The 144,179-nt window shown below is 45.3% G+C and overlaps 1 pseudogene; it reads right to left on the bottom strand.

Annotated features, from left to right (window-relative positions):
* Nucleotides 1-30,004: 30,004 nt before the first annotated feature.
* Nucleotides 30,005-130,815, bottom strand: LOC144500848 (small ribosomal subunit protein uS17 pseudogene; annotated as a pseudogene).
* Nucleotides 130,816-144,179: the final 13,364 nt, after the last annotated feature.

The raw sequence follows: 144,179 nt of genomic DNA, 5'->3' as shown, positions 1-144,179 counted from the left end.
GACTGTCAGTGTGATGCATCTCTACGTTAAAAAATGAAAAAAGATGTTTCCACATTGTTAAAATATTGCGGTTCAGAGACTTTTAAATGCACGTGGAAACAATATTCTGATTACATTCTGGGCGCGATTCTCCCAGCTAAAACAGCGCAGCGGGTTGGGAGACTCAAGCGGAGGCCATTTAGCGGGCTTCCCACTGGGCACCATGGCCTCCACGAGTCTCCGGCAGCCGCATTTCCGGCGCCGTCATCTCTGCGCCATATATCGGCGCGGAGCTGCATAAATTATTTAAACGAGCATTTAAATACAATTTAAATATCATTAGCGGGCCCGGGACTGAAATCTCTGGGCCTGCTAGCCTCTCTTCCCCTTCCCCACAATAGCGCGGTTTACAATAGCCCACCCTACTTGCGGGGAGCTGGTGGCTGACCCCACTGGAATGAAGGGGAGGCCATCGTGGCCTCCCGGGGGGGGGGGGTCGGGCGCTGGAGGGAGCTGCCTCCTGGGCATAGGCACTCTGGCAGTGCCAGCCTGGCCCCCTGGCACTGCCCAAGGGTTAAGGTGCCAATGCCCAGGGGGCACCTTGGCACTGCCCACCGGGCATCAGGCAGTGTCAAGGGGACAGGGCTTAATGGGGGTGGGGCCTCTGAGGGGAGATCGGTGGGGGTGGGGGAGCCCTGCTGCCACTCTGCACTTGGGATCACAAGCAGAGGGAGGGAGGCCAGCGATTGGGGTTGAGCAGTGGGGTGTGGTGCAGGGGGGGGGGGGGGGTCAGGACTGTGGGGGTAGGGGGGCGGTCGGGACTGTGGGGAGGGGTGAGGACAGGGCTGCTAGAGGGGGGGAGATCGAGGCAGGCCAAGTTGGGATGGGGGGTCGAGGTTGGGGGCTCAACCTCACTGGCGTGAAGGGGGGGTCATCAAGGCCCCCCAGGGATTCGGACATGTTTGGGGAGGCAGCAGGGGAGTAGAAGGACCAGCGATGAGGGCTCGCAGTTAGTGTGTTGAAACTGTTAGTGATTTTGTGCAAAACTATCAATTATGTTTCTGGTCATAGGGTGCTTAATTCTTTTTTCTTGTGATATATTTAAAAGGAGGAAAAAATGGTCCCAGTAACAAACTGTTGATACGGTTCATAGCATTTCTAAACTTTTTTCTCGCACACACAGCAACGTTCAATTTGCAACTCGTATAGTTCATTAGATTTAAACCCACCTACAGGACTTTGCAAGTCCCTTATTCCCCAAGCAGTTACATTTTGACATCTCCCTTTACAGTCGAGTAAATATTGGTGAAACGCACGGGGCCAAGAATAAATAGAAGCAATATGACCTCATTGTAGTGCTTGTTGTCTGACAAGTGAAGCTAAGCGATCCATGAAGTGGAAAATAAAATGATGAATTATGGCCCAAATTAAGCCCGCTTCAAATTTGATTTTGTTTTACCTTTGGCAAGAAAATTGAGAGATGACAAGAGAAATGGAGCTTATGTCTTAATGACTTTAGTATTCCAGTAAGTTACTCAACAAGAGATTGTGATATTGATGCATCACTTATTCACTGCACTATTTTCTAACTGTCTCTCAGAATGGATTACTGTAATTTCCCATACACTTTAGGCATGCTGTATTCTGAACTACCCTACAGCAGTTGGGGGTTTGGAGCTGTAAGTAAACATGAATTATTCCTCAGCATAGTAATGTGGTTTAATTAATGGTAACAGTGGTAATGTTTCTGGACCAGCAGTCCAGAGGCCCAGTCTATCGCCTCGGGGTTCATGGATTCAAATTCTCACCAGGGAATTGATGGAATTTAAATTTGATTAATACAAAATCTGGAGTTTAAAGCTAGCCTCAGTTGTAGTGACCGTGAATCCATTGTCGATTGTCGTTAAAATAAATCTGGGGTTCACTCATGGAAGGAAAACTGTCATCTTTACCTGGTCTGGCCTACCCTGTACTTGACTCTTACATGCTCTCCGAAATGGCCCAGCAAGCCACTCAGTTCTATCAAACTGCTACAAGGTCTAACAGGAGTAAAACTGAATGGATCACCCGGCATCCACCTACCCATTGGAAACAACAACAGCAAACCCAGCCCTGTGGACACTGCAAAGTCCTCCTTACTGACATAGAACCATAGAAAAGTTACAGCACAGGAGGAGGCCATTTGGCCCACCTTGACCACGCCAGCCCACGGCAACTCAGGTGCCATTTACTAATTCTACCTTCCTGCACCCAGCTCACAACCCTGTCGCTTACAGAACTTAAGGTGCAGTTACAGGTACTTTTTATAAGCGTTTAGTATCTCTGCTTCCACCACCAACTCGGGCAGTGAATTTCAGACACGCACCACCCTTTGCGTAAAAAGATCCTGCTTCCTATTCCCCCCTACACCTTCTGCCTCTTATCTTGAATCTATGTCCACTGGTTCTAGAATTCCCCGCCAAGGGAAACAATTTTATCCTGTCCACTCTATCTCTTCCCCACATACAGTTCAATCAAGTCACCCCTCAGCCTCCTTTATTCCAAGGAAAATAACCCCAAGCTATCCAATCTCTTCTTGTAGTTACACTTTTCACTTTACAACTGGCAACATTCTTGTAAACCTCCTCTGCACTCTCTCCAGAGCAATTATGTCCTTCTTGTAATGTGGTGACCAGAACTGCACGCAATACTCCAGGCCAGACTGGTGAGTCTTTATACAATTCCAACATTATATCCTTACTTTTATATCCCATAACTCTGTCAATGAAGGAGAACATCCCATATGCCTTCTTCACAACCTTGTCCACTTGAACTGCTGCTTTTAGGGACCTGTGTACTTGTAAGACAAGACCTTTCACTTCATCTACCCCTCTTAGTATATTCTCATTTATTGTGTACTCCCTATAACTGTTTGACCTCCCTAAATGCATGACCTCACAGTTCTTCGTGTTAAAATCCATCTGCCAATTTACTGCCCACTCCACCAACCCATGTATATTGTTTAGGAGATCATAGCTATCCTCTACACCCTCCACTACTCAGCCAATCTTTGTGTTAGCTGCAAATTTCCCAATTGTGCCCCCCACGTTCATGTCCACATCGTTAATACATAACACAAACAGTAAGAGCCCCATGGAACGCAACTTGCAGCAACTTTCCATTCGCAAGGGCATCCAGCGACTATTACCCTTTGTTTCTTGTTGCTAAGCCAGCTTTTTATCCAGTTTTCCACATAGAGTCATAGAGTTAGAGAGGTTTATGACTCTGTATCCATAGACTTTTACTTTTTTGACCAATTTGTCATGTGGGACCTTGTCAAACACCTTGCTAAAATCCATGTACACAACATCCACTGCACGACCTTCTTGCCACTTCCCCAAAGATTGCAATCAAATTTGGGAGGCAAGACCTTTTCCCAAAGGTAGGGGAGTCTAAAACTGGAGGGCATGGGTTTAAGGCGAAAGGGAAGAGATACAAAAGGGTCCAGAGGGGCAGTTTTTTCACACAGAGGATGGTGAATGTCTGGAACAAGCTGCCAGATGTAGTAGTAGAGGCAGGTACAATGTTGTCTTTTAACAAGCATTCAGACAGTTACATGGGTAAGATGGGTATAGAGGGATATGGGCCAAACATGGGCAATTGGGACTAGCTTAATGGTTAAAAAAAAGGGTGGCATGGACAAGTTGAGCTAAAGGGCCTGTTTCCATGCTGTAAACCTCTATGATTCTATGACCTTCCTTTAACAAATCCATGCATCTGTGGCTCCATATCAAAATTGGGAGAGGTGTCTCATGGACCACTCAAGCAACAGGCTGAACTATTCATATTCATGGCATCACACCTAACAGATACTTCCCAGACACCACATCACTATTCCTGGGTATGTCCTGTCCCACCAATAGGACAGACCCAGCAGAGGTGGTGGCACAGTGGCATACAGTTGGGAGGGAGATGCCCTGGGTCTCCTGAACCTGGGTCTCCTGAACATTAGCTGCATTTCTGGATTAATAGTCTATTTGTGGGGTGGCACAGTGGCACAGTGGTTAGCACTGCTGCCGCCCAGTGGTAGGGTTACTGTCTGTGTGGAGTTTGCACACTCTGCGTGGGTTTCCTCTGGGGGTGCTCCAGCTTCCACCCACAGTCCAAAGATGTGCAGGTTAGGCTGATTGGCCATGTTAAATTGACCCTAATGTCAGGGGATTAGCAGGGCAAATATGTGGGGTTATGGGAATGGGGCCTGGGTGGGATTATGGTCAGTGCAGACCCGATGGACTGAATGGCCTCCTTCTGCACTGTAGGGATTAATTCCATGAAGTCTCAAGGCATCAAATCAAACATGGGCAAGGAAATCTCCTAGTGGTTACCATTTTATAATGATGCACTTTCACAGACTTCATTAGAAACACAAAAGATATTTATTAGTAAGAAAATCTGTCCGGAGGCCAGCAACCCACAGAGCTGCCCTAGTCCCTATGTGTCTTCTGCCTAAGAGAGGACTCCACATCCTGGGGTGATTACCCACTCTGCGTCTCAATTGGTCTGCCAAGCCAGGCGACCCTCTTCTGCTGTGTTGCCCTTAAAGGAACAATCGCCACGAATCACCACACACCTATTGGCCCCCCCAGCTGAGGAATTAGTACTCCTCCATTTTGAACAGCACTTGGAGGAAGCATGGTGGGTGGCAAGGGTACAGAATTTATTTATTTCATTTAACATTTATTAAGCCAGGTAAGTCAACTGAGAGCCAATTCTCACTTACAACAATGAGCTGGCCAAGAGGCTAATGTTGCAGCAACAGAAATAACACAATAATGCAAATAGTTTCAACACTAAAGACAATAAAATACAAATTAGCAGAGGAAGAGAATTGACAGTTCAGCAAGTAAAAGTATTGTCAACAGAGCCTTAACCTTTTGGCGAAAGACATCTGTGACTTTAGTTGTACCTGGTTCCAGTCATTGAAAGCCGCAAACTGTGATGAATACAAAGACTGTGGTCACTCTCAGAACGACCAATCTGATCAAGTCACATGACCTCAGATTATATGAGAAGATAACAAAATGTGCCAAACATTTCAAATAAGCAGGTGTTTCCCCAAACAAGGTACAATAAAGCCAGTGGAGTTAACACAACTGTGCGCAATGACGGCCAGTTAAGCAGAGATCTCAGGTCACAGAGATAGATATGAGAAGGGGCACCCGTCACAAATCTAATTGCAGAGTGAAAGGGGAAGGCGATGGCCTAGTGGTATTATTGCTAGAATCATAGAATAGAATCATAGAATCCCTACAGTGCAGAAGGAGGCCATTCAGTCCATCGGGTCTGCACTGACCACAATCCCACCCAGGCCCCATTCCCATAACCCCACATATTTACCCTGCTAATCCCCTGACATTAGGGTCAATTTAACATGGCCAATCAGCCTAACCTGCACATCTTTGGACTGTGGGTGGAAGCTGGAGCACCCCCAGAGGAAACCCACGCAGAATGTGCAAACTCCACACAGACAGTAACCCTACCACTGGGCGGCAGCAGTGCTAACCACTGTGCCACTGTGCCACCCCACAAATAGACTATTAATCCAGAAATGCAGCTAATGTTCAGGAGACCCAGGTTCGAATCCCAACATGGCAGGTGGTGGAATTTGAATTCAATAAAAAATATCTGGAATTAAGAATCTACCAATGACCATGATATTATTGTCCATTGTTGGAAAAACCCATCTGGTTCAATAATATCCTTTAGGGAAGGAAATCTGTCGTCCTTACCTGCTCTGGCCTACATGTGACTCCAGGGCCACAGCAATGTGGTTGATTCTCAGCTGCCCTCCAAGGGCAATTAGGGATGGACAATAAACACTGGCCAGCCAGCGACGCCCCTGTACCATGAATAAAAAGAAAGACAATACCTAACTTCCCAAGAGAGGTTTTAGAGGCCATTTTATTCATGAGGTTATTGTGTCAAAAACGAGTGGGATAGATATATGAACTATGGTGTATGTGGTACTGTGAATAAAGCAGGACTTGCTGCGATACAGAAACCCAAGTCTCGACATAACCTTGGCTTGAAAAATGTCAATGAGAATGAAAGGTCCATAGCACATCCCAGCCAGATTCTGACGTATTATTTGTCAGTGGAAACGGAGAGTTATCAATACTTTTTCCCATTAAACAGGGTAAACTTGGTTGTAGTCCAGTTCGAGCAGAAGGTGAAGACCAAACCTGAGTTGTAAATTGTGCAAAACTGAAGGAATGGCTGGATCTGCAGAATATAAGATCGTGTCACCTGCACGCCGATGGATAAAAGAGCTCCCAGTCGCTTGAATCACGTTGTTTATATAAATAGAAAAAAGAGCAGGGCCTGAAATAGAAGCCTGTGGAACACCGTTTTTAACTGTAAGAGGGCCAGAAACAAGCCTATCTGATTTAACCCACTGAAAGTGATTAAAAAGTTAGCTCATGAACCATGCAGCACAATCCTTATTAAAACCCACATCACTCAATCTTTTCTAAGAATATCATACAGAATCCCTACAGTGCAGAAGGAGGCCATTCGGCCCTTCGAGTCTGCATCGACTCTCTGAAAGAGGATCTTACGAAGGCCTTCTCCCCTGCCCTATCCCCGTAAAACATTTCCTAATCCGTCTAACCTACACATCATGGGACATTAAGGGACAATTTTAATGATGGACAATCCACCTAGCCTGCACATCTTTGGGCTGTGGGAGGAAGCCGGAGCACCCGGAGGAAACCCACGCAGTCACGGGCAGAATGTGCAAACTCCACACAGACAGTCACCCAAGGCCAGAACTGAGCCCAGTTCCCTGGTGCTGTGAGGCAGCAGTGCTAACCACTGTGCCACTGTGCCACCACAGTGTCAAGTGCCTTAAAGTGATCAATAAAAATAGCAGCACAAGTTTCTTTCTTGTCTATGTTCTAATATCATAAGATTTTCAATGCAGCTGTAATGTATCCATGTCTTGAGTGAATTCCAGACTGTATATCTGATAATATGTTATTAGTGTCTCAAGAAGAAGTGAGGTGCTTATAGACAATCCTCTCCATAACTTTTGAAATTATGTGGAGATGCCGGCGTTGGACTGGGGTAAACACAGTAAGAAGTCTCACAACACCAGGTTAAAGTCCAACAGGTTTATTTGGTAGCAAAAGCCACAAGCTTTCGGAGCGCTGCTCCTTCATCAGGTGAGTGGGATTTCAGTTCACAAACAGGGCATATAAAGACACAAACTCAATTTACAGAATAATGGTTGGAATGCGAGTCTTTACAGGTAATCAAGTCTTAAAGGTACAGACAATGTGAGTGGAGTGCGGGTTAAGCACAGGTTAAAGAGATGTGTATTGTCTCCAGCCAGGACAGTTAGTGAGATTTTGCAAGCCCAGACAAGTCGTGGGGGTTACAGATCGTGTGACATGAATCCAAGATCCCAGTTGAGGCCGTCCTCATGTGTGCGGAACTTGGCTACCAGTCTCTGCTCAGCGACTCTGCGTTATCGTGTGTCGTGAAGGCCATCTTGGAGAACACTTACCCGAAGATCAGAGGCCGAATGCCCGTGACCGCTGAAGTGTTCCCCAACAGGAAGAGAAAATTCTTGCCTGGTGATTGCCGAGCGGTGTTCATTCATCCGTTGTCATAGCGTCGCACAACCTCAAACAGACCATTGTCCGCAGCAAACTATCCAGCCTTCAGGAGAACAGTGACCACGACACCACACAACCCTGCCACAGCAACCTCTGCAAGACGTGCCGGATCATCAACACGGATGCCATCATCTCACGTGAGAACACCATCCACCAGGTACACGGTACATACACTTGCAACACGGCCAACGTTGTCCACCTGATACGCTGCAGGAAAGGATGTCCCGAGGCATGGTACATTGGGGAGACCATGCAGACGCTACAACTAACTTTAGAAAGACAGAGCAAACTAGGATGCTGCTGAGTTTTGCCAGCATTTTCTCTTTTTATTGAAAATAAAATAGAAATTGATCTGTAGCAGTTTGGACCTGAACTATTATCCCCCTTTACAAAGGGGTAGGACAGTGGCAGACTTTTACGATAAAAGAATTCCTGCCGTTTGAATAGAGAGGTTAAATAGATGACAGAGAGAGGCAGAAATTGGATGCGTTTGACCAGAAAAAGAGGATCCAGTTTATCTTTACCAGATTTCTTGTTGGAGTTCGAGTTGAATAATTCTAAAACCTCTGGTATTGAGACAGACAGTATGGAAAAGCTGTAAGAACAAGAATCAAAGCTGGTATTGAAGAACACTGGGTGAACACAACAGGCTGTACAATTAGCAATAGCCATGTCAATTGCCTGTCCTGCTTCAATTGAATGAGAATTAAACAGATCTATCAGACGCATTTTATCTGTAACTGCCACTGACACTGTCTGTGTGGAGTTTGCACGTTCTCCCCGTGTCTGCTTGGGTTTCCTCCGGGTGCCCCGGTTTCTTCCCACACTCCGAAAGATGTCAGGTTAATTTGATTGGCCATGCTAAATCCCTCTAGTGTGAGGGGGATTAGCAGGGTAAATGCGTGGGGTTACGGGGATAGGGCCTGGGTGGGATTATGGTCGGTGCAGACTCGATGGGCCGAATGGCCTCCTTCTGTACTGTAGGATTCTATGATTCTAAAAACAACATTACTGAAAGTTATTGAAGTGGGGAATTGAGAAGAGAAGGATTTATTCTTGAAAGATTTCACCTTGCCAAACCTTTTTGGGATTATATCCTGAAGTAATAAATTGGTGTTTATAATAATCTGCCTTTGCCTTTTTTACAGTCTGAGTAAATCTATTCGCCTGAGGGAAAACCAGTCTACCTGGGTCTCAGCAGTCCGCCAGGCTACATTCTTTTGTTCCAGTAAGGTAGAGAGCACAGAGTTAAACCAGGGGCTCCTGCAACTTGTGATTCTCAACTTCTTCATTGGTGCATGTTTATTAATAATGTAGCTAAAATTTCTTTAAAAATACCCATGCATCTCCTACCAAAGGAATCGAATTAAGTCTCTGCCAATTTACCTGAATTAAATCACGTAAAAATAGCTTGTTCATTAAAATTTCTAAAACGACGTGTCATTAAAATCAGTGGGGGATGTTTTACTGCACATGCACTTTGGACACAAGTGATAAAGCAGTAATCGCTCAGACCCTGGCAAAAGACTGCAGACTGGTATCCGGTGGGGGAGGGGGTTGGGGGGGAGCTGCATTAGTAAGAATGACATTGAGAAGGATAGATTTATCAGGAGACTTGCAACACTGGCTCTACCCGGCAATATGGAAAATTGCTCAGGTATGTCCTGTACACAAAAGGTAGGACAAATCCAACCCAGCCAATTACCACTCAATCAGTCTGCTCTCGATCATCAGTAAAGTGATGGAAGGGGTCATTGACAGCGCTATCGAGCAGCACCTGCTCAGCAATAACCTGCTCAGTGACGCCCAGTTTGGGTTTCGCCAGGGTCACTCAGCTCCTGACCTCATTACAGCCTTGGTTCAAACATGGATAAAAGAGCTGAATTCCAGCGGTGAGGTGAGGGTGACTGCACTTGACATCAAGGCCACATTCGACCGAGTGTGGCATCAAGGAGCCTAGCAAAACTGTAATCAATGGGTATCAGAGGGCAAACTCTCCACTGGTTGGAGTCATACCTGGCACATAGGAAGATGGTTGTGGTTGTGGAGGGTCAGTCATCTCAACTCCAGGACATCTCTGCAGGTGTCCCTCAGGGTAGTGTCCTAGGCCCAACAATCTTCAGCTGCTTCATCAATGACCTTCTCTCCATTTTAAGGTCAGAAGTGGGGATGTTTGCCGATGATTACACAATGTTTAGCACCATTCGTAACTCCTCAGATACTGAAGCAGTCCATGTTCAAATGCAACAAGATATGGACAATATCTAGGCTTGGGCTGACAAGTGGCAAGTAACATTCACATCACAAAAATATCAGGCATTGACCATCACCAATAAGAGAAACTCTAACTACCACCCCTTGACATTCAATGGTGTCACCATCACTGAATCCCTCACTGTCAATATCCTGGGGGTCACCATTGACCAGAAACTCAACTGGACTCACCACATTAAATAGCGGCTACAAGAGCAGGTTAGAGGCTAGGAATACTGTGGCAAGTAACTCACCTCCTGACTCCCCAAAACCTGTCCAACATCTATAAGGCACAAGTCAGGAGTGTGATGGAATACTTTCAGAAAAACCCATCTGGTTCACTAATGTCCTTTAGGGGAGGAAATCCGGCGAAGTTACCTGGTCTGATCTGCATGTGACTCCAGAGCCACAGCAATGTGGTTGACTCTCAACTGCCCTCGGGCAACTAGGGATGGGCAATTAAATGTTGTAAGAAGTTTAACAACACCAGGTTAAAGTCCAACAGGTTTATTTGGTAGCAAAAGCCACACAAGCTTTCGGAGCTCCAAGCCCCTTCTTCAGGTGAGTGGGAATCCCACTCACTTGAAGAAGGGGCTTGGAGCTCCGAAAGCTTGTGTGGCTTTTGCTACCAAATAAACCTGTTGACTTTAACCTGGTGTTGTTAAACTTCTTACTGTGTTTACCCCAGTCCAACGCCGGCATCTCCACATCACAATTAAATGTTGGCCAGCCAGCGATGCCCATGTCCCATGAATGAATAAAAAAAAACTTGTGACAACAATAAATAAACTTTAAACTTTAACGAATCCACCTGGCACCTAACAGTGTAATTGGGTTTCCCGATATCCCAGTTTAAATCTCCAAGTAAAGCAAACTCAGAAATAGCGAATGGAGCAAATGGAGTAATCTAGCATGTTGCTAGAGTGCTTGCTGGGACTCGGTGAGGTCTTTAACAACTGGCTATTGTCAGAGAATAAATATTTGCTGGTTTAACTTTTAATACCAGTAAGTCAAGTTGTCCAGGAATAGATTTTGACAGTTGAACAATGCAGGTGTTCTTCAATGTAAATAGCAACCCCTCCTCCTTATGGGTGATCTGACTTGACAAAAGATATTGTAACAAGATAAATGTAGTTCATGATCCAGAATAGTTTTTCTAACCAAGGCTCAGGAATGACTAACACATCCAGGACTGTTGCTGCGCACCCATACTTTAAGTTGTCCAGCTTAGGTGGTGAGCTGTGAGATGTTTATACGCAGAAATCCTAGACTTTTATGGTTACAAAACTCATTAAAAGATAGTAACGCAGAGCCTTATTGTTACAAACAGGGGTGGGGTGGGTGGGGGTGGGGGCTGGGTTTGGATGAATGTTACAGGAGGAGATTAACAACAGAACTACCAGACTGCGCAAGAGAAATAAGTGGCTTATAGGAAATCTGTGTTTTTGTCTCAAAGTTGTCAGCATTAACCAATAGCAAAGCAATCACTTCACGAAGCTGTTTCATTAAGAAGCAGGAAAAGAGAACTGTCAGAGGAACTCCTACGCAAGATATAACTCCTAGATACCTGCTACAGACAAAGCATACCATTCATAGAGTACATAGAGGCAAAGGAAAGGAGAGGGTGCAGAACATAGTGTGACAGTCATAGTTCGGGTGTAGAGAAAGATCAACTTAATATAGGGTAGGTCCACTCAAAAGTCTGATGGCAGCAGGGAAGAAGCTGTTCTTGAATCAGTTGATACATGATTTCAGAATTTCGTATCTTTTTCCTGATGGAAGAAGGTGGAAGAGAGAATGTCTGAGATGCGTGGGGTCCTTGATTATGCAGGCTGCTTTTCCGACGCAGCAGGAAGTGTAGACAGAGTCAATGGATGGGAGTTTGGTTTGCGTGATGGACTGGGCTACGTTTACAGCCCTTTGTAGTTTCTTGCGGCCTTGGTCGGAGGAGGAGCCATATCAAGCTGTGATACAACCAGAAAGGATGATTTCTATAGTGCATTTGTAAAAGCTGGTGAGAGTCATAGCTGACATGCCAAATTCCTTAGCCTCTGAGGAAATAGAGGCCTTGGTGGCTTTCAAAACTATAGTGTCAGCATGAAGGGACCAGGACAGGTTGTTGGTGATCTGGACATCTAGAAACTTGAAGCCCTCGACCTGTATAGCATGCAAGAAACAATACTTTTCACTGTATACCTATACATGTGACAATAATAAATGAAATCAAATCAAATTTCAAAAGTAACCAAAGAAATGGTAGTTCGAGTTGATAAAATATAATCAGTAATCAGTCCGTTAACAGTAACAGCAGGTTAATGCTTTGGCAAAGTGTCATTTGTTGCATTTACAGTCTCACATTTTTAGCAGCAAAAAATAAAAATGATTGGAAACAAAGGTTGAGAAACTGTCTTTAATTGAAGTTCCATCCCTCATACGAATCGTGCAGATTGACTACCTCCAGAGCAGGATGGGTGCAAGACGTAGCCCGCTTCTGTTCATGCTGAAGGTCGTCAAGGTTCAAAAGCACATCCGCCAAATCAGAATGTCAAAATGCGTTCTCTGATAAGTCATGGAGTGGAACACAACTTCACATTCATTTGAGGATAAACACCGATTATCCGCATTCGTTCAAAACCAGTTAAATAACAAAATAACCTTGACAGACACGGGATGGCACGGTGGCACAATGGTTAGCACTACTGCCTCACAGCACCAGGGAGCCGGGTTCAATTCTGGCCCCGGGTCACTGTCTGTGTGGAGTTTGCACATTCTCCCCGTGTCTGCATGGGTTAACTCTGGTTGTTCCAGTTTCCTCCCACAGTTCAAAGATGTGCGGGTTAGGTTTATTGGCCATGCTAAATTGCCCATAGTGTCAGGGGGATTAGCAGGGTAAATACGTGGGGTTAAGGGATAGGGCCTGGGTGGAATTGTGGTTGGCGCAGAGTTGATGGGCCGAACGGCCTCCTTCTGCACTGTAGGAATTCTATGATTCTATGACACGGCGGACAAACCAAAGCCGCTCTCATTCGCCATCTTGGAACTGGACTGGAAGGGCCCAGAGCTGCCGGTCTGGGTGGGAGACTTCAATGTCCACCCCCAAGTGTGGCTTAGTGGAACCACAATTGACTGGGTTGGCTGAGTCCTAAAGGACATGGCTACTAGACTGGGTCTGTGGCAGGTGGTGAGGGAACAAACAAGAAGGAGAAAGCTATCTGACCTTCTCCTCACTAATCTGCCTGTCCATGATAGTGTTGGGAGAACTGATCACCGCTCAGTCTTTGTGGGAGAAAAAAGTTGTGTCTCCACATTGAGGATATCCTTCATTGTGTTGTGTGGTTAAGTGGAATAGATTTCAAACAAATCGAGCAACATATGCAATCATCTTCAGCCAGAATTGTTGAGTTGATCATCTAGTGTGTCCTCCTCCTGAGGTTTCCAACATTATAGCAGTCAGTTTTCAGCCAACTCGATTCGCTCCATGTGATATAAAAATGGCTGAAGGCACTGGATACTGCAAAGGTTTATTCAGCAATAGTTTTGAAGTATTGTGCTCCGGAACTAGCTGCACCCCCAGCCAAGCTGTTCCTGTACAGCTACAACACCAGCAATTATCTGGCATTATGGGAAATTGCCCAGGTATTTCCTGTCCACAAAGAGCAGGACCAATCCAACCCAGCCAATTACAGCCCCATCAGTTTACCCGCGATCATTAACAATGTGATGGAAGGTATCTTTGAAAATGCTGTCAAGTGACACCTCCTCTGCAATCACCTACTCACTGATGCTTAGTTTGGGCTCTGTCCTGGCCACTCAATTCCTGACCTCATAGCATTGGTCCAAATATGGACAGTACAGCTGAACTCAAGAGATGAGGTGAGGTGAGGTGAGAGTGACTGCCCTTGACACTGAGGCAACATTTGATGGGGTCTGGCATCAAGGAGCCCCAGCAAAAGTCAATAGAAATCAGAGGTAAGCTGGTTGGAGTCATACGTAGCACAAAGGAAGATGGTTTGTGGTTGTTGAAAGTCAATCATCTCAGTCCCTGGACATCACTGCAGGTGTTCCTCAAGGTAGTGTCCTAGGCCCAGCCACCTTCAATGACCTTCCCTCCATCATAAGATATACAGGTTAGGTGGATTGGCCATGCTAAATTGCCCCTTAGTGTCCAAAGATGTGTGGGTTAGGTGGATTGGCCATGCTAAATTGACTCCCTGTGTCCAAAGATGTGTGGGTTAGGTGGATTGGCCATGCTAAATTGCCCCTTAGTGTCCAAAGATGTGTGAGTTAGGTGGATTGGCCATGCTAAATTGACTCCCTGTGTCCAAAGATGTGTAGGTTAGGTGGATTGGCCATGGTAAATGCACAGCATTATGGGGATGGGCTGGGGTGATGGTGGGAGTTTGGGGGGTGTGGGGGTGGTGGTTGGGTGGGATATTATTTTGGAGGGTCGGTGCAGACTTGATGGGCTGAATAGTCCCCTTCTGCACAGTAGGGATTCGATGGATAAGGTCAGAAGTGGAGGATATTCGCTGATGATCATATATTGTTAATCACCATTTGCAACTCCAGTATGTCACAATCAACATTCACAGGGGTTTGTTCAAATACAACCATCTGGTTTTCAGGCTGTCCTCCAATCTGGTGATTTTTCAGTTGATAATTGACAACGTGTTGCTGGGGATTCCTCATGTCGGAGTTTACTTGGCCGACATTCTGATCACAGGGTAAACTGAGGAGGAGCCCCTCGGCAACCTGGATCAAGTCTTAAAAAGATTTTCAGAGGCAGGGCTGTGACTGAAGCGAGTGCATCGTCAAGGCACAGAGGGTGGAATATTTGGGTCACAGAATCACAGTGCAAGATTTCCCCCGGTGGAAGACAAAGTCAGAGCTATCAAGGAAGCTCCGAACCCCAGGCATTTGTCTAAGCTCAGGTCATTTCTGGGCATGCCAACAGTGTTGGCACCATTGTACTGACTACTTCACAAAGAAACAAAATGGAAGTGGAGGCCAGCAATAAAGAAAGCTTTCAAGGATGTGACAGCGCTGCTACAATCAGCTCATCGGCTGGCTCACATTGATCAGGACAGAGACTCATCCTGTCATGCCATGCCTCACCCTACGGTGTTGGGGCAGTTCTCCCTCTTCTGATGGAGGAGGGGGGTCAGAAAAACCCATTGGTTTTTCATCACGCACTCTGTCAACAGCTGAGGAGGGATATTCGCAATTAGACAAGGAAGGTCTAACTATTGTCTTTGCTGTGAAGCAGTTTCATCAGTACCTTTTATTGTTATTCATTCACTATACGAGCAACCACAAGCCTTTGATGAGTCTTTTCAATGAATCCAAATGCATTCCCCCCATGGCCTCGGTGTGAATACAGCATTGGGCTCTCACATTGTCAGCTTACCTGTATAACATTATGTACAGGGCAGGGAAGGACAATGCAAATGCAGACACACTGAGTCACCTTCCTTTACCAGACATGCCAACCAAGACATTATTTTCCGCAGAGACAATTTTCTTGCTTGAGAGACTTTCACATTCTCCAATGAATGCTAAACACATTAAGCAGTGTATGGATCTGCTCTCTTTCAGGTGCAGTAAGAAATCTCACAACAGCAGGTTAAAGCCCAACAGGTTTATTTGGTAGCACGAGCTTTTGGAGCACTGTCCCTTCATTAGGTGAGTGGAGAATTGGGTTCACAATCAGGACATATATAGATACAAACTCAATTACAAGATAATGGTTGGAATGCGAGTCTTTACAAATAAATAAAGTCTTTACAGATGCAAACAATGTGAGTGGAGAGAGGGTTAAGCACAGGTTAAAGAGATGTGAATTGTCTCAAGCCAGGGCAGTTAGTGAGATTTTGCAAGCCCAGGCAAGTCGTGGGGGTTACAGATAATGTGACATGAACCCATGATCCTGGTTAAGGCTGTCCTCATGTGTGCAGAACTTGGCTATCAGTTTCTGTTCAGCGAAATGGCCAAGTTGCCGCAATCACTAAAACAGATCATTGTCACATTTGTGGGATCTTGCTGTGCGCACATTCACTGCTGTGTTTCCGACGTTACTTCAAAGACTATTTCCTCGGGTGGATGGAGCTATTACAAGGGGGCATAACTATAGGGTTCGTGGTGGGAGATACAGGAAGGATATCAGAGGTAGGTTCTTTACGCAGAGAGTGGAATGGACTGCCTGCAGTGATAGTGGAGTCAGACACTTTAGGAACATTTAAGTGGTTATTGGATAGGCACATGGAGCACACCAGGATGATAGGGAGTGGGATAGCTTGATCTTGGTTTCAGATAAAGCTCGGCACAACATCGTGGGCCGAAGGGCCTGTTCTGTGCTGTACTGTTCTATGATCTATGTTACAATAGTGACTACACTTCAAAAATACATCAACGGCTGTAAGATGCTTTGAGACATCCCATGGTTGTGAAGAACACATGTATAAATGCAAGTTGTTTTTCTTCCACCTACCCATTTCTTTCAGTCACCTGCCTGAGAGTCCCAGACATCCTAAAGTAAAATTCAAAGTTTATTTATTAGTGTCACAAATAGGCTTACATTAACACTGCAACGAAGTTACTGTGAAATTCCCCTAGTCGCCGTACTCTGGCGCCTGTTCGGGTACACAGAGGGAGAATTTAGCACGGCCAATGCGCCTAACCAGCTTGTCTTTTGGACTGTGGGAAGAAACTGGAGAATCCAAAGGGAGCCACTGGAATCGGAGTGGGTGAGGGGCGGACCAGGGGAAGGTCCGTTGACCTCGGGCAGGTTTTTATGGTTTTGGGATGGGCGAGGCTGTAAACTCCCACCCACGGAGAACGTGCAGACTCCGCACAGGCTGTGGCCCAAAGCCGGGAATTGAACCCGGGTCCCTGGCGTTGTGAGGCAACAGTGCCAACCACTGTGCCACTGTGTTGCCTGGCTCTGGAAGCCTGAAGTGAAACAGCACACAGTGAAAGTATTCAGCAGGTTTGAGAGGGATAGTAAATGAGTTGATCCTTCAGGCTGATGGACTTTCATCCTATTGCAATCTGTTGATTGGTGAGGTAGCTCGATTCAGACTGAGCGAAAGGGTTTTTGTTCTCCAATAGCTCATGGGCGGCACAGGATTTTGTAGCTCAATCCGGGTGAGGAATCTGCCAACGTGGAACAACCTGCACCATATTTCCATCAATTGTTCCCGAAAGTTGTCATATTGCGACACATGTTGTGAAATTGAAATGCCACACCAACACAGTGAGGAGAGTGCGTCTGAGGTTCCGAGTTTAATGGGCTCCCTAAACCGCATCTATCTGTGTGAGGACCACATCACAGGATGCAAAGAAGGCACCATGTTGATAGTGCACTGTCATTTGTGCTTCTTCACATTTGCCTCTTCCTGTTCTGGAGTGCTTTCTCAGGCAGGAGACACATGTTTCTAAAGCAGCATGGAACAAAAAAAAATACTCAAAAGGGTTGCAGTATGTCAACTTTATGTTTGATGTATTTTCCTGGATCTTGTTGCGATTGCAATGGTGAGAAAGGTACTTGAGAGTGCTTTTATGGAAATACTTCCAACCCATGGAGTGCTTGCACAGAAATGTAACCATACATCAGAAAGCATTTTCCTCCCAAAGAAAAAAACAGCACAAAGCCATTAATGGCCACCTTGGAATTGGTGACGTTTGTTCCTTTTGTCTGTGCACTTTCGAGCACTCTTGCGCCAATGCCATCCTTGATTAACTGTGCTATCCTTCCAGCTTTACCTAGCTTCCTATTGTTGTTGAATGTCAAATATACCTCAATGTGCAGGACCCAATCCTTATTACCCTACAGCCATGTCTCCGTAGTGGCTATCGGATCATATTTATTGACTTCAATGTGCGCTATCAATTCATTTACTTTGTTATGTATGAAGAGGGCAGCGTCCCACTGAACTACTGGGAGCTCCCGGAATACAATTGGAATTCTGTATCCCAGTTGTGGGTGAATCACAACATCTGAATTTCTATTCACTTTACGAAATATCAGTCAAAGACAAAAGAAAATGTGAAATGAAAACAGGCTAAAAATACTCTGCGCCCAGCGTTTGGAAACAGAAAACACAGGTTAATATTTCCCATAACTGCTCAGATGATGAGTATCTCCCTGAAACATTAACCTATTGGTCTGTTATGTATTTCCAGAATATTTCTGCTTATTCTTTCTGAAGTACATCATTAAGTATTACTAGTGCCTCCCAAGCCAATAACTTTGTGACCCCAGGCTACCGAAGTATTAAATTGATTTGAGTTTCAAATATTAGACTTCCCACCACCCCCCCTCCGCCTCTCCCTGTTTTCTGGAAGAGCCCCTCACTGTGAAATCAATGTCTTCCAGAATATAAGTGCAATATAAATGAGCTACTGTGTGTCTCTTTTATAGTCAATTTCATGCTCTGTAAGGTGAGGGATAATAATTTTTCGGAAGAGAATGTTTCCCTTATTTGAATGCAGTAATGGCATTGATAGGAACAGCAAGGGTCTCGAGTCGAAAACAACTTCATCAGAAATACAAAACGGCTTCCTTACTACCTTTGCTACCTGTGGCAGCCAACACTTTGCGAATTAGAACACTTGTTGCAACATGCTGTCCTTCAGTCAAGCATCACCTACTATAGATTTTAGAATGTGTGCCACATCACAATGTGTGCTTGATAATCACAGGGCAGGATTTTCTGGCTGCACTCACTCCAAAACCGGAAAATCCCGCCCAAGGTCGATGGACTTTTGCACGATCTGCCCCCCCCCCTCCCCCCACTTGCCTGCTACGATTACCGTGGCGGGTGGGACGGGGAAATTCTCCCCCCCCACCCCGCAACCTCCTTCTGAACTCACACTATTCAAACCCATCTCCTGCCTTGACCGTGCTAATTAATATAAGGGATAATTTTTCTAACTCCACACTCCCTGTTGTGAGCCTTATATCTGGGACCATAAGAATGAGGAAGTACGTTATTCTGTCCCTGAACTGCACTGCCATTTGTTGACACCATGGCTTATCTGTTTGTGATATCAACTCCAATTTCCTATCCATCTTTAACTCACTTGTAGATCAATAATCTATCTAACTCAACCTTAAAAATATTCAATAACCCTCTGCCTCCATTGCTTGCTGAGAAAGAAAATTCTACAGATCAAATATCCTCTGAGGGATTTTTTAAAATCTCTCTGTGTTAAAAGAGAGATTTATTTCTTATTTTTAAACAATGTCCTGTAGTTTTAGTCTTTCCCACAAGTGGAAACATCCTCTCGGCATCCACCCTCTTAATGCTCCTCAGGAAGGATCTTATATGTCTCAATAAGATGGGCGGCACGGTGGCGCAATGGTTAGCACTGCTGCCTCACAGCGCCAGGGACCTGGGTTCGATTCCGAGCTTGGGTCACTGTCTGCAGAAACTGCACGTTCTCCCCATGTCTGAGCGGGTTTCCTCCTAGTGCTCTGGTTTCCTCCCACAATCCGAAAGACGTGCTGGTTAGGTGCATTGGCCATGCTATATTCTACCTCAGTGTACCCGAACTGGTGTCAGAGTGTGGTGACCAGGGGATTTTCACAGTAACTTAATAATAAACTTAAAGATCACCCCTCATTCTTCTAAATCTAAACTCTAATGGGCACAGGCCCAATCCTGTGCAACCTTTACCCATAAGATGACACCTCATCCCAGAAATCAAATGAATTGCTCTGTATGCAATTATATCCATTCTCAAATAAGGCGAAAAAAGCTGTACACAGTTCTCCAGATGTAGGCTCACCAATGCTCTATAATTATAGCAAAATTTCCCTACTTTTATGTTATTTTATATTCATATTTTGTTTACCCTTGGCAACTGAAAGTTCTTAGTGGAAATTCAGGGATGTACCTATCATGGGGCAGAGTTTTATAGCTACTCCCATCAGCAGAAGTCCCAAAATTGAACTTTTGGACATCTAGCTCCATTCTTTGGCCCTGCCCCCTATGCGACAGGGCTGTAAAACTCTGCCCATGATCTCTGGAACTCTCCTCCATATCCATGAACTCCAGTTTTTCTGCAGCCTGTTCTGCCAAGTCCTGTTCGTCCCTCACCGCAGTCCTTAGTAATCTACATTGCCACTGGCTCTCGGTTACTTCAAATTTAAAATTCTTGGCATTGCCTTTAAATCCATCCTTGGTCTTGTTCCCTGCCTTATTTCTGCATCTCGTTCCAGACCTGCAGCTCCTAGCTGTATCATCTTGTACACACCCCTTCTTTCTTTTTTCCAGTACTGGTGGCCTTTAGTTGGCTAGGTTTTACTTTCTGGAACTCCTTCCTTGGACACATCCTCCTCCAGAACCCTCCTTAAATGCCAACTCTTCAACCAAGCTTTTGGCTGCCCTTCCCCTGCTATGGTTCAGTGTTCATTTTCTCACACACCTGTGAAGTGTATTAAGGTGTGTAGTGTAAGGTAGAGACTCTATATTACTGCAGCTTGTCACCACTGCCATAAACTGAGCTCATTCCCAAATATAACCATTGATCATTAGCACTATTACAATGGCTTAACACGTTTCGTCATTGGCAGCATTCAAGTTGGCTTTGTCTAGGGAAGCCATATGATCTTACCAGTAAGCTTAGCAAGAGAAACATGCAGAGACTAAGTTTTAAAGTTTATTTATTAGTGTCACAAGTAAGCTTACATTAACACTGCAATGAAGTTACTGTAAAAATCCCCCAGTCGCCACACTCCAACACCAGTTCGGGTACACTGAGGGAGAATTTAGCATGGCCAATGCACCTAACCATCACATCTTTTGGACTGTGGCAGGAAACCGGAGCACCCGGAGGAAACCCATGCAGACATGGGGAGAACGTGCAGACTCCACACAGACGGTGACCCAATCCAGGAATCGATCCCAGGTCCCTGGTGCTGTGAGACAGCAGTGCTAACCATTGTGCCATCGCACTGCCCCAGTCAATCAAAACTTCTTGCAAAATTTTACGTCCTCTGATTTTCACGTGTCTCAGTTTAATAAAAAGTGATAAAGCAAACTCTGCCCCCCTTTGATAGATATATATCCTTTGATAGATATATCTTCCATTATTTCACAAGTGATAGTTGGACATAGGACATGTTCTACTCAATGTACAACATGCTCCAACAAAGACAAAAGCATCCTCAATTTAATATTCACATTGTGCGCTTTTGCAGTATCTCACCAACACAATGAACAAGATTCAATTAACGTGTTTTATTTTTAATAGGGTGAGCTGAGTATAAAACTGTGAAGTTGAGGAAGAATGAGGAAGGCTCATGTTTTACACGTTTTAATAGATTCAGACGGCAGGGGGAGGGGAGGGGGTGGGTGGGTTGGTTTAATTAATTACAGAGTGCACCATGTACTCGACGCAACAATGAAGCATATCAGGCTCCACCCTTGGCCTTACTGACCTTCCCCGTCTGCTGGATGGTGTGGGGATTGTTGGAACTCATTCAACAAATCAATTTAGCTCAACTGGAGAATAACGTGGGCAAATGTCTATAATTAATAAATGGTCATTACATGTAAAATGTTTGAATTAATAAGGAAAGTGATCCTCAGCTATGAGAAATCGTAGCGTGGGCAAAATCTCACAGAATGCTTCCAAGTTATTGGGGCAATTTTCCCCACAAAAAAATCTAAGTGCCCAACGGTGGGAAAGTGGGTGATATTCCGGCCCGTTTTTTGGCGGACTTAGTGGGATTCACGCTGATAAAGGGGGGGCATGCGCCGGTCTGTCAGTAGGGAGATTGCACAGACCACTATGCATGCGCCGATCTCCCTACTGACAGATCAGCGCATGCGTACTGGCTCACCCCCACCACCGGCCTCTTGATCACCGGCTCCCCAATTGCTTCCCTGACAACCCCCCTCCACCGATCGCCGGCCTCCGTGAACCTCCCCACCACCCTCCCGCCCCCCCCCCCCCACTCCCCCGACCCCCCCATCCCCACCACTGTCCCGTCTCGGGCTTGCTAATGATATGAAAATGGCGATTTTCTTATTGTAAAGAGCCTCGCACTGATTTCCCGCACGAGGCTGATTATGTTCTAAAAAAGGTCCTGGGAAGGTCGCGACTCCCGCTACAGGCCCCCCACTGACATTTCCCGGCCCGCTGCTCTACTTGAGCAGCGCAACGGCTCGGGAATATTGCCCATTATCAACAAAAATGCACAAGTGAACTGATCAGTAACTCTTGCCTTCAGTAAGGCTCCACTTGTATAACACAGTGTCTGTTGAACAACGTAAGTTATAACATCGTAACTCTTGATGGTGACAGCTTCCATTATGTTTTTACCAAATTAACTTGGTTGTGGCTTATTTAAGCTCTTAAGTTTCATCCGATTGCATATTAATGTCTGTCCCAAAATGATATATACTTGTGGGCAGATGAATGTGAAGACGTTTCTTTCTCAGGAAGATGACTAATTTATTACTTCTAACAAAGAATAACACATTTATGTACCAAAGAATCTCCTAGTTACATTTCCACAAATTTTATAATGAAGTATTTGTGCAGATGACAAAATTATGCAGCCATATCTGTGAGTTATGTACTCAGATAGCAAAGTTCATTCCTGTAATTACCTCCAGTTGACTAATGGTTTGCCATTAAAATTTCACTTGCATTTTTAACTGCTTTAATCTTTAGTGTGGGGAGCGATCTTTAACTCTTTAGAAACGGTTTTAATTTCTTGGAAAGGGACACTTATTCCCTTCATTTCTATGTATGTTAAAATGCTATAATGTTGCCCAATCCACTCACTAGCTTCGCACAAAAGAAACCAACATGAACAGGCTGATATTTATGGAACGCTGGGTGGCACAGTGGTTAGCACTGTTGCCTCACAGCGCTAGGGTCCCATGTTCGATTCCCAGCTTGGGTCGCTGTCTTTGGGGAGTTTACACGTTCCCCCCGTGTCTGTGTGAGTTTCCACCGGGTGCTCTGGTTTCCCCCCACTATCCGAAAGACGTGCTGGTTAGGTGCATTGGCCATGTTAAGTTCTCCCTCAGAGTACCCGAACAATTGTCGGAGTGTGACGACGAGGGGATTTTCACAGTAACTTCATTAAGTTGTTAATGGAAACCTGAATCTTAGAAACCCTACAGCACAGAAAGAGGCCATTCGGCCCATCGAGTCTGCACCAACCCCACCCAGGCCCTACCCCCATATTCCTACATATTTACCCACTAATCCCTCTAACCTATGCATCCCAGGACACTAAGTGCAATTTTAGCATGGCCAATCAACCTAACCCACACATCTTTGGATTGTGGGAGGAAACCAGAGCATCCGGAGGAAACCCACGCAGACATGAGGAGAATGTGCAAACTCCACACAGACAGTGACCCAAGCCGGGAACCGAACCCAGGTCCCTGGAGCTGTGAAGCAGCAGTGCTAACCACTGTGGTACCGTGCCGCCCCTTGTGACACTTGTGACACTAATACTTAAACTAAATGTTGCACCATATTCCACTCTCCCATATTTCAACAGAATTGCTACCCATGTGTTCAAAGTAGAACTTGTCTTTTCTTTAAAAGTAAGATGCTGAGAAGTTTGAGAACAACATATCCCTATGATAATAACGCAAAGCACACCATTTGTGCGACAGCTACTGAGCTGAGGCTAATGGGTGAGATTGCCATTGACTTTTGCCTCAGTGTGCACAATAACATCCCACTGCTATTTTGTTAGTCTGCACTTTAATTACTTATAGATTCACAGCAGGAATGTGTAAAATGACTTGCCAGCCGAACAAAAGTAACATTGTGCTTTAACTTTTAATTTTTATAGTGATTTTTATGTTTATCAAATTGATGAGATATGGAATAATTTGTTGCCAGTACGTTGTTTTACCGAGTATAGCACAGTCAAACGCAACAAAAGAGACCTTCCTCAGATCTGTACTTACTCTTGTAAGAGTATCACTGCTCCAGTGAGAATTCTTTTATATCCAACACCGGCCAACTTATTGGTCTATTGACTAATATTTCCAATTTAGCTGCAATCTTTGGGCAGTTGTGCATGGTGGGCCTGCACAAAGGGTAAAAGCAAATTACAGAGGATGCTGGAGTCTGAAACCAAAAGAGAAAATGCTGGAAAGTCTCAGCAGGCCTGGCAGCATCTGTAGGGAGAGGAAAGAGCTGACGTTTCAAGTCCAGATGATCCTTTGTCCAAGCTGAAGAGCTGGACTCGAAATGTCAGCTCTTTTCTCTCCTTACAGATGCTGCCAGACCTGCTGAGACTTATCAGCATTTTCTCTTTTGGGCCTGCACATAGGCTGTTTCGCTCATAAATCTATACAGCAAGCAGGAGGTGAGAACTTTGTCCTGTCAATCCGGTCTGGATTAATTACCAAAAGGTGCAAGGTCAGTGCAATAAACCTAACTACTGCATCACATGAAGCTCTCATGAATACTGTCAGTATCTCTTCATCTCCACAGTAAGCTATCCTCACAGCATCTAGCGATGTTAAGAGACCTACACTTCGTAGAAATGAAGAGAAAAACAATAGAGGTTAGAGGGGAATTGTGAATGTTGAAAGAAAAATGGGAAAATGTCATGAATATGCAACAGGCACACATATGGTGAAAGATTGGCATTCCCCCAGTCCTCTCTAGTCAGGCATTGTCAGCTTGGACAATGCTCAATAACTTGGGGCAGGATTTTCCTCCCCCACTGTTTCATGGTGACGAGTGACGGGGGACCATGCGCAGCTTGCTGGTGGCGGGATCTTATGTTCCCACCTGATGCACCATCAATCGAGCAAAGACTAGTTTGTATGCAAGAACAAATAGGCTTTTATTAGCAAAAGACTTGGAGCACACCCATGCCGATGAACTGGTCCAGACTGAGGCAGGGGGGTGGGAAGCAGTCGCCTTTATACCTGGACCGGGGGGGGAGGAGTCTCGGGTAGGGCCGGCAGGGATGTATCCAGGCATGTCACATATGCAGGTAATAAGCTAACAGTGGTTTACCACACCACCATTGTCAACAAAGTTTGCCATTGAACGCACCCCTCGTTGCTGGGAAACCCATGGCGGGGGGTACGCTGTCGGTGGGACTTTAAGATCCCACCAGAGTAAACACCAGCAAGATTTCGGTGTTGCTCTGCAGACTAAAGTTGGTATTCTGTTTGAGAGGGACTGTTGATTCAAATATGGTGAACAAGGTGCTTCTTGTACACTATGAATAGGGTGTTGTGCAGTAGGCGGTATAGTACTTCCACTCTCCATAAACTTGAGATTATCCAAAACTCTGCAACCTCCTTTTAATTTTTTCATTCTCTGTTTCCTGTTAGTTAGCCAACCTTCTACCAATTCCAATGTACTACTCTCAACACCATGAACTCTTCTTGTGAAGTAACCTTTTGTGTGGGACTTTATTGAATTTTCAGGACTCGCACTGCCTGTTTTGCGATACACAAACCTTGAGGGGTTCTCTTCCATTTAATGAACTTAGGACCAAATCCCCTGGTGTAAGAGCAACCAAATTTATAAACAGGAGGAGAGAAGATGAGATGAAGATAAACAATGGTTAGTCTGTTAATGGTAGACGTGGGGTGGCATTTTCCAGCCCCCAACCATGGCGTGTTTTAACATAACTGGAGGTGGCATTGGCCACCAGTGGCATCGTCCGGTCCCGTCGATATCCATGGTGTTTAATGTGGCTCGCTTATCCTGCTGCTAGTGAACCTATCGCGGGGGGCAGGGTGGTGGGGGTGGGGTGGGGGAGGGGGGGTGTGGGGGTGGGGGGTCACCGTCAGCCGGCAGGGCCAGAAATTCCACCCAAGATATTGCATAGAGCACTGTATTGAGTAGTACTTAGAGAATAGAAACAGGCCAAAAGAGAAAACGCTGGAAAAGCTCAGCAGGTCTGGCAGCATCTGTAAGTCATGATGTGGAGATGCCGGCGTTGGACTGGGGTAAACACAGTAAGAAGTTTAACAACACCAGGTTAAAGTCCAACAGGTTTATTTGGTAGCAAAAGCCACAAGCTTTTGGAGCCTTAAGCTCCTTCTTCAGGTGAGTGGGAATTCTGTTCACAAACAGGGCATATAAAGACACAAACTCAATTTACAGAATAATGGTTGGAATGTGAGTCTTTACAGCTAATCAAGTCTTAAAGGTACAAACAACGTGAGTAGAGAGAGCATTAGGACAGGTTAAAGAGATGTGTATTGTCTCCAGACAGGACAGCCAGTGAGACTCTGCAGGTCCAGGCAAGCTGTGGGGATTACAGATAGTGTGACATGAACCCAATATCCCGGTTGAGGCCGTCCTCATGTGTGCGGAACTTGGCTATCCAAACGTAGCAAGTAATACTGGAATTCCTGCTACTTTATTATGGCGTAACATCACAAGCTGGAGTTATTAAAACATAATTTACTTAACAAGTAGTGAGCAGTTAGGGTGCGCTTCACCTAGCCTGGTGGGCTCATCAATTTCATCAGGCAGTGAATCATATTTGCCTCTGGTGGCTCAGCTTTCATCTGTAAAGCGGCACATGAGCATCTTATTAATTCCATTGTAATGAAATGTCACATTGCCGACACTGAAGGTAAATGCTCACGGAATTATGTGTAGGTGACATTCATAATGATAACTTCAAGAAACCTGGAGCCAGTGTGGAAGAATTATTAATGTCTTCACTTGAGTCGAGATATTGTTCCTTTGTGACACAGTCACACTTGACAGTTGGTTTCATAACAGCCTTTAATAGAATAAATATACATTACTTGATAAAATAAAATTCCATCCATATAAATAGGGGATTATAATTTAACTGGATCCAACAACCAAATTATTTTCACAGTCAACTGGGGGTTATTCATATTGCAGACAATAGGCATGTATGTTGTGATGTGCAGAGAATATTAAAGAGGATATTCAATGATTAATCCTATTACTATCCAGAATTTTTGTAACAAGGCTATATCAATATGCTAAACTCGACAGTCTATTTCATCATCTCTGTACTATCATTTCTTTTGTAATCTATATACCTCGTTTCGCATGTGATAGTAGGATAGAAAATATACCTTTCTTTGGGGATTATTTTAATCGAGTTTCTTTTATATTTAATTTAATGTCGAGAGTGCTACAGGTTCAGAGAAACACTTGTCTCCCAAAGCCGGACAGTATTGCTTTGTTTCCAGTTTGCATGTCGTGTTTTTCAGACAATGGGGATAATCTTCTCTTTCAGGGCAGGCAGTTGATCAGCCATTGCCTCCATGGGGAGGGGATGGTCTAGTGGTATTATCGCTGGACTATTAATCCAGAATCTCAGCTAGTGTTCTGGGGACCAGGGTTCGAATCCCGCCACAGCAGATGGTGGAGTTTGAATTCAATAAAAATAGTATGTGGAATTAAGAATCTACTGATGACCATGAAGCCATTGTCGATTGTTGGAAAAACCCACCTGGTTCACTAATGTGCTTTAGGGAAGGAAATCTGCCGTTCTTACCTGGTCTGTCCTACATGTGACTCCAGAGCCACAGCAATGTGGTTGACTCTCAACTGCCCTCTGAACAAGGGCAATTAGGGATGGACAATAAATGCTGGCCAGTCAGCGACGCCCATGTCCCATGAATGAATAAAAAATATTAACCCTCCCCTCCCCACAAGACGCCCTCCTCCTCCTTCCCCTTCCCTCTACCTCATCCCCAATCATCTAATTTGGTCTTCTATTGAAAGCAGTGAATCTAAACATCTGGCAGGAAGGCAATAGATCCCAAATTGGAAATCAGCTTTACGACTATTACATTAGATAAAGCTGCTGAAGCATCCAAAACATTTTGCCACTATTTTAAGGTTAACCTTGCGCCATTAAACGCCAAACCATTTTACGTAAACATGAACGCTTTGCATGTACTCACCTGATCACCCCTTTAATCATAGAATCCCTACAGAGCAGAAAGAAGCCATTAGGCCCACCATGTGTGCACCAATCACAATCATCCCGTTCTCTGTTCCCATTTGTCTCGAACAGATGTTTCAAGATCATTCTTTTTGCAGGCAAATCCAAACTGACTTGATCACACCAGGGCAATCTTAGACACAAAATTCACATTCCCAACTAGAAATTGCATCTGTCAATGAGTCAGTGTGTTGATGTCCTGATGATGAATACATACATATTGCCCCAATACTCCACATTGTTCAGGTGCAATATGTTCTGGTATAGACTATACTGAACATACCCAGTCTGCTGACAGAAGATGCAGTTAGTTTTCCCCAGCAGTCCCTCTCCCCCACTCTGAAGGTAATCCAGCAAAACCCCACAAGATCTGTCTAATTTTGCAACTTGCATTATCTTCCCTTGATCAGCTTTCATGACAAAGCATGCCCGATCTCAACAACTTCAAGGACCACAGAGGCTGGTACGTGTCCTCAGACTTTTGTATCTTTTTCCCGATGGAAGAAGGTGGAAGAGAGTATGTCCGGGGTACGTGGGGTCCTTGATTATGTTGGCTGCTTTTCCGAGGCAGTGGGAAGTGTAGACAGAGTCAATGGATGGGAGGCTGGTTTGCGTGATGGACTGGACTATGTTCACCGCCCTTTGTCATTTCTTGTGGTCTTGGATAGTGCTGGAAAAGAGAAATAAAATCAGAAAATACTATTTTAAAAGTCAGCAGTTCAGGCAGTATCCATGGAGAGAGAAGCTGAGTTAACCTTTCAGGTCAATGACATTTCATCGGTCATGGAAAAAGTCTGAGCTGTAACGGTGTTCAAGCAGACAGGGAAAGAGCGGAATACAAGCTGGAGAACAAAAGGGAAGGTCTATGATCAAAGTATGGGTGGCACAGTAGCACAGTCGTTAGCACTGCTGTTTCACAGCGCTAGGGTTTGATTCCCGGCTTGGGTCACTGTCTGTGTCGGGTTTGCACTTTCTCCCCGTGTCTGCCTGGGTTTCCTCCGGGTGCTCCGGTTTCCTCCCACATTCTGAAAGACGTGCTGGTTAGGTGCATTAACCCAAACAGGTGCCGGGCCGTGGTGACGAGGGGAATTTCACAGCAACTTCACTGCAGTGTTAATGTAAGCCTTACTTGTGACTAATAAATACATTTTTACTTTATTCCTGTGTTTATTCATCCCTACCCTATTCATACTGAAGAAATGTTCAATTTGTAGCACAAACACTAATAGAAAGACGTCAAGATCACCAAAACACTTTATGGCCAATGAAATACTTTTGATGTGCAGTCACAGTTGTAATGTGGGACATGCAAAAGCCAAGTTGTGTACATGAAGTTCCTGCAATGAGATAATCAACGTCACTGAAACAGATTAAGAGATAAATATTGGTCAGGACAGCACGAATAACTCCTGCTCTTCTTCAATATACTGCCATGAAATCTTTTCTCTGAGAGGAAAAGCGAGCCCTCAGTTTAACATCTCATCTGGAAGATAGCACCTCTGACAGTGCCTTAGTATTATATTTTGATTTTTGTTCAGTATTATCACATGTATTGGGATACAGTGAAAAGTATTGTTTCTTGTTTGCTGTAGAGCCAAAACATACCGTTCATAGAGTACATGGGGCAGCACAGTGGCACAGTGGTTAGCACTGCTGCCTCATATCGCCAGGGTCCCGGGTTCGATTCCCGGCTTGGGTTATTGTTTGTCTGGAGACTGCATGGTCTCCCCATGTCTGCGTGGGTTTCCTCTGGGTGCTCCTGTTTCCTCCCACAGTCTGAAAGACATGCTGGTTAGGTGCACTGGCCGTACTAAATTCTCCCTCAATGTACCTGAACAGGCGCCAGAGTGTGGCAACTAGGGGATTTTCACAGTAAGCCTACTTGTGACATTACTAAATATAAAAAACTTTGATAACATCCAGTATGGAACTTGAACCACAATCTTTTAGCTCAAAGGCCAGAGTGCTACCCATTGAACTATATTCATCTGTGAATATTTTTTCTGTTAAGTAGTTAACATGTTCAAATTAACATTTTGTTAAAAGTAGCAACTGAAGAAAATCTTCATGAATATATGTGCAGTGTAAGGCTAGAGGAATCCTTCCTATAGATATGGATTTACAAAGGTTTTGTTGTGGCTGATTTACTTTTCAATCATATTCAAGATTTCTGGAACTGTTCCTTGGCTCCCGCGGCTTCAGCGACCTTGAGAACATTGAAATACACTGAGAGGCCGCTACTCTCCTACAGTCACACTGTCCCCATTCTGTACATCCTCTGAAGCAGGGTGATAGGTGAGCAGAGATATTCTTATGTTGTTTCTCAAAGTGGTTGTAGTTCCTGATGTAGTTCAAGTAGTCTCTGTGAATAACAATTATCCATTGCATCTTCACCTTAGTCTCAACACCTGTCAGGATCCGTCCCCGGATTAACACAATGGTTGGAATTCTACTACCTCGCTCAGCACGGAATCGGAGCGGGCGAGGGTCCGACAACAGAAATCTCCGTTGACCTCAGGTGGGAATTTCTGGTCTTGCTTGAGCGGGGTCACAAAATCCCGCCCATTGCCTGCGAATGGATGCTTCTTGTCAATGTAGGTTTCATCAATGACTTCTCTTGGAGTCTTGAAACCTAGGCCTACTTTGCGATAGTAGCGGGGAAGCTTCTCCTTGCTGTCTTCACCCACAAATGCCTGCTTCATTTTCTGGAAGATGGTGGGCTCCTCTTGGTAAGCTCCCTCAGTCTGATTTTCCACCACCTCGCACCCTCAATCCTGAGACAGCACAAATAATCCCTTGAGATTATGTTCCACCTCGGTGTATATGTATATAGAACATTGAAGATGGCATGACAGTTGGTGAGAGCAGTTAATAAAGTATATAGTATTCAGGGCTTTATTAATAGGGGAATGGAGCACAAGAGCAAAGAGGTTATGCTGAATTTATACAAGACACTAGTCAGACCTCAACTGGAATATTGTGTACAGTTCTGGGCACCACACCTAAGGAAGGATGTGAACTCATTGGAGAGAGTGCAGAAGAGGTTTACAAGAATGGTTGCAGGGATGAGAAACTTCAGTTATGAGGATAGATTGGAGAGATTGGGACTGTTCTCCCTGGGGTGAAGAAGGCTAAGCGGAGATTTGATTGAGATGCTCAAAATCATGAGGGGGCTGAACAGGGTTGATAGGGAGAAACTGTTTCCCCTTGTAAAAATTTCAAGACCAGAAGGCACAGGTTTAAAGTGATTTGCAAAAGAAGCAAATGCAGAGAAAGCCTTTTTCACACAGCGAGTGGTTGGGGTCTGGAATGCTCTGCCAGGAAGTGCGGTGGAGGCAGGTCCAATTGAGGCATTCAAGGGCATTAGACGATTGCTTGAATAGAATCATAGAATCATAGAAACCCTACAGCACAGAAAGAGGCCATTCGGCCCATCGAGTCTGCACCGACCACAATCCCACCCAGGCCCTACCTCCATACCCCTACATATTTTACCCACTAATCCCTCTAACCTACGCATCTCAGGACACTAAGGGCAATTTTTAGCATGGCCAATCAACCTAACCCGCACATCTTTGGACTGTGGGAGGAAACCGGAGCACCCGGAGGAAACCCACGCAGACACGGGGAGAATGTGCAAACTCCACACAGACAGTGACACAAGCCGGGAATAATGTGCAGGGGTACGGGGAAAAGTCAGGGGACTGGCATTAAGTCATGATGTTCTCATGAGAGTCAGTGCAGACACAGTGGGCCAAATGGCCTCCTTCTGCACCATAACAATTCTGTGATTCTGTGATTGCAATGTACTTTAGGTGGGGGAGATAGTTGGGCTTATAACTTGTGCTTTAATGGTACATCTTACATTGATTATTGCATGTTGCAGTCTGAATTCACACCTTAAAATGGAGAATGTCTTCAAAATCTAATGCAATATTGAAGTCGAAATGTCTGATATTAATATACAATCTACAATATAAAGATTGAGTGCATCTGGTTTCAACTGCGCAAAGTTACTCTTAGATTGTGCTGTTTACAAAAACACCGCTGCATGTCTCAAAATGGCTGCAATAGTCTTGAAATATTTGGTTAAAAAGAACCTTTAGATGATTAAATGTTTTCCTCTTCAGTTAACTGAACGAGAGACATTCCTTGCTAGTTCCGAACCTGTGCTGCATTAAGTAATGAGCAACTTAAGGGCTCTGCAGCTCCTACAGCTGTGAGCCTTATTGAACAAAAGATTCTTATCCCTCCTTATCTTTTTCGACAGAGTTTTGATTAAAAACGTGTCTTCTGTTCATCTAATCTGATCGTAAACGTCCCCCACAATCAGTGAAATATCATACTGCATCGGATCTACTTGTAACCTTAATTGCATATTTCCCAAAGTCAAATCAAAGCTAATAACCTTGCCTTTGTTTAGAAACTAAACTCAGAGACAGTCTTCCTCCGAATCTGTTTTGTCCATTAAGCGTAGGCATATCATTTACATTGCAAGTCTGTGGGAATATTGGCTCTCGAAATTTAACTATATAATCCTATTGTTGGTGTTCCACTACATTTTCTTGTTCCTCCTGAACTCCAACCATAGAACATAGAACAGTACAGCACAGTACAGGCCCTTCGGCCCTCGATGTTGTGTCCGAAACCAAGATCAAGCTATCCCACTCCCGATCATCCCAGTGTGCTCCATGTACCTATCCAATAACCGCTTGAAAGTTCCTAAAGTGTCTGATTCCACTATCACAGCAGGCAGTCTATTCCACACCCCAACCACTCTCTGAGTAAAGAACCTACCTCGGACATCCCTCCTATATCTCCCACCACGAACCCTATAGTTATGCCCCCTAGTAACAGCTACATCCACCCGAGGAAATAGTCTCTGAACGTCCACTCTATCTATCCCCCTCATCATCATATAAACCTCTATTAAGTCGCTTCTCATCCTCCTCCACTCTAAAGAGAAAAGCCCTAGCTCCCTCAACCTTTCCTCATAAGACCTACCCTCCAAACCAGGCAGCATCCTGGCAAATCTCCTTTCACTCTCTCCAATGCTTCCACATCCTTCTTATAGTGAGGTGACCAGAACTGCACACAATATTCCAAATGTGGTCTCACCAAGGTCCTGTACAGTTGCAACACAACCCAACAGTTCTTAAACTCAAACCCCCTGTTAATAAATGCTAACACACTATAGGCCTTCTTCACAGCTCTATCCACTTGAGTGGCAACCTTCAGAGATCTGTGGATATGAACCCCAAGATCTCTCTGTTCCTCCACATTCCTCAGAACCCTGCCATTGACCCTGTAATCCGCATTCATATTTGTCCTACCAAAATGAATCACCTTGCACTTATCAGTGTTAAACTCCACCTGCCATTTTTTGGCCCAGCTCTGCATCTTATCAATGTCTCTTTGCAGCCTACAACAGCCCTCCACCTCATCCACTACTCCACCAATCTTGGTGTCATCAGCAAATTTACTGACCCACCCTTCAGTCCAAGTCATTGATAAAAATCACAAATAGCAGAGGACCCAGCACTGATCCTTGTGGTACACCGCTGGTAACTGGTCTCCAGTCTGAAAATTTTCCATCCACCACCACCCTCTGTCTTCTATGAGATAGCCAGTTACTTATCCAATCGGCCAAATTTCCCTCTATCCCACACCTCCTTATTTTCTTCATGAGCCTACCATGGGGAACCTTATCAAAACCTTACTAAAATCCATGTATACAACATCAACTGCCCTACCTTCATCTACACACTTAGTTACCTCCTCAAAGAATTCAATCAAATTTGTGAGGCAAGACTTACCCTTCACGAATCCGTGCTGACTATCATGGATTAAGCTGCATCTTTCCAAATGGTCATAAATCCTATCCCTCAGGACCTTTTCCATTAACTTAGCGACCCCCAAAGTAAGACTAACTGGCCTATAAGTACCAGGGTCATTCCTATTTCCTTTCTTGAACAGAGGAACAACATTCGCCACTCTCCAGTCCTCTGGCACAATCCCCGTGGAAAGTGAGGACCCAAAGATTAAAGCCAAAGGCTCTGCAATCTCATCCCTTGCCTCCCAAAGAATCCTTGGATATATCCCATCTGGCCCAGGGGACTTATCGACCCTCAGGTTTTTCAAAATTGCTAATACACCTTCCCTCAGAACATCTACCTCCTCCAGTCTATCAGCCTGTGTCCCACTCTCATCCTCAAAAACATGGCCCTTCTCCTTGGTGAACACTGAAGAAAAGTATTCATTCATCGCCCCTCCTATCTCTTCTGACTGCATGCACAAGTTCCCACTACTATCCTTGACCGGCCCTAACCTCACCCTGGTCATTCTTTTATTTCTCACATAAGAGTAAAAAGCCTTGGGATTTTCCTTGATCCGACCCGCCAAGGACTTCTCATGCCCCCTCCTAGCTCTCCTAAGCCCTTTTTTTAGCTCATTCCTTGCTACCTTGTAACCCTCAATCGAGCCATCTGAACCTTGTTTTCTTATCCTTAGATATGCTTCCTTTTCCCTCTTGACAAGACATTCAACCTCTTTTGTGAACCATGGTACCCTCACTCGGCCATTTCCTCCCTGCCTGAAAGGGACATGCCTATCAAGGACACGCAGTATTTGTTCCTTGAACAAGCTCCACTTTTCATTTGTGCCTTTCCCTGAAAGGTTCTGTTCCCATCTTATGCCCCCTAATTCTTGCCTAATCGCATCATAATTACCCCTCCCTCAATTGTAAACCTTGCCCTGCTGTACGGTCCTATCCCTCTCCATTGCAATAACAAAAGACACCGAATTGTGGTCACTATCTCCAAAGTGCTCTCCCACATCCAAATCTAACACTTGGCCCGGTTCATTACCCAGTACCAAGTCCAATGTGGCCCCACCTCTTATCGGCCTATCCACATATTGTGTCAGGAAACCCTCCTGCACACACTGTACAAAAACTGCCCCATCCGAACTATTCGACCTATAAAGGTACCAATCAATATTTGGAAAGTTAAAGTCACCCATGACAACTACCCTGTGACCTCCACACCTATCCAATAATCTGCTTTGCAATTTCCTCCTCCACATCTCTATTACTATTTGGGGACCTATAGAAAACCCCCAACAATGTGACCGCTCCTTTCCTATTTCTAACTTCAGTCCATATTACCTCAGTAGGCAGATCCCCCTCGAACTGCCTTTCAGCAGCCGTTAAACTATCCTTGATTAACAATGCTACTCCTCCACCTCTTTTACCACCTTCCCTACTCTTACTGAAACATCTATACCCTGAGACTTCCAACATCCATTCCTGTCCCTGGTCTAACCATGTCTCCGTAATGGCCACAACATCGTAGTCCCAAGTACCAATCCACGCTCTAAGTTCACCTACCTTATTCCGGATGCTCCTTGCATTGAAGTAGACACACTTCAACCCACCTTCCTGTCTGCCGGTACACTCCTGTGACCTTGATACCCTCCTCAGTACCTCACTACACTCAACACTGTCTTCTGGACTACAGCTCCTTTTCCCATCCCCCTGACAAATTAGTTTAAACCCCCCTGAAGAGACGTAGCAAATTTCCTTCCCAGGATATTGGTGCCCCTGTGGTTCAGGTGCAAACCATCCTGTTTGTACAGGTCCCACCTTCCCCAGGATGTGCTCCAATTATCCATGTAACTGAAATCCTCCCTCCGACACCATCCCTGCAGCCACGTGTTTATCTGCACTCACTCCCTGTTCCTCAACTCACACGTGACACCGGCAACAAACCAGAGATGACAACATGGTTTGTCCTGGCTCTCAGTTTCCACCCTAGCTCCCTAAATTCCTGTTTTAAATCCCCGTCCCTTCTCTATGTTGTTGGTACCGATGTGTACCACGACTTGTGACTGTTCCCCCACCCCCTTAAGGATCCTGAAAACACGGTCCGAGACGTCATGGACCCTGGCACCCGGGAGGCAACATACCATCCGTGAGTCTCTTTCGCTGCCACAGAACCTCCTATCTACCCCTCTAACTGTCAAGTCCCCAATAACTATTGCTCTCCTGTTCTCCCCCCTTCCCTTCTGAGCCACAGGGACGGACCCAGTGCTGAGGATCTGGTTACCGTGGCTTACCACTGGTAGGTCCCCCCTCCGCAACAGTATCCAAAGCGGTATACTTGTTGCTGAGGGGAACGACCACAGGGGATCCCTGTACTGACTGCTTCCTCCCAGCCCCTCTCACCGTCATCCATCTATCTTCATTCTTCGGAGTAACTACATCCCTGAAGCTTCTATCTATGACCACCTCTGCCTCCCGAATGATCCGAAGTTCATCCAGCTCCAGCTCCAGATCCCTAACACGGTCTTCAAGGAGCTGGAATTGGATGCACTTCCTGCAGGTGTACTCAGCTGGGACACTACTGGTGTCCCTCACCTCAAACATCCCACAGGAGGAACATTGCACTGCCTGCACTGACATCCCTGCTAACTTCCCTTACTAAGAAACGAAAGTGAGAAAAAAAAATCTTACCTGCTCTCACTCCGAGTCCTTTTTTTTAGGTTAGAGGAGGAGGGAGGATGGGAGACTCTAAACTGAAATTAAACCCAAACAAACTGAGATTAAACCCAAACAACTGAGATTAAACCCAAACAACTGAGATTAAACCCAAACAACTGAGATTAAACCCAAACAAACTGAGATTAAACCCAAACAAACTGAGATTAAACCCAAACAAACTGAGATTAAACCCAAACAAACTGAGATTAAACCCAAACAAACTGAGATTAAACCCAAACAAACTGAGATTAAACCCAAACAACTGAGATTAAACCCAAACAACTGAGATTAAACCCAAACAAACTGAGATTCAACCCAAACAAACTGAGATTCAACCCAAACAACTGAGATTAAACCCAAACAAACTGAGATTAAACCCAAACAAACTGAGATTAAACCCAAACAAACTGAGATTAAACCCAAACAAACTGAGATTAAACCCAAACAAACTGAGATTAAACCCAAACAAACTGAGATTAAACCCAAACAAACTGAGATTAAACCCAAACAAACTGAGATTAAACCCAAACAACTGAGATTAAACCCAAACAAACTGAGATTAAATCCAAACAACTGAGATTAAACCCAAACAAACTGAGATTAAACCCAAACAAACTGAGATTAAACCCAAACAAACTGAGATTAAACCCAAACAAACTGAGATTAAACCCAAACAAACTGAGATTAAATCCAAACAAACTGAGATTTAATCCAAACCAAACCGTCATACACACTCTTCCCATTCCTGTTATCCGAACTGTGATGCACTGCCTGCTAATCTCACAGAATCACAGATTCTTTACAATGCAGAAGGAGATCCTTCAGCCCATCGAGTCTGTACTGGCTCTCTGAAAGAGCATTCTACCGAGTCCCACCCCCTGCCTTATCCCTGTAACCTTGTACATTCTTTCTTTTCAGATAGCAATCCAATTCTCCTTTTGAATACCTCGATTGAGCCTTCCTCCATCACCCTCAGAAAGTTCATTCCAGACTCTAACCACTCTCTGAGTGAAGAAACTTTTCCTCACATCAGGAGTAACCCTTTGGCAATTATTTTGAATCTGTGCCCTCTAGTTCTTGATGCTCTCTCTGTGCCCTCTAGTTCCTGTGCCCTATAGTTCTTGATGCTCTGTCACTATTTGCCCTGTCCATACCCCTCACGATCTTGAATACCTCCGTCAAGTCTCCACTCAGCCTTCTTTTTTCCAAGGGAAACAGTCCCAATCTCTTCAATCTGTCCTCATAGTGACAGTTGTCTATCCATGAAGTAATTCTTGCAAAGCTCCTCTGTATTCTCTCCAATGCCTTCACCTTCTTCCTCAAATATGGCGCCCAGAATTGGCCGCAGTTCTACAGATGAGACCTAACTAGTGTCATATATAAATTCAACAATTTAACTAGTGCTTTCCCAATAATTCAAACTGTATATCTCCTTATCTCCCTCTGTTATCGCTTCAGTTGAACTGTGATTAGACCTCATTTGGAGTACTGTGAACTATTCTGGTCTCCATATTATATATATAAAGATAGTAAGGCACTGGAGAGGCTGATAAGAGGACTTATCTGCATGATATCAGAATACCCAGTAGGAAAGATTGAACAGGCTAGTGGTCTTTTCTCTACAAAATAAAAGATTGAAGGGTGACCTGATAGAGGTCTTCAAGACTATGAAAGGGTTTGATAGGGTAGATGTAGAGAAGAAGAATCCTGAATAAATTGAGATTATAAGAAATACAGTGCTGAAATAGAGTAAAACCTACATGTTAATGACACATTAGGGATTGGCGTCAGCTTTTCTTTCCAGGACACTTGCAAAACAAGAAGGTTTAGCTCATTTGACTGGGTGCTGGTTTGTAATGTGGAACGATGCCTCCAGCGTGGGTTAGAATCATAGAATCCTATAGTGCAGAAGGAGGCCATTTGGCCCATTGAGTCTGCACCAACCAGAATCCCACCCAGGCCCCATCCCCACAACCCCATGCATTTACCCTAGCTAGTCCCCCTGACACTAAGGGGCAATTTAGCATGGCCAATCAACCTAACACGCACATCTTTGGACTGTAGGAGGAAACCAGAGCACCCGGAGGAAACCCACGCAGACATGGGGAGAACGTGCAAGCCCCACACAGACAGTGACCCAAGCCGGGAATTGAACCCAGGGTCCCTGGCGCTATGAGGCAGCAGTGCTAATCACTTGGCTGCCGTACAGCCCTAAATTCCTGTACTGGTTGTGATTATTCATGAAGGCCCCATCTTCTCAACTTTGTCCCCTTGCCTGAGGTGTGGTGATCCTCAGGTTAAATTGCCACCACTCAGCTCTTCCCCCTCAAAGTGGAGAGCAGCCTATGGTCATCTGGGAGTATGGCACCTTTAACAAATTTTAAGGTACTTTGCCCATTTTAAAGTCTGATATTGTGCCAAGCTCTGTGTTTTAAGTTGTAAAAGGGCTTGTACTGTTCAAGGCTAACTACAGTTTGTGATTTGTGATCATCTCTGTTTAGCGCTTCTTGTACATTTTACAAGTTGGGGTTGGTTTATCTCCATTGGCTGGATGGCTGGTTTGTGATGTGGAGGGATGCCAACAGCGCAGGTTCAATTCCTCTACCAGCTGAGGTTATCCATGAAGGTCCTGCCTTCCCAACCTTGCTCCTCGTTTGAGGTGTATTGATCCTCAGGTTAATTCACCACCAGTGGTCTTCGGGGACTATGGCGACTTTACCTTTACATTTTACAATATAAGTCATGTGAGACTGTCATCCAGCGTCCATTTATAAACATTTCACTGACTACTGGATTGTCTTCTAAATCATCCTCTTTTGAAGCCAAAATGAACTGATTGCTTGTTCGGGAAATAAAGTAGAAACCTCACACAGGTGCTCATACAATCATAAATCATTGAAGCCCTCCGGTGAAGAAGGAGACCATTCGGCCCATCGAGTCTGCACTGACAATAATCCCACCCAGGGTCTATTTCCGTAACCTACATATTTAACCCGCTAATCCCTCTAACCAACACATCCCGGGACACTAAAGGGCAATTTAGCATGGCCAATCAATCTAACCACACATCTTTAGACTGTGGGAGGAAACCAGAGCATCTGGAGGAAACCCACGCAGACATGGGGGGAACGTGCAAACTCCACACAGACAATCACCCGAGACTGGAATTGAACCCAGGCCCCTGGAGCTGTGAGGCAGCAGTGCTAACCACTGTGCCACCGTGCCAACTGTGCTGTAAAATGTGATCTTCAATGATTGGGGAAGAACTACATTCAATAACTTCAGAGCATGCACTCTTCCCACCACCTTTACCCCATTTCCATTGATTTGATTTCTTTTCTCCTTTTCATCTCATTCATCTATTTTTATCACCCTTCATTCTCACTTCCATTTTTCCACTTCTCCATTCCCGCTCTCCATCTTGCCCCCAACGCCTCCTCCCCTCGCCCCTTCCTCTCCTTCCCCCTTTCAGGGCAACGGCCACATTTCTCAGCCAGTCCCTTACAACCTGTAGCTCTGCTCTGCCATTCACACATTCTGATCACTTAATGGGCACTTTTAGTACCTTTCTCAGCCTTCTTCATCATCATTTGCATTCCCTTTGTCCAATTACAGCATCCCACCCCCAACTCCCACCCTCACAGTATAAATCTGATTTTCTTTGCTCTTAGCCCTGAGGAAAGGTCTTCCAGACTCAAAATGTTGCCTCTATCCTCTCTCCACAAAGGCTGTCAGACCTGCTGAGATTTTCCAGCATTTTCTGTTTTTGTTTCAGATTCCAGCATCCACAGTATTTTGCCTTTAACGCATTAACATTATTGCATTAACATGTACCTGATTGACTGCAGATCTCAGAGTACTCGATGTCACTGAGTGTGAAGTGGAACCTATTCAATACTCTCAAACGTCACATTAAAAACAAAAGCAAAACGACAAAATAAACACACAAAGTTCTTATGATCCACTACACTCTGCTTAGGTAAGCGAAACCCTACTTACTTATTATTTACTTACTTATCAGAACAACCATACAAGCTCTGGCTGCAGTGCTGGTGTACATGTATGCAGTGGCCTGGAGAACATCCATCATGATCAAACACTTGCTTTTCAGAGGTGGTACTAGAGAGGGGCGTCATCTTTTATTCAAGCCACGAATATGATTAATGCGGCACGGCCTTGATTCTTTGCATGGACTTACATTGACAATAGATGCTGCAATGCAAACTGCGGTGGAGTTTAATTATTCCTAAGACTGCCCAAAGTGTTACCTTATCTCACAGCTAAGACCTCATTATCACTAAGTCCCTGGCATTATCAGTACCGTGCGAGTGTTTCATTACATTCCACATTCTCGGAATCTGCAGGATCGCTGGATCTTTGAATAACCATTGAAGTGGAATTGTGGAATTTTTTTTGCTTCAGCAGGACCAGTGTTATTTATAGCATTTTGAAATGTTTTAATCACTTTGCATCTAGCGAAGTGAAATGGTTAAACAAAAGGCTTGCATTAACCTTTCGCAATCAGAGGACTTCCTCAAGTGCTTTACAGCCAATGAAATACTTTTGAAGTTTAGCTATTGTCGTAACGAAGGAAAGCTGGCAACCAATTTACACACAGCAAGTTCCTACAAACAACAATGTCTTAATGACCAGATAATCTGTTCTTGTAATATTAAGTGAGGGGTGAATGTTGGCCAGGATGCCACTCCCTGCTCTTCAATAGGGAAAATGTAGGGGAATGGGGCTAGCTGAGTACCTCTGAGAAAGAGTAGACTAGACACAATAGGCCTAATGCCCGCCTCCTATGCTGTACCCATTGTATAATTCTATTCAAAATAGAGCAATGTCCAGCTGACAGGTCAGGTGGAATCTCCATTCAATGTCTCATCAAAAAGACAGTACATCTAATGTCAGAACCCAGGGGGCGGCACGGTAGCACAGTGGTTAGCACTGCTGCTTCACAGCTCCAGGGACCTGGGTTCGATTCCCGGCTTGGGTCACTGTCTGTGCGGAGTTTGCACATTCTCCTCGTGTCTGCGTGGGTTTCCTCCGGGTGCTCCGGTTTCCTCCCACAGTCCAAAGATGTGCGGGTTAGGTTGATTGGCCGTGCTAAAAATTGCCCTTAGTGTCCTGGGATGCGTAGATTAGAGGAATTAGTGGGTAAAATATGTAGGGATATGGGGGTAGGGCCTGGGTGGGATTGTGGTCGGTGCAGACCCGATGGGCCGAATGGCCTCTTTCTGTACTGTAGGGTTTCTATGATTTCTATGATAACACTGCACAGGGGTGTCAGCTTTGATTGTCAGGCTCAAATACTGGTGCGGAACTTGTGAACATACAAACAAGAAGCAGGAGTAGGCCATTTGAGCCCCTTGAGCCTGTTCTGTCATTTTATAAGGTCATGGTTGATCTGACAGTGACCTCAAATCTACATCCTGCCTACCTCCGATAACTTACACATCCTTGCTTATCAAGAATTTCTCCGTCTCTGCCTTAAAAATATTCAAAGACTCTGCTTCCACCACCTTTTGAGGAAGAGAGTTCCAAAGACTCACGGCCCTCTGAGAGAAAGATTTGTGCCTCATCTCTATTTTAAATGGGCACAGTAAGAAGTCTCACAACACCAGCTTAAAGTCCAGCAGGTTTATTTGGAATCACGAGCTTTTGGAGCGCTGCTCCTTTATCAGGTGAGTGGAGATGAAGGAGCAGCGCTCCAAAAGCTCGTGATTCCAAATAAACCTGTTGGACTTTAACCTGGTGTTGTGAGACATCTTACTGTGCCCACCCCAGTCCAACGCCGGCAACTCCACACCTTTTAAATGAGTCAACATTTATTAAGAATCCAAGAAGTGTTTTCAAGAATATTTACGAATCTGTAGCTCTTTTGACCTTGGAGTCGGAATATAGTTATCACAGTGCCAAGAACCTGGATTCGATTCCAGCCTCGGGTGACTGCCTGGAAATCATAGAAACCCTACAGTGCAGAAGGAGGCCATTCGGCCCATCGAGTCTGCACTGACCACAATCCCCACCCAGGCCCTACCCATTTACCCACTAATCCCTCTAACCTAGACATCTCAGGACACTAAGGGGCAATTTTAGTATGGCCAATCAACCTAACCCGCACATCTTTGGACTGTGGGAGGAAACCGGAGCACCCGGAGGAAACCCACGCTGACACGTGGAGAATGTGCAAACTCCACACAGACAGTGCCCCAAGCCGGGAATCGAACCCAGGTCCCTGGAGCTGTGAAGCAGCAGTGCTAACCACTGTGCTACCGTGCCGCCCCTAAACAATTACTTAATATGATGGTTGGGAATCGAACCCGGAGTTTGCACATTCTCCCCATGTCTGCGTGGGTTTCCTCCGGGTGCTCCAGTTTCCTCCCACACTCCAAGGATGTGTACGTTAGGTGGATTGGCCATGCTAAATTGACCCTTTGTGTCCAAGGTTGTGTGGGTAAGGTGGATTGGCCATGATCAATGTCAGGGATTACAGGGGTAGGACAGGGGATTGGGCCTAGGTCGGGTTGCTCTTTCAGAGAGTCGGTGCAGACTCGATGGGTCAAAAGGCCCCTTCTGCACTGTAGGGATTCTATGGCTCTCGATTATTTAAAGTCACTCTCAGTTCCTACAATGGAATGAAATGTATGAAGAACCATAACGTATGTCGAAGTTTTCCAATTTATAAAGACAGACTTGCATTTATATCGTGGTAGGAATTCTCCAGCCGTTCACGCCCTGCCGCTGCTGCCAGCGAGAAGGGAGAATCTGGCGCTCAGCCAAATCTCCGTTCACTGCAGCGGGACTGGAGAATCCCAGCTGCCGGTGAGGTCGAAGAATCCAGCCCAGTGTCTTTTATGACTTCAGGATGTCCCAAAAAAGCTTGACAACCAATGAAATTGTACATTTTTGTTGTAATGTAGGAATTTGTCGCACCTTTTGTTGTTTTCCCATTGAGCAGTTAAATTGAGACATTTCTACCTTTAATACAGCGAATCAAATGGAACAAAAGGAGGCCATTTAGCCCGTGTACCTGTGGTAGCTCTTTGAAAGAGCTATCCAGTTAGCCCCACTTGCCTGCTCTATTCTTACAGCCCTGTAATTTTCCCATCTTCAAGCAGTTATCCATTAGAGAGTTGCTATTGAATATGCTTGCAGGCAGCATTTTCCACATCATCTTGTAGCATCAAAAATAATTTTCCTCTTCTAAAACACACAAATATATTTTTTATCATTCTTATTCACTTGCTCAAATCCATCTTCTTTAGGTGCGTGCTTCCTGCTTTGGGCTGAGGGCTATAATTTAATATCTCAGTTTCGGTATGGGAGCTGCAAACAGTATTTTCTTTCAGCTGGTGACGGTGTGTTCTCAATATTTTCTGATCTGGGTCTGAACTCTCCAGCATTCCATTTTCCTCCTTATTCCCGCTGTGCTACTCCACCCTTTGTGAAATTGTTCCTTTCCGGAAAAAGAACACATCTTGAACTGCACTCGTGCCATCTCACTTACCGCATTGTGTCATTGCTGGCGGCTTTTTAAGAACTGAGATTCCTGAATAAGAGATTAAGGTCTAAAGCGCTTCAAGAAGTTTATTTATCTGAAGTAAATCTAGAATTGGTAGTCAACCTCTGCCAATGTCAGTCAGTCACCATTGAAAGCATCCTTTCCGGATGTATCACAGCTTGGTATGGCTCCTGCTCTGACCAAGACTCCAAGGAACCACTGGATAAAAGCAAATTACTGCGGGTGCTGGAATCTGAAACCAAAAGAGAAAATTCTGGAAAATCTCAGCAGGTCTGGCAGCATCTGTAAGGAGAGAAAAGAGCTGATGTTTTGAGTCCAGATGAATCTTTGCAAACATCTGACAAAGGGTCATCTGGACTCGAAACGTCAGCTCTTTTCTCTCCTTACAGATGCTGCCAGACCTGCTGAGATTTTCCAGCATTTTCTCTTTTGGGTGCAAGAAACCACAAAGGGTTGTGAATGTAGCCCAATCCATCACGCAAACCAGCCTCCCATCCATTGACTCCGTTTACACTTCCTGCTGCCTCGGAAAAGCAGCCAGCATTATCAAGGACCCCACGCACACCGGACATTCTCTCTTACACATTATTACATTGGGAAAAAGATAAAAAAGTCTGAAAACATGTACCAACAGACTCATGAACAGCTTCTTCCCTGCTGCCATCAGACTTCTGATTGGACCTACCTTATGTTAAGCTGATCTTTTGCTACCCTTATTTGTAACTGCAACTCTATATTCTGCACCCTTTCCTTAAAGTTTATTTATTAGTGTCACAAGCAGGCTTACATTAACACGGCAATGAAGTTGCTGTGAAAATCCCCTGGTCGCCACACTCTGGCACCTGTTCAGGTACACTGAGGGAGAATTTAGCATGGCCAATGCACCTAACCAGCATGTCTTTCAGACTGTGGGATGAAACTGGAGACATGGGGAGAACATGCAGATTCCGCACAGTGACCCAAGCCGGGAATTGAACCCCTGTCCCTGGCTTTGTGAGGCAGCAGTGCTAACCACTGTGACACTGTGTCACCCCATGTACTCTATGAACAGTATGCTCTATTTCTACAGCATGCAAGAAACAATACTTTATCCCAATACATGCAACAATAATAAACAAAAATCAAAAGAAGTCTGCATATTCCAGTTCTGAACTCTTGCTGTGTGGAAATGAGAATTCGTTCCACCCGGATACCTCAATGTGCTGGGCTGTCCTTGGGATCAGCATGTGATGTGTTTGGATGGTTTTCTGCTGAGTGATGGGGTGAAATGTGAAAATGGACACAAGGAAAGGACATCTCCACAAACAAGGATGTTTAAGGAGTCACGCAGGCATGTCCGATGGTTTGGAGGATGTTAGCTTAGTCACTTGTGCTTATGGTAATAGCAGAATCGAAAGAGTTGAGGGCAACATTAGCATGGGAGAGCTTGTGAGTGCAATATCTCCACGGTAACAAAATAAATGAAAGATATTGAGCAGTGCTTTGTGCATTTTGCTGGGTGGATGTTACTATGTAAGAGTTTTAACAACACCAGGTTAAAGTCCCAACAGGTTTATTTGGTAGCAAATGCCATTAGCTTTCGGAGCGCTGCTCCTTTGTCAGATGGATGTTACTATGCCATTGGGTGGGAGCCTTGCTCATCCCGAAACCGTAAAATCTCGTCTGAGGTCAACGGACATTTCTGTTGCCCACCCCTCGCCTGCTCCGATTCCGTGGCCTATGGAGTGGTAAAATGCCGGCCATTATCACTTTCATGTAACTTTTGTTACAATTAAAACGGTCAAAAGATTATTATATTTTGCGACTGTCGCTTTAGATTTCGGGTAATTGAAGGGGATCATCTGACCTGTTCTGCAGTCTGTAAGTAAGCCTTGATTGTTAGAGATCAAAGAAGGGATTCAGTTGATTTACTGAGATGAAGTTTCAAAGTATTTATGCTTGGAGACAATGGCGGCAGTCTCTGAGTTTACCATGAGTAGACCCAGAGTCTCCCAAAGTCCCAGAATGGTGTTGTTGGTATCGGGTTGTAAACTGTTGTGCTGTCGACTGTCCATTTACTTCTAATTTGGGGGTCAAAGATAGCTAGTGAGTAGTTCTACCTGCGTACTAGGCTATCCTTTGGAGCAATGCAATTCTTATGAGTCGCTCGTACAAGGCAAGTACAATATAAATAACCAATTTATCAATCAAAGCAAGGAGATGAAATGACTATAGAGATATTGCAGTCACAAGTTCTAGCAGGTAACTCCATAGAGAATGGATGCTAACCCCCTATCTTGGAAGACTATGCGAAGCACAAACGTTTTTTCGTTGTTTTCTCATGCTGTAACATTGCGAATAGCTGAACAGTCCAATTTTCAAGAACAAGCCTTGCCATGAACAGTACAGGCATAAGTCACAGGACCAGATTATGTTGTATCAACTCTTGAATCATGCTGCTCTGTCCTTTCCGTATTTCATCTTTCTTCAAAGTCTTTGACAACTCGATACAGCTCTCCAGAATGTCCTGCTGTTTGCTGCATCATCCCAGTTTGTGGCATCGATGTTAAAAGCTTTCAAGTCCCTCTTGAAAATAACTTTAGTTCTGAGCCTAGATCTACCCATCCACTTGAAGTGACTACAAATTCTTCATATGATAGTTCCTTTGGAATATGCCCATTGTTCATGCGATAGATGATCGAGCTCTCTGAGGCATCAGTATTTGAGAAAAGACTTGGCAGCTTAGCTTTCTCTTTTGGTGTTAGGAGTTTTGGCCTCCTATTTGATATTTAGTCTGCTAATGAAGACTAGGGATGTGGACAACAACTTTTGTGCTTAGCCCTTTGTCTTCCAAGATCGGGGGGGGGGGGGGGGAGAGGAGGGGGGAGCGGTTAGCATCCATTCTCTGTCTGGCAAATTACCTGCTAGAACTTGTGCCTGCAATATCTCCATGGTTATTTCATCGCATGCTCAGATTATGGAAAGGGAATAACAGTGTGAATAGGAATGACAGAATCATAGAAACCCTACAGTACAGAAAGAGGCCCATTCGGCCCATCGAGTCTGCACTGACAATAATCCCACCCCAGGCCCTATCCCCACAACCCCACATATTTACCGTACTAATCCCTCTAACCTACACATCCTGGGACACTAAGGGGCAATTTAGCATGACTAATCAACCTAACCTGCACATCTTTGGACTGTGGGAGGAAACCCATGCAGACACGGGGAGAACATGCAAACTCCACACAGTGACCCAAACCGGGAATCGAACCCAGTCCCCTGTGAGCTGTGAGGCAGCAGTGCTAACCATTGTGCCACTATGCCACCCACTATACTATGAAACACAATTCCAGTCAGAATCCGTGATTGAGTGACACATCTGAGGAAGTCACCTCACAATTCTGGCTACGGTTACATTTTTATGATCATGTTGGAAGTGCACAGAAACATTCAAAAATCTCGCACATCAGAGTGTTTGTGACCTTTAATTTTCTAACATTTAATAATTGCCAAAGGAATCCTCGAGCATGTAAAGTAACACTTTGGCTGGTGCGTTCTCCAATCAAGAGGTTTGAAGGCAGGCTGTGAAAACAGTTATTCACAACACTGGGACTGTATTGCAGCAAAATAACTCTCTCCAAATATTTTAGAGTGCGCTTACATGTCTGTTAAGATATAAAGTCTTCATAAAGGCTCGGTGATGATTGAAGATTCCACTTCTTCAATCATCCCCCAAATGACTAAAAAGGCTCAGCGGCACCATAACACAGTGAGTTAGCACTGCTGCTTCACAGCGCCAGGGACCTGGGTTCGATTCCTGGCTTGGGTCATTGTTTGTGCGGAATCTCCATGTTCTCCCCATGTCTGCGTGGGTTTCCTCCGGGTTCTCCGGTTTTCTCCCACAGTCCAAAGATGTGCAGGTGAGGTGGATTGGCCATGATAAATTGTCCCTTCGTGTCAGGGGGATTAGCAGGGTAAATGCATGGAATTACGGGGATAGGGCCTGGGTGGCATAGTGGTCAGTGCAGACCCGATGGGCCGAATGGCCTCCTTCTGCACTGTAGGATTTTATGATTCCATGAGTTTGATATTCATGAGTTAAGCCCCAATATTTTGTTCTCCAGTTTGATGGCTTTTCTATGTTTGTTCTTCACCAATTATAATTCACAAAATGTTCCTCCCCAGTCAGATTCTGCCAAAGACAAAACTGTACCCAATCACATTCCAGCAACTTCTTTCCTCCAAAGTTACGGTTGCCATGATTGTTCCTCACTTGGGCATTTTATTCCATTTTGTCCTAAGAATCTAGTGAAAGTTTAAAATGATCCCCTGAAGGTTTGGGGGATGGGGGGGGGATGTGGGGGGGGTGGGGGGTGGGGGGGGGGGTGGGGGTGGGGGGGGGGGGGTGGGGGTGAGGGTTGTGATTCTCTTTGGTTCATTTGCTTGGATGCCCCTATTAGGCTCTCTAGAAATTAGACACTTTGACCCTTGCACTAAAACTCGTTTATCCAGGTGTTCTTACTTGTGAGACGAACAAAGGACAAGATTCTTCATTGCACTTAAATAAACTTTGTCTTCATTACAATGCTTCTGGTACAAAACCTCTTACAGCACTCTATTAATCAAAGAAACAATTCTACCTTAATTTTTCCAAGACTGAGATGCTACCTGTGAGATTGAACTGGCCAGGCTCGCTCCGCCAGGTACAAATCTTGGTCTTGGGTCTTCGCTGAGTTCCGAACTCAAGGTCTTCCACGTGACAAAGGTTGGTATTGAGTCTTTGCTACTTCCTTGCTGGATCCTCGCTGCTACTCTGCTGCCAGCTCCAAGTCTTTGCTGGGGATGGTCCCCAGATGTTTCTTCTTATTCCCCTCTTTATGCACTTCTGGTAAGTTCTCTGACTACCAGCCAATGAGATTACCGGGCGGGGGGTCACAGCACCCCCCGTGACCATGATGATTCCATATATGGAAATGCCAGGGCCCCTGAGGTGTCAATCCTCAGGCCCACGGGGAAGATGTAGCCTCTTTCCATATAAGGTAGCAGTGGGAATTCCAGAGAGCCTGGCTGATAAGGGGGGGATACACAAATACTGTCCTTATTTGGTTGGGGGTTGAGCACTTCCAGCTCCAGCCGCGTCTGACCTGTGTTTATGTTTAAACTTGGCCTGAATTCCCATCAGGCTTGGCTGCGGAGGCTGTTGGCTGCTGTTAATTTAGATTATTCACTTCTGTGTTGGGCCTAGCTGTTCAGGCTGTGAGCCACCTGGCCACATAGCCTTCATATTTTGTAGCTTCTACCATGTTCAGCCGTTCCTCTGAAGACACCAGAGGGGCCTATAGAGGGTTAGCAGTGAGGTCTTCATGTGGGATCTTGTTTCAGATCCAGTTTAACACTGAGTCTCATTGCAGGAGACAGTTTACTATTTCCTATATTGCAAGAAAGCAGAATGGAATTCAGCACTGTGCACTGCGGGTAAATCTGCAGTTCATCTTCGCTATTGTTTACTTCTCCATTTCCTGTGAATGAATCTGCTCAGTTAAAACTGTGTCCCCATTAGAATGCCTTGCTCATCACTTTGTGATGTTAAGAAAGTAGCGTGAGGTCCTGTGATATCTCCAGCGAGCCAGATGCAGGAACAAGAGTTTGTTCAATTCATGGACAATCCAGAACTTTGAGCAGGCAAAGGCATCCTCCAATATTTCTTAAATTCATTCGTAGGTCATGGGTGTCGCTGACCAGCCAGCATTTATTGCCCATTCCTAGTTGCCCGAGGGCAGTTGAGAGTTAACCACATTGATTCATAGAATCCCTACAGTGCAGAAGGAGGCTATTCGGCCCATCGAGTCTGCAACGACCACAATCTCACCCAGGTTCTGGCTCTGGAGGCCAGACCAGATAAGGTTGGCAGATTTCCTTCCCTAAAGGACATTAGTGAACCAGATGGGTTTTTCCGACAATCGACAATGGTTTCATGGGGCGGTAGCACAGTGGTTAGCACTGCTGCTTCACAGCGCCAGGGAACTGGGCTCGATTCCCGGGTCAGGTCACTGTCTGTGTGGAGTTTGCACATTCTCCCCGTGTCTGCGTGGGTTTCCTCCGGGTGCTCTGGTTTCCTCCCACATTCTGAAAGACGTGCTGGTTAGGTGCATTGACCCGAACAGACTGTGGCGACTAGGGGAATTTCACAGTAACTTCATTGCAGTGTTAATGTAAGCCTTACTTGTGACGAATAAATAAACTTTACTTTAGTAGATTCTTAATTTTTTTATTGAATTGAAATTCCACCATTTGCTGTGGCAGGATTCGAACCCGGGTCCCCAGAACATTAGCTGAGTTTCTAGATGAATAATCTAGCGATAATACCACGAGGCCATCGCCTCACCTTAATTTGTAGTGATGTGGGGTTACTTATAGGACTAGTCTTTGGCATTGCCTTCAAACTAGCTGTTAAAAAGCACAATCATGTAATGTTTGACTCTCTTGCCATTCTACGCAAACTGCAAAGTTCACTCTGCCAAGTCCCTTAACATGCTGGATTGTTAGTTAAAACCTGGGCTTACATGGCTTTTAGACGATAACAGTCTTAGGGATCCTGGAAACCTTGTGCCAGATTGCTGACCCTTACTTTTCTTTTGCTCAGTGTATTATATCAACTTGTGAGAAAGAAGTGATAGAGAGGAGGAAGTGGTGAAGAAGGAGTGGTGGGGGTGGAGGGAGAAAGAGAAAGAAGTGAAGGATGGGAAGAGAAATGAAACAGACAAGGACAGAAAAGTGGTGGAGAGAGGGATGCAGGAATGAAGGAGGAGTGTCTGTGTGTAGTTTGCACATTCTCCTCGTGTCTGCGTGGGTTTCCTCCGGGTGCTCCGGTTTCCTCCCACAGTCCAAAGATGTCCGGGTTAGGTTGATTGGCCATGCTAACATTGCCCCTTAGTGTCCTGAGATGCGTAGGTTAGAGGGATTAGTGGGTAAATATGTAGGGATATGGGGGTAGGGCTTGGGTGGGATTGTGGTCGGTGCAGACTCGATGGGCCAAATGGCCTCTTTCTGCACTGTAGGGTTTCTATGATTCTAGGAGTGGACAAAAGAGAGAGATGAAAAAAAATAAAGAAAGCTTTGCAAAGGTGAGGAGAGTCAGCGAGCCAGAAGTTGTGCAGAGCACGAGCGAGAGAGAAACAGAATTCATTGAGGCAGTCCGAAAGACGTGCTGGTTAGGTGCATTGGCCATGTTAACTCCCCCCTCAGTATATTTGGAGGCTTTTTCCTAGGATGGAAGTGTCAATTACAAGGGGACACAGGTTCAAGGTGAGAGGGGGAAAGTTTAAGGGAGATGTGCGGGGGAAGTGTTTCATGCAGAGAGTGGTGGGTGCCTGGAACGCGCTGCCAGAGGAGGTGGTGGAGCAGGTACATGAGCAACATTTCAGAGGTATCTGGATGGGCACATGAATAGGGAGGGAATACAGAGATACAGAGACCGAGTTAGGGCAGAAGGTTTTTTTTGAGTTTACTTAGGGCATCATGATCGGCACAGGCTTGGAGGGCCTGTTCCTGTGCTGTACTTTTCTTTGTTCTTCTTTGTACCCGAACAGGCGCCGGAGTGTGGCAACTAGGGGATTTTCACAGTAACTTCATTGCAGTGTTAATGTCACGGTGGCCACAGTGGTTAGCACTGCTGCCTCACAGCACCAGGGCCCCGGGTTCAATTTCTGGCCTTGGGTCACTGTCTGTCTGGAGTTTGCGCATTCTCCCTGTGTTTGCGTGGGTTTCCTCCGGGTGCTCTGGTTTCCTCCCACAGTTCCAAAGATGTGCGGGGTTAGGTTGATTGGGCACGCTAAATTGCCCTTTAGTATCAGGGGGATTAGCAGGGTGAATATGTGGGCGTACGAGAATAGGGCCTGGGTGTGATTGTGGTCAGTGCAGACTCGATGGGCTGAATGGCCTCTGTCTGCACTGTAGGGATTCTAGTCTAAATGTAAGCCTACTTGTGACATTAATAAATAAACTTGAATGAAATGAAAGTTTGCAACACCATCTGCAAACTCACTGTCTGTCACTAGGGGGCCCTGTTGCCCCTTCTATAGCCGGCCTACCTTGGTCACATTAATTTTACCATGTCAATTAGTAACTGCAGAAAATTCTTTCGCTATTTCATTATTACAGTACCTGTCGAGTGAGTTTTATAGACCTAAATTAATGGCATGTGACAGATTATGCACTTTATAGCTAAGTCTACATTGAAAAACAATTGACTAATGTAAATTGAACAGACTAAGGTTAGAAGAGCAGGTAGTAATTTTGTATCAATTCATTCTTATCCAGGATATCTCATTTATCTATCATCCCATAAACATCGGGAAGTCATGGAGACGTCAGCTACTTGAGACTCCAAGCGCTCTCATGGGGTCTGCAGGCACTTGACATGGGTCACATATCAGTAATTGGTATCAGTGAACCGAGCTACAGCAACCCTGGCCCGGACACAATGAAGGAAGGGAAAAAAAACTGCTTCGGTATTCTTTGTGCTCTATAAAATTAATATTGTTCAACAAGCCATGATTGAAACGACAGCATCATTTCAATCATTTATTGAGTGTGAGACACATATTGGCGTTAATAAAAGCTTGACGAGACACGGTTCACAATCAGTAAAAAAAAAATCAGAGCCAGCACATTTTCAGCAGGCGATGTTTTAAAACTACTGAAGCTTTGAAAACCGGGAAGTCAGTGTCCCCCCACTCCACCCCCTCCAAAACCCAGAACCGCAGCTTGCACGATGCAGGGATGAAAGGTGTTCATTTGAAAATGGGTAACGTTACCTTGTCATCAAGGGTTGTGTCCAGTGTTTGATGAATCTCAGATGTTTTGTATCTTCCCTGGTTATTAGAGAAAGCATTTAACTTGGATATAATTACAAACGAATTCCCTTCATTTTCAGCTGCGAGAGGCAGGGAGCAGGAATAGGCCATTCAGTCCTTTGAGGCAGCTCTGTCGTTCAGTACAGTCATGGCTGATCTTCCATAGTGTGATAGAGTTGGTTCTCTCTCATGATACTCTATCACACGCATTGCATCATGAGCTAATGTTCTGCCTCACAATTCACATTATTCACACCTCTCAATGCATCACTCTGCTAAATGCATCACATAGAGTCAGAGAGGTTTACAGCATGGAAACAGGCCCTTTGGCCCAACTTGTCCATGCCGCCCTTTTTTTTTAAACCTCTAAGCTAATCCCAATTACCCGCATTTGGCCCATGTCCCTCTATACCCATCTTACCCATGTAACTGTCTAAATGCTTTTTAAAGGACAAAATTGTACCCGCCTCTACTACTGCCTCTGGCAGCTTGTTCCAGACACTCTCCACCCTCTGTGTGAAAAAATTGCCCCTCTGGACACTTTTGTATCTCTCCCCTCTCACCTTAAACCTATGCCCTCTAGTTTCAGACCCCCCTACCTTTGGGAAAAGATATTCACTATCTAGCTGATCTATGCCCCTCATTATTTTGTAGACCTCTGTAAGATCACCCTTCAGCCTTCTAAGCTCCAGAGAAAAAAGTCCCAGTCTATCCAGCCTCTCCTTCTAACTCAATCCATCAAGTCCCAGTAGCATCCTAGTAAATCTTTTCTGCACTCTTTCTAGTTTAATAATATCCTTTCTATAATAGGGTGACCAGAACTGTACTGTATGGCGACAAACCTTTCTTTGACACTCCTTGCACTTTGCCAACTCCCTTGGTGCATCACCTCTGTGCTGCTCACTTCCTTCGATGCAGCACTCTTTCCTTGCGGTCTGCCATTCCCCACGATGTACCGCCCCTTCCTTTTAACATATCACCTCTTCCTTACAGTGTACCACTCCTCTCGATGTACCATGTCTTCCATACAGCGTACCACTCATCTCGATGTACCACCTCTTCCTTATAGTGTATCACCCCACTCGATGTACCACCTGCTCCTTACGGTGTACCATTCCTCTCGATGTACCACCCCTTCCTTACAGAGTACCATCCCACTCGATGTACCACCCCTTCCTAACGGTGTACCACTCCTCTCGATGTACCACCTCTTCCTTACAGTGTACCATTCCTCTCGATGCACCACCTCTTCCTCACAGTGTACCATCCCACTCGATGTACCACCCCTTCCTAACGGTGTACCATTCCTCTCGATGTGCCACCCCTTTTACTGCTCCCTCATTATTGTGAGTTGTTATTCTTTAAAATGAAAGCCAATTCAGCTTGGTCTGGTTTCCAGAAAGATTGTGACCAATGCCACAGGAAGTCAAATAATAATTCATAGATACAAACATCAATGTTGCACTGTAAGGAACCATGTAACTAATGAACAGCTCTTTGAGCAGTTATGGTAATTGAATTTAGAGAATTGTCAATTTGTAAATTGCCAAGGATGATAATGGAGGTTGTTGCAGGAATATGATAGTTTGATGAGTTCTGAGTGCATGAAAATATAATTGAAGAATTAGAAAGAAGGTCAGTGCAGTTTAATATCCACTCGGCATTTCCCAGTGTTCAAATAATTGTCCTTATTCCTAATGCAATGACCAAAATTCTGATTTTCTGAGTTTGGTGATGAACTCTCTGCATAGCTCATTTGTTTTCTGATAACCATAGAATCCCTACAGTAGAGAAGGAGGCTATTCAGCCCATCGAGTCTGTACCAACCACAATCCCTATGCTCATAACTCCACACATTTACCCTGCTAATCCCCCTGACACTAATGGGCAATTCAGTATGGCCAATCCACCTAACCCGCACATCTTTGGAGTGTGGGAGGAAAATGGAGCATTCGGAGGAAACCCACGCAGACATGGGGAAAATGTGCAAACTTCACACAGACAGTGACCCGAGGCCAGAATTGAACCGTGGTCCCTGGTGCTGTGAGGCAGCAGTGCTAACCACTGTGCCGCCGTGCCGCCCAAATAACTAACCCCCCATCGCTTTGTGGATCAATTTCTCAAATATTCTTTGCTGCATTCCCAGCACAAAATGTCAGCGAGTAAAGAACTCAGAGAGATGGGTCCTCTTCAGCACAAACCTCTTGTCTACTCCGCATGCATTCACTCACTAGTAAGACTATAGCTAGAAATAATTTCTGTGGGGGCACTCTAGGGCAATGATCATCCAGCTGCGATGCACACACTCACAGGGGTCTGCAGAGATCTTCCAAAGGGTTAGGGATGCTAGGCTTGCAGATGGGCAAGTGTGTTGTGAATGGAGAATTTGGCGCTTCCTTCACCGCAGCGGGACTGGAGAATCCCACTGGCGTGAACGGCCAGTGAGTCGCCCATGGTTCTAAATTCTCACTGGCGGGGAGTTTAATTTGGAAGGTGAAATTAATTCCAGCGAGATGGCCTTTTAATCAGCACACCGGCTAATAACTGCAAATGGGGTTCCCGACACATGGGGAAGCTCGACTCGCCTTTAACCCCCACGCTGATAGCCGGGTGAACAAAGTTCACACCCTTTATTCTGCCATCGGCACACAGAATCTTTTGCCTCCCGCCAAATTAAGTGCCCCATCCTTCATGGTTCCTGCTGCTGGTGGGACCAGAGGATTCCATTCATATTGTCATGGGGTCTTTTACATGTAGTTTAGAGGGTAGCTGGGGTCTCAAGTTTAACATCTGATCTGAAGGTAGCACCTCTCAGAGTGCAGCGCGACCTCAGACTGGAGTGTCGACCTTGAGAGTTCCATGAAAACCCAACCTGTTGACTTGGAGTGTTACTAACCAAGACATGGCGCTCTCACTAATGTTGAAGCACTGTGCGCACATTCTCCATTAGGGAACTGTCTGAAAAGTGGGTCATTCGAAAGGTGTGGCAATTACAAGCATCGGATTAGACTGGGGGCTCACACTGAAAGCTGGGATGGGCAGACTTGATGGGCCGAATGCACTTCTTGTGCATTGCAAACTTTTACGATTGTCGCACTTTCTTCAGACATGGACCAGTTTGTTCTGCTCCTCTGACATTTCCTGCTTGTTGTTCTATCCATTGGACCTGCTCTCCTTGCTGCTTCTTGCTCCGTATGCTTTGTGATCCACTGCAGCAATTTCCTGTAGATGACCAATTTCCTTCTGTGAGATTTGTCCTGGTCTCCTTGGAAATGAAAGTTCCAGTTCATGGTGAATGGACAGTTTCTATGTGCAAAATAAGAGGTGGCGGGAGGTGGGGTGAGGGAGGGGGAATTGCGTCACATTACTGCTGGGATTTTTCCATTACTACATTCCACAGGGGTAATCCTTTGCAATAATTGCTTTAACAAGAATCCTCCCGTTAATACATTTCTTAGATTGTGATTCATGAATGAAGGAGGAATTGAGTCTGGAGTGACATCTCTTGGCTACAGAATCAGAGGGTGGGGCCGATATTGCAGAGAGCGGATGAGTAGCAAGAACCATTGTTCAAAATGGCCGGCACGGTGGCACAGTGGTTAGCACTGCTGCCTCACAGTGCCAGGGACCCGGGTTCGATTTCCGGCTTGGGTCACTGTCTGTGTGGAGTCTGCACATTCTCCCCGTGCCTGCGTGGGTTTCCTCCGGGTGCTCCTGTTTCCACCCACGATGCAAAGATGTGCTGTTTAGGTGCATTGGCCATGCTAAATTCTCCCTCAGTGTACCCGAACAGGCGCCGGAGTGTGGATTTTCACAGTAACTTCATTGCAGCGTTAATGTAAGCCTACTTGTGACACTAATAAATAAACTTTAAACTTAAAAGCATCAGAGCTCAATTACATGACTTTCTTCAGTCCTGTCCCCAGTTCCTCGTGTCTCCTTTGTGGAATCTCCTATGAGTAACACTAAGAGCATACAAAGATGTGCAGGTTAAGTGGAATGGCCATGCTAAATTGTCCCTTCGTGTCTAAAGATGTGTAGATTAGGGGGAGTGGGGCAGGTTCCGGGAATGTGAGGGCCTGGGTGAGATGCTCTTTCAGAGAGTCGGTGCAGACTCAATGGGCTGAATGGCCTCATTCTGCACAGTAGGGATTCTACGATTCTATGATACAAACTGCTGGAACAATATTGTCTAATAACCCTGCAAAGTCAGGGGAACAATTGCCTATCAGCTTTTAATACCAGCCGTTGAAAACCTATGTATGTAGGAAATAGAAACATTCATCAATGTTGCGAAGAATGTAAGAGCAGCTTCTCTCTCTCTCGCTGGTCCCCGGCTGCTGCAGGCAGTCATTTGAGAGTCTATTGATGGCTAAATACACAATGTCTGGAAAAGCGTTGTCAGTGATATCGACACACTGCCTCTCCCAGCAGGAAACAAAGCTGGACATCTTTATGCCTTGGACTAGCAAATTGCTGACATGAATCCGAAATACTATAATATGAGGAGGGACATGTGGTCTCGGAGAACTAAAGCTTCCTGTTGCTGGCACCTTTGCTTCTCTCTGTGAAGTGCTGACTGGGTTCGCAGGCTTGTTTTAACGGGTGCAATTAGAATGGCACCGCAGGAGTTTAAAATAAGTTGCCAAAAGTAACTGTGGAGTGGCAGCACTTGTGTTAGCAAATCCAAGTGCCCGGCACAATGAGAATCTGCTTCTTCGCAATCCAAGGTGACAGCATTCATTTCTCTCGACCATCTCCTGTCCGTAGGAACCAATGCAATGCTGGAAGCGATTGCCGATCCACTGTGTCTGCAAAGCTGATCTCCATTATAATTAAGTCTTGTCATGTGCAGCTAATGCTGCCTCTTGAACATTTGTGTTGGTTTAAGTTTAAAGTTTATTTATTAGTGTCACAAGTAGGCTTACATTAACACTGCAATGAAGTTACTGTGAAAATCCCCTAGTCGCCACACTCCGGCGCCTGTTTGGGTTACATTGGGGGAGAATTTAGCATGGTTAATGCACCTAACCAGCATGTCTTTCGGACTGTGGGAGGAAACCGGAGCACCTGGAGGAAACCCACACAGACACAGGGGGAACGTATAGACTCTGCACAGACAGTGACCTAAGCCGGGAATCGAACCAGGGCCCCTGACACTGTGAGGCAGCAGTGCTAACCACTGTGTCACTGTGCCACCCTTGGAATGGACAGGCATTCTCAAGGTTTCATCTTTACCTTCAGATCAAGGTTTTTGGAGCGACACAGTGGTTAGCACTGCCTCATTGCAGTGTTAATGAAAGCCTGCTTGTGACTAATAAATGAAAGCTTAAAGTTCACAGTGCCAGGAACCCAGCTTTGACTCTGGCTTTGGGAGACTGTCTGTGTGGAGTTTGCAGGTTCTCCCCGTGTCTGTGTGGGTTCCCTCCGGGTGTTCCGGTTTCCTCCCAAGGTCCAAAGGTGTGCAGGTCAGGTTGATTGGCCATGCTAAATTGCCCCTTAGTGTCAGGGGGATTAACAGGATAAATACATGGGGTTACGGGGACAGGGCCCGGGTGGAATTGTTGTCGGTGCAGACTCGATGGGCTGAATGGCCTCCTTCTGCACTGTAGGAGCCTATGGATACCTTCCTAATCCATGTGGACATTTAGGCGCTTCGCCCTATTTCTGTAAAACAACAACATTTTTGAATGAATTTCTTTGAATTTAAAATTAGAGCTTGATTACTTAGGAGGGAAATCAGGCAGCATTTCCCCCACACAAACAGTAGTAGAAATCAGGAATTCTCTCACCTATACGAGGCGAAGATGCTGGGAATAGGATTTCACTGGTTTGGAGTGAAAGTGGGTAGTTGGTGTTGAGGCACAGATCAGCCATGGCCTATCATTGACTGATGGCGCAGACTTGAGGGGCTGAATAGCCTCCTTCTATCTTGATGTCCTATGATCGCCTCAAGAAGATTACTTTAAAAGAAGCTCTCAGGTGTGCCCTAGCTCCAAGTCCAATTGAGCAGAGTTGCCATGGAAACATAGTGCTCTTTGGTCAAGATTACATATCTCTGACACATTCCTTGTGCAGCTATGGCTTTTTATAATGTCTGGATTGATGCTATGTGATGATTCTTACAGAGGAGGGAGCCTGGCAAGAGGTACAGAGCTAATATATTAGGAGATTTAATGATTTCCTCAATTTGTTTTGGTCACTCATATTAGGAAAGTTGATGTCAAACTGTGATTATTTCATCTATGGCACTGTTATTGAATCAGAACTCAATGGACACAGCTGCCTTCAGCAGTATCAGAGCGATATTCGATCCTGATGGAGAACAAGGAAATGGCAGAGGAGTTAAACAGATATATTGCATTAGTCTTTACAGTGGAAGATAGTTCGAACATCCCATTAATACTAAAGAATATGGGGGAGGAATTAAGTACCATCACCAGAGAAGTACTATTAGACAAACTAATGGGATTAAAGGCAGATAAGTCCCCTGGCCCTGAATGCTTGCATCCTAGGATCCTAAAAGAAGTAGCTATAGTGGATACATTAGTTGTAATTTTCCAAAAATCCTTGGATTCTGAAGAAGTCCTGGAGGATTGGAAGACTGTCAGTGTGATACCCCTTTTCAAAGAGGGAGGGAGGCAAAAAAACAGGTAACTATAGGTCGATTGGCCTAACGTCTATTATTGGAAAAATGTTGGAATCAATTATTAAGGAAGTAATAGCCGCTGATTTGGAAAATCATAATCTAATCAAGCAGAGTCAGCATGGCTTCATGAAAGGGAAATCAGATCTGACTAATTTATTAGAGTTTTTCGAGGAAGTCTCAACCAGAGTGGATAGAGGAGAATCTGTAGATGTGTTGTACTGGACTTCCAGAAGGTATTTAGCAAGATGCTTCACAAAAGGTTGGATGTAGTGCATTGGCATGGACAGAGAATTGGCTAATGGGCAAGAAACAGTGAATGGGGATAGGGGGTTCATTTTCAAGTTGGTGACATGTAACCAGTTGGTTCCACCAGGACCAGTGCTGGGACCGCAACTGTTTATAATATATATATTGATGACTTGGAGGAAGGTAGCGAATGTATTGTAGCCAAATTTGCACAAAATAGATGGAAAGGCAAATTGTGAGAGGGATACAAACACTTTACAAAGAGATATTGATAGGTTAAGTAAGTGGGAAAAAAATTGACAAATGGAGTAATGTGGAAAATGTGAAATTGTTCATTTTGGAAGGGAGAACAAAAGAACAGAGTATTATTTAAATGGAGAAAAACTTCAGAAAGCTGCAACACAAAGGGACTTGGGGCTACTTGTGCACGAAACACAAAGATAGCAGGTAATCAGGAAGGCTATTGGAATGTTGGCTCTTATTTCAGTGGGATTGGAGTATAAGAGTAGGGATGTCTTGCTGGAATGGTACAAGGTCCTGGTGAGACCACCGCCGGAATCTTACTGCCCCACCCGCCACGGGAATTGGAGAAGGTGAGGGGCGGACACTGGGAAGGTCCATTGACATCGGGCAGGAAAGTTTAAACACGTTGGGAATTCATTGGAATTTAGAAGAATAAGAGGTGATCTCATTGAAACATATAGGATTTTTAAGGGGAAATGCTGAGAGAATGTTTTCCTCATGGGGGAGTCTAGGAGCAGAGGGCAGAGTCTCAGAATAAAGGGGCACCAATTTAAGACTGAGATGAGGGGGAATTTCTTCTCTGAGAAGGCTTTGAGTCTTTGGGATTACTTGCTCAGAGAACTGTGGAGGCAGAGTCCTTGGGTGGGATCCTCCGGCCACACTCGCCCCAGAACCGGAAAATTCTGCCCGAGGTCAATGGATCTTTGCATGGTCCACCTCCCACCTGCTACGATTCCCATGGCAGCCAGGATGGGAGAATTCCCCCTTGTGTATATTTAAGGCTGAGATAGATTTTTGATCCGGAAGGGAATCAAGGCTTACGGAGAAAGGACAAGAAAGTGAACATGAGGAATGTCGGATCAGCCATGATCCTACTGAACGGTGGAGCAGGCTCAAGGGGCTGAATGGCCGACCACTGTTCCGATTTCTTATGGTCTTATGATGGAGAGGGAATTGCAACATCCACATCCTCCAGTATTGCAATTGTTATCAGAAATACTGACTTTTGTTCAGAGCAAGGAGTGCTCCCCAGTTTCCAGATCGACATTTATCCTACTGACATCAATGAAGCAGATCACCTGGTCATTATCTCATTGCTGCTTGATGGATCTTGCTGTGCACAAATTGGTTGCCATGTTTACTACATTACAATAGTGAAAGCAAAGCTGCCATAGTCCGAGATGACTGTAGGCTACACTCCCCCTCAAAGGGGATGGAGATGATATAACCTGAGGATCTCAGGTGAGGGGCAAGGATTGAGAAGGCAGGGCCTTCATGAATAACCTCAGCCGGTGTGGGAATTGAACCCGCGCTGTTGGCTTCACTCTGCACCACGAACCAGCCGTCCAGCCAACTGAGCTAAACCAACCCCTTCCACAACACTGATTACAATTCAAAAGGTTTACTGCTTTGGGATGTCCTGAGACTGCAAACGCAGGGCATAATTTCTTCATTTTTCAGGCTGGCTATCACGTCTGTCATGAATTTGACCCTGAAGGTGTAAAGGGGCCAAAAGGCATGACAACAATTGATGACTGGTTCACCTATTCATTTTGAATTTGGATTTATAGAGGGGAAAAGACCCATTCATCAACAAATAGCCTTCAGAAAGATCTAGGTGAATGTTACATTCATTTCAAAAGAAATAAATTTAATTCCGATCATCCTCTTGGGTAGAAGGCTCTGCTGCAGTTAGTGAAATTATGTAATGTTCTGAGCAACAAGAGGCACCAATGCACTGAAATTAATATCTTCAACATATTAAAGTTCTTTACTTCACCAGGTAAATGTCAAGCAACCAGCCAAAAACCATGGAAGGGAATTCCACATGGAAGAACTCGCTGCGTAATAGATCACAGCCTTGTAGAGCCAGGCTGCAGAGCCACACAGTGCGGGGAATGCAATGCATTTACAACGCTAAAGTTTGTATTAGGATTTCCTACTGTGCAAACCTCAGCAAACTGTGTCCTATGTTGTATCAATGGCCCCTTGTTTTAACCCCATAGTTACTGGAAGAAATCTATTTATATCTAGCCTCTCCTATTTCACAGTTTTTAGACAATTCTATCATATCGCCCTATAATTCATGGGCAGAATTATCCCTTCCTGCCGGTGGTGAGCACATGGCAGGCCATAGAATAGAACCATAGAATCCCCACAGTCCAGAATGAGGCCATTCGGCCCATTGAGTCCACACCGATCACAATCCCATCCAGGCCCGATTCCCATAACCCCACACATTAACCCTGCTAATCCCTCCGACACTCTGACAATTTAGCATGGCCAGTCAACCTAACCCCCACATCTTTGGACCGTGGGAGGAAACCGGAGCACCCGGAGGAAACTCACGCAGACAAGGGGAGAATGTGCAAACTCCACACACACTGTGACCCGAGGCCAGAATTGAACCCGGGTCCCTGGCGCTGTGAGACAGCAGTGCTAACCCGCTGTGCCACCGTGCCGCCCACGGGTGGGTGGAGAATATGTTTGCAAGCTAAGAAATTGGTTTCCTGACACCGGGAACTTGTGGTCCTGACCGTCATGTTGGCAGAATACTGTTTACCATATCATCAGCGGGATTCAAGTTACCACCTGAACGGAATTGTACCATACCATCCAATCATCTGCTCTGCCAGTGGGTGTTCACGTTGGTCCAAAACACAGCTGGAGCAATACGGGGTACACATGGTTGAGACTTACAACGGGCCGCAATAGGTGGACAACAGGCTGGTGCAGGTGGGAGGTGGGGCAACTGGAATGATTCTGGGGGGGGTGGATGGGGGAAACAGAGGGGCAGGTTTTGATGGAGCATAAGGAGGGGAGTAGAGGGCAGACATGGCGAGCATTTCCATCCCCTGTTTTCGGTGGGCAGGAAACTTGGAGGGGGCGAGTAATTCAGCAGGAGTCCTAGAAGCGCCATTTATGCTGGCAGTCTTGAGATTGTCCCCATCCACTGTCAATGATGTAATATAGTTCTCGACATGAATGGAAAATTTACGTTTACTTAGTGGGCATCGCCGTGGTATCATTCCTGCTGCTCCCCCCACCACCACCCCCCCCCCCCCGCCACCAACCCCCCAACCACTCAGTATACAGTCACGAAAGCAGGAACAGGCTTTGTAAAATGGGGAAGTGGCGACCACAACCTGCTGGGGCTGCATCAGTTAGCACAGCCCCCAGGAGGGAGACAGGGTCATTCCTGGGGAGTACGCTCACAGTGTCTGGGCACTTCCCCTGGCACTACCCCCTGGACACTGCCAAGTGGCACTGCCAGTTGGCACTGATGGGGGGCAGGGGGGGACTTCAGTTAATGAGGTGGGTTGGAGGGATTCCTAGGAGGGGGTCCCCTGAAGTGTGATGGTGGTGCGGTGTCTCTGAAGGGTGGGGGTTCTTGGGGAGATAGGGGGCTTCTCTGAGGGGGGGGGGCGAGGGGAACCCGTGTCCATGGGGGAGGGACTGTTCCGTGGGGTGCTTGTGTTGCTGAGGTTGCTTGTGGGGTGGATTCCCTTTGATTCTTTTCTCTAAGGGTTTAAGAATATGGCAGGAAAACCCGACAAGGCAGCTGTCTCTGTCGGCGACAACACTTCCTTTTCCCCAGGGTAGGAGTGTCCAAGACTAGAGGGAATAGATTTAAGATGAAAGGGGAAAGATTTAAAAGGGACCTGAGGGGGCAACTTTTTCACACAGAGGGTGGTGCGTGTATGGAATGAGCTGCCAGAGGAGGTGGTAGAGGCGGGTACAATTACAACATTTAAAAGACATTTGGGCAGGTACATGGATGGGAAAGGTTCAGAGGGATATGGGCCAAATGCAGGCGAATGGGACCAGTTCAGTTTAGGAAACCTGGTTGGCATGGACGAGAGGGCTGAAGGGCCTGTTTCTATGGCTTTATGACTTGGTGCTCCAGCAGCTGGAAGGACAAACACAAGAGACACATGGCAGTAGCAGCAGTGTCTGCAGTTGCACTGTACAATACCCAACCTTCCCACATCCAGCCCTCAAGGTTTGCGGCATCAGTCTGGATGGGTCAGTGACCTACAGTCACAACCCTACCTTCAGACCGCCTGGACTGCAGTGGGGCTTTGAGGCAGCACCCCAGTACCTTGTGCAGGGCTTTTATGCATGGGCAACACAGGCGGTGAACTTGCCATTGAGGACCATGTCCTTCAGTGAGGTGAGTCCAGACAGTAAAATCATAGAAATCATAGAAGCCCTACAGTACATAGAGGGTTAATTTACCCTGGCGGTGCGGATGAGGTCATTCATTCTTTTCCTGCACAGCCTAGCAGTTGAATTGGCATTCACCACGCTGGCCGCCTCCTCCCCGACAGGTGTGGTGAGTCTCCTCTTCCCATCCCTCAGAAGAGAGATGTCCCTCTAGTCCTCCACTGCTAAGAGGCTTGTCCACTGAGGCATCGTTGAACCTATGGGTCAGTGCTTGTTGACTCCCGCCTGCCATGTCCAATTCTGAACTCAAATGTGCGGTGAATGAGGCAGCTTTTAAATATGGCACCCTGACATGACTGCATGACATGTGACTTTATGCCCGTCCTGCCATGTGATTCCCTGGGACACACCTGGCCAGCATCACATGATTTAGTGGGCTTTCCCACAAAGCTCTGCAGTGGGAATCACTCTGACTTCCCACCCCTGCTACGGGACTAAGGCCTCCAGGCCTGTAATGACCTCAACAAGGTCCATGAGGTGCGCCCCTTGGACTATGAGCTCCCTGATTAAGATAATGATGACCTGTTCAATCAGGGAGTCTCACCTGCGTATATATTGAGGAATGTCAGGACTACTGACACTCCAGATTTTGACTTTGTACCTGAAGCACTCTTAGGAGTGGAGGTAGGTTTGTAAATAAAGGGAATCTGGTGAAGGGACACCGACCTCTGAGGAGTTATTTCAAGGCCAATTTTTCAGATCTTCCTGTTATGTTCGTCATATCTGGCAGTGTTGCTGCCATAGAGTCATGGAGGTTTACAGCATGGAAACAGGTCCTTCAGCCCAACTTATCCATGTCGGCCAGTTTTTACCACTAAGCTTAGTCCCAACTGCCCACGTTTGGCCCATATCCCTCCATACCCATCTTCCCCATGTAACTATGTAAATGGTGAACAATTGCAGCATGCTGCTGTGCAGAGGGACCTGGGTGTCCTTATGCAGGGATCTCAAGGAGTTGGTTTGCAGGTGCAGCAGGTAATTAAGAAGGCAAATAGAATTTTGACCTTTATTGCTGGAGGGATGGAGTTTAAAAACAGCGAGGTTATGTTGCAGCTGTATAAGGTGCTGGTGAGGCCACACCTGGAGTACTGTGTACAGTTTTGGTCTCCTTACTTGAGAAAGGATATACTGGCACTGGAGGGGGTGCAGAGGTGATTCCGGAGTTGAGAGTGTTGGCTTATGAGGAGAGATTGAGTAGACTGGGGCTATACTCATTGGAATTCAGAAGAATGAGGGGAGATCTTATAGAAACCGAGAAGATTATGAAGGGAATAGATAAGATAGATGCAGGGAAGTTGTTTCCACTGGCGGGTGAAACTAGAACTAGGGGGCATAGCCTCAAAATAAAGGGGAGCAGATTTAGGACTGAGTTGAGGAGGAACTTCTTCACACAAAGGGTTGTGAATCTGTGGAATTCCCTGCCCAGTGAAGCAGTTGAGGCTACCTCATTGAATGTTTTTGAGGCAAGGATAGATACATTTTTGAACAGTAAAGGAATTAAGGGTTGTGATGAGCGGGTGGGTAAGTGGAGCTGAGTCCATGAAAATATCAGCCATGATCTTATTGAATGGTGGAGCAGGATCAAGGGGCCAGATGGCCTACTCCTGCTCCTAGTTCTTATGTTCTTAATTGTCTAAATGCTTTTCAAAAGACAAAATTGTTCCCGCCCCTACTACAGCCTCTGGCAGCTAGTTACAGACACTCACCACCCTCTGAGTGAAAGATTTGCCCCTCTGGACCCTTTTGTATCTCTCCCCTCTCACCTTAAATTGTCAGTCTGCACTGTAGTCTTTCTGAAGCCTCAAGTCTTTCCTGTAGTGTGGAGCCCAAACTGCAGCACGCAAATTGGTGTATTATTAATGTTTGAAATAGGTTCACTGTTACCTCAGAGCAAACAGAAATGTAAATGTTGCCCCGGGCTACAATTTCCCACAGATAGTTTGCTCATCTACAGCTGAATTCTTGAAGCATGGCTTTATCTCCTACATAATGCACCAAACCACAGACTCAGTTGTAAGTTTATATAGGGCGGCACGGTGGCACAGTGGTTAGCACTGCTGCCTCACAACGCCAGGGACCCGGTTCAATTTCCAGCTTGGGTCACTGTCTGTGTGTAGTCTGCATGTTCTCCCCGTGTCTGCGTGGGTTTCCTCCGGGTGCTCCGGTTTCCTCCCACAGTCCAAAGATGTGCGGGTTAGGTGGATTGACCATGCTAAATTGCCCCTTAGTGTCAGGGGGACCAGCTAGGGTAAATGCATGGGGATAGGGCCTGGGTGGGATTGTAATTGGTGCAGACTCGATGGGCCAAATGGCCTCCTTCTGTACTGTAGGATTTTATTCTATTTTATGATCGGCCTTTCTAAAGCTATTTCCTTTGATGTGTATTAAAATTGGAGCTAGGCCTTATCTATTTTATTCATTCATGGGATGTGGGCATCACTGGCTGGCCAACTTTCCCAAAGGACATTTGTGAACCAGATGGGTTTCTGGCGACATGGTTTCATACTTTTAATTAAGTTTTTTTTTATTGAATTCAAATTTCACCATCTGCCATGGTGGGATTTGAATCTGGTCCCCACAGTGTTACCCAGGATCGCTGAATTACTAGCCAAGCCATTATGCCATCACCCTTCCCTTACAGGGGTGATGTCATGAAGCACTTCTTTACACAAAGTGGAGTGAAAATCAGGAATTTCCATCAGCAAATCAGTTTTGATTCAGTGTCAGTTGGCATCTTCCAAACTGAGATTGACAGATTTTGTATTGGCAAGAGTGTTAATGGTTATGGAACAAAGGCTGGTAGGTGGGGTGAATGTACAGAGCAGTCATGATCTAATTGAAGGGCAGAACAGGATTGAGGGGCTGAATGGCCCACACCGTTTTCTATGTTTCTCTAAGCTGGTACCCTCACGAATGCTGTCCAAATTGGCATGAGGTGACGCAGCAACAAATAACTGTCCAAAACCAAACACAGTTTGCTGAGGACTGTCTAGTAGGAAACACTAACTCACAGCTCAGGGTTGTTAGTGCATTACATTCCCTGCACTGAGTGGCTCTCTACGCAATGAAAGCAAAATACTGCGGATGCTGGAAATCTGAAGTAAAAACAGAAAGTGCTGGAAAGACTCGGCAGGTCTGGCAGCATCTGTGGAGAGAGAGACAGAGGGAGCGATTGTACCATTTTCTTTCTAAGTGCTGGACTTGAAACTGGGAGAGTTTCAGATCTGTTTTTTGGGTGTGTTTTCAGACCCCCCCCCAAAAGTACACTGCCTGCAAAACTGTGAGCAAGTCTGTTGCTCGCTGCAGAAGCCTGTGGGCGGGGCTTTTCATGCCCAAAACCCTGCAGAGGGAGGTAGTGCGCATGTGCAGGTCTCTGATGCTGCACATGCGGATTAGCAGTAGCAGCGATCTGGCAGAAAAGAGAGAGCTGTCAGGCCCCTGCCAGTTCAGGCTGCCTGAACCCCACCCTGCAATCGCAGGCCAATTCGGCTGCTCCCTGTTCATGGGGAGCATGTCTATCCCTTGCTGGCGAGAACCTTTCCCGGCAAGGTCATAAAAGGGTGTGGGCCTGAGCAATTGAGTGCCGGGCTTGCTAAGCAGATGTTAAACAACATTGCAATAAATTTGAATGCATTAACCTGCTTCTTGCCCATTTCTGGTGAGAGGCTGATCGCACTGGAAACCCGGCACTCGTTGAATGACGTCAGTTGTGAAAACCGGTGCCAATTGCGCTAAACGCTTTACGCCCGACTTTATCACCGCGTTGTGCCCGAAAACAGGCACAACACGATGGTAAAATCACCCCCAGAGTTAACTTTTCAAGTCCATTTGACTCTTCTTCATTCCCTGGATTGAACTGGCTGAAATCTCCAAGGCCATGATCCTGAAATGAAACCCCCTCCTGCTGAAAACACATCCAGTACTTTCGAGGATGCTTTCCCCCACCCCACTCCAAGACTTTGTGGAAGTCGCAATCCCACCACCTGATCTGTCAAACAATCCCACCTCGGACCTATCCCCGTGACCCCACACATTTACCCCACTAATCCCTCAAACCTACGCATCCCAGGACACTAAGGGGCAATTTAGCATGGCCACTGCACCCAACCCATACATCTTTGGAGTGTGGAGGAAACTGGAGCACCCGGAGGAAACCCATGCAGACACGGGGAGAACATGCAAACTCCACACAGACAATGACCCAAACTGGGAATCGAACCCAGGCCCCTGGAGCTGTGAGGCAGCATTGCTAACCACTGTGCCACCATGCCGCCCTTTTCCTGCTCTTTTCCTGAAAGGAGGGAAGAATAAGTTCTAAAAGTAACAAGTAAAATCTAAATCTTCTTCTGTTGGTGTAAACCCCAAAATTTAACAATTCTCTCGATATTGGAATGATTCTGAGAGGAGGAAACAGATTGGAGGAGATTGCTGATTGACACCCCAAGATTTATCTAGACATTTATTTTAATCAAAGCACTGTCAGAACCTTCCTGTCTGTGAAATCTTGTGATGTGCTCTATAGGTGGCTTTCCAATTCAGCTCCTAATTTGAGCTCTGAGCATCATTTGAGTGTTCAGTATGTTCCCTTTGGAAAATGAAACAGAGAATCTGGAGAACTGGTGCAGCAAAAATAATCTCTCCCTCAATGTCAACAAAATGAAGGAGATTGTCATCGACTTCAGGAAGTGTAAAGGAGAACATGCCCCTACATCAATGGGAACAAAGTAGAAAGGGACGAGAGCTTCACGTTCTTAGGTGTCCAGATCGCCAACAACCTATCCTGGTCCCCCCATGCTGACACTATAGTTAAGAAAGCCCACCAACGCCTCTACTTTCTCAGAAGACAAACGAAATTTGGCATGTCAGCTACAACTCTCACCAACTTTTACAGATGCACTATAGAAAGCATTCTTTCTGGTTGTATCACAGCTTGGTATGGCCCCTGCTCTGCCCAAGACCGCAAGGAACTATAAAAGGTCGTGAATGTAGCCCAATCCATCACGCAAACCAGCCTCCCATCCATTGACTCTGTCTACACTTCCCGCTGCCTCGGCAAAGCAGCCAGCATAATTAAGGACCCCATGCACCCCGGACATTCTCTCTTCCACCTTCTTCCGTCGGGAAAAAGATATAAAAGTCTGAGGTCACATACCAACCGACTCAAGGACAGCTTCTTCCCTGCTGCTGTCAGACTTTTGAATTGACTTACCTTGCATTAAGTTGATCTTTTTCTACGCCCTAGCTATGGCTGTAACACTACATTCTGCACTCTCTCATTTCCTTCTCTATGAATGGTATGCTTGTCTGTATAGCTTGCAAGAAACAATACTTTTCACTGTATATACCAATATACGTGACAATAATGAGTCAATCCAAATCAAATCAAATCAAAATGCAAATTATACCTCCCCACAACTCTCCTCCACAAAACAATGTAAGAGCTGTGAAAGCTGGGCAGGAGAGTGAGGAATAGTTTGGACTGTAGCTTTGCACATCCTTTCTAAATTCGGATAAGGACATTTTTGAGAGCCGGTTCTTCAAATAAAATATTTATGTAAAAAGCTGCAGAAATGTGAATTCCCTGGCACTGTTTGCTTGGAAGAATTGAGTGAACATTATCCATACAGTATGTGCCCTGATGCTAGTGGCCCCTGGGAGAGTCTTGAAAGCCTGCTGGGAGTTCCAGGCTTGTGGGCTTGTGTTGTAAAGATGTGAAAGACGTTTTGTACCGTGCATGTCATTAATATGATGAAAGTGTCATGGCAGCAAGCTTTCCCCCTCATGGTTGTGTCAGAACCCAGTTAAAATATTGAATAATCTCGTGATCAGTCGTTTCAATTACAGATAGGTTATAAAAAACAAGCATTCTATGTTTTTTAACATAGCTATATAAGGCTTTGGTCAGACCCCATTTGGAATATTGTGAGCAGTTTTGGGCCCCATATCCAAGGAAGGATGTGCTGGCCTTGGAAAAGGTCCAGAGGAGGTTCACAAGAATGATCCCTGGAATGAAGAGCTTGTCGTATGAGGAATGGTTGAGGACTCTGGGTCTGTACTTGTTGGAGTTTAGAAGGACGAGGGGGGATCTTATTGAAACTTGTAGGATACTGCAAGGCCTGGATAGAGTGGATGTGGAGAGGATGTTTCCACTAGTAGGCAAAACTAGAACCAGAGGGCACAACCTCAGGCTAAAGGGACGATCCTTTAAAACAGAGATGAGGAGGAATTTCTTCAGCCAGAGAATGGTGAATCTATAGAACTCTTTGCCGCAGAAGGCTGTGGAGGCCAGGTCATTGAGTGTCTTTAAGACAGAGATAGATAGGTTCTTGATTAATAAGGGGATCAGGGGTTGTGGGGAAAAGGCAGGAGAATGGGGATGAGAAAAATATCAGCCATGATTGAATGGCGGAGCAGACTCGATGGGCTGAGTGGCCTAATTCTGCTCCTATGACTTATGGTCTTATGGTCTTATAATGGGTCTTTGCTGTCTGGGATAGGTTTGAGAAGGCAAACCTTTTCATTCACTGTTGTTTCTTTGTTAAAACGTGCCAGTGATTTTTCTCTTTTATTTCTTCACATTAAGGTCTGTCTGGTTTAAATTTATGTCACAGGAGGGGTGCCAGCAATTGACCTATTAACTATTGCCAGGCCTCTGTGGATGCTGATCTAGCTGACCTCTAAGGAGGGATTTGGAAGCTGAGAGGAATGGACACGATTATGAATGATGGAATCATAGAATGGATACAGCACTGAAGGAGGCTATTTGGCCCTTCATCTCAGTGCTGGCCCTCTGTAAGAGCCACTCAGCTATGCCAAACCCCTCTCCTTTTCCCTGTAGCCCTTCAATTATTTCCCCCCCTGAAAGCCACACCAAACTCTCAGGTAGTACATTCCTGATCTTAACCATGCATTGTGTATACGTTTTTTTCCCCTCAAGACATTGTTTGTTCTTCTGCTTGGAATCTGTGTCCTCACCTCCTCAGCCAGTAGCAACAACTTCTCCCTATCAAACTGGTCCAGACCGTTCATGAGTTTGAACACTTCTATCAAATCTCCTCTCAACCTACTCCTCTTAAGGGGAACAGCCCCAGCTTTCTCTACTCTATCCATGTACCTTAACTCTTTCATCTGAATCATAGAATCCCTACAGTGCAGAAGGAGGCCATTCAACCCATAGGACCTGCACTGACAATGATCCCACCCAGGCCCTATCTCCGTAATCCCACGTATTTACCTTGCTAATCCCCCTGACACTAAGGGCCAATTAAGCATGACCAATTAACCTAACCCGTACACCTCTGGACTGTGAGAAGAAACCGGAGTACCCAGAGGAAACCCACACAGACACAGGGAGAAAACTTCACACAGACAGTCACCTGAGGCTGGAATTGAATCCGGGTCCCTGGAACTTTGAGACAGATGTGCTAACCACTGTGCCACCATGCCGCCCTGTCACCGTGTCATCCCAGAACCATTTTCATAAATCTTTTCTGCACTTCTCTCTAAAGCCTTCACACCCTTTCCAACATGCAATGTACAGATTTGGACAATATACTCCACTTGAGGCCCAATCAGAATTTATAAAGGTTCATCACTAGGTACTTGTTTTTCTACCCTATGCCCAAATCCCAAGTTCCAGTGCACTTTTTAATCGATTTCTATACCTACCCTGTCGCCATCAATGATTTGTGCAAATGTACAAATTTTCCCGTCCCGCCCGCCGTGGGAATCGTAGCGGGTGGGGTATGGACCATGGAAAGGTCCATTGACCTTGGGCAGGATTTTCCTGCCTCAGGGCGAGCGTGGCTGGAAAATCCTGCCCCTCATCTTTGATCACCCGATGCGGGGGAAGGGGTGGGAAGAGGACTTCCTCATTAGTCTGCACCTGAACTTGGTCAAGTTGGCCATCAACAGGTCCAGACAGTGGGCGGTGAACTCAACTGACAACCCCTCTACCATGGCTATGTGCAAGGCTGGGTGACCTTGGAGAGAGAGCATGCGATGTCTACCAGCATGCTTTAGGACCTCCGTGTCCGGTGAGCACTGGTGAGGCTGGAGTGCGTCATCACCCCTGGAATTGATACTTCAATTTGATTTTGTGAGTTTCCTTTCAATATCTTCTTGTTTCAGTACCACATCAGGGGCTGTCACCCCTGTCATTTTTAATTAGTTTACTTATCATGATTATATTAAAAAGAGTATAGTCCAGGTTTCTCCATTCCTGTACTCTGTTTAGATTTGCACCGTTTAGTTTATATTGTCTCACCTTCTTCTTCGTATCAAAACTATCCCTTCACATTTATTTGCATTAAATATCATTTGCCACATGACCATTCATGCCACCATATGCCCTGTTGAAGTTGATCGCTATGCACCTCTCAGTTGACAATACTTAATAATAAATATATTTTTGTATATACTGTATGGAGTTTGCACATTCCCCTCCTGTCTGCATGGTTTTCTTTAGGTGTTCCAGTTTTCTCCCACAGTCCAAAGATGTGAAGGTTAGATGGACTGGCCATAAGAGACCACAAAATTGATGAACATTGTGTGAAAGTCCATATACATTTGAGTTTTTTCTCCAATGGGTGATGTACTCTTCTGTATTCTATATTATGGAGATCAGATATGAAGATAAGTACAGGACCCTGTAGTTTGATTTTCACATTGATTTAATGTCCTAACATTTGCTGAACCTTGAAGCACTCCTTCAGTATACATTAGCTATAGAACCAGTGAGCCCAAGAATAACACTGCAAGTCTTTGAAATGCTCAAAAAATAAAAATAAAAGGATTTTCGACATCCCCTTTGAAAATAATTTACCCTCTTATATTATCCGAGAACTTGTCAAACACTGGTAGTGAAAGTCCCACTGAAGAAACATTTTGTCCTCTGAACACCTCTATCTTATTCAAATAAATAAATTGGAATTGAAAAACCACTTCAAAGAAAGACCAAAATCAACAAAGTTGACTGCCAATTGTTTTGAACAGAACGAAGAATATAGGACAAAGCAACATGATCCCATAATTATGAAGACAATGAAGAAACATTAAAGGAATTGTGCATAGCGTCAGCTTGCTTTAATTTAAGATGTGCTTGCTCAGAGAACACAGGCTGGAGTGGCGACTCCCTCAAGAGTGAGCCGAATGGGCCTCTGGAGCTGTCGATCTTAAGCGCTAAGCTGGGGGTAGGTGGTAGATGGGAATATGGAGGGGAAGCCGAGGAGGAGAATGGGAATGGGTCTGATGACTTAGCTCTGCAATAGGCTGGAAATGAATGGCCATCTGTAAATGAAGCCTCATGAAAATTCCATCTTTGGCGCTATGAGAGAGAAAGTGATGAAAATATTATGATCCAAATCTTTAAAAAAAACAGTTCTGTGACAATAATTTATCGTGGCCTCAGATATCCTAAAATTGTTCCCACATTCCCTGGATCCAACCCCTCCATCCTCACCATTTATTATTGCCCAGGTTACTCAAGTAAGGAGTAGTAGTACCCCAGTCCAACGCCGGCATTTCCACATCAGGTCACTCAAGGTCAGACAACTGGGATTCAATTGTCAGTTTGATTGTATTTGTGATATTGAAATGTCACATCTCATCCTTGGGATGGTGAATCTATCTGGGTAGACATCTCAAATATTCATGTCTTTTTATACAAACTCAAATTGGTCTGCACTGTCCAAGCTCCAGGCAGTGTATCTAGGAGTGGGGGGGGGGGGGGGGATATTTTCCTGCAATGTGATTTAAATCACAAACTTCAGATGATTTTGACTTTTCTCCAGAAAATGTTACAAGAATTAAATCACTTCTAGCTTCTACTATTGTACTGACATCCCCCGATCACACATGGGACTCCCGGCTACGAACCACCCAACCCCCCATGGAGCCCTCCCTCCCCCACTCCCTTGACATTCCACAGGACACCTCGACTACATCCTACTCCACCTACAAACCTCCCCTCTCCCACTACGGGACACATCTACCTACAACCCTCTCCCCTCCCCTGGGACCCCCTGGCAACACCCCGCATCTGACGGCTCTACCCCGTGACCGACCCCCACAACTCCAACCGCCCACACCCATCTTCCAACCCCCACCACTGACCTCCCGAAGCCCACCCCCTCTCACTGATCACCTGACTCCGACCCACTCCCCCCCCCCCTCAACTGACCACCCGACTTAAGGCAGCTAATGCAATAAAAAAGAGATTGTGTCCTCCATACGTCCACTGTCTGACCCTCGAACGAAGGCCTCAGGAGAGTGCTGCCCTCCACAGTCTCACCCGGCCTGAGTCAGAAGATCGGGCAAGAAAGGATTACAAAATGGGCGAGAGAGGATCAGATTCGACTCTGATTCCCAGTGGGCCTGTTGTTAGTTTGTAGTTTACACAGTCTCTATTATAAGGTCACATGGCTGTTACTCTCAGAGGTTTAAGGGTTTACGACACTGTGAGTGCTGAGGGCCATCGCAATCCCATCACAGGGGTGACTGCGATCTGGGTTTCAATTCAAATCATTGGTCTCCTCTTCTCTGTGAATCTTGAGGTCAAGGATTTCATTTGTAAAAAAGTAGTCCAGTTGCAATCGGATGCACCTTCGCAATGAATGATACGAAATGGGGTAACTTTGTAGTCTACTGACAAGGGTGTTAAGGTATGTTGTCGGGAGGTGGCACATGCGATAAATAAGCAAGTTGATGCCATGCACAATTCCTTTAAATTCTTTCTTCATTGTCTTCTTGATTGTGGGATCATGTTGCTCTGTCCCAAATTCTCTGTTCCATTCAAAACAATTGGCAGCCAACTTGGTTGATTTTACTCTTTTTTGTATTGTCACAAGTAGGCTTACATTAACAGTGCAATGGAGTTACCGTGAAAAATCCCCTAGTCGCCACACTCTGGCGCTTGTTCAGGTACACTGAGGGGGAATTTAGCACAGTCAATGCACCTAACCAGCACGTCTTTCAGACTGTGGGAGGAAACCGGAGCACCCGGAGGAAACCCACGCAGACACGGGGAGAACGTGCAGACTCCACACAGACAGTGACCCAAGCCAGGAATCGATCCTGGGTCCCCGACGCTGTGAGGCAGAAGTGCTAACCACTGTGCCACCGAGCCGCACCTTTGCACGTGATCTTTCTTTGACATGTTTTTTCAATTCCAATTTGTTTATTTGAGGTGCTCAGAGGACAAAAGGTTTCTTCACTGGGACTTTCCCGACCAGTGTTTTGGGGGTGGTTGGGTGGGGAGAGGGAGGGGGGGGGGGGTGAGGTCGCGGCAGTCGGAGCCATACTCATGCTACGATCTATCGGCTGGTGACAGAATTGCCGAGACAGAAACAGATTCCACTTCCAAGCAAGCTCATTCTTGACTTCACAAGCACAAATTCATCAAACGACATCTGCCAAAAATTAAAAGTTAAAGAATCAATTTGCAGCCAACTGGATCCCACCCCCCCACCAACTCTGAGCGATACTGCAGGTAGTGTTTTTTTGATTAACATTGCTGATGACAGGATGGTGTTTTCACAGCTGTATCTAAGAGTGTCTAATCTACTTTCTCTATCTCAGATGCTTGTAAATTAGTCCACTAATTTTCAAGAAATATTATCTAACTGTCCAGCAGGCAGAAAACATGAAATTCTCAAGTAATGTTGCTGGGTTCCCTCTAGGCTCCTGTCTGGAATGTGTCCAAATGTGCTGCAGAGGGCAGTTCATATAATGAAAAGTGAAAGCTTTGAGATGTGCTGTGCAGTGAACTACAGCGCTGTGTACTCTGAGCTTCTTCATTTACATTCAGCCCATATAAAGTGTCTACTCAGATTTTCCCCCTGATATAAGTGGTAGTAATTTGTTAGCAGGAACTATGTACATTTTATGAACTCTTTTGAGTCCAAACAATGGTGAGATTACAGTCTTGTCATCGTTGTGAGGATTCACTGCCACACATGTGTAGATAACACCAATGCAAGGTTTTTCCTGTATTTTTGGGAAGTTGATGCCTGTTAAGGTGAGACCCATTAAGTTTAAGTTTATTTATTAGTGTTACAAGTAAGCTGCAATGAAGTTACTGTGAAAATCCCCTAGTTGCCACATTCCGGCGCCTGTTCGGGTTCACTGAGGGAGAATTTAGCATGGCCAATGCACCTAACCAGCACATCTTTTGGACTGTGGGAGGAAACCAGAGCCACCTGGAGGAAACCCATGCAGCCACGGAAAAAACGTGCAGATTCCGCACAGACTGTGACCCAAGCCGTGAATCGAACTCGGCTCCCTGGCGCTGTGAGGCAGCAGTGCTAACCACTGTGCCACCGTGCCGCCCCAGTATGATAAACTCTGACTCTTGACAGAAAAAGGATGGGCTCATGACTGGTAGGACTAAAATATGAGACAGGTGTCAGTTTTTCCCCTCTCCTCTTCCCCGTTCTCCCCCCCACTCCCCCCTGCCACTGTGCGACCCCCCCTCCCCCTTCGCGCAAAATTACATTTGGTCTCGCCTAATCAGAGTGGCAAGGTGGCATAGTGGTTAGCCTCACAGCGCCAGGGACCCGGGTTCAACTCCAGTGAATGTCTGTGTGGAACATAGAACATGGAACATAGAACAGTACAGCACAGAACAGGCCCTTCGGCCCACGATGTTGTGCCGAGCTTGTGGAGTGCTGTGGAGTTTGCACATTCTCCCTGTGTCTGCGTGGGTTTCCTCCGGGCGCTCCGGTTTCCTCCCACAATTCAAAGATGTGCAGGTTAGGTTGATTGGCCATGCTAAATTGCCCCTTAGTGTCAGGGGGATTAGCATTTGATTTGATTTATTATTGTCACATGTATTAATATACATTGTTTCATGTGCGCTATACAATGTACACCTTACACAGGGATGGAAAGGAGAGAGTGCAGAATATAGTGTTACAGTCATAGCTAGGGTGTAGCAAAAGATTAACTTAATACGAGGTAGGTCCATTCAAAAGTCTGATAGCAGCAGGGAAGAAGCTGTTCTTGAATCGGTTGGTATGTGTCCTCAGGCTTTTGTATCATATTTCTGACGGAAGAAGGTGGAAGAGAGTATGTCCGGGGTGCATGGGGGCCTTAATTATGCTGGTTGTTTTTCTGAGGCAGTGGGAAGTGTAGACAGAGTCAATGGGTGGGAGGCTGGTTTGAGTGATGGACTGGACTTCGTTCACGACCCTTTGTAGTTTCTTGATGTCTTGGGCAGAGCAGGAGCCATACCAACCTGTGATACAACCGTAAAGAATGCTTTCTGTAGAAGCTGGTGGGAGTCGTAGCGGACATGCCAAATTGGTGGGATTTCTTAATTAGAGTGTCAGCATAGGGGGACCAAGACAGATTGTTGGTGATTTGGACACCTAAAAACTTGAAGCTCTTGACCATTTCTACTTCGTCCGTATTAATGTTGACAGGGGCATGTCCTCCACGACGCTTCCTGAAGTCGATGACTATCTCCTTCATTTTTTTGACATTGAGGAAGAGATTATTGTCATTGTACCAGTTCACCAGATTCTCTATCTCTTTCCTGTACTCTGTCTCGTCATTGTTTGAGATCTGACCCACTATGGTGTCATCAGCAAACTTGAAAATCGAGATAGAGAGGAATTTGGCCACACAGTCATAGGTGTACAAGAAATATAGTAGGGGGCTGAGGACACAGCCGGTGTTGAGGATAATCGTGGAGGAGGTGTTGTTGCCTATCCTTACTGATTGCGGTCTGTGAGTTAGGAAGTCTAGGTTCCAGTTACAGAGGGAGGAGCCAAGCCTCAGGCCACGGAGTTTGGAGATGAATTTCATAGGAATAATGGTGTTGAAGGCTGAGCTGTAGTCGATAAATAGGATTCTGACATAGGTGTCTTTATTATCTAGGTGTTCCAAGGTTGAGTGCAGGGCCAGGGAGATGGCGTCTGCTGTGGACCTGTTGTGGCAGTAGGTGAACTGTAATGGATCCAGGCAGTCCGGGAGGCTGGAATTGATTTGTGGCATAACTAACCCTTTGAAGCACTTCATAATGATGGACCTCAGAGCCACCAAATGTTTGGCTCTGGAAGTTCTTACCTTGGACTGTTCCATTTAAAAAGCTCTGCTCATTTCAGACAATCAGCTGTTCACACCTCATGAAAATACAATCAATTCAGTGATGAGATTTTGAATGCAACTGTGAACAGTTAGAAGAGTTGGTTACTAAGCCGATATCTCCTGATTGTGGCAAAAAAAATAAATTGGTTACTTCACGTGTTGATTTTATCATCCACTATGTATAATGAGCAAACTGTGGTAGCATCAAGGTGCCTGCTACAAGCAGTGGGGACTGTACAATGTGGGATAGATTAACATCATCACTGACCACTATTGTGCAGGTAACTTCCAGTGACATCTGCTTCGTTGTTCCCAGAGTCAACAGCCACATGGACTGCCAGAGCTTCTGCAATGGATACTCCAGGCAAGGAAAGAAAGACTTGCATTTATGCACTCCAAAGATGGGGGGGTTAGGTTGATTGGCCCTGATAAATTGCCCCTTAGTGTTAGGGGGACTAGGAGGGTAAATATGTGGGGTTACGTGATAGGATCTGGGTGGGATTATTGTCGGTGCAGGCTCGATGGGCCAAATGGTCTCCTTCTGCAATGTAGATTCTATGATTCTATGTAGCTTCTTTTGAGACCCCAGCAAGCCCCAAAGTGCTTTGAGGCCAATGAAGTATTTCGGAACTGTGGTCACTGTTGCACTGTAGGAAATACAGCAGCCAATTTACACACAGCCAACTCCCACAACCAGCAATTGGTTATGGCCAAATCATCTGGGTTTTTTTAGTGAAATTTTTTGAGCGATAAAAATAACATCGCACAACCCCCACTGCCGTTCTTCAAGAAGCCCACTTAAGAGGGCAAATGTAAGATGGAGGCACGAGATTTTGGAATGGTCTGGGTTGTGTCAGAATTGAGGATCGATTTGGGAGAAAGCATGAAATTTGGCGTTGTGACATCAGTGAACATAGTGAGGGGGCAGAGACATGTCTGGGATGGATACCTTAGCCAAGTCTCTCAAAATGCCAACACATCCTCTTCCTTCTATAAGCATCTCTGTTTTAAAAGATCGTCCCTTTAGCCTGAGGTTGTGCCCTCTGGTTCTAGTTTTGCCTACGAGTGGAAACATCCTCTCCAAGTCCACTCTATCCAGGCCTCGCAGTATCCTGTAAGTTTCAATAAGATCCCCCCCTCATCCTTCTAAACTCCAACGAGTACAGACCTCGAGTCCTCAACCGTTCCTCATACTACAAGCTCTTCATTCTAGGGATCATTCTTGTGAACCTCCACTGGACCCTTTCCAAGGCCAGCACATCCTTCCTTAGATATGGGGCCCAAAACTGCTCACAATACTCCAAATGGGGTCTGACCAGAGCCTTACACAGCGTCAGAAGTACATCCCTGCTCTTGTATTCTAGCCCTAGGTCCCAGCGTTTGCAGAAGGTTGACCTCAGGACACAGCTGCTATGAGGAGAAGCCACTTCAACCCCAAGTAGCTTTGGTTTTTAAAAAAAAGACACACACCATAAACATCTCCTACTCCCACGAGGTAGCACCTAGTCACAATAGGAAAATTAAAGAGGATGAAATTTCACGCATTGTCAAGATGAAAATGCACCATGACAGAAAACAGAAGCCACACACATTATAGACAATTAAAACGCGGCTACAATGATGTGGCTTCAGAGAGTCCTATGGCAAGACTTGGAGGCAGGATTCTTCAGATGACATGAATGACGATTTGTTCTGATAAGGGACGATTCTCAGAATATTATCCTGTAGTAGCCTCGGTGCTGAGGCACTCATTTGTCCTCTCAAAAGTGTTGCTGAAATCAATTTCCCCATCGTTCCTTCTCGGTCTGATACTGGTCGAACCTTTTAGATGTCGGAGCTGATCCCTTCACTCCACTGTTGCGGCCGCATTCATTTTTAAATTGGTTCAGCTTTAAGACTGAAGACTTGTAGCTCTCTTTCGAGGCAGCGGTTCTCTGTGGATTGGGGAGAGGTGGAAGGCGATGTGGCTGATGGGTGTCCGTGTATCAGATTGGATTCTGTCCATGGAGCCTGGACCCATGTGAACGGCACAAGATTAATGACCGTGCTTTTAAATAATCCCCACCGCCTGAAACATGCACGGAAGACGAAGTGGGAGAAGATCTTTGGCGATGAAGCTGCAACCAAAGCTAATTCACTCAGCTTACATTAACATCATTTGCATGCAGGTCCTGTGCAAGCAACATTTGTCACAGATCACTGAGCGATCTGTCACGTAACTTAGTCATCACCATATGCTTCGGCTTCTTTCACTGAGCTGGAATGAGGTCAATGCTCAGCGCATTTCTGAAATATGAAATACAACTTTAAATGAATGTGTAATGGGATACTGCATAATGCAATGCTGTCTGCAAACACCGCTTGTTAAATCAAAAGCAGTAACATGCTAAGGTTAGTTGCTTCACATCACTACCTAGCACAGAACAACTTTCTCATAGTCAATGTACTACAGTGTCTTGGCCAATTCTGATCCCTTAACCAATATCAAGATCATCTGGTCATTATTTCAGTGGCGTTTTAGGCACCTTGCTCTGCTCAGTTTGATTGTCCGACTTGACAATAGTGATCACATATTTAAAAAAAAACTACTTTATTAGTAGCATAGTGCTTTGGGGCATTCTGAGATTGAGAAAGGTGCGTCATAACAGCAATTCTTAGGGGGCGATTTTACCATTTTGATTCTAAGTGCTGAATCTCGGCGTGATTCAGGTCCGACTTGGAAACCTACTCTCAGGCGCCCCCATACACACTCAGCCTGAAGAAAAAGTCGCGAGTCTGAATCACGCTGTGGGTGGGGCTTATCGTTCCCGAAACGCTGCTGCTCCGATCGGAGCCTTCAACTGTGCATGCTCAGTGAAAACAATTTGAAAAACGCCCCCCTGTCACATTGCTCCTGGGCCGCAAAAAGCAGATAAAGCGGACTGGGAGCGATGGCCCCCACAGATATCGCCCCACCCCCACAACATAGCTGTTCCCCTTATCCACCCACAGCCCCTGCTACACAGACCGATTGTGACCCCCTGCCCCATCCCCCCACCCATCGCCCGCAGAGTGGCAGCGGGCACTCCCGTGACAGGTGCTCCTGCCCCCCACCGTACACCCCCACCAGAGAATGATCTGGCCTCCTCCTCCCCCACCACCAGAGAATGATTGAGCTCTCCCTCCTTCCCTCCCCACCAGGGATCCATCTAGCCTGTTCCCTCCCTCCTCCCCCACCAGAGAACCATCTGGCCCCCCTTCCCCCCCCAACCAGAGATCCATCTGTCCCGCCTCCCTCCTCCCCCCGCCCCCTCCCCCCCCCCACCAGAGAATGATCTGGTCCGCCTCCCTCCTCCCGCCCCCACCAGAGAATGATCTGGCCTGCCTCCTCCCCCCCCCCCCCCCCCCCACCAGAGAATGATCTGGTCTGCCTCCCTCCTCCCGCCCCCACCAGAGAATGATCTGGCCCGCCTCCTCCTCCCTCCCCCCCACCAGAGAATGATCTGGTCTGCCTCCCTCCTCCGGCCCCCACCAGAGAATGATCTGGCCCGCCTCCTCCTCCCTCCCCACTACCAGAGAATGATCTGGCCCGCTTCCCTCCCGCCTCCACCACCGATCTGAGTCAGAGAGCCGCTGGAAGCTCTGAACTCACCTCTTCAGAAGCTGGAGTGCCCGAAACAGACCTTTGCTGAGCATGTCTGTTTCACACCGAATCTGGATGGTGGAAGGCAATGGTAAAGGGGGGAAATGCTGGTAAGGTTGGGCGTCCAGCTCATCAAGTCAATTTAAATGCATGCAAATACATTTAAATTGACATCATGCCCGTTTCGGATGCAGTTCCAATCACGTCCATTTTCGAGCCTTGGTAAAGTGGACATCTGTGCGGACGCGGGCACGGATCGGGCTAATCGTCTCATGCCGGACTTTACCAAGTTTTCGCGCCCGAAAACGGGTGCGACACAATGGTAAAATTGGGCCCTTAGTTTTGTCCCTTGTTCTTGTAAATTGATTTCTGTATGTGTTGCGAATATCTAGTTCATGATTCATAGAATCCCTACATTGCAGAAGGAGGCCATACGGCCCATCGAGTCTGCACCAACCACAATCCCACCCGTAGCACCACATATTTACCCTGCTAGTCCCCTGACACTAAGCGGCAATTTAATGGGGAGCCAATGGCTTAGTGGTATTATCGCTAGATTATTAATCCAGAAAATCAGCTCAAGTTCTGGAGACCTGGGTTCGAATCCCGCCACGGCAGATGGTGGAATTTGAATTCAATAAAAGAATTAAGAATATACGAATGACCATGAAACCATTGTCGATTGTCAGAAAAACCCACCCGATTCACTAATATCCTTTAGGGAAAGAAATCTACTGTCCTTACCTGGTCTGGCCTACTTGTGACTCCAGAGCCACAGCAATGTTGTTAACTCTCAACTGCCCTCGGGCAACTAGGGATGGGCAATAAATGCTGGCCAGCCAGCGATGCCCCTGTCCCATGAATGAATTTTTAAAAATTAGCATGGCCAATCAACCTGGGTCATGTGACATGGAATATAACTTTTAGTTTTAGAAATATAACTTTTAGGTTACAGGTCAGTATAGTAGAGAGTAGATAAAACAGCATGTGGACTTACTTAACTAAAGAGCTGGAGACATGGGGTGGGATTTTTCCATCCCGTGGCGGGCAGGACAGAAAAATTCCCCTGAGAAGTCTGCAAGAACTGGCAGTCCAGACAGATGTTTTCATTTTGGGTGTTAAGGGCTGAATCAGTTTAAAAGCATTTAGTGAACCCTGGAAGGTTGTAAAATCCATTTACTTCATCAGAGCAAAGACAAAATTGTAAATCAGGGATACTTAATCAAAAGGTTAGTTTGAGGACAGCCCAGAGCAAGCTATGCCGTCATAGAGATGGGTGGAGCATACGGGATTCTCTGGTTTCAGTTTATCTGGGTGCTTTTGCTGAGAGATTTAGTTGTAGTTTGGACCTCATATGGTTTTCTGCTCACAAAGATAGCCAAAATAAATGACAGTTAGATCGACGTGCACTATAAGCAGAGTAAAAAACCTAACTGTGTGGAATGCAGGTGAGACTTATTTCAGTTTGAACTTTGCGAGGGAACAACAGCTGGAAAGTTGCCATGTTTGAAGCCAGTGGAAATCTACTGTCTCTACCCGGTCTGGCCTATATGTGATTCCAGAGCCACATCAACCTGGCTGACTCTAAACTGCCCTCAGGCACCTAGGGATGGGCAGTAAATGCCGGCCAGCCAGTGACGCCCATGTCCCACAAATGAATAAAAAAAAATTAGCATGGCCAATCAACCTGGTCCATGTGACTTAGAATATAATCTTTAAAGACAAAGAACAAAGAAAATTACAGCACAGGAACAGGCCCTTCGGCCCTCCAAGCCTCCTTCGACCATGCTGCCCGACTGAACTAAACCCCCTACCCTTCCGGGGACCATATCCCTCTATTCCCATCCTATTCATGTACTTGTCAAGACGCCCCTTAAAAGTCACTACCATATCCGCTTCCACAACCTACCCCGGCAGCGAGTTCCAGGCACCCACTACTCCCTCTGTAAAAAGATGTGCCTCGTACATCTCCTTTAAACCTTGCCCCTTGCACCTTAAACCTATGTCCCCTAGTAATTGACTCTTCCACCCTGGGAAAAAGCTTCTGACTATCCACTCTGTCCATGCCTCTCATAATCTTGAAGACTTCTATCAGGTCGCCCCTCAATCTCCGTCATTCCAATGAGAACAAACCAAGTTTCTCCAACCTCTCCTCATAGCTAATGCCCTCCATACCAGGCAACATCCTGATAAATCTTTTCTGTACCCTCTCCAAAGCCTCCACATCCTTCTGGTAGTGTGGCGACCAGAATTGAACACTATATTCCAAGTGCGGCCTAACTAAGGTTCTATAAAGCTGCAACATGACTTGCCAATTTTTAAACTCAATGTTTTAGAAATAGTGCTCCACACAGTCGGAGATCACGTACCAACCGACTTAAGAACAGCTTCTTCGCTGCTACCATCAGACTTTTACTTGTTCAATACTTCCGAGTTAATCTGCTTGTTGCTTTCTTTGCTACAAGACTCTGTGATTTGATTTATTATTGTCACATGTATTGGGATACAGTGAAAAGTATTGTTTCATTTTGGAGGTTAGAGATTAATCAGTTTAAAAGCATTAAGTGAATCCTGAAAGGTTGTAAAATCTATTTACTTCATCACAGCAAAGGCAAAATTTTAAATGAGGGATACTTAGTCAAAAGGTTAGTTTGAGGACAGCCCAGAGCAAACCACATCGTCATGGAGATGGGTGCACCTAAATATTATAATTCTAAAACTAGAAATCAAGGGACTGACACCTCCACAGTCAAGAGATGGTAAGTGGACCTACCATATATTAAGCTGATTTTTCTCTGCACCCTAGCTATGATTGTAACACTGTATTCTGCACCCTCTCCTTCTCCCCTATGTATTCTATGAACGGTATGTTTTGTCTGTATAGCGCACAAGAAGCAATACTTTTCACCGTAACCCAATACATGTGACAATAATCAATCAAATCAAAACACAGAGTCTTGCAGCAAAGAAAGCAAGAAGCGGATTCACATGGAAGTATTGGAAAAGTAATCAGAACAAGAGACTGAGGCCTTCACAGCCAAGAGATGGTAAATGAATGTTTTGCCTCTGAAAAATAGCTGGGGATGAGAAGAATTCTCTAGAGGAATGTGACTTATGGATGGTCTCAACAGAAGTAAATAACTTTAAGATTGATGTCTTATAAGAATAAGAAGTAAACCTGAGTACATAACGTATGTAGCTATAAACCATATTGTTAAGCTAACAGTGTTTGTTTTGTTTAACTCTTCTATGTCCAATAATGGGCCCGATTTTACCAAATCTTTGCGCCAGAAAACGGGTGCAAAATCGCGGTAAAGTTGGGCGTCAGGCCTATACCGCAATCTGCACCTGATTCCGAGCAGATTGCGGCTTTTACCGACACCTGATTCGGGTGTGGGTCCGGCCCGCGCCTGAATTGGGCATGCAAAATCGGGCATGCATTTAAATCGACTTAATTGTCGATTTAATCGGCGCGCCCAACTCTACCGCCAAATCCCACTTTACCGTCTTCTGGCCCGTTCCGCATCCGCGCTCTAATCGACCTGCAAAATAAAAGTCTGAAGTCGTCACTGCAGCTTCCGAAGAGTGGGGTCAGAGACTGCAACGGCTCTCTGACCCAGGTCATCCTCTGGTTGGGCGGTGGGGGGGGGGGGGGGGGGGGGGTGAGGAGGAGGGGGGGGCGGGATCCAGATCATCCTCTGGTCGGGGGGGTGTCCGCTGCCAGTCTGCGGCCGATCGGTGGGGAGGGAGGGGGCAGGGGAGTCCGCCACCACTCTGCCGGCGATCCCTCCTCCCCACCGGAGGAACGAATCCCTCCTGCCGGAGTGGACGTGCGGCCATTCCATCCCACAAAACCTTCAGGATGAAGCGATTCCTCGCTAAGAAGATGAAGCAGAACCGGCCGATTCCACAGTGGATCCGCATGAAAACCGGCTACAAGATCATTACAAGTCCAAGAGGAGACACTGGAGAAGGACCAAGCTGGGCCTGTAAAGGGATACACCATCACTGGTACACTACCAGCCACAGCCATCTCTCCCGCTCTCTTGCCCCTGCAGGGAAGAGTAATCTGTGGCTGGTAGTGTACCAGTGATGGTGTATCCCTTTACAGGCGGACCCCCTGCCCGACCAGAAGATGATCTGGGTCCCCCCCCCCCCCCACCCCCCCTCTCCCCCCGCAGAGGATGACCATCAGAGAGCCGCACTCTCCGCTTTCTGCTTTTTTTTTCTTTCGGCCCGGGCGCGCTCTGTCAGATTTTTTTCGAACTGCGCATGCGCTGTTCAGAGCTCCGATCGGTCCGCCAGCGCTAAGCCCCGCCCACAGCGCGGACCGGACCGGAGCCGGCAAAACGCGTATGGGCGCGCTGGAAAGAGGATTCCAGGCTCGGATCTATTTGACGCCCAGATTCGGCACTTAGACTCAAAATGGTAAAATCAGGCCCAATGTTTGTTTTGCTAAAAAATGTGTAGTCTTGTGGCAAAACTCTATTGGTTAAAACAAAGTGTCCGGCTTGTTCTTTAACTGCTAATAGTCCTGAACTGGATGGTATTATACGGACCACCACATCTGGCATCTAGGAATGCCCACTTCATTTAAGTGGATAAAGGAGACACTGGCCAGACCTTCCACAGAGTGTCAATCATTGTCAGATTGCTGCTTCGCTTGAACTCCACCATGCCTCGATGCTGCTCTGCCGAGCCCGGCTTCTCCAGAAATGCAGAGGGCAGCATTCCTCAAAGGACTGCGTCAAAGCACTGTGGCATTGGGGGTGGGGCAGGGGAAGACAGGACACACCACCTCTCCATGGTGCTACCGTACGGTGATTTAAATGTCTGGTAAAATGTTAACAAGTGGGTGAATGGATGATTGGATGAATGAGTGCTCAGTTTAGAGTCAGAAACTTTCATGGAGCATCTCGATGAGGACTGGGAAGGGTGGATTGCCCATTGAATGTTCAAACTTCCCAGGCTATTCCCATTGAGGTCAGTGCATCTTGGGCATATATCTAGCCTCTGACGATCTGGAGATCAGAAGGTGTGGGCCATTATGAGATAAGTAGAAATAATGTAAAGTCATGATATAAATTGTCCCATTGGTAAGACGCAGCATGGGTTCATGAAGGGAAGGTCATGTTTGACTAATTTGGTGGAATTCTTTGAGAACATTACACGTGCAGTGGACAATGGGGAACCTGTGGATGTGGTGTATCTGGATTTCCAGAAGGCATTTGACAAGGTGCTGCACCAAAGACTGCTACATAAGATAAAGGTGCACGGTGTTACGGGTAATGTATTAGCATGGATAAAGGACTGGTTAACTAACAGAAAGCAAAGAGTGGGGGTAAATGGGTGTTTTTTCTGGTTGGCGATCAGTGACTAGTGGTGTGCCTCAGGGTTCAGTATTGGGACCGCAGTTGTTTACGATTTACATAGATGATTTGGAGTTGGAGACCAAGTGTAGTGTGTCAAAATTCGCAGATGACACTAAGATGGGTGGCAGAGCAAAGTGTGCAGAGGACGCCGAAAGTCTGCAAAGGGATATAGATAGTCTAAGTGTGTGGGCGAGTGTCTGGCAGATGGAGTACAATGTTGGTAAATGTGAGGTCATCCATTTTGGTAGGAATAACAGCAAAATGGACTATTATTTAAATGGTAAAAAATTGCAGCATGCTTCTGTGCAGAGGGACCTGGGTGTCCTTGTGCAGGAATCTCAAGGAGTTAGTTTGCAGGTGCAACAGGTAATTAAGAAGGCAAATGGAATTTTGTCCTTTATTGCGAGAGGGATGGAGTTTAAAAACAGGGAGGTCATGTTGCAGCTTATAAGGTGCTGGTGAGGCCACACCTGGAGTACTGTGTACAGTTTTTGTCTCCTTACTTGAGAAAGGATATACTGGCACTGGAGGAGGTGCAGAGGAGATTCACTAGGTTGATTCCGGAGTTGAGAGGGTTGGCTTATGAGGAGAGACTGAGTAGACTGGGGCTATACTCATTGGAATTCAGAAGAATGAGGGGAGATCTTATAGAAACATATAAGATTATGAAGGGAATAGATAAGATAGAAGCAGGGAAGTTGATTCCATTGGCAGGTGAAACTAGAACTAGGGGGCATGGCCTCAAAATAAGGGGAAGCAGATTTAGAACTGAATTGAGGAGGAACTCCTTCACACAACGGATTGTGATTCTGTGGAATTCCCTGCCCAGTGAAGCAGTTGAGGCTACCTCATTGAACGTTTTTAAGGCAAGGGTAGATAAATTTTTGAACAGTAAAGGAATTAAGGGTTATGGTGAGCGGGCGGGTAAGTGGAGCTGAGTCCACGAAAAGATCAGCTGTGATCTTATTGAATGGTGGAGCAGGCTCGAGGGACCAGATGGCCCACTCCTGCTCCTAGTTCTTATGTTCTTATGAGCATAATGTCATTATGGTTTCATTCCTGCAGGTGAGGTCCTCAGTTGAGTCCAAAATGGCCACTTCACACTGACAATTATTTTGTGTCTGACAAAGTGAACTAACTCTCTCCCAAAGAAAACAATTATCAAGAGATATTAGCCAGATCTTTCCAGCCATCCACTCCAGCAGGATCTTCCAGTCGCGCCAGCGGCGTACCCCCTGCCGAGGGTTTAACAGTGGATTGAGGTGAGTTCAACGGGAAACCCTATTGACAATGGCGGGATGAGACGATCCTGCTGGCCAATGGTGGGCTGCCTCTGCTGCCACGAAACATGCTGTGGCAGGTTGCATGGAAAGTCCTGCCCATTACCTTCTTCGGAAATCAGGATAAGTTATAATTACTTGGATATTGTAAGTGTCCGGGGGAGTGGGAGAGGCCTCTCACTCCAAAACATTGGATCTCCCCACTTTCAGAAAATACAAGAGAGGTGTGTTCTTGAACAGCTCACAGAAGACTACAAAAGATGTTATATTTTACTAACTTATTTACAGATTTATTAAATAGCAGTTTAACATGCAATACACTTTGAAGCAGATAAGTACATCACACCATTCATGACTCTAGAATGATTGTCTTAGTTCTCATATAGAATCCAATGAAAAAGAACTTAAGTACAATGCTACAGCTAAAACCATTAATACATAGCCATCAAATATTTAAAATAGTGTTACTTTAAATCTCCAAATGTTTCAGTTGCCCAGACAATTAATATGTCGAACTTTCCAACAACTGGAGAAATATTGGATATTCCTGGAACCCTTCCGATTTCTCGGAGCGAACCTTATACATTTATAACTTTCCAAACCAGGTTACATCATCTTTGGCAACTGTGGGTGCAACCTCTTTGATTGAACTCCTCCCTTATTATACATTATTATTTAATTGTTAGGAACGGTCTTATTGTATCGGCGCTATTTGTGTACATCTGGTCAACGTGTGCCTAATTCATGTTCTAAAAGCATTTCTAATTAATTCCACTTGCTTCAATATTTTTATAAAGTAGTTTGAAACTTTTAATAGAGAAATTGTGATTTTTAACAGTTGCCTTTCGCTCCAGCTTAAGTTTTTTTTATTAGTGTCACAGGTAGGCTTACATTAACATTCTATTCTCTCTCCACAGATGCTGTCAGACCTGCTGAGATTTTCCAGCATTTTCTGTGTTTGCCTCAGATTCCAGCATCTGCAGTATTTTGCTTTTATCCACAAACGACCATCTGCCTTGCAATTGTGAATTGGAATTCACATCCATTATATTATTTTACTGTCTGGATGTGAAGTTTTAAAGTTTATTTATTAATGTCACAAGTAGGCTTACATTAATACTGCAACGAAGGTACTGTGAAAAATCCCCGAGTCGCCACACTCCACTGACTGTTCGGATACACTCAGGGAGAATTTAGCATGGCCAATGCACCTTGCCAGCACGTCTTTTGGACTGTGGGAGGAAACCGGAGCACCTGGTGGAAACCCATGCAGGCATGGGGAGAACGTGCAGATTCCGCACAGAGAGTAACCCAAGCCGGGAATCGAACCCGGGCCCCTGGCGCTGTGAGGCAGCAGTGCTAACCACTGTGCCACCCTTAGTGGAGACATTCTTAGAACATCTGTCTTTTGTACCAGGTGTCTGCTAATGTTCAATTCTGACTTGTCCAAAGTCACTGCTCTTTCTTGATAGGCTGCGCTAAATGCCTTCTTAATAAATTACGACTCCAATTCCAAACTTTGCCACCATTAATGTGTTGGCACCTTTTCTAAAATTCCTTTGCCAGTGACTAAGGCATTTGAAGAAATACCTATTTCCCCCAAAAGGAAAAGAATGAGGGAATTTTAATGGATGCTGTAAGTTGTCTGTTTCTAATTAAAATCAGAGCTGTGTTTAATTAAGGTCTTTTTTGGCCATATACATGTGTGACGTTGTTGTGTCAAATAGCTAACTGTTAGCCTGTGACCACTTTCTTAATTCTAAAGTATAATGTCCTAATTAAATATGAATTTTACCGAATGTCTGTATTTTACTTAATTATTTGTGAATATCCTTCACAAATCAATTTCCCATTTTTACCAACTTGAAGCATTTGAATGTGAATCTATTAATAATCTCATAGAAATAGTTGCTTTACCAATGATTTTTTAAAAATATTGTTGTTGGTGTCTGTTAAGAAACTGTTCTGAGCTGGTAACTGATCTGCAGTAACAGGGAGATGAAGAGAACAAGAGCTCATTGGCATTGGGCTGGAATTCTCCCATCCTGCCCGCCACTGGAATTCCAGTGGGCAGGGGTGGGGGGACCATGTAAAGGTCCATTGAAGTTGGGTTGGAATCTCTGGTTTGCAGGTGAGTGCAGCCGGAGAATCCCGCCCAATGCCTCTTGGGACATCTCAAACACCTTGGCTAAATTTTCCAGCCCTTCCCGTTGGCAGGATCTTCCAGTCCCGCTGGTGGCGACCTACCGCGGAATGTTCCCTGGTGGCGGAGGTTGCAAGGCACAAAAAAGCCCCATTGATATGAGCGGGACTGGAAGATCCCGCCACCGGCCAATTGTGGGCCGCCTCCGCCAGTGCCAAACATGCCATGGAGTGGGGGGCGGGGGGTGCCGGTGTGTGAGGAGCCGGGGGGGCGGGGGGGGGGGGGGGGGGGGGGGGGGGGGGCGGCTGGGCTGGAAAATCCCATCCCTCATATAAATAAAATTGGCCTGAAATGTCATCATTGTAACAGGATATTCAGCAGGTTAAGGGCTTATTCAGGAGGATAAGGGCTTATCGTCCACACAAAAAATGCATTGATCTTTACACGCTTGATCTTTGTCCATAATTATTGTATCCCCTTTAGTATATTGGCTATTGTAAAGTAAGCATCATAAAACATCTCTTTTGTTACCGGCAAGATCCCACTCACCGCAATGGAAAGTTAAACATTTTTTTTGATGGAGAACGCACATAAAAGATTGCACGTAGCATTGACAGCCCTTCATTCACAAGGCAACATAATTAGCCAAGGGACAATTCAAAAGACCAGATAACAGAGAATGCAGTTTCGTACAGATTGAGAGCGGAATGGTGAGCAGAGCCAGATGTTCTTCAGATTGGGTCACCAGATATTTTATATTCACCACAATCATTGTAAAAGGGAGATGGGAATGCTACAAACCAGAGCATGCTGACACTTGCTTTGATAGATTTGATGTGAAAGGATGGGACCCTTGCTGTTTGTCATTTTCATAAATGACCTGGATGAGGAAGTGGAGGGATGGGTTGGTAAGTTTGCCGACGACACAAAGGTTGGTGGGGTTGTGGATAGGTTGGAGGGATGTCAGAAACTGTAGCGTGACATAGATAGGATGCAAGACTGGGCGGAGAAGTGGCAGATGGACTTCAACCCGGATAAATGTGTAGTGGTCCATTTTGGCAGGTCAAATGGGATGAAGGAGTATAATATCAAGGGTAAGACTCTTAGCAGTGTAGAGGATCAGAAGGACCTTGGGGTCCGGGTCCATAGGATTCTTAAATCGGCCTTGCAGGTAGAGGAGGTGGTTAAGAAGGCGTATGGTGTGCTGGCCTTTATCAATCGAGGGATTGAGTTTGGGAGTCGGGAGATAATGATGCAACTTTATAAGACCTCGTCAGACTCCACTTGGAGTACTGTGCTCAGTTCTGGTCGCCTCATTACAGGAGGGATGTGGAAATGATTGAAAGGGTGCAGAGAAGATTTACAAGGATGTTGCCTGGATTGGCTGGCATGCCTTATGAGGATAGGCTGAGGGAGCTCGGTCTTTTCTACTTGGAGAGACGAAGGATGAGAGGTGACCTGATAGAGGTGTACAAGATGTTGAGAGGTATAGATCGGGTGGATTCTCGGAGGCTTTTTCCCAGGGCTGAAATGGCTGCTACGAGAGGACACAGGTTCAAGGTGCTGGGGAGTAGGTACAGAGGAGATGTCAGGGGTAAGTTTTTCACTCAGAGGGTGGTGGGTGAGTGGAATCGGCTGCTGTCAGTGGTGGTGGAGGCAAACTCAATTGGGTCTTTTAAGAGACTTCTGGATGAGTACATGGGACTTATTAGGATTGAGGGTTATAGGTAAGCCTATATATAAGCCTAGGTAGGTAGGGACATGACCGGCACAACTTGTGGGCCGAAGGGCCTGTTTGTGCTGTATTTTTTCTATGTTCTATGATATCTAAAACACTAACCACTGGTAGCCAAGCCTCTGAGATACTCCTTTGTCCTACCATAATGCAACTTGGTCATTGGTTTGATTTATTATTGTCACATGTTCTGAAGTCGATTGGTAAGTGTCCTCAGACTTTTGTATTTTTTTCGCAACGGAAGAAGGTGGGAGAGAGTATGTCGGAGCTTTCGGACCACTGCTCTTTCATCAGGTGAGTGAAGGAGCAGCGCTCACCTGATGAAGGAACAGCGCTCCTAAAGCTCGTGATTCCAAATAAACCTGTTGGACTTTAACCTGGTGTTGTGAAACTTCTTATTGTGCCCACCCCAGTCCAACGCCAGCATCTTCACATCATGGCTACATTCATACCCTGCTGGCTTGCCTGTTTACTCCTTAATAGTGCGCAGACCATAATGCCAAAATAGCACATCTTTTGCAAGTCTATATTGTGCTAGGGGTCTGCAGGAGACGTTCATGGTGGATGGCCAATGTTACCCCCTCCGCCACAATTTAGTCTTCTATTCCTATTTCCAAGGTGCTTGAGTTATTTTTGCCTGTGGACCTTTCTCCACTGTCATCCTTAGTTACCCAGTTTGTACTCTTATTTTTGCCTTTGTACTTACAGAGAGTGAGACCAATTCCCTTTCGCCTCATTTTCTGCTTGTTCACTCAGAGAGTTTGGTCTTTTAATGTCCACAGTTATGGCCCTTATTTTGAGCCAAACATACCTTCCAGACATAACTTATGATATTCAGGTCCCTGTATTGTAGCTTCATTACAGTCAAGTATCTGAATGCTTTCATTCCCCACATGCTGAGGTCGTTTTTACTATACCCATTATCTTCACACACGATCCCTGTAATTTCTGTTTCTCCATCTCTCCCATTGTCTCACTTTGTTCTCAGGCCTCCCACGGTTTCTGTTATTCAGATTCTCTATCATTCTTAAATGTTTCATATTTCTATAATATTTCTGCCCATTACTTGGCTGAGATGATCTGTTAGATCACTTGACAATCATACCATTGATGATTGCTCTCCATGGTTGACTTTTTTCCACTTCACTTCCTGCCTCTATTAAGATGTTCCTTTGTCTGGTGTTTGTATTCTGAAGTAGGTACAAGCCCAAAATTTGTTTTTTTTTTACATAGGACACAAGTGAGCCGTTTGGCCCAACTGGTCTATGCTACTGCCCATACTGCACCTCCTCCAACCCCACCTCACCTAACTTTATCTGCACAACCTTCCATTCCTTTCACCCTCACATGCTTATCTTTAAAGGCAGCTTTGCTATTTGCCTCCATGTGGTCGCAAGTTTCACATTTTGACCGATGGCTGAATCGCAAATGCCTGAATCTCAACTCCCAAAAACCGATGGGGTGGGGTTGTGTTGGAGGATAAAGTGCAAAAGAAAGTGGAGATGGTCGAGATCTTCAAGTTTCTAGGTGTTCAGATCACCAACAATCTGACTTGGCCCCTCCAGGACGATGCGATATTTAAGAAAGCCCACCAATGCGTCTGTTTTCTCAGAAGGCTAAGGAAATTTGGCATGTCCACTATGACTCTCACCAATTTTTACAGATGCAACATAGAAAGAATCCTTTCTGGATGTATCACAGATTGGTATGGCTCCTGTTCTGACCAAGACCACAAGAAACTACAAAGGATTGTGTACATAGCCCAGTCCATTACGCAGGGGTTGGTGCTGGATCCCTTGTTGTTTGTAGCGTACATTCATGATTCTGACCTGAATGTAGGAGGTATGAAAAGTAGTTTTAAAGTTTAAAGTTTATTTATTAGTGTCACAAGTAGGCGTACATTAACACGGCAATGAAGTTACTGTGAAAATCCCCTCGTCGCTACACTACGGCGCCTGTTTGGGTACACTGAGAGAAAATTTAGCATGGCCAATGCACCTAACCAGCACGTCTTTCAGAATATGGGAGGAAACTGGAGCACACAGAGGAAAGCCACACAGACACGGGGAGAATGTGCAGACTCCGCATAGACTGTGAGCCAAGCCGGGAATTGAACCTGGGTCTCTGGCGCTGTGTTCACGGATGACAAAAAAATTGGTGGTGTTGTAAAGAGTGAGGAACAAAGCCTTAGATTACAGGGCGATATAGATGGGCTGGTTAGATGGGCAGAACAGTGGTAAATGGAATTTAACTCTGAAAAGTGTGAGATAATGCAGCTATTTCCTGCAGAACGCCACTGGACACAGGGTTCCAGTCACAAAAACAACCTTCAACAATCACCCTCTGCCTCCTACCACTAAGCCAATTTTGGATTCAGTTTGCCAAATTGCCCTGGATCCCATGGACTTTTACCTTCTTCATCAGCCTCCCAAGTGGGACTTGCCAAAAGCCTTTTGAAGTCCATGTAGACTACATCAACTGCACCACCCTGATCTACACACCTAATCACCTTCTTGAAAAATTCAATCAAATTTGCGCCCCAAGACCAGAAATTCCTCCCCGAGATCAACAGACCTTAAAATGGTGCCCCAAATTTTCTGTCCCACCAACTACGATTCCCGCAGTGGGCGGGACAGGAAAATTCCACCCATGATCTCTCCCTTTGACAAAACAATGCTGACTATCGTTAATTAATCCTTTTCTCCCCAAGTGGAGATTAATTCTGTCCCTCAGAATTTATTCCAATAATTTCCCGACCACTGAAGTTAGACTCACTGGCCTGTGAGTTCCTGGATTTTCTCTATTTCCCTTCTTCAGTAATGGTACCACATTAGCTGTCCTCCAATCCATTGGCACCTCTCCTCTGGCCAAAGAAGATTTGACAATTATTGTCAGAGTCGCTGCAATCTCCTCTCTTGCCTCCCACAGCAACCTGGGATACATCTCATCTGGGCCTGGGGGTTTATCCATTTTTATTGATATCTCCTCCCTCTCAATGTTAAGTTGCTCAAGTAAATCACAATGCTCCTCCCTGATTTCTATACCATCCTTCTCCATTGTGGACACAGATGCAAAGTACTCATTTAAAACCTCACCTATGTCTTCTGGCTCAACACACAAATTGCCACGTTTGTTCATAATGGGTCCTACTCTTTCCCTGACCATCCTCCTGTCCTTAATGTACTTATGAAATACCTTTGGATTGACCTTTATTTACCCACTGGTGTATTTTCATGCCCCCTCTTTACTGTCCTGATTTATGTTTTAAGTAACCCTGTGCACTTTCTATACTCCTCGAGGGCTTTCACTGTTTTGCGTCCCCGGTATTTGCCACAAGCCTCCCTTTTTTTCCTTATCCAAACCTGGATATCCCTTGACATCCAAGGTTCTCTGGACTTGTTGCTCCCATCCTTCACTTTCACAGGAACACGTTGACCCTGTACTCTCTCTATTTCCTTTTTGAATGACTCCCACTGCTCTGATATAGATTTTCCTACAAGCAGCTGCTCCCAGTTAACTTTGGCCAGATCCTGTGTTATTCTGTTAACATTAACCCTCCCCAATTCAGAACATTTATTTCTGGTGCATCTTTGTCCCTTTCTATAGCTACCTTAAATCCTACTAAGTTATAGAAACATAGGAACATAGAAACTAGAAGGAGTAGGCCTTTCAGCCTTTTGAACCTGCTCCGCCATTCATTTTGATTGTGGCTGATCATCAAATTCAATATCCCGATCCCCCTTCCTCCCATATCCCTTGATCCCTTTAGCCCCAAGAGCGATATCTAATTTCTTCTTGAAATCACACAATGCTTTGGCCTCAACTACTTTCTGTGGTAGTGAATTCCACACATTCACCACCCTCTGGATGAAGAAATTTCTCCTCACCTCACTTCTAATAGGTTTACCCCTTATCCTCAAACTGTGACCCCTAGTTCTGGACTCTCCCACCATTGGGAACATTCTCACTATGAGTCTCCTTTCACGATTGCTCTTCCACTCTCACTTGTCCCCCTCTTGTGCAGCTGAGCTACCCACAATGCTGTGAACTTGACTCTGTCCCTGATGGTGAGCACTGGTCAGGGGTTCTAATGTGGCCAGTGGATGTGGGGAGGAGACATTGTTGGTAACAATATCCATTCCTTGCACAAACCTGTGACCTGCTGTGCCTGTTGCCATTTTTCTCAGCTTTATTATAGATAGTTTGTAATGAACTAAACATACAAAAATTAATTCCCACGTAGATGGCACAGATGCTGTATGGCCATGCCAGAAATAGGGGATAAGTTTGACATTGTGTGATATTGTAGAGCTGGTGAAATCAAATCAATCGCCCATTATGCGTCCCTCCTGATCCTTATTTTCACTGAAGTCAATTCTTTTTAAATTTGGCTCACTTTGCCAAATCATCAAAATCAAAAGTTACACCCAGCGTCATTCACCAGGTATTTCAGATTTGAACAAAGTGGGTAGAATTTACCTTTGGACTGAGATATAATAAAACCATGCTATCTTTTCTCAAAGGAACTGCCCTTCCTATCTTTCTGTCCACATGCTTCATCTTGTAAGTCCTCTCTGCAAAACAGACAGAATCCTCTGGTGCTTGAACAATTCATACACTTCTACTCACTTTCCCAATCCCCGTCCAAACATCATGGTGAGCTAGACACTTGTTCTGACTTACCATGAATCATTCTTCACAACCCACAGCCAAGTCACCTCGTATGGCGCTTTGCTCTTACCACCAACTCTTTTACAGTCTTGTAGGGGAATTCTGAGGAACATAATTGTGGTGATTTGTGCTGATTGTCCTTTTGGGGACAGTACAGCAGAGTGAGGGTCAGCTGGCTTGGGGGATCAATTGGAACGTACACCCCTTGGGTGGAGTCCTCTCTTTGGCAGAAGGCATATAGTGACTAGGACAGTCACGTGGCTGCTGTACTATTTTTCTTATTAATAAATATCTTTTGAGTTTCTAATGAGGTCCATGAAAGTGCATCATTTCGCCAATGGATATCATAAAATCCCTGCAGCGCAGAAGGAAGGCCATTCAACCCATCAGGCCTGCACTGACAACAATCCCAACCAGACCATATCCCCCTAACCCCACATATTTACCCTGCTAACCCCCCTGACACTAAGGGGCAATTTAGCACGGCCAGTTAATCTAAACTGCACATCTTTGGACTGTGAGAGGAAACCAGAGCACCCGGCAGACGTGGCGAGAACATGCAAACTCACACAGTCAGTCACTTGAGGCCAGAATTGAACCTGGGTCCCTGGCACTGTGAGGCAGCAGTTCTAACCATTTTGCCACCATGCCACCCTAATATCAGTCATAGTGTTGACTCAAGTCAGATAAATACCAAAGCTTTGTGACTGAATCCTTCTTCATCAAACAATCTCAACATGTCAACATCAAATAGATTTAGGCCATTAATTTCACGAGTGGACAAAAATATTTCATTACATCAAATAACACAGAATGCACAGCATAGGGACAGGCCAATAGGTCTATGAACTGGCATTTGTACTCCACATCAGCCTCCCCCAACTTGAAGTACAGCTTCCTAGCTTTTCCCCTCCCCATATCCCTCTGACCATGTCTCCCTCATGTATGCATCAAACCTTCCCTTGAATGCATCAACACTCTCTGTTTCAACCCTAAAGGCTTTACGTTTCACACTCTCAACCACTCTCTGTGTTGAGAGGCAAGGGTTCAATTAGATCCCCTCCAATTTTGGTGTGGCCAGAATATAATGAAAGTTGAATTATTTGGATCCATTATTCATCTTAATAGACCTGTTGCCCTTAGCCTGCATCAGGCAGAGTTAATTAGCAACAAGTGTAAAACAGACTGTCAGTTCATTCCCGTTCTCTCCCTGTCTCAGACAGCTCATAAATATGTTCCCTTCTGTGGCTGGCAGACGATTATGTGTATAAATGTCATTATGAAGGTTACTGTAAGCATAGTTCATATTTAGTTTTCACAAACTTTTCAAGCTTGGCAGAAGCACCGAATTCTTTCTTTATACTTTGCCAGAATGTTTGTTTCAAGGTCTTGCAAGGGGGAAATGGGACAGAAAGCAACTCCTCAAGCATTCAACTCACTCCAAGTGTGTGGCCTTGTGGGTTTTTAAGAGTAAGGTCGCCTCCCAGATGCTCCGTCACAAACACATGGGTCGTGACATGCCAGGCAGTCGGGGAACTGCAGTGCATGTGTTCATATTTTTATCACCCAAGTTAGTATAAATGCACTAAAGGTGTGACAACAATAAAAAATACATCAGCCATGGATGCAAAGTTTAGAAGCATGCAAGTAGAATAGAATCATAGAATCCCTAGAATGCAGAAGGAGGCCATTTGACCCATCGTACCTGCATTGACCATAATCCCACCCAAGCCCTATTCCCATAACCCTACATATTTACCCTGCTAATCACCCTGACTCTAAGGGATTACTTAGCCTGGTCAATCCACCGAATCTGCATGTCTTGGGACCAGGGAGGCAACTGGAGCATCCGGAGGAAACCCAAGCAGACACAGGGAGAACATGCAAACTCCACACAGACAGTGACCCGAGGCTGGAATCAAACCTGGCGCTGTGAGGCAGCAGTGCTAACCGCTGTGCCACCGTGCCGCCCATAATACTTGCCATCAACTCCTTGGTGAGGATTAGAGAGGATCCTGAGGGGGTCTTGATGTGGAGAGGATGTTTCCTCTTATGGGAGAATCTAGAATTAGGGAATCACTATTTAAAAATTAGGGGTCGTCCATTTAAAATGGAGGTGGGGCAAAAATAATTCTCTCAGAGGGTGGTGAGTCTTTGAAACTCTCTTCCTGAAGAGGTGATGTAAGCGGAATCTTTCAATATTTTTAAGGTAGAAGTGGATAAATTCTTGGTCAGGGAGGCAATGTTGCTTATCAGGCAGAGGTGAAATGCAGGCTTGAGGTTATTATCAGGTCAGTCATGATCTTATTAAATGGCGGAGCAGGCTCAAGGGGCTGACTGGCCTAATCCTGCTTCTTGTTCAGATGTCCGTATACCGCACGGTAATATGCTTCTTTCCACCACGGCTAATGAGCCATTTAACTGGTATATATGACAGAAGTATTTAGTCAGCATGTGAGTGTGCATGAATGAGCAAAACTTTGTAATTTTGACTGGCTGCTGAATTCTTAAACATTTAATTTTAACTGAGACAGGTTTTTGACCCAGTGACACTGAAGGAACAGCGATGTATTTCCAAGTCAGGATGGTGAGTGGTCTGGAAGGGAAACTCCAGTTGGTGGTGTTTCCATGTAACTGCTGCCCTTGTCCTTCCAGATGGCAATGATCATGGGTTTGGAAGGTGCTGCCTAAGGAGTCTTGGTGAGTTGCTGTACCATCTTGTAGATAAGGCTTCCACTGTTTGTTGGTGGTAGAGGGAGTGAATGTTTTTCGTGAAAGGGGGAGCAATTAAGCGGGCTGTGTTGTCCTGGATACTCCCACAGTGCCATCAAGGTAGGAACCTTGTGGCCTTTGACCCAGCGAGAGGAAGTCCAATCAGTGGGAATTGATGACAATTAGTTTTGTCTGCCAAGATTCCACCTCAAACTGCTGCAGCAAGCTTGTGGGCGGATTGTGGGTGGCATGGTGGCACAGTGGTTAACAGTGCTGCCTCACAACACTAGGGACCTGGGTTCAACTCTGGCCTTGGGTCACTGTCTGTGTGGAGTTTGCACATTTTCCCTGTGTCTGCGTGGGTTTCCTCCGGGTGCTCCGGTTTCCTCCAAAGTCCAAAGATGTGCGGGTTAGGTTCATTGGCCATGCTAAATTGCCCCTTAGTGTCAGGGGGATTAGCAAGGTAAATAGGAGGGATTACAGGACTAGGGCCTGGATGGGATTTTGGTCGGTGCAGACTCGATGGGCGGAATGGCCTCCTTCTGCACTGTAGGGATTCTATGATTCTATTCTATAAGATATTACTTACATGAATAAACACCTACCGCCCTCCAGCCCATTTGGATAATTGAGATTCCACTGGGATAAATGGGAATGCTGAGTTGTCTGATCACACATGAACAAAACTGGACACATGAAGCAAGTCCAGCAGCAACTAATAAGAGAAAGGTCAGGTTAATGTTTTGGATCTAGATCCTTTCTCAGATGGGTTTCAGCTTTTCAGTAGTTGCTGTGTCTGACCTCTGTCTGCGTTGCTCTTTATGATTTGAGAACGAAAGCTGTTGAAAATAGAATGATGGGGCAGAACTCACATTGAAGACCAGAGTAAACACTGTCAAATCAGCCGGCTCAGTAACTACTCTTTTTGGGTAATGAGCACCTCTGTCTCATTTGGATCTGATTGTTTAATTAAGAAAGCAGGCAAGAGAAACCCGACCAATATCATGCAGGGATTGCATGTGACAAAAGCTTTTATAAAGCATTTTGATATGTGGCTGCAGATTTGTCAGCCATTGTATGAAGGTGTGAACTTGATCCTTCAGATTCGACGCTGTATTATTATTGCAGCCTCTGGCAATGCCTAATTTTATTCATGCCTCCTTGGAGTGGTTTAATAAACTCCGAATCCATATTAACCCCAATGGACCCCCTACCCACCTCCCTCCTAAAGTGTGGTTTATGCCACACTTCACTAATATATTTATTCCCAAGTTTCAATTCAATGTTCATAGACTTAATGAAAAGAAGGGGGCTAAAACAGCTTTACTGAACTTGATTTCAAATTACATGTCCAAGCAAGCTCTTTTTATGGGTGGCACGGTAGCACGGTGACTAGCACTACTGCCTCATAGCGCCAGGGACCCGGGTTCGATTCCTGGCTTGGGTCACTGTCTGTGTGGAGTTTGCACGTTCTCCCTGTGTCTGTGTGGGTTTCCTCCGGGCGTTCCAGTTTCCTTCTACAGTCTGAAAGATGTGCTGGTTAGGCTCATTGGCAATGCTAAATTCTCCCTCAGTGTACCTGAACAGGCGCTGGAGTGTGGTGACTAGGGTATTTTCGCAGTAACTTCATTGCTCTATTCTCTCTCGACGGATGCTGTCAGACCTGCTGAGATTTTCCGGCATTTTCTGTTTTTGTTTCAGATTCCAGCATTCACGGTATTTTGTTTTTATTTATATGAGGCTAACATGTTGCCTGGGATGATAGGTACCTGTCAAGCCATAAGTACCCTCTCAGAAGGCAGAGTACAATGTGCACAATAATACAGTGACACATCAAAAGTTGGACTTTGACATTCGTTGAGGAGGTACAGAGTTCTGTTGATAGATTTTTGGAAAGCAGGTGGACAGGAGGGTTCCTTAAAATAGTATCTCAGTCACCAAATTAAATGTATCGTCTATTAGCAGGTGGAGCACCAGTCATCGTTGGTGCTTAATATTTTCAGAAGGTACATTCTATGTTGGTTTGGTGTTAGTTTTCGATTGACACTCCACTGCACCTCCATTGTTAAATCTCTGAGGAGTAAAAATAGAGAGTATGTGTCAGATAGCAGTGTTCCTGGATACCCAGGTGTGGACTGTGCTGCAGTGTGTCCCCTTTATCTGTCTAGACATCAGGAATCTGTCTAGACAGCAGGAATGCTGCTTGAGGAGTATGATGGAGCGCTCAACAATTTATAGTTGCAGGAGTTTCACAGTACAAGGGTTCAGATTCGGAAGGACCTTTCCATTAGTTCACAACTTTGAATATAGAAAGGATTGATTTCACATTTGACACATATCTCTATCATTTAATGTCTGAATTGGATATGCCCCAGTAAATAGATCTGCTTGTCGGCGTCAGTAACGTTGTGAGTATTTTTTATGATTACCCGTTCATATCTCCGTAAAGCTGTGAACACATTTATGTATGGGGGCGGCACGGTAGCACAGTGGTTAGCACTGCTGCCTCACAGCGCCGGGGATCCGGGTTTGATTCCCAGCTTGGGTGACTGTGCAGAGATTGCACGCTCTCCTTGAACACTTGTACTCTGAGACTCCTGCAACGATCAGTTGTTGAGCACTCCAACATGTTCCTCTTACTTCTACCGTAATGGGAAGGCCCATTCACCTTGGGTGGGAATTTCCGGTCTCGCTCAGGTGAGGCCGCAAAATCTCGCCCCAGATGTCTAGACAAATAAAGGGGTGGGTTTCCTCTGGGTGCTCCGGTCTCCGGTCCTGAAAGACGTGCTGGTTAGGGTGCATTGGCCTTGCTAAATTCTCCCTCACTGTCTCCGGACAGGTGCCGGAGTGTGGCAACTAGGGGATTTTCATAGTAACTTCATGACAGTGTTAATGTAAGCCTACTTGTGATACTAATAAATAAACTTTAAACTTTAATGTCACTGCGTTTAGTGCTTATAGGATTTCAGTCATAGAAAATGCAGTAATCAATTTGGGAGAATCAAGTTGCCAATGATCTTATAGTATCAATCCACCAATCAGTGTTGCAAGGGTCTCTCGGCAACCATCCTTTACTTTCCCTGACTCTTCAGGTAACCCTGGCACAGAAAGACTTGAAACCAGACATTTTTATTCATTTGTGGGACATGGGTGTTGCTGGCTGGGCAGCATTTATTTCTCATCCCTAGTTGCCTGAGGCAGTTGAGAGCCAACCACATTGCTGTGGCTCTGGAGTCACATGTAGGCCAGACCAGGTAAGGACGGCAGATTTCCCTCCCTAAAGGACATTAGTGAACCAGATGGGTTTTTTCCGACAATCAACAATGGATTCATGGTCATCAGTAGATTCTTAATTCCAGATTTTTTTAAATGAATTCAAATTCCACCATCTGCCTTGGCAGGATTTGGACCTGAATCCTCAGAACAGTAGCTGAGTTTCTGGATTAATAGTATAGCGATAATACTACTAGACCATCGCCTCCCCATGATGTATATTACATGATGGATGTGGTCACACATATCTGGCCACCTAGGACATAGCAGTATAGACAGAGACCCAGATGCAGACATGGGTGCCATCAATCATCCCATTTACTTTTGAAAGCTAAGTGGAATTGAGTAGATATCTCATGCTACCGTTGTTGGTCAACATTAAAGGACATCATGACATTGGACCGCCACTAAAGGATCACTCAGCTCTTTGTTTCACCCATACATCAAAATTAGCTGCTCCTGCGGTTTCTCCATTTATAGTCTGGGAGGAGGTTGGAGGCACAGACATTCAGGCCCACGGTCACCACGATGGCCATTGCCAGTGCTGAACCAAAATATCAAGTTGTCAGGAGTTCTTCTCGAAGCAGAAGGCACTGGAACTGCCTCAGCTTCATTATACATCATTCATATTTCATTTTTTTCAAACATTTACGTGCAGTTTTCACTCTCTCCAGCTTTAAGGTAAACTTCGATATACATTTTGAAACCTGCTGGCTGGCACAGGACCATTGGCAATCGATGGTCACATTATCATGTAAAGGTGATAACACTGGACCTGATTGTTGTGGGAAAAATGCCACTTGTGAGTCAGACTTGAAGGTTTCAACAATGCAGTCTTATTTAACGAAGCTTCGTGGAGAAAAGGCACTGGCACTCCGCAGTGCTTCTAGACAGCGACCTTCTCTCAATGAGACAATAGGAGCGGTCCATCTTTATACCCTTTACACAATAGATGGACCGGACATCTAGCCATTATCACATTGTTGTAATCAAGTAGGTGATCGATCGTTAAACACATCAACACATCGTTATAGACAAATACAGACAGATACAGACACAAGCATGTTAACATCGCATTGTTCTATGAATGGATACATTTCCTACGTCAGTGACTATCAATGACTTTAGTTTTGGTCTATTCATACAGTAGTTTACAGTAATTGGTTTTCCTGCAGTTATGTATTCCCGATCCCACCTGTAGTTAATCTCATTATCTATCTCTATTGTCCTTATCTTTAAGCCCTGGCTGGCTTCCTGTAAGACTTGATTCCTGCATGTTTAATTTTGGATAGCTGTCTGTCCTTTATGTTTTAATCTCAGGTGGCTGTTTGTACTGAAAGTCAGTGTCTGTTTAATGTCTCTTTCCCAGGTGACTGTTTATGTGCCAGGCCACCATCTTATGTGTACCCATCTGTATATTTTTCCTCCTTCACTGATGATGTTCATAGTCTTCCTTGTGGTCCAATTCCTACTGTATTCAAAAGGGATAGTTGTGGCATTAACAGGTAAGAAAAAATGGTAATTGCTAGATGGAAAAAGATCAACGCCCATCTCATTTTCCTTCTATCTTTTGGTAGCTGGATGATACAATGAGTTACTGATTAACCATAGCAATCAATCCCTATCACTCACTGCCACTGTTCTTCCAGGAATGCCTACCCTGAAGAAGTACTTCTCTTCAACAGAAGTTCTGTTTGTCTCTTTTGTCCACAGTACAAATCTCGTCGTATTTTCTTTGCCTTCAGCTCTGATGTAGGGTCATCCAGACTTGAAATGTTGGTACTCTTCTCTTTCCACAGATGCCGTCAGAGCTAGAAGCATGGAATCAAAGAATCCTACAGTGCAGAAGGAGGCCATTTGGCCCATCGGGTCATAACCGACCACAATCCCACCCAGGCCCTATCCCCATAACCCCATGCATTTATCATAGCTAATCCCCTGACACTAAGGGGCAATTTGGCATGACCAATCCACCTAACCTGCACATCGTTGGACTGTGGGAGGAAACCGGAGCACCCGGAGGAAACCCACAGAGACATGGGGAGAATGTGCAAACTCCACACAGACAGTGACCAAGGCCAGGAATCGAACCCGGGTCCCTGGCACTGTGAGCCAGCAGTGCTAACCACTGTGCTACCGTGCTGCCCTGCTGAGATTTTCCAGCATTTTCTGTTTTTGTTTCAGATTCCAGCATGCATGGTATTTTGCTTTTACCTATAACTTAGCATCACATTTGTCTCACTCTGGTGCAGATTAAGTGAAGGAGGAGGCAGTGGCATAGTGGCATTGTACAGCACAGGAAACAGGCCCTTCGGCCCTCCAAAACATGGCTTGATTGGCCATGTTGCTGGAGTAAATAATCCAGAGACTCGGTGCAATGCTCTGGGGACTGGGATTCAAATCCCACCATGGCAGATGGTGAAATTTGCATCGATAGAAATCTGGAATTAAAAATGTAATGATGACCGTGAAACTATTGTCAGGAATTCAGTTATGTCCCTTTAGTGGAAGCAAATCTGCTGCTCTAACCTGGTCTGGCCTATATGAGAGTACGGATCTACAGCAATGTGGTTGGTAATAAATGTTCCTCAGAGGGATGGGCACCGACACCCACATCCCAAGAACAAATAAAGAATAACATGGTTTCCCCAAAGAAGCACATGGTTTATGCAGCATTTATTGCAGATGTAGTATTGAAACCTGTTTTTTTTACTCCGTCATTAAAGTTACAAAGCCAATGCTCAGGGTGGACCGGGCAAACCCAAATCCATTCCTTGCTTGCTCCAAAAACCAAATTCAAATTCCAATGGAATCTAATTCATGGTCCCCACAAGAGAGGCAAACAAGACCCAACCTGACAAGATAAGGCATTGCACCTCATCTCCTTTACCCTTGATTGTATAAAGGAGTTAAAGGGGAGGGACATGGGTGGGTGGCACGGTGGCACAGTGGTTAGCTCTGCTACCTCACAGTGCCAGGGACCCAGGCTCGATTCCCGGCTTGGGTCACTGTCTGTGTGGAGTTTGCACATTCTCCCCGTGCCTGTGTGGGTTTCCTCCGGGTGCTCCTGGTTTCCTCCCACAGTCCAAAGATGCGCGGGTTAGGTTGATTGACCATGATAAAGTGTCCATCAGTGTCAGGGGGATTAGCACAGTAAATACATGGGGTTGCAGGGATAGGACCTGGGTGGGATCGTTGTTGGTGCAGGCTTGATGGGCCGAATGGCCTTCTTCTGCACTGTAGGGATTCTATGATATGGCGATTGTCTCTTTAAGGGCAACACAGCAGAGTAAGTGCCACATGGCCTGGGTGACCATTTGGAACTCAGAATGTGAATGTCCCCATGGGGAGACAGGCTCCTAGATAGAGATAATTTGGAAGCTAGTTACAACCATGTGGCTGCTGTACAATTTGTATCAGCAAATACCTTTTATGTTCAGTCTGTGAAACTGCATCCTTACAGAGCCCATTTATGCTCAGTGAAGCAAAAGCACTGCTCTCATACACATTGGTTCTCTCCTTGACAAACATACACACACATTTATAGATGTCTGCATTTAATTTTAGCTCCTCATTTTCGCAGCTAGAATTCAGAAAGGTCAGTATCATCACACAGGGATAGGATCACTGGACCTGCTACCATCACACAGACGTTTCGTGTTTTAGGTTACCTCATTTTGAAGCTCTTGCAAAGTCAAAACTCCTCTTTAGAAAAAGGGCAACATTGATCCAAACTTTCAACCGGATAAAAATTCTTAATTGATTAAACTTCCCTTTCACAAAGAAATGATTTTTCTTGTATCAAGTTTCTGTCAAGGTTGGGAGCTAATCCAATTTTGGAGTCCTAACTATATCACTGTGGTGTTGTACTGTTGTCAAAATATTTGGATTTGCAAGCTCTGAGAAAGGGAATTTAATCATCTCTGCCCAAAGCGATGTAAGGCTCGAATAACTTCTTTCGATTTGTAGGAGTGCATCCCAATAACAATACCATTTGCTTTAGTTCAGTGTTTTATTCAATCAGGCTACAGCATTTCCTGATTTATCGAATCATAGGCTGTCACTCACTGGCCTCAGATGGATGCATTCAAAACTGACCCAGGATTGTTTCACTTCCCTGTGTACAGCCTTTCCCCTCTCTCCTTTATCCACGCTGTGCAGAACACTCATAATTCACACAAGAGGGAATGCATGCAACTTTTAAAAAATATTCCACAGGGCATTGGGCCGCTTGGCTAATCATTCTTCATACGCAAAATGCTTTGCGTTTCATGAACATCTTTCTTTTGGGGTGGCACACGGTGGCACAGTGGTTAGCACTGCTGCCTCACAGCGCCAGGGACCCAGATTCGATTCCCAGCTTGGGTCACTGTCTGAGTGGAGTTTGCACATTCTCCCAGTGTCTGCGTGGGTTTCCTCTGGGTGCTCCGGTTTCCTCCCACGATCTGAAAGACATGCTGGTTAGGTGCATTGACCCGAACAGGTGACAGAGGTTTACAACATGGAAACAGGCCATTTGGCCCAACTTGTCCATGCTGCCCTTTTTTAAAAAACCCGTAAGCTAGTCCCAATTGCCCGCATTTGGCCCATATCCCTCAATAGCCATCTTACCCATGTAACTGTCTAAATGCTTTTTAAAAGACAAAATTGTACCCGCCTCTACTACCACCTCTGGCAGCTTGTTCCAGACACTCACCACCCTCTGTGTGAAAAGAATTGCCCCTCTGGACCCTTTTGTATCTCTCCCCTCTCACTTTAAACCTATGCCCTCTAGTTTTAGACTCCCCTACCTTTGGGAAAAGATATTGACTATCTAGCTGACCTGTGCCCCTCATTATTTTATAGACCTCTATAAGATCGCCCCTCAGCTATGAACATGTATCCCTAGATACATGTCCCTAGAGCTATGAACATGTATCCCTAGATCTCTTTGTTCTGTAACTCTCTCCAACGCCCTGTCATTAACTGAGTAAGTCCTGCCCTGGTTCAATCTACCAAAATGCATCACCTTGCATTTGTCTAAATTAAACTCCTGGCTTAGGTCACTGTTACTTATTTATTGGTCACAAATAAGGCTTACATTAACACTGCAATGAAGTTACTGTGAAATTCCCCTAGTCGCCACATTCCAGCACCTGTTCAGGTCAATACACCTAACCAGCACGTCTTTCAGACTGTGGGAGCCTACCGGAACACCCGGAGGAAACCCACGCAGACACGGGGAGGACATGCAAACTCCGCACAGACAGTGACATAGGCCAGGAATCGAACCTGAGTCCCTGGTGCTGTGAGGCAGCAGTGATAACCACTGTTCCACTGTGTGCAGAGCTTGCACATTCTCCATGTGTCTGCCTGGGATTTCTTCGGGTGCACTAGTTTCCTCGGAAAAATGTGCTGGTTGGGTGCATTGACCATGCTAAATTCTCTCTCAGTGTACCCAAATAGGCGCAGGAGTGTGGCGACTAGGGGAATTTCACAGTAACTTCATTGCAGTGTTAATGTAAGCCTACTTGTGACACTAATAAATAAACCTAGCGCATCAGGAAATGGGAGTAAGGGTCTGTCTCTCTGCTAGATGGGTTGATGGTGAATGCAATGCAAAAACAAACACACAAGATCAGTTTGATCTATAAAACTTCTTGTGAATTGTTTATGAGTTGGATTATTTGCTTAGGTTACAAATGCAACCTATGCTTTAAAAGTACTTCATTGCCTGTTAATACTTAGTGATGTCCTAAGGCTACACAAATGCAAGTTCTTTCAGCACTGAAGTGAGTGATTTCATTCAATTTTCAGTGATCCAGGTCAGTGGTGAGTTTTCAAGGAGAGTTTCAAGTTTAAAGTTTATTTATCAGTCACAAGTAAGGCTTACAATAACACTGCAATGAAGTTACTGTGAAATTCCCCTAGTCCAGGGCAGGACTTACTCAGTTAATGGAAAAACCAAGATTGGTGCCATAGTGGACAGTGAAGAAGGTTATCTTGGATTGCAACGGGATCTTGATCAATTGAGCCAATGGGCTGATGAATGGCAGATGGATTTTAATTTAGATAAATGTGTGGTGATGCATTTTGGTAGATTGAACCAGGGCAGGACTTACTCATTTAATGGTAGGGCGTTGGGGAGAGTTACAGAGGAAAGAGATCTAGGGGTATAGGTTCATAGCTCCTTGAAAGTGGAGTCACAGGTGGACAGAGTGGTGAAGAAGGCATTTAGCATGCTTGGTTTCATTGGTCAGAACATTGAATACAAGAGTTGGGATGCCTTGTGGAAGTTGTACAAGACATTGGTAAGGCCACACTTGGAATACTGTGTGCAATTCTGGTCACCCTATTATAGAAAGGATATTATTAAACTAGAAAGAGTGCAGAAATGATTTACTAGGATGCTACAGGGACTTGATGGTTTGGGTTATAAGGAGAGGCTGAATAGACTGGGACTTTTCTCTCTGGAGCATAAGAGGCTGAGGGGTGACCTTATAGAGGTCTATAAAATAATGAGGGGCATAGACAAGGTAGATAGTCAATATATTTTCCCAAAGGTAGGGGAGCCTAAAACTAGAGGGCATAGGTTTAAGGTGAGAGGGGAGAGATACAAAAGTGTCCAGAGGGGCAATTTTTTCACACAGAGGGTGCTGAGTGTCTGGAACAAGCTGCCGGAGGTAGTAGTAGAGACAGGTACAACTTTATCTTTTAAAAAGCATTTAGATAGTTACATGGGTACAATGGGTATAGAGGGATATGGGCCAAATGCAGGCAATTGGGATTAGCTTAGGGGTTTTCAAAAAAAAGGGCAGCATGGACAAGTTGGGCCAAAGGGCCTGCTTCCATGCTGTAAACCTCTGTGACTCTATGAATCGAACCCAGGTCCCTGGCACTGTGAGGCAGCAGTGCTCACCACTGTGCCACTGTACTAACCACTGCAATTATAGTCAGCAGTTTGACAATGACCAGTGGAAAATAATGGGGCTGTGAGGTCCACTTCAAAAGAACTTTTCAGGACAAGGCAAAGCTCATAAATTGGTTTCCTCAACCAAGTACGGTGTGCTTCAGCATGCTATAAAGACAGCTCACATCCCTGCTGAGATTATAAACTGCTGTTGAACTCAGAAATTGTTTCAGTTCAGCTTTAGAGGTTGTTTTTTTTTAAAAGACATCACCCTCAATTCAAAGTTCCAAGTATAAAATAAAATTTCAGATTTGGTCTGGGGAGGGTTAGTTTTGGCAGCATCTTCAGGATATAAGATGAGTGGACAGGGATTAATTGAATGCTGCATCTTTAAATTACCATTAGGGCTACCTCATTAGAGACACCAATTTGAAGACGGTGAACGGACCTTTTCGTTTGACACCTAAAACCTGGAGGCTGATCATTTATTTAAAAGGAAGATTCCAAATGAGTTCTGCAAAGCAAAACATTCTACCCAGTAGTGGTATCAGATGACTGTCAGCATATCTTTGTACGGGTAAGGATCAAAATGACCAGATTCAGATAGACTCGTCCATCGAGGAACTTTGATCTAAAGTAGAAGACGATTCCACGAAAGAGGCAGTGATTTGGAGAGCATATTATGTTCTTACGATAAGGTAGCAAAATGGTTATGTTGCTGAGGTCTGAAATAACAATCTGGAGTTGATATTTCAAATTACAGTTGTGAAGTTAAATTCAGTTAATTCAATAAATCTGGTTTAAAAATTAAATAGTAATGGTAACCATGAAACATAGAAAGATAGAAACTAGAAGCAGGAATAGGCCATTCGGGCCCTTCGAGCCTGCTCTGCCATTCATTTTGATCATGGTTGATCATCAAATTCAATATCCTGATTCCACCCCTCATACCCCCCATATCCCTTGATCCCTTTAGCCCCAAGAGCTATATCTAGTTTCTTCTTGAAATCACACAATGTTTTGGCCTCAACTGCTTTCTGTGGCAGTGAATTCCACACATTCACCACCCTCTGGGTGAAGAAATTTCTTCTCACCTCAGTTCGAAAAGGTATCCTCAAACTATGACCTCTAGTTCTGGACTCCCCCCACCATCAAATTACTGGGTTTTCATAAAAACCCATCTTCCCTAATGTCCTTTAGGGAAGGAAACCTGCCATCTTTACCTGGTCTGGCTTAACTCCCATCTGAAATGGCTAAGCAAATCACTCAGTTGTGTCAAAACAGCTATGACAGACCATAACAGTTCAAGAAAGTGACCCGGCGCCAACTTCTGAAGGGCAATGAGGGACGGGCAATAATTTTTTTTTATTCATTTGTGGAACATGAGCATCGCTGGCTGGTCAGCATTTATTACCCATCCCCAGTTGCCCTTGTACTTGGCTTGTTAGGCCATTTCAGAGGGCAGTTTAGAGTCAACCGCATTGCTGTGGCTCTGGAGTCTCATGTAGGCCAGACCAAGTAAGAATGGCAGATTTCCTTCCCTAAAGGACATTAATGAACCAGATTGTTTTTTCCGACAATGGTTTCATGGTCATCAGTAGATTCTTAATTCTAGATTTTCTTTTCAATTGAATTCAAATTCTACCATCTGCCATGGTGGGATTTGAACCCAGGTCCCCAGAACATTAGCTGAGTTTCTGGATTAATAGTCTAGCGATAATACCATGAGGCCATCGCCGCCCCATGTTGTCACCAAATGCTTGTGTTGCCAACATTGCCCAGTTCATGCCAATGAATAAAAGAGTCCAAATTTCTGTCCTTCTTGGGCATCCGAAACATAAACTCTGTAAATGTAATCCTACAACAGCTGGGGTCCCAGAAAGGAAAGATATAGGAAGGGTTAGTCATGAATATTCAAATTTATTGATGACTGTAGGTTGTTCCTGAAAGTTCAAATCTGTTGGCCAGTGATGAAACTTCTGTCGTCGCTATATAGGGGCCACGGTCGTAGGATATGGGATAGGCCATTTAGGACTAAGGTGAAGAGAAAAGCCTTCATTCAGAGAGTGGTGACCCTGTGGAATTCTTTACCACAGAAGGCTGTACAGGTCAGAGGGCAGTTTAGAGTCAACCGCATTGCTGTGGCTCTGGAATATACTTAAGAAAGAAATAGATAGATTTCTAGACTCTCAGAACATCAAGGGGAGAACCTGAGAGTATGATATTCATAGAATCCCTATAGTGCAGAAGGAGGCCATTTGGCCCATCGGGCTTGCACTGACAACAACCACATCCAGACCCCATCCTCGTAACCACATATATTTACCCTGTTAATCCCCCTGACACTAAGGGGCAATTTAGCACGGCCAATCAACCTAACCTGCACATCTTTGGAAACCGGAGCACCCAGAGAAAACCCACGCAGACACGGGGAGAATGTGCAAACTCCACACAGACAGTGACAAGAGGCCGGATTTGAACCCAGATCCCTGGTGCTGTGAGGCAGCAGTGCTAACCATTGTGCCACCATGCCACCCACGTTGAGACAGAGGATCAACCATGATCATATTGAACAGTTCGAAGGGCCAAATGACCTACTCCTGCTTCTATTTTCCATGTCTCTATATTTTTTTTCCCACACTTTTAATGCTGAGAAAATAATGCACTGATTCTCAAATTGCCTTGGTCACAACTCAATTGGATTCAATTTATTTCAACAGCACTTGGTCAGGGTAGCTCAATTTAGTTGGTAGAGATTGAACAACACCTGGATAGCAGTTTCTTTCTGGTTTAAGTACAACATTGTCCTCAAGATCAACCAATAATACAAAGCATTATTAGAATTTCAAAAGGTCAGTATGTATGTGTGTTTCTGTCCAAAAATCCCACAGCTTTATTTCTGCTACCCAGGGTCAGATAAATAGCCTTTTTACCACATTTTAAAGCATTTCTTTTTGTCAGGAAGACTCTGTCTGAGTGCAATAATCACAAATAGAAACCCCATCTAACGGACTGGAAACTGGAGGAAGAAGTTTTTTTTTAGTGTCACAAAGTAGGCTTACATTAACGCTGTAATGAAGTTATTGTGAAAATCCCTTAGTCGCCACACTCCAGCGCCTGTTTGGGTACACTAAGAGAGAATTTAGCATGGCCAATGCTCCTAACCAGCACGTCTTTCGGAGTGTGGGAGGGAACCGGAGCACCCTGAGGAAACTCACGCAGACACGGAGAGAATGTGCAGACTCCGCGCAGTGACCCAAGCCGGGAATAGAACATGGGTCCGTGGCGCTGTGAAGCAGCAGTGCTAACCACTGTGCCACCGTGCCACCCCAAAATACCCAAAATGACAGCTCACACATGCAGTGGGGAGAAAATGTTTCACTTTCTGCATCTCTTGCTGTTGCTGCTGAGATGTGGAAGGACATGGCACAGAGGAAAGAACTGTTATATTGTTCCATTCAAAGATAAAACTCGAGGATTTTCTGTTTTACTGAATCGACCTGAAGTGTCACAGCTCAGCTTACGTTCCAACATGCAGAATTCATCCGGAGTCCCAATTATTTTATCAGACCACAGTCCTGATACAGGCAGAGCGGAAAATAAAGACGGCAAATTAGTTTATGTTCCATCGGGGCTGAACTTGCCGAAGATGTGAAAATCGATACAGAAAGTAAAAACCCACTAAAAATAACCCGTCTTTTCTTTAAACTGGTTTGAAGCTAACAATTGTCTTGCAAAGCAATCTGTATTCACTTAATTGAGCTAGCCAATCTGTAAAAATTAGCTTAAATAAATTTTGTGGGTTATGGATTATCAAACCAATTGCTTGGTCTAAAAAGCATGCCAGGGAGACTGGCCATTATGTGTTAATGACATCAAAAATGTACTCGTGAAAGCTTCCTTCAGTTAGTGTTTTGTGCAAACATGTTCCTCTTGAGTGGCTATCGCAATTCCTCCCCCATGGTTTTAAAGGTAGATATTTCCTAATGACCACTAAAAATCAAATTGCAACACTTGAAGGCATTAATAGCACTCATGAAAGCACTTCTTTACGGCACAGTAATGCACTTTATGTCGGAGCTGAAGGGAGGCTGTAGATCATGCTGTCCAAAGAGTCTACCAAAGTTACATTTATAGATAGTATGAAATTCATTTTGTCATTAAAGCTAATGTACGGATGTTATTGGAGTATAGGAGATGAGGGATCCTCCCCAGCGCCCTTTCATTTGTTGATGATTTGAGCTCCTATGAATCTCTGCGGCCATTTTTTTTTGAAGTGTCTTGCCTGTATGATAAGATGTGAAAAATGGCGCTTCACGATTCAACAAAATTTTACAAGCTCGAGAAAGTTATGAGCGGACTGTACTGTTCTATGGTCAGATTTCACATCGAATAGCGTCCAGTCTGGTGACTGATAAACAGGAAGAAACATCAGAAAGGATTCAATGAGGAGCCAGATGGCTAATCTATATTGGCAAAGGCATGAGTGAAGAGAAAAGGCTGGAGAAACTTGGGGTTGAATTTAGCCATGGGCCACACTTGCCCGGCAGCGGGACTGGCTTTACCGTTTTGCCAGAAGCAGCCTCCTGGTTGGCTATCTCCGTTCAAATGAGGTCCTGGCAATGCCAGCTCGATCAACAGTTCCGATGCGCCACAGCGAAAAACTGCACCGACCTCCTCAGAAGACAAACACGGGACACGGTGGACAGAGTACCCTTCGTCGTCCAGTACTTCCCCGGAGCGGAGAAGCTACGGCATCTCCTCCGGAGCCTTCAACATGTCATTGATGAAGACGAACATCTCGCCAAGGCCATCCCCACACCCCCACTTCTTGCCTTCAAACAACCATGCAACCTCAAACAGACCATTGTCTGCAGCAAACTACCCAGCCTTCAGGAGAACAGTGACCACGACACCACACAACCCTGCCACAGCAACCTCTGCAAGACGTGCCGGATCATTGACACGGATGCCATCATCTCACGTGAGAACACCATCTACCAGGTACACGGTACCTACTCTTGCAACTCGGCCAACGTTGTCTACCTGATACGCTGCAGGAAAGGATGTCCCGAGGCATTGGGGAAACCATGCAGACGCTACGACAACGGATGAATGAACACCGCTCGACAATCACCAGGCAAGACTGTTCTCTTCCTGTGGGGGAGCACTTCAGCAGTCACGGGCATTCAGCCTTGGATCTTCAGGTAAGCGTTCTCCAAGGCAGCCTTCACAACACACGACAGCGCAGAGTTGCTGAGCAGAAACTGATAGCCAAGTTCCGCACACATGAGGACGGCCTAAACCGGGATGTTGGATTTATGTCACATTATCAGTAACCCCCACAGCTTGCCTCCTGGACTTGCAGAATTTCACTAGCTGTTCTGTCTGGAGACAATACACATTTCTTTAACCTGTGTTTAATGTTCCCTCCACCCACATTGTCTGTACATTTAAGACCTGGCTGGTTGTAGGATTCGCATTCTAATTAGTATTCTGCAACTTGATTCTGTCTGTTTGCACTGTTTGAGAGCAGATTTCCACTCCATCTGACGAAGGAGCAGTGCTCCGAAAGCTAATGGTATTTGCGACCAAATAAACCTGTTGGACTTTAACCTGGTGTTGTGAGACTTCTTACTGTGTTCACCCCAGTCCAACGCCGGCATCTCCACATCATGAATGCCAGCTCAGTCAGAGGCTGGCATCTCTGGAGCCTTCGTAGGGCCACTGAGAGAGGGGTGACTTGCTGAGGCAGCTTAGAGGCCTGGGGGGTCTCGGGTAAGTTTAAAAAAAAAGAGAGGTCAGGATTTAGGGCAGGTGGGGGGGGGGGGGGGATGGCGGGGTTTGATTTGATTTGATTTATTATTGACACATGTATTGGGATAGAGTGAAAAGTATTGTTTCTTGCGCGCTATACAGACAAAGCATACAATTCATAGAGTACATAGGGCTTCGCAGTCTGTGGTCCTCTCGTTGAAGCATGGTATTCCTAACTGGTGGTCTACCCATTCAGTGGGGGAAGGGGGAGAGGGCACTCTTCACACGTGGTGAAATGTCAGGGCCCAGGAAGGTTCTCCTTATGTAAGGCTGTTCATGGGTTACGTTGGCTTCCTGCCTCTGTTGATCAGCAGCTAGTCCCACTCCTGGGAAAGGTCTCTCATGTCAGAAGTTTGCCGAGCAGCTGTCCTGACCCAGCTTCCTGTTATTTTCCACCTCCCAGACCACCATCCTGTAACAGGGGACATTCTGCCCTGGGCTTTTAGCTCGGTAAGGAGCTGTCAGAGAGGTATTCAGGTAAGGATTATTAGATAACAAAGGGAATGGAAAACATAAGGGAAAACAATGGAAAACATGGGAAACATAGAGACAGCACGATGGCACAGTGGTTAGCACTGCTGCCTCACATTCAATTCCCAGTTTGGGTTGCTGCCAGGTACAACAAACATTACCATCAGCCCTGATGCAGTCTTGGGAGTGGCCAAGTCAGCCATTAGTGAACTCCATGTCAATTTTGTGGGCCCATTCTTGGACACAATGTTCCTACTTATAGTGGACGCACTCAAAATGGCTAGACATCTGTGAAATGAAGTCCACAGCTTATTTTGCGACAGTGGAAAAGTTAAAGTAAACCTTCACCACCCATGGTTTACCGGAGGTGTTGGTTTTGGACAATGGGACAGCATTTACCAGCGAGGAGTTGGGTCCCAGGTGTTGTTGAGGGCTGGAAAGGCTGGTATCGTATGAAGTCGAAGTTCAAGTTAAAATACTGAAGAAGCATCGAGATCACTTGAGGTGAAGGGAGTCACATAGAGAACCAGTGGGGCAGTCTGCTCCGAGTACACCCACCAGTGATGCTTTTGTGATTGAAAGCAGGAGGGAAACAAGTCAGCCTGAGGAAGGGCTGAATGCTGTTCCAGTGGGAACTGGAGAAGGATCTGCACTGATACATGTTACAAGCTGGAAGTCCGATTTCTGAAAGTCCAACTGAATGCTGGCACCCCCTGTCACTGGCTGGAGACAATACACATCTCTTTAACCTGTGCTTAACCCTCTCTCCACTCACACTGTCTGCACCTTTAAGACTTGATTACCTGTAAAGACTCGCATCCCAACCATTATTTTGTAAATTGTGTTTGTGTCTTTATATGCCCTGTTTGTGAACAGAACTCCCACTCACCTGACGAAGGAGCAGCGCTCCGAAAGCTGTGACTTTTGCTACCAAATAAACCTGTTGGATTTAACCTGGTGTTGTGAGACTTCTTACTATGTTTACCTCCTGTCACTCCCAGAGGGAGAGAAACTCCCTGACAGACTGATTTTATAATGTACTGTGTTAAAGAATTCATTTATGATGTTGTGTTTTAAATACTTTAACTTTTGATGGCATGTGTTAATAAGGGACTTAAAGGGGGAGAGTTGTAGTAGCGAGCCCCATTGAGGAGTAAAATTTCAGAGGGTCATATAACTCATTTGGCCAATCAGGCCAAAGCACCCAAATCCAGGTGTTGAGTGTGGGGTCTCCCAGGCAGTCTGGAGTCTGGATTTGAAGAAAAGGTAGCATCTTTCTCACTCTCTGTATATATATATATATAGTCATTCCCGATAATAAATATTTCTTCAGTTACTCTACAGTGATCGCCACTATTTCCTAGATACTTCACTCTCTCTTTATTGTAGCCATAACGTGGAGATGCCGGTGTTGAACTGGTGTGGGCACAGTAAGAAGTCTCACAACGCCAGATCCGAGTCCAACAGGTTTATTTGGAATCACGAGCTTTCGGAGCGCTGCTCCTTCTCACCTGAGAAAAGTCCTCCCCTGAGAAAGAGCAGCGCTCCAAAAGCTCGTGATTCCAAATATACCTGTTGGACTTGAACCTGGTGTTGTGAGACTCCTTACTCTCTTTATTGTGGCTGTCAATTACGGCCCCTAATTCAGATAGGCCAGGATCCTTCAACATTTCCCTGCCATGTTTATTGTGGAATCTCCGCTGCTTGCTTGAAGGATTACTCAGGAGCTTGTGAAAGAGCTCTCAGAGCAGCAGGGGGCGAGTCAGTATGTCTCGCTGAATAAACAAGGAAACATAAAAAAGCGGCATTGCGGACTGTCGGGCAAAGATTCTCATCCCTTCAGCAAGCTGGAGTGTGCCGCACAACTGCTCCCGTACTCTGGCAATTCTTGTCTCCCGACTGGGCTAAATAATAACATAATCTTCAAATGGTCCCGCTGAATGACTGTCGGATATTAGCCATGTCAGGCTCCATTTACTCCTGTTAAAGTTCTGCGCAGATTTATAATCTACGACCAGCTCAGCTGTGAAATGCTTCTTATTTTTCCTTTCATGCTGGTTGCACACAGGCCAATAATGAGAGATGACAATGGCTTCAGCGTTTCTCTGTGATTTCAGCAACACAAAGGTTATCGTGTCCTTTTGTTTGGATGAGGGTTTGTGATTGTCTTTGATTAGGTTATGTGCAGTTCAGTTCATATCAAAAGACAATCGAGGCCAATGAAAAGCCGGATAACTGATAATCACATCCAAGATAACTACTTGTGACAGCATTGAATGTGGGATTTATTGTGCAAGTGCGAAAGACCAGCAGACTAAAAGCCTCTAAACAGAAATGAAGTGAGTTCCTGGGGGCATGGCAATTATATATATCGCTTTAATCGTATTCCCGCCCACTTTAATCATTAATCTATATAAATGTTTGAACTTATTTTTGCCACGGAAGCTTTTTTTACGGTCGCTAAATTGATTGTGTGAGGAAGTAACCTTTAGCTGTTGTACTGAGGTTCAACAGTGGGCTCTTGTGACTGTCAACAAGTAAGAGATTAGCCGAAGAAGAGTCATGTGGACTCGAAACAGTGGAGCGGATTCTCTGACCTCACTCGCAGCTGGGATTCTCCAGTCCCGCTGCAGTGAATGGAGCTTTGGCCGAGCGCCAAATTCTCCACTCTCGCTGGCAGGGCATGAATGTCTGGAGAATTCTGGCCATTGACTCTGGTTCTCTCTCCACAGATGCTGCCAGACCTGCTGAGTCTATCCATCACTTTGTTTTTATTGAAGGGATTATCTGAGTCACTTTGTAAAATACTAAAATTGTTTTTATTTATTTTTGTTTTGTTTTCTTAGCATGATTTATCCAAACTCACCTTGTGGTCTCAAAGAAGGCTTGTTGTTCCATTTTAAAAATTAATTCTTGGGACATAGGTGTCGCTGACTGATGAGCATTTATTGCCCATCCCTAGTTGCCCTTGAGAAGGTGATGATGAGCTGCCTTCTTGAATCGCTGCAGTCCCCTTGCTGTGGGATGACCCACAATGCCTTTCGGGAGGGAATTCCAGGATTTTGACCCAGCGACTGTGAAGGAACGGCAATATATTTCCAAGTCAGGATGGTGAGTGGCTTGGAGGGGAACTTGCAGGTGGTGTTGTTCCCATGTATCTGACATGTTCCCATGTATTTGATATCATCCTTCCAGCATACTAACCTCATCATGTTCCAATTCACTTACAACTGCATTTTCCGAATCCCAACTCTCTGGCTTTAGGTCTTGGATTTCTGCAGCTACAGATCAACTCGACCAAACCCTGCGCTCTACTTTTGATGCCCTTGTCCTCATTAAAACTGTCAGCCTCTCTCACCCTGGTTGTTCTCCCTGATATGGAGAGAGGACATTACAACAATAACTAAACTTTGGCTTTGAAGCACGATGGGAGATTCTGCAATTAAAAAAAAAACCTCTCCATATGTGCAAGTTCATAGAATCATAGAAACCCTACAGCACAGAAGGAGGCCTATCGAGCCTACACTGACAACAATCCCACCCCGGCCTGATCCCCGTAACCCCACATATTTACCCTGCTAATCCTCCTGACACCAAGGGGCAATTCAGCATGGCTAATCCATCTAGCCTGCACATCTTTGGAGTGTGGGAGGAAACCGGAGCACCCGGAGGAAACCCATAGAGACATGGGGGAACGTGCAGACTCCACACAGACAGTCACCCAAGGCCAGAGTCGAACCTGGGGTCCCTGCTGTTGTGAGGCAGCGGTGCCAACCGCTGTGCCACCATGCCGCCCGTGTTGTTTGAATCTGCATTGACAGCAAGCTGGGTTTGTGTGGAACAAGCATGAATCTCAGTCCTCAGTCTGAGCTTCCACTGACGCATTGAAACACTGGGTGGCATCCTCCTGTGTTACAGTGGAAGGCGAGGCCACCAGACGGTGTGTAACAATTGAGTTTTGCTAGGGCTGTCATAAAGCTAACTACCGCACTAACCACCACTTCCAATGCTGGGAGAGACGGGCTCCAAGCTCTGTGTGCAGCTCTGTCTGCGTTCCTGTGCCACATTGGAGTCAGTCTCCTCAATGTTCCTTGAGGGTTATCTGGCATGACTGCTAATGCATCAAGTATCACTGTCTTCACATTCATCGGGGATTCTCCTGGGTGCTGCCTCATCGATATCTTCAGCTGAGTCCCTCGTAGCAGGACTTTGCTGCTTCTTTGTCCTCGAATGAGCTGACACTCACACTCTGCTTTGCCCCATGCAAATGCTAAATACTGCAGATGCTGCAAATCTGAAAGAAAAACAGTAAGTGCAGGAAATACACATCAAATCTTGCTGCATCTGTGGAGGGAGAAACAAAGATAACGTTTCCGGGTCTGTGATGACATTTTCTGTTTTTATTTATGCTTGTTCCCCCATCGGGGCCTGGTGCAGATTATTCATGGTGCTGGCTTTACACCGACCTCTAAGGTAAGCATTGTGCTAGATTTATCACTGCAGCGGGGAGGGCTGGTTTCTCTCCGTCTTCCTTTTGCTCACCGTCTTCTGCCCTGGCCGCACAGGGCAGGAGTTCTTGGCAATTTGAAAGCAGGAGTGGGGGGTGGGGGGGGGGAGTTTGGGTGATGGAGGAGCAATCAGGAGGAAACAGCATGGCCATTGTGGCCAGATGGTGGGATGAGGGAGAGGGGGAGCTGGGAAAGGGCGTAAGGCGGTAGGATACAGTAATTCCGGTTATCTTGGCACTGCTGGATATGATGGTCCATCACGGTGTGATTACCCCCGTGTTTGCATGGGGAATCACTAATTGACCTCCCAGTTAGGCTCGTTGAATATGAGCTCCCTGGGGATTGGTAATTAGCCAACCAGGTGGAGCTTGTATATCAAGCCCTGTATAAAGCAAGACCCTGAGAGGGCCCATTAACCTTTTAGTCCCAGATAGGACCAGTTGTTTTCACCACAAGCTTGTGTTTATTGTTTATTTTCATTTTGTGCAATAAAATCACGGTTCCTTCACAGCCGGCTCTATGTTATTATGTACAGATTATGTACAGATAGGAGTTATTATGTACAGATCTTGAAGAACCATCTCCTCCTTCGACTCAGCTGCTGCTCTGCACTGGTCTTCTGCTGCTTTCTCCTGCTTTAAGAACAAAAGAACATAAGAAATAGGAGCAGGAGTAGGCCATTTAGCCCCTCGAGCCTGTCCCACCATTCAACAAGATCATGGCTGATCTGAAGCGAATCAGTTCCACTTACCTGCCTGCTCCTCATATCCCTTAATTCCCTTATCGATCAGAAATCTATCTACCTGTGATTTAAACATATTCAACGAGGTAGCTTCCACCACTTCAATGGGCAGAGAATTCCAGAGATTCACTACCCTCTGAGAGAAGAAGTTCCCCCTCAACTCTGTTCTGAACCGGCCCCCACTTATTTTGAGGCTGTGCCCTCTAGTTCTGGTTTCCCTTCTAAGTGGAAAGAATCTCTCTACCTCTACCCTATCCAGCCCCTTCATTATCTTATATGTCTCTATAAGATCACCCCTCAGCCTTCTAAACTCCAACGAGTACAGACCCAATCTGTTCATTCTCTCCTCATAAACTACACCCCTCATCTCCGGTATCAACCTGGTGAACCTTCTCTGCACTCCCTCCAAGGCCAATATCTCCTTTCGCAAATAAGGGGACCAAAACTGCACATAGTACTCCAGTTGCAGCCTCACCAGTGCCTTGTATAGTTGCAGCAAGACCTCCCTGCTTTTATATTCTATCCCCCTCGCGATAAAGGCCAACATTCCATTCACCTTCTTGATCACCTGCTGCACCTGCAGACTGAGTTTTTGCGATTCATGCACAAGGACCCCCAGGTCCCTCTGCACAGTAGCATGATGTAATTTTTCTCCATTTAAATAATATTCCAATTTACTATTATTTCTTCCAAAGTGGATAACCTCACATTTTCCATCTGCCAGATCCTCGCCCACTCGCTCAGCCTATCCAAGTCTCTCTGCAAACTTTCCGCTTTCCCACTCATCTTCGTGTCATGAATGGCATGAACATCTTGTCCTGCAACAGAGAGGAAAGAATGTCGGTGAGAAGCCTGCCATACCTGAATAGCTGGAGGTATGTGAATACAGCGCGAGGTGGCATTGAGGTTGGCATGATTGGAATGTGTGTTGCGGTGACGTGTACGAGGTGAAGGTTAGACATGAGTCCTGAGAGTTGGTTGTGCTGCTGGGTGAGTGATGGGGGCAATGGTGTGACAATACGGGGAGGCGATGGCCTAGTGGTATTATCGATAGACTATTAATCCAAAAACTCAGCTAATGTTCTGGGGGCCAAGATTCAAATCCCGCCACAGCAGATGGTGGCATTTGAATTCAATTTTTAAAAAAAATCTGGAATTAAGAATCTACTGATGACCGCAAAACCATTGTTGATTGTCGGAAAAACCAATCTGGTTCACTAATGTCCTCCAGGGAAAGACATCTTCCGTCCCTACCTGGTCTGGTCTACATGTGACTCCAGCACCACAGCAATGTGGCTGATTCTCAACTGCCCTCCAAGGGCAACTAGGGATGGGCAATAAATGCTGACCAACCAGCGATGCCCATGTCTCACAATGAATAAAATAAAGGTACATTCAGCAGGCTGAGAGCCTGGTGATCTGTTGGGTGTGAGATGTGTGAAAGTGTATTCACATACCTTGGCCAACATGTGAGGCCATTAAACCTTAACTGGCACTGCTGCCTGGCACTCGGGGCCAGACTCCAGGCTTTGCCCTCCTTGGTCACATGCTCCCATTTCCTTCAAAGAATTTGCATGGAGGGTCTCAAGGCCTATCTCCCCCTCTCTCACTGTCTCTGTTGTCCACCTTCACCATCCAGCTGGGTGGCACGGTAGCACAGTGGTTCGGACTGCTGCCTCACAATGCCAGGGACCCAGGTTCAATTCCGGCTTTGACCACTATCTGTGTGGAGTTTGCGCGTTCTCCCTGTGTCTGCGTGGGTTTCCTTTGGGTGCTGCAGTTTCCTCCCACAGTCCAAAGATGTGTGGGTTAGGTGGATTGGCCTTTCTAAATTGACCCTCGAGTCAGGGGGATTAACAGGTAAATGTGTGGGGTTACGGGAATAGGGCCTGGGTGAGACTGTGGTCAGTACAGACTCAATGGGGTGAATGTCCTCCTTCTGTACTGTAGGGGTTCTACGATTATTAAGACCTCCAGTGCTGCACAGGTAATCTGGGAGCCCTCGCTTTGGCCGGTATTCCATTTTCCTTCTGTAGAATTGTAGTAGTATAATTCAGCAGCAGCCTCCTCTGATACAGTGCGGCTAACCACATCACTCTGGGTTTGCAGTCACATAAGACCATAAGGCCATGAGACATAGGAGCAGAATTAGGCCACTCGGCCCATCAAATCCACTCCGCCATTCAGTCATGGCTGATATTTTTCTCATCCCCATTCTCCTGCCTTTTTCGCATAACCCCTGATCCCCTTAATTTTTGCTACCAAATAAACCTGTTGGACGTTAACCTGGTGTTGTTAGACTTCTTACTGTGTTTACCCCTTATTAACAACCTATCTATCTTTATCTTAAAGACACTCAATGACCTGGCCTTCAAAGCCTTCTGCGGCAAGGAGTTCCACTGATTCACCACTCTCTGGCTGAAGAAATTCCTCCTCATCTCTGTTTTAAAGGATTGATCCTTTAGTCTGAGATTGTGACCTCTGGTTCTAGTTTTTCCTACTATGGAAACATCCTCTCCATGTCCACTCTATCCAGGCCTCGCAGTACCCTATAAGTTTCAATAAGATTCCCCCTCATCCTTCTGAACTCCAACGAGTACAGACCCAGAGTCCTCAACCGTTCCTCATACGACAAGCTCTTTATTCCAGGGATCATTCTTGTGAACCTTCTCTGGACCCTTTCTAAGGCCAGCACATCCTTCCTTCGATACGGGGCCCAAAACTGCTCACAACACTCCAAATGGTGTCTGACCAGAGCCTTATACAGCCTCAGAAGTACATCCCTGCTCTTGTATTCCAGCCCTCTCGGCATGAATGCTAACATTGCATTTGCCTTCCTAACTGCCGACTGAACCTGCACGTTAACCTTAAGAGAAACTTGAACAATGGCTCCCAAATCCCTTTGTGTTTCTGATTTCCTAAGCATTTCCCCTTTTAGAAAATAGTCTATGCCTCCATTCCTTCTTCCAAAGTGCATAACCTCACACTATTCCACATTGTGTTCCATCTGCCACTTTTTTGCCCACTCTCCTAACCTGTCCAAGTTCTTCTGCAGCCCACCTGCTTCCTCAATACTACCTGTCCCTCTACATATCTTTGTATCATCTACAAACTTAGCAACAGTGCCTTCAATTCCTTCTTCCAAATCATTAATGTATATTGTGAAAAGTTGTGGTCCCAGCACCGACCCCTGAGGCACACCACTAGTCACTGGCTGCCATCTTGAAAAATACCCCTTTATCCTCACTGTTGGCCTTCTGCCAGTCAGCCAATCCTCTATCCATGCCAGGATCTTACCCTTAACGCCATGAGCACTTAACTTATTTAACAGTCTCCAATGAGGCATCTTGACAAAGGTCTTCTGGAAATCTAAGTAAATCAAGTCCAATGGCCCTCCTTTATCTAACATGTAGGCCAGACCAGGTAAGGGCAGCAGATTTCCTTCTCTAAAGGACATCAGTGATCCAGATGGGTTTTTACATCAATCAATGGTAGCTTCATAATCACCATTAACTTTCTATTCTAGATTTATTAAATTCAACCAGCTGCCATGGTGGGAATTGTACCCACGATCTCTGAACGTAGCCTGGGCTTCTGGGATTACTTGTCCAGTGACATTACCACGACACCATCATCTCCCCCAATGTATGAGGAGAGACGAAGTTGGTTAGGATTGTATTCACTGGAGTTTAGAAGAGTGAGGGGGGTCTCATAGATACATATAAAACTCTGACAGGGTAGATTCAGAAAGAATGTTCCCAATGGTGGGGGAGTCCAGAACTAGGGGTCAGAGTTTAAGGATAAGGGGTAAACCTTTTAGAAGTGAGGCGAGGAGAAAATTTCTTCACCCAGAGGGTGGTGAATGTGTGGAATTCACTACCACAGAATGTAGTTGAGGTCAAAACATTGAGTGATTTCAAGAAGAAATTAGATATAACTCTTTGGGCTAAAGGGCATTGATTTGATTTAATTTGATTTATTATTGTCACATGTATTAACATACAGTGGGAAGTATTGTTTCTTGCGCGCTATACAGACAAAACACACCATTCATAGAGAAGGAAACAAGAGAGTGCAGAATGTAATGTTACAGTCATAGGCTAGGGTGTAGAGAAAGATCAACTTAATGTAAGGTAAGTCCATTCAAGTCAGCAGGGAAGAAGCTGTTCTTGAATCGGTTGGTATGTGGCCTCAGGCTTTTGTATCTTTTTCCCAACGGAAGAAGGTGGAAGAGAGAATGTCCGGGGTGCGTGGGGTCCTTAATTATGCTGGCTGCTTTGCCGAGGCAGCGGGAAGTGTAGACAGAGTCAATGGATGTGAGGCTAGTTTGCGTGATGGATTGGGCTGGATTGAGCAAGCGATATGGGGGGAAGGGTGATCAGGATACTGAATTTGATGATCAGCCATGATCAAAATGAATGGCGGGGCAAGCTCGAAGGGCCAAATGGCGTTCTCATGCTTCTATTTCTATGTTTCCGATTAAGAGGGCCAGGCAGCCTTTAAGAACTGGAAGCCAGCTGGGACGAATGTTGACTTCAAATGCTGTTAGACCCCTGTTGTGCGTGCAGCCAGTCTGGCCTACATGCAGAAATATTGGAATGAGGAAACAGCACAAAGTCAAAGGAAAAATTGGCAGCAAACTAACCTTTAGCCCACTATCTTTTGTGTATAAAAGGGATAATTTTCTAAGTTTGAACTCCTGGCAGCAACCCTGAGAAGATATATCAGAAATGTTCGTACAAGCTACACAGGAGTTTTTAGCCAATATATAGAACAAAATCAGAAAACTATCCCGACCAAATTTCACATAAGTGAAAGCTAGTGGAATCCTGGGTCCATCAAAATATCATCAGAAGAAACATGATGGCGCAACACTTTGTCAAAACCTTCCAAACTTGTGAACTCTACGCCAAGAAGGACAAGGGCAACAGATTCATGGGAATTACCTAGTCACACATCATCCTGACTTGGAAATATATCGGCCGTTCCTTCACCGTCTTTGGGTCAAAGTCCTGGAACTCCCTCCCTAACAGCACTGTGGGGGTACTTACACCACATGGACTGCAGCAGCTCAAGATGGCAGCTCACCACCATCTTCTCACAGGCAATTTGGTATGGGCAATAAATGCCCACATCCCATGAGCAAATTTTTAAAAAAAATCTCAGCTCAACCATGCACTGTACACGGTTCATTCAGTGTAATATTTTTGGTAAAGGAGCACATATTTCTTACAACTTATTTTGATGGAAATCATTTTTTTAGTGCAGGTGGTATGTTGTATGCAGGATTTTGCAAGGTATGTTTTTATTAATTGATTGGACATGGGCGTCGCTGGCTGACCAGCATTTATTGCCCATCCCTAATTGCCTTTGAACTGAGTGGCTTGCTCAGACATTTCAGAGGGCAGTTGAGAGTCAACCATATTGCTGTGGCTCTGGAGTCACATTTAGGCCAGGCCAGGTAAGGACAGCAGATTCTTTCCCTAAAGGACATTAGTGAACCAGATGGATTTTTCCGACAATCATTTCATGGCCATCAGTAGATTCTTAATTCCAGATATTTTTTATCGAATTCAAATTCCATCAGCTACCATGGCGGGATTTGAACCCGGATCCCCAGAATATTGGCTGAGTTTCTGGTCTGGTGATAATATCACTAAGCCATCGCCTCCCCTAACGTGCCTGTTCTCACCATTTTACATGATCATTTGTCAGTTATGCGCCCATCAATTCACAAGTCTTACTCGCTCCACACCATCATTGGGAGTTCTCAAGTAGACCAAAGCCTATCAGTAATATTTGCTTATTTCCAATTGTGTCTCACTTTGTGCAGTGTCAATGAAAATTAGGGAGAGCTAGCACTACTGTATGCATCTTCTAATAGATAGAAAACTCGTTATGAAAGTGGCACTGTCCATATTACTTCAGTGGAGTGTCTGTTTGGCCTCTTCACATTTTGAAGAGCTTTAAATGTATTTTTGAACCTTTCATAAACAACTGTGTCTATCATAATAATCAAGGTCACTTTATAATAAGTGTCTGGTTATATTCCCACCTACCAACTTCCATATTGTCAATACTGTTCTGAATGATGTTCAGTTTGTGTCAGGCTAATGTACTCTTTCCACAATCGTAGAATCACAGAATCCCTACAGTACAGGAAGAGGTCATTTGGCCCAGTGAGCCTGCACCGACAACAATCCCACCCAAGCCCCCTCCCATGTATTTATCCTGCTGATCCCCCTGACACTAAGGGGCAATTTAGCATGGCTAATCAACCGATCACACATAACTTTGGACTGTGGGAGGAAGCCGGAGCATCCGGAGGAAACCCATGCAGACATGGGGAGAACGTGCAAACTTCACACAGTCAGCCAAGGACAGAATTGAACCCAGGTTCATGGTGCTGGGAGGCAGCTGTGTTAACCACTCTGCCACCGTGCTGCCCAATCTTCAAGTGCCCCATCAGTTATAGGTTTAACGGCCGGTTACAGTTTGTGTAGCATCTAAAACACTTTAGCACAGTGCCAGGGAAAGATCAAGATTAAAAAAGAAAAATGGGCGGCACGGTGGCACAGTGGTGATCACTGCTGCCTCACAGCTCCAGGGACCCAGGTTTAATTCCCGGCTTGGGTCACTGTCTGTGTGGAGTTTGCTTGTTCTCCCCGTGTCTGCGTGGGTTTCCTCCGGGTGCTCCAGTTTCCTCCCACATTCTGAAAGACGTGCTGGTTAGGTGCATTGACCTGAACAGGAGCCGGACTGTGGCGACTAGGGGAATTTCACAGTAACTTCATTGCAGTGTTAATGTAAGCCTTACTTGTGACTAATAAATAAACTTTAACTTTAATAAAAGCAAAATATTGCAGCTGCTGGTATCTGAAACAAAAACTGAAAATGCTGGAAAACTTCAGCAGGTCTGACAGCATCTGTGGAGAGAGAATAGAGCCAACGTTTCGAGTCTGGATGACCCTTCATCAGGGCTACTTTCTGTTTGTCTCTTTTACACTATCCAGCTCTGATGAAGAGTCATCTGGACTCGAAACGTTGGCTCTATTCTCTCTCCACAGATGCTGTCTGACCTGCTGAAGTTTTCCAGCATTTTCTGTTTTTGCATCATGTTCTATCTGCTCTTTTTTGATGCATTAACAGATCCAAACTGTTCACACATTTATAGAGAAAGTTGTATGGTGCAGAAAAGGCCCTTCAGCCCATCGAGTTTGCATCAACAGTCAGAGTATCAGAAAAATAATTGAAATGTTTTCAGCATTGGAAAGGAATGGAAAGAGGTAGATACATAGGTGTTCCTCACACAATGGCTTCTTTCTTTTCAGTTAGGCATTTTTTTATCGGAACACACAGCAAGAAAAGAGGCTTCAGCCCAGCTTGTCATTGTTGGATTTTTGAAAGAGCGATCGAATTGATCCCAATTCCCTCTTCTTTTACCCTATCTACGCAACATTAAGCAAGAAGCAAAATGGCTGCACTTTGACTTCATTATCCTTCTGATGAAACACTGAAAGGTGGAGGCTCCCTGCTGAGCTGAACGTTTAGAAATTCCGTGCCATTTTTTGAAGGATAATGGGGATTTCATCAATTCTTAGTCACCGAGGGCTGGAATTTTGCCCTATGGAAGGAGAGCACGATGTTGGGGTAAAGTGGGTGGAGGGTCAGAGCCCTGCCCTGTGTGAGGAACAGTCACCCGGCAGCGATTTCCCTGAACTGGCCAATTAGAGAACTGTGCAATGAAGGATGACAGGCAGATGGGCTCTTGAAGCTGGAGGACCAATTGGAGTCCCACCAGCACAGAAGAAGCAACAAGTTTCTTTCTCAGGTAAGAGGGAGAAAGAGAGAGAGAAGATGCCTTGAGGTGGAGGCATCCTGCTTTCCAAACTTTAAAACGTTTACTTTTTCAGAAGACTAAGGAAATTTGGCATGTTAGCTACGACTCTCTCCAACTTTTACAGATGCAAAATAGAAAGCATTCTTTCTGGTTGTATCACAGCTTGGTATGGTTCCTGCTCTGCCTCCAAGTCTTAGAAAAAATAATCGGAATTTATAGACTGCTTATTCTGGGTAAGTTATTGGAATCTATAATTATGGACATTAAAGAAATTGACAAGAGAGCCAACAAGAGCTAACTCAAATATTAGCGGTAAACCATGTCTAATGAACTGAATTGAATTTTTTGAGGAGGTTTCTAAATTTTTACACAGGGATTATTGGTCTTGGAAGGAATGCAATATAATCGACTCAAGAACAGCTTCTTCCCTGCTGCCGTCAGACTTTTGAATGGATCTAACTTGCATTAAGTTGATCTTTCTCTACACCCGAGCTATGACTGTAACACTACATTCTGCACTCTCTCATTTCCTTCTCTATGAATGGTATGCTTTGTCTGTTTAGCGCAAGAAGCAATACTTTTCACTGTATATACCAATACACGTGACAATAATAAATCAAATCAAATCATTTCTCTTTAATATGACCAGGGCAGCAAAGTTTAAATAATGCGGAGAGATCATATAAGCTAGTATTTCAAAACCAAGGCTGCCTAATATCTCGTCTCCAAAAGGAGACTAACTGGTTATTCATTTTATTTGCTATTAGTGATAATTTCATTTGTCCATAGAACTACAGAGGCTGCATTCCATCCCATCTGATGTCCCCTGGGCTCTCTCTTGGACATGTTAAGGCGCTTTGGATGTGCAAATCCTTTTTCTTTCTCGGGCCTCTGTCTCCGGGGAGAAGAATCAATCCATAAAATCCTTAACGTGGTTAAATAGCTACCCAATCCTTTCATGTTCAGAGATGTGTCTACACAGATGGATTATGTTGTAGAATTGTTAACACATGCTGTGTAATGAAAGGAACATCAGTGTGTGTGAGGTGAGTGAGATGAAAAAGACAGAAAGCTTTCTTGAGAGGAATGTTTTAAAAATCTGTCACTTGAAAGTGAAAAGCAGATCTAAGATTGATCAAAGTTTGGGGACTGAAAGTTTCCTCAACTTTTCTTCAAACTATGCTAGAACTCGATTTATAAAGTATAAATAAATGTTACTTTATGTTGTGCGCATATGATTCTTTCCTCTCATTGAACTAAATTAGCTTCTATTATATAAAAGACAATCATGTACCTCTGTGTGCCAATTTAACTTACAAGATTTGCCCAAAGACTGTGCCCATTTCACTGTTGGGTAGCAAGCTACAATGTTATCAATGGTACCTGTCTTGGCATTTACAGGTAAACAACTCTGTACGATGCTGGTAAAAGTTGTCAAACACATTTGGTGCTGCAGGACATGAGTGGACGACTTGGCTCCAGTAATGTCTGTATCAAATCCATGCGGTGGCTGCAGTAATGCCTGTATCAAATTCATGCTGGCGATACTCTCAGCCCGCTGTGCTGTTTGAGCACAGGCCTCAGCGAGTCTCCCAGATGAAGATTTCCAGCGTAATCAGCTCTGCACTGGGAATCGGCCAATTACAATGTGAAAATCGCGATGCCGAGGGCCAGCAATCTGGAGGCTGGCAATGCGGGGCCACTGCGCATGCGCTGTCCTCCGCGCTGACAGATTGGCGTATATGCAGTGGCCCGCTCAGCGCTATGCTGCCAGCCTCTCGGGCGGGAATAAGTCATGCCCACTGATTTCCAGAGTGAATCACGCTGAGACACACTGTGATGCACAGAGAGTCGGAGACTCATTCTGGAAATCGTATTAAAAAAACAACGGAGGGATTTACTCCCATTTTCCTGCAACGTTTGGGGACTTGGAATTTTTTTGGGAGAATCCATATAGTGGCTCCAGTAATGCCTGTATCAAACCCATATAGTGACTACAGTTATGCCTGTACTAAATTCAAGTGCTGACTCTAGTAACCTTTGCAACCATTATGTGCTTTGTAATAGGAAGCTGGGTGCATTTTACATGTTGCGGTTCCTAAATTATATTTTGTTTTATTGCCAAAGAAACGTAATAATCCCTAAGGTTATTTTTCTTCAGTGTGATACTTCAGCTAAAATAATTCCTATTATTTATCCTTACTTGAGAAAAGGATATACTGACAATGGAGGGGGTGCAGAGGAGATTCACTAGGTTGATTCCGGAGTTGAGAGGGTTGGCTTATGAGGAGAGACTGAGTAGACTGGGACTATACTCATTGGAATTCAGAAGAATGAGGGGAGATCTTATAGATCTGGGCCTGGGTGAGATGCTGTTTCGGAGAGTCAGTGTAGACTCAATGGTCTTATTGGCCTCCTTCTGCACTGTAGAAATTCTGGGCGGGACTCTCCAGCCATGCCTGCCTGAAAACTGGACATTCCCGCCAGACTTCAATGGACCTTTGCATGGTCTGCCCCCCGCCCGCTAGAATTCCAGTGGCAAGGTTCATTGGCCATGCTAAATTGCCCCTTAGTGTCAGGCGATTAGCAGGGTAAATATGTGGGATTATGGGGATAAGGCCTGGGTGGAATTGTTGCCTGCGCAGGCTCAATGGGCTGAATGGCCCCCTTCTGCTCTGTAAGGATTCTATGATTCTATTCTATAATTCTAGAAGCTCCAGATTCGGGTCCCACCTCAGGACTTGATGGTCAAGGAAGGTGCATTCATAAAGTGGTCAAGTGGGCTGATTTATCGACCTGCAAATCCTTCAAACACATGTCAATGGTAGGGGATAAAAAACGGAGATGTTCCTGGTTAGCCAGTGGAGTCTCCACCATGACTATCTATAGCTCCAGTCTGCACATGGGTGTAAAAGTGTATGTTGCCACTGCAACTTACCCTCCATCGGTGATCTACAATACACGTTGACATAGGTGACGGTCTCACGGCACATGATCTCAGTGGTGGCCAGACTGATCTAAAGGAGGAGTGGCAGGGGGGACGGGCGGGGGCGGGGGCGGGGGGGGGGGGTGGGGGTGGGGGGTGGGGGGACAATTATATTGATCCTGAACCTCTGTACCCAAATATCACATAATTCCTGAAAGCACTGCGCTTGCCCCATGTCAACAATCTCAATGACTGTGACCTCCTGATGGTTCGGGACTGTTCTTCTTGATTGGAATTCCTGTTTGTGCCTTTACCACAGAGGCCTCGTCCAATAACTTGAACGAGGATATAAGTCTGCATTCTTGTAAAGTACTGCAAGCATTAGAAAATCAGTCTTTTTCTGACCTTCTCATACAATTTGAAAAGATCTAGTTTTTACGATCAGTCAGAGAAATCATAGAAACCCTAGTGCAGAAGGAGGCCATTCAGCCCATCAAATCTGCACCAAAACAATCCCACCGAGGCCCCATCCCCATCACCCCACATATTTATCCTACTAATCCCTCTAACCTACGCATTCCGGGACACTAAGGGGCAATTTAGCATGGCCAATCAATCTAATCCGCACATCTTTGGAGTGTGGGAGGAAACCGGAGCACCTGGAGGAAACCCACGCAGACACGGGGAGAACATGCAAACTCCACACAGACAGTGACCCAAGCTGGGAATTGAACCTGGGTCCCTGGAGCTGTGAGGCAGCAGTGCTAACCACTGTGCCACACATTTTTCTTTTTTAATCTTGATCTTTCTTTGCAGTGAACTTCAAAGTAATTAATGCGGGGAGAACAGCGGTGATATTTGAACAAAAGTAAACATTTAACAGCTGGGCAAGCTGAAATGGTAGTATTTTAAACTTTGGGGAACACTTTAACGAGGCAGATTCGTATTGAGAGATGCTGCATAGATTGGAGTTTTGGGGAACGAAACCAGGATTTCTGTTCCTTCTGAATGAGAAGAAATGAATCTTGGGTTTTGGTGGGAGGTGAGGAAGAGATGAGGGGGCATCAAGGAAAGTGAGCTTTAATTACACTGTATTTTTGCATTAAGATAACGATAAATCGTGATTTTAATGGCTCACACAAAACAAACAACATCTGCTTTGGTGGCTACAGGAACTGTTTCTTTGCGTATATCGTCTCACATGCTATAAACCTAATGCGTTCACACTCAAACCCTCAGGTCTAATTAGCAGTAATTATTTCCAGAATACAGTTTTGCTTTAACTGAATGACATTCAGCTTTTCTTAATGAGATCAAGGCTTTGCTTTCATTACGTTCTTTATCACGGCAATCTAACACTTTGCCATCTGCGGCACAGAGTGGCGACAATGAACACTCCATTTCTTTGTCTTTCCAGATGGTTTTTGTAATTGCGTTGTTACCTTTCCAGCTGGTTCTCATAAGGCTGCAGATTGATTGCCAGGGAAAGATGGATGGACGCTTAAGGATCTACGCGGGCAAACCCTTCAAACGCTAGTCGCCTTTCCAATTGCAGGATCCAAACATATTTTTGTTTTCTGTTTTGATTTATCTTCTGACCGAATTTGTTAAAGGGACATTTCTTTCGGTAACTTGTGATGAAGCTGCTGTAGCCTAAATGGGCTTTATCTTTTATATACTCCTTAAAAATATTCGGTTTTCTGTTAAAAAAACTCTGACTTAGAAACATAGAAACACAGAAAAACTACAGCACAAACAGGCCCTTCGGCCCACAAGTTGTGCCGAACACATCCCTACCTTCTAGACCTACCTATAACCCTCCATCCTATTATGCTCCATGTACTCATCCAGGAGTCTCTTAAAAGACCCTATTGAGTTCGCCTCCACCACCACTGACGGCAGCCGATTCCACTCGCCCACCACACTCTGTGTGAAACACTTACCCCTAACATCTCCCCTGTACCTACCCCCCAGCACCCTAAACCTGTGTCCTCTCGTAGTAGACATTTCCACCCTGGGAAAAAGCCTCTGAGTGTCCACCCGATCTATGCCTCTCAACATCTTAATAGAATCTATCAGAATCGGTCAAAATAAACAATACAAATGACCTCTGGGGCGAAAAGACATGACACCTGTTCTTCAAATCCCGTCAAGTTCATCTGGACCTAAAGGTGATTTCCTGTTCGCTAAAACATTGACTTTCCAAATATTAAGGCTTATAAAGTTTTCTTCATTTTTAAAAATATAATTGAGGTTAATTTCAGGAGCCCATGGAATTTTCTTGTTTCTGCCGCTAAGTTTCCTCTCTGCTTCTCGCTCCTGATGTGGAGATGCCGGCGTTGGACTGGGGTGGGCACACTAAGAAGTCTCACAGTGGCCAGGGTAAAGTCCAACAGGTTGATTCGGAATCACGAGCTTTCGGAGCACTGCTCCTTCATCAGGTGAGTCACTCACTTGATGAAGGAGCAGTGCTCTGAAAACCTCATGATTCTAAATAAACCTGTTGGACTTTAACCTGGTGTTGTGAGGCTTCTTAGCCTTCTCACTCCTGACTGAGTTGAAGAATGTCGCTCAGCATCCTAAGTAAACAAACATGTGCTGTTACGATGGGAGGATTTCTTGTATGATCGAACCCAACTAATTCACAGATTGTTCAAGTTACTCAGCAAAATGACCAATTGTTTCGCTTCTCTACTGGTACCCAGAATAAAAGAGTCTTTAACCAGACTTCTTTCAATAAACTCAGGGTGATTGTTTATTATAAAACAACACTTTTTTTTAAAACAAGTTTCAAAAATTTACCCTGGGAGTATAAATATCTATCTCTTCCTAAACAATCCCCCCAGAATTCACATACACTCAAACAAACAGATAGGATCTCTCTGCAGAGAAAGGTGTTAGAGGATAGGCATTTGCAGGGTCTCAACACTGTTGATTTGGAATTCCCTCATGTGAGTGCGGGTCACTGGTCCCTGCAATGTTTTCACCCACAGGACTTTGCCATGCAGGAGAATACAACCAGATAGCTGGATCAATTGTTGCGGTCTCTGCTTTGCAGGTCCAAATGTAGACAAGTTATACTCAGAGGAGGATTCTATGGCTGCTGGTTGATAGCCGCACACAATTCCAGGCAAGGCACAAGAGTGAGCCAGTGAGGGTACCTTCCTTTTATAGCCTATTCCCCAATAAGAATGATAGAAAGCCAGTAGGTTCAAACTTTAAAGGTTGGCTCTGTCATGTGATTTCCAGCAAGTCACTAGACATTGTTTTTGCCAATCAAAGAACAAAGAAAATTACAGCACAGGAACAGGCACTTCAGCCCTCCAAGCCTGCACCGACCATGCTGCCCGACTGAACTAAAACCCCCTACCCTTCCGGGGACCATATCCCTCCATTCCCATTGATGCGTGATATAACTCACGAGGCTAGAGATGCTCGAGGAAATAAAGGCTTTTATTGACTACTACAATAGAGCTACCATATATAATACACGATCCCAGACTGAAGGGTCCCAGACAGAGCAGTAACCTTTATACCTCTCCCAGGAGGCGGAGTCCGACTGGGATGTACCATAATAACTATATTACAGGTAGAACAGCCCAGCCCTAACCCCAACAGTAACATGTAGAACAACCCAACCCTAACCCCAACAGCAACATATATACAGACTCATAGTACTGGCCAGACCCTGGCTCAGTACTACCTGGTGGGAACCAACGATGGTTCACCACACCCATCCTATTCATAAATTAAATTTGAACCACAATTAAAGTAATTGTGGTTCAAAACAGACAAATCTATCTTTCTCAAACATTATGCAGGTCATGTGATTTCCAGGAAGAATGTAGGCTTACTCTCTGTCCAAGGTGAGCTTATGACCTTTCAAAAAAAATTCCAGGTCAGCATTCAAGTGTCCAGTTAATGCAACATCTTTCATAGAATCATACTGTGCAGAAGGAGGCCATTCAGCCCATCGAGTCTGCACTGAGCACAATCCCACCCCTGCCCTATCCCCATAACTCTATGCATTTACCTAGCTAGTCCCCCCAACACTAAGGGACAATTGAGCATGGCCAGTCTGCCTAACCCGCACATCTTTGGACTGTGGAAGGAAACTGGAGCACCCGGAGGAAACCCACAAAGACACGGGGAGAATGTGCAAACTCTACACAGACAGTGACCCAAGCTGGGAATCGAACCCGGGTCCTTGGCACTGTGAGGTAGCAGTGCTTGCCACTGTGCCACCTTTTCCACATTAAAAAAAAATCATTTTGAAAGATATGATTTTTTCAGTAGTACCTCTCATTGAGATGATCTCCATTGCACATTTAAAAAGAAAATCCACTCGTAGAAAGCTATAGAGGTTTACAGCATGGAAACAGGCCCTTTGGCCCAACTTGTCCATGCCGCCCAGTTTTTACCCCTAAGCTAGTCCCAATTGTCTGCATTCGGCCCATATCCCTCTATACCTATCTCACCCATGTAACTGTCTAAATGCTTTTTAAAAGACAACATTGTACCCGCCTCTACTACTACCTCTGGCAGCCTGTTCCAGACACTCACCACCCTCTGTGTGAAAACATTGCCCCTCTGGACCCTTTTGTATCCCTCCCCTCTCACCTTAAACCTATGCCCTCCAGTTTAAGACTTAGCTACACAGTATTCCAAGTGTGGTCTTACCAATGTCTTGTACAACTTCAACAAAATGTCCCAACTCTTGTATTCAATGTTCTGACCAATGGAACCAAGTATGCCAACACCCTGTCCAACTGTGACTCCACTTTCAAGGAGCTATGAACCTATACCCCCAGATCTCTTTGTTCTGTAACTCTCTCCAACGCCCTACCATTAACTGAGTAAGTCCAGCCCTGGTTCGATCAACAAAATGCATCATCTCACATTTATTTAAATTAAACTCCATCTGACATTCGTCAGCCACTTGCTGAATTGATCAAGATCCTGTTGCAATCCGAGATAACTTTCTTCACTGTCCACTGTGCCACCGATCTTGGTGTCATCTGCAAACTTACTAACCATGCCTCCTAAATTCTCATCCAAATCATTAATATAAATGACAAATAACAGTGGACCCAGCACTGATCCCTGAGGCACCCCACTGGTCACAGGCCTCCAGTTTGAAAAACAACTCTCTACAACCACCCTTTGGCTTCTGTCATCAAGCCAATTTTGTATCCAATTGGCTACCTCACCCTGGATCCTGTGAGATCCAACGTTATGCAACAACCTACCATGCGGTACCTTGTCAAAGGCCTTGCTAAAGTCCATGTTGACAACGTCGACTGCACTGCCCTCATCTACCTTCTTGGTTACCCTTTCAAAAAACTCAATTAAATTTGTGAGATATGATTTTCCACTCACAAAGCCATGCTGACTGTCCCTAATCAGTCCTTGCCTCTCTAAATGCCTGTAGATCCTGTCTCTCAAAATACCTTCCAACAATTTACCCACCACAGATGTGAGGCTCACTGGCCTGTAGTTCCCAGGCTTTTCCCTGCAGCCTTCCTGAAACAAAGGCACAACATTTGCCACCCTCTAATCTTCAGGCACCTCACCTGTGGCTGTTGATGATTCAAACATCTTGGCTCGGAGACCCTCCCGAGCCTCCCACAATGTCCTGGGATACACTTCATCAGCTCCCAGGGATTTATCTACCTTGATGCACTTTAAGACTTGCAGCACCTCCTTCCCTGTTATATGTACACTCCTCAAGACATCACTATTTATTTCTCCAAGTTCCCTAACATCCATGCCTTTCTCAACAGTGAATACCGATGAGGAATATTCATTTAGGATCTCACCCATCTCTTCTGGATTTGCACATAGGCGACATTGTTGATCCTTAAGGGGCCCTACCCTCTCCCTATTTACTATTTTTCCCTTTATGTATTTATAGAAGCTCTTTGGATTCTCCTTTGCCTCATCTGCCAAAGCAATCTCGTGTCCCCTTTTTGCCCTCCTGATTTCTCCCTTTACTCAAATGCTTTGTGGTTGATGTATTTTTATAATGTTATACATGTGCTGATCACTTACAAGGGATTATGAAAACTCGTTGTGGGATCAGTTATTGAGACGAGGCACATGGGAACATTTATACAGAGGCAGAAAGCTTCAAGATATCAGTGCGTACTCTGCTGAAAAGCAAAAGTGAAACTAAAACTGGATCACATGACACACTTCCTTTCTAGTGAGGTCATGCCCCTCCCCTTTTATGGCATATTACAACTTTTAAAGCTCATTGTTTTGGCAATGGAGCTTTTTTAGAAAACCATTATTTTAAATGTTGTGATCTTCAAGGTAAAGGATGTTGCTGCTTGATGATGGAATGCTTCCCTTTTAAGGCGCCTTGGTGAAATTTTAACTCATTCAAAATCCACCCACTCAGGTCCTTTGTGTAAGCATCAAGCACATGTGGGTCAGGGATAGCACAGGAAGATATGGGGTCAGCTCTCTGTAAGGTATGGAGGATAGCTCCCTGTAAGATATGGGGTCAGCTCTCTGTAAGGTATGGAGGATAGCTCCCTGTAAGATATGGGGGACAGCTCCCTGTAAGATATGAGGGAAAGCTTTCTGTAAGATACAGGGACAACTCCCTGTAAGATATGGGGATGGTTCCCTGTAAGATATGGAGGACAGTTCCCTGTAAGATATGGGGACCGCTCTCTGTAAGGTATGGGGGACAGTTCCCTGTTGGATATGGGGTCAGCACTCTGTAAGGTATGGGGGACAGTTCCCTGTAAGATATGGGAGACAGCTCCTTGTGAGGTATAGAGGATGGCACTGTGTAAGATATAGAAGACGGCTCTTTATAAGATATGGGGATGGGTCCCTGTACAATTATGTTCCTTTTTATTCACTCGTGGGACATGGGCATCACTGGATGGCCAGCATTTATTGCCCATCCCTGGTTACCCAATGGCAGTTGAGAGTCAACCACATTGCTGTGGCTCTGGAGTCACATGTAGGCCAGACCGGGTAAGGACGGCAGATTTCCTTCCTTAAAGGACAATAGAAAAAATAATGTGTCTCAGCCTCAGAAGCGTCACCTCTGCTGTGTGTTGTAATTTAATTCTGCCAGATGTGAATCATTTCCTACACCAACTGTGATTTTTTTTTGAATGAGAATGCCACTTAATACCAGATATGGGCTAGTGTGTGATTGGAGGTTGCTGTTTATTTCAAACTAAGTTTGATATATTGAGTCATTGGTCTGCTGCAGATGGGTGTGAGGGTGTCAGTCGCCCCGAGAGACATTATCTTGACTAAGGCAGTGAATGAAACCCAGATTGATCACATGGTCCCTCCTACTCAAAGCAGATACAACTAATTTACCTAGTCCCCAACTATGTCCTGCAGTTTGCAAGAACCATAAAGGGTCGTACCAGACTGTTGCCATGATTAACTGGTGTGATTTGCATTTAATTTCCAAACTCACATTAGGAAAAGCATATCTTGCTTCTTCAGTGAAGGAAATTGATCACACCACCTTGAGACAGAATAACCCTTGTACAAATGGCAGCTGGTGAATGAATGGTGCTGCCAATTAGAAAATGTGTTCTGCATGTGTGTTGCATTAAAGCTAAACGCCTTCATCCCCCCAAATAGTATCAGGAAATTTCAGCTGTTTACCATGTCCCAGCGTCAAACACTGTTCCCCTGTTTTGCGAGAACTCGCTTGTTTATGGACTAGGGCGGCATGATGGCATAGTGGTTAGCACTGCTGCCTCATAGCGCCTGAGACGTGGGTTCGATTCCAACCTCGGGTCACTGTCTGTGTGGAGTTTGCACATTCTCCCCATGTCTGCATGGGTTTCCTTCGGGTGCTCCGGTTTCCTCCCACAGTCCGAAAGACTTGCTGGCTAGGTGCATTGGCCATGCTAAATTCTCCCTCGGTGTACCCAAACAGGCGTCGGAGTGTGGCGACTAGGGGATTTTCACAGTAACTTCATTGCAGTGTTAATGTAAGCCTACTTGTGACACTAATAAATAAACTTTACACATAGACAGTAAAATAATATAATCAATTACTAGGGGGCACAGGTTTATGGTGTGAGGGGCAAGGTTTAAAGGAGATGTACGAGGCAGATTTTTTACACAGAGAGTAGTGGGTGCCTGGAACTCGCTGCCGGGGGAGGTAGTGGAAGCAGATATGACAGTGACTTTTAAGGGGCATCTTGACAAATACATGAATAGGATGGGAATAGAGGGATATGGTCCCCAGAAGGGTAGGGGGTTTTAGTTCAGTCGGGCAGCATGGTCGGTGCAGGCTTGGAGGGCCGAAGGGCCTGTTCCTGTGCTGTAATTTTCTTTGTTCTTTGAATGTGAAAACCAATTCACAATTGCAAAGCAGGCGGTCATTTGTGGGTAAAAGCAAAATACCGCAGATGCTGGAATCTGAAACAAAAACAGAAAATGCCGGAAAATCTCAGCAGGTCTGACAGCATCTGTGGGGAGAGAATAGAGCCAAGGTTTTGAATCTAGATGACCTTTAGTCAGAGTTGTGAGATTTTCCAGCATTTTCTGTTTCTGTTGTGGTAGTTTGTGGAGACATTTCCTGTGCTCACTGTACAGCAGTCAAGTCTCAATGACAGCAACTTCTGGGGTTCTGTGTTAATCTGAACATATGCCCACTCCTGCTGTTAGTTTCTGTGAACTAATCACGGTGAAAGCTGACAGTTTTGCCATCATTACCACAGATAGATTTATGCTATTCTTGCTCATGAAAATCCATCAGGTTTTGGATAACACTGTTCTGGTTCTAGTTAGTTCTTGGACCGCAAGTTCCATAGAGTGGCAATCAGAGTCGGATTGTCACTCCGCTGCTAGTTTATCTTTTAACTTGAAATCCTTTCCCACCCGACATTCCGACTCGGGCTGGGTGGGGAACAGTGCAGTGCGGCAGGTTCCCCAGGCTTTCCGAGGGCTGCTGTGTTGGAGGGAAGGAAAACGCACCCTTTAGTTTTACGGCACTCGCTGCCACAAAACAGGTACGTTTACAGATCCCGGGCGCCTTGCGAAGCCGGGGAGAAGGTAAGTGTGTAAAATAAAAGCAAAACACTGCGGATGCTGGAATCTGAAACAAAAACAGGAAATGCTGGAGAAACTCAGCAGGTCTGACAGCATCTGTGGAGAGAGAATAGAGCCAGCGTCTTGAGCCTGGATGACCTTCTTGTGGAGTGGGGGATGGTCAGGGGGGGTCAGGTGGTCAGTGGGAGGGTGGGATGGTAGTCAGGGCGGGAGGTGGCTAGTGAGGAATAGTTAATGTTATTTCTAGTTTTTTGTAATGTGTCCCTGTGCCTTTTAACTGTCGGTATCTACTTGATTCATTTAACATTTGCTGGATTGCTGAGGTGATTTTCTTAGTTATTCTCGGTCCCCCTGTCATGGTGAACGCTATTGACTATTTGATGGATGCACTGAGGAGAACAGCAGCAACTCGATGGGCCAAATGACCTCCTTCCGCCTTCAATCTCTACCCAACTTCAAAAATTGCTTGTCCGGTAACTGATACGTGAAGGCCTGAAGAATGTGGGATAATTGTGGGCGGCACGGTAGCACAGTGGTTAGCACTGCTGCTTCACAGCTCCAGGGACGTGGGTTCGATTCCCGGCTTGGGTCACTGTCTGTGCGGAGTTTGCACATTCTCCTCGTGTCTGCGTGGGTTTCCTCCGGGTGCTCCGGTTTCCTCCCACAGTCCAAAGATGTTAGGTTGATTGGCTATGCTAAAATTGCCCCTTGGTGTCCTGAAATGTGTAGGTTAGAGGGATTAGTGGGTAAATATGTAGGGATATGGGGGTAGGGCCTGGGTGGGATTGTGGTCGGTGCAGACTCGATGGGCCAAATGGCCTCTTTCTGCACTTCTATGATTCTAAATCCCCTTGGGGAGAGGGGGGTGGGCTGAGGATGGGAGTGGGAGGGTGGGGGCGAATGGAGGGCGGTGTAGTTCAATTAAATGATTGAAACAAAGCTAAAAGTGCAATGAAACCTGTAGTTAACGCATGGAAAATTTAAGATGATTATAGGAACATATGAACAGAGGGAGTAGGGAGCAGGAGTGGGCCATTTACACCTCAAACCTGTTTCACTTTCAACTGGGGGTCAATTAGCTCAGTTGGCTGGACAGCTGGTTCGTGATGCGGAGCGACGGCAACAGAACGGGTTCAGATCCCGTACCGGCTGAGGTTATTCACGGAGGCCCCGCCTTCTCAACCTTTCCCCTTGCTTTAGGTTAAATCACCACCAGTCAGTTAGTCAGAGGACAGAGCAGCCTATAGTCATCTGGGACTATGGCGACTTTACCTTCAACTAGATCATGGGCAAACCTCAGTGCTATTTTCCTGCACTATCCCCATATCCCTTGATATGTTTAGCGCCTAGAAATCTATCCATCTCTGTCATGAATACACTCAATGACTGAGCTTCCATAGTTATCTGGCATCGAAAGCTCCAAAGATTCAACATCCTCTGTGTGAAGAGATTTCCACTCATTAAATGGCCTACCTCTTATTCTGAGACTAGACCCCACAACCAGGGGAAACATCCTTTTTTGATCTACCCTCTCTCGGGCCCTGGAACAATTTTATATGTCTCAATGAGATCACCTCTCATTCTCCGGAACTCTAGGGAATGCAGGCCCTATCTTCTCAAAACACTCATTCCAGGTTAAGCAGCGTTTCACTTGCACCTCTTTCAATTTGGTCTATTGCATTCGCTGCTCCCAATGTGGTCTCCTCTATATCGGAGAGACCAAACATAGACTGGGTGATCGCTTTGCTGAACACCTTCGGTCTGTGCACAATCAGGATCCTGACCTTCCGGTTCCTGCTCCCACGCCCACATGTCTGTCCTTGGCTTGCTGCAATGTAAGAAGTCTCACAACACCAGGTTAAAGTCCAACAGATTTATTTGGTAGCAAAAGCCACTAGCTTTTGGAGTGCTGCTCCTTCATCAGGTAAGTGGGAGTTCTGTTCACAAACAAGGCATATAAAGACACAAACTCAACTTACAAAATAATGGTTGGAATGCGAGTCTTTACAGGTAATCAAGTCTTCAAGGTACAGACAATGTGAGTGGAGAGATGGTTAAGCACAGGTTAAAGAGATGTGTATTGTCTCCAGCCAGGACAGTTAGTGAGATTTTGCAAGCCCAGGCAAGTCGTGGGGGTTACAGATAGTGTGGACATGAACCCAAGATTCCTCTCCACTCATATTGTCTGTACCTTGAAGACCTGATTACCTGTAAAGACTCACATTCCAACCATTATTTTGTAAATTGAGTTTGTGTCTTTATATGCCCTGTTTGTGAACAGAACTCCCACTTACCTGACGAAGGAGCAGCGCTCTGAAAGCTAATGGCTTTTGCTACCAAATAAACCTGTTGGACTTTAACCTGGTGTTGTGAGATTTCTTACAGTGTTTACCCCAGTCCAACGCTGGCATCTCCACATCATTGCTGCAATGTTCCAGTGAAGCTCAACGCAAACTGGAGGAACAGCATCTCATCTTCCAGCCAGGCACGTTACAGCCTTCCGGTCTCAATATCGAATTCAACAACTTCAGATGATTAGCTCTACCCGACCAGTAAAAAAATTTTTTTTACTGTTCTCTACTTTTTATTTCTTTATTGTCTTTATTAATTTTTCTTTCCCCCCATCTTTTCCCCCTACTTTATCCCCCTTCCCTTACCTTTTCTCCCCTTTTTCTAAATTTTATTTCTGTCCCATCCATTTCCTCCCCCTCCCCCAACATCTTCATCTGTTACAGCTTATCCCCTGATTTTAGCTTTTCTGCTGTTTGGCCATTCACACCCTTTATTCTCTCTGTGGACAATTATTAGCAGTCTTTTCCCCTGGTTTCTGTGGCTATGACTCACCTTTCATTCCCTCCCCCTGCAGTATAAATATCTCCCACATTCTATGCCTTTTAGCTTTGACAAAGAGTTATCTGGACCCCTTACAG

The sequence above is a fragment of the Mustelus asterias genome, chromosome 11, assembly GCF_964213995.1.
Source record: "Mustelus asterias chromosome 11, sMusAst1.hap1.1, whole genome shotgun sequence".
NCBI lineage: Eukaryota > Metazoa > Chordata > Chondrichthyes > Carcharhiniformes > Triakidae > Mustelus > Mustelus asterias.
Note: the sequence above shows the minus strand (reverse complement) of the source record. Positions and strands in the feature narration are given on the sequence as shown.